General features: G+C 39.1%; 3 protein-coding genes across 3 annotated transcripts; 2 read left to right on the forward strand and 1 right to left on the reverse strand.

Moving 5' to 3' along the window:
• The first annotated feature begins 12,961 nt into the window (after positions 1-12,961).
• LOC139720333 (protein Wnt-7b-like) lies at positions 12,962-81,977 on the forward strand. The gene is made up of 4 exons (XM_071631695.1): positions 12,962-13,026; positions 46,549-46,820; positions 78,776-79,044; positions 81,516-81,977. Exons 1-4 carry the CDS (start codon positions 12,962-12,964, stop codon positions 81,975-81,977), a joined length of 1,068 nt encoding a protein of 355 aa, XP_071487796.1.
• A 35,969-nt stretch (positions 81,978-117,946) lies between these two features.
• Positions 117,947-130,261, reverse strand: LOC139720356 (vesicle transport protein USE1-like). Its single transcript, XM_071631724.1, has 7 exons — positions 130,149-130,261; positions 127,989-128,038; positions 123,798-123,876; positions 122,526-122,687; positions 120,859-120,899; positions 119,357-119,510; positions 117,947-118,138 (listed from the first exon to the last, which is right to left on the reverse strand). Exons 1-7 carry the CDS (start codon positions 130,245-130,247, stop codon positions 117,956-117,958), a joined length of 768 nt encoding a protein of 255 aa, XP_071487825.1. The 5' UTR covers positions 130,248-130,261; the 3' UTR covers positions 117,947-117,955.
• Positions 130,262-133,792: 3,531 nt separating this feature from the next.
• On the forward strand, positions 133,793-142,327 carry LOC139720357 (FAST kinase domain-containing protein 5, mitochondrial-like). The gene is made up of 7 exons (XM_071631725.1): positions 133,793-133,852; positions 135,367-137,157; positions 138,370-138,473; positions 139,968-140,133; positions 140,314-140,683; positions 141,253-141,367; positions 142,226-142,327. Exons 2-7 carry the CDS (start codon positions 135,477-135,479, stop codon positions 142,325-142,327), a joined length of 2,538 nt encoding a protein of 845 aa, XP_071487826.1. The 5' UTR covers positions 133,793-133,852; positions 135,367-135,476.
• Positions 142,328-144,179: the final 1,852 nt, after the last annotated feature.

Consider the following 144,179-nt stretch of genomic DNA (forward strand, 5'->3'; position numbering starts at 1 on the left):
TCAAGCAATATAGTTTACAAAATGTATACTCTGCATTACATATTACCTTTCCGTTAGATGGATCTCAAGTATAACTCAAATGAAATGAAGTGAATTGAATAGAACTGAATTCAATTCAATTCAATTCAATTCAATGTCACTATCAGCACCATTGTTATTGTTACTACCTTTACCGTTATAATAACCAAGTGGCAATACGTGTATTCCTCATGCACGTTATGTGGCCCGTAGTCTTGGATAGGCCAAAGCGACTTACACACACATTACATGTATATGCCTACGCGTACACACATACATGCACATAGCGTGCTCTTTATTTTTTTTTTTTTTGATGAGGAGTGGTTTTTTTTTTTCGTTATTTTTTACCTAAGGATAAGACTTACCATGTTGTCAACGTCATATTTGCAGGTCGCAGGAAACGTTAAAAGGTGAAGGGCAACGTATGCATTCCGAAACCTTGTTGAGGCTGAAAGCTGCAGTAGTCTGCGATTTCGAGTTGTACGATCTGAACCAGTCTCCTTAGCTATATCTTGTTCTACAACAACACTCTATCAGTCAGAGAGTAATAGAAAAAATCACAAACAGAAGCCAGAACTTATGTTCCCTTTTCTTTTCGATCTCGTAGATTGCTGAGGCCAAGGAAGTACTTGTACTCTGGCAAGGAGGTAATTAACATGGTCGCTTTGTCTCGTCAGTGTTAAAGTTATCAGGTGGGCGTTGATGGTAGAAGGCACCGACAACTCGTCTTCTTTCTCTGAATGCTTCGTTCTTTGTAAGGGAAGGATGACACAAAACACCATTTTAGTGGGAGAGACCGTATGAAAAGTTTTTATCAGCTTCAACTGGCAACTGGGAGGAGAAACGAAAGGTTATTTATTGCTCTGGATTTCGGCATGAATTGCAAATTTGTGTCCTTGAATATGAAAGCGTATAGATATACATGCGCGCGTGTATTAGCGTGAGTGTGTGTCTGTGTGCGTGTGTGTCATTGTGCGTGTGTGTGCACTGCTGACGAACCTAGTCAAAGTGAAGATTGTGTTCATTTTGGGCATACCACAGGTTCATCATAATTTGTGTAATTAGCATCAGAATGTGTCTCCTCGTATAGTAAATGTGCTGTCTGTTTGAAACAGAAAGAGAACACACCCGATTTCGTCATTGCAGACTGGATTTTAAAGGCATAATTTACCATTTGTAGATGGAACAAAAACCCAGCATTGGTGCTTCAAAATAGTTCTAAAATGTGAGTTAGGGATAGAAATAACCAACGTAAAAATTCAAACCAGTAAAATCGATGTTAAGTATTGTTAAATACACAAAATGTGAACAATAGTTATAATAAAAACGTTTCCAGACTAAACTGTCTACAGTTCTGGTTTAATGAGAAAAATAGTGATATCTCCTCATATTTTAGGCTTTATTGCAAAAATCTTTATATGGTAGGATGTTTTGTGATACAACCTACACATAGGCCCCCCTATGCATCAACAGTGATATCTTGAACATTTTTTTAAATCACTGCTCCCAAAGGTAAATAAGACCTTTAATGTGCTTGTGTTTTGTAAGATATGCCAGTGTATACAAATGGGGCCCGTTTCATAAAACTTGTCATCAGTGACAAGTTGTCATAGATATAAATCCTTGCATATGATTGGCTGAGAGCAAATTTGTCATAGAAGTGTGGTAGTTGTCACTGATGACAAGTTTTATGAAACGGGCCCATGGTCTGTTCGTGTGTGTGTGTGTGTGTGTGTGTGTGTGTGTGTGTGTGTGTGTGCGCGCGCGCACGCGCGGAGTATGTGTGTCCGTAGATATTGCAACAATCATGTGAAACTAAAAAATGCTTTTAGATGTTACAATGAACATCCACGTCTTTCACATCCGAGGGAGTCACATGATTATGAAGTTACAAACCTCCTTTGTTTTTTTTTTTTCGCAGAATATAGTAGGCCTACAATAATCATTGATATGAACATACTGTTTTTGTGTGTGTATTTGCTTCTTGTACATCATTCAAATGCATGTAGAATCCCATCCATTACTTTATGTTCTGTTGAGGAAAAAAGAAAGAAAAGAAAATTGAGTTTGAATTGAATTGAATTGAAATACGGGAACATCGTCAAACCACTCTTCCTCTCTCTGCATGACCAACTTGTCACGGTCCCAATTTTCATCACCCAAAACCGAAATAGCGCCACCGCGCGTCAGGGTCGTCGCTCACACGTACTTTGTAAAGTTCGGCCCCCGACCCCTGGTAAATTTTTGATGAAAAAGAAAGGTGATTTGAAAATATTTTTTTTATTTATTTTTTATTACTCTTTCAGATTTTCAGTGTTGATTTCGGATTGCTTCCAATGAATCAATTAATCTAGAATGTATGAAAGTCGTCATTCTTGGCATTATAACTACCCCTACTTTTGTTCTTGTAGCATACTTAAAGTTTTTATTGGTATGATAAGAATGATCACTGGTTGTTTGTTTGTTTGTTTGTTTGTTTATGTCCATCTGAGATGATGACTGGATAGTTTTATTGATGCAATCATTAGCATTATCTGTTGAAATTAATAAAACTTATCGTGATTGTTGATCCCATGAAAAATATCAGTCCCACAATGTTTGCCCTCACGTGGTTAAATTCTATAGACTCAAGTGTCACATAATGATATTATGCGTGTATGTTTAATAGTGATAATACCTGCAGTCAGAGAAGTGAGAATTCTTGATTGTTTTCAAACACGAATCACATCTTTGCAATCTATCGTCATCACAAAAAAATAAATGCCAATTTCGATTCTGGAAACTCCTGACAGTATCAAGAGGGTCTTTCAATCTGAAACTAGGTATTCCCTATAGAAGAATAGATTTGATAACTCATGGGTTTAGGGCGTAAATCGTCTGTCAGACGATATGAAATTGTAACCTGTATATCAGAACAATGCGAAATCGACGCATGTAACTTTACTAGTTCATGTTAGGTTTCTTTTTTGTTTGAATGATCACCCATCACTTTATCTTCAACACAGCGGAGGATTGTCAACTAAAAATTCTCTTGATTGAATTGATGTGATCCAATTAAACAGATTATATCTCTCGCAAAGTGGCCGTGGTGTCCCAGGGGAAAGGAGGAAAGGTCAATTAAGTTGGCCAAGGGTTCAATTAAACAGACATGTCAGACAGACGATATCGGACATAAAGAAAAAGCACATCTCCATTTGATTTTATACCCGACAAGTTCTAATTAAAGAGGTCACCAAGACAACGATCTATTAAAATTGTTCACCTTTCGTATTGTCCCTTTTTTTTTGCAGATAGTTAAAATGTGATATCTGAATTTAAAAAAAAAATCTTTCCATCCTCATTTACAGGGGAGGATTGATGGAGTATTGAATGATTAATAATATCATTCTCATTTTTATTTAGACTTGGTTTACAATAGAAGTTCGGCGGCCACGTGTATTATTAGCATCCTGCCGTCCGTTTTCCTGTTGATGTAGAATAATTTCAAAAAATACTAGGAAAAAAGGAGCTTGATCTAGAAATTGGCTGTCTGCATTGTCCTCGAAGTGAAATCGTAGAATATATTCGGACGCTGATTGGATCTTTCCTCGACCCTTCATTGGTTACGCTTTGTTGTCGTCGCGTCATTAACTTTATGACTAAATTTAGTCTCGGAGACGACAGAGCCTCGCAAAGAGTTCAGGTAGCATTCCAATATTGTCGTGCCTGTCTTGTAAATAATGAACAAAAACGGAATTGGAAACGATTTCTTTACGATTGTATAAGAAATTAGATTTTAGTCGTCCTCAGTATTGCTGTTTGTCCCTCAGAATCCTACTTTTTCTTGGTTTTTTTTTCTTACCATACATATAGTGTCATAACACTTTCTCTCTGCCTTACTATTAATATAATGTCATAACCATCCAATGCTAGATTCTTGAAGAAAATTCACCTGCAGTTGGGAAGCGTGTGTAACTTATGTTCTGATATCATTAAGCGTTACAGTTGAGTGCTGTTAGAGAAGAATTTTAAATCATGTTGTTGCACTGTATTGCTTTGTCATACAAACGATAGAATTTCCCAACGTTATATCACAGATTGTATTAAAAAAATACTGATAAGGCAAAAAAAAATCTCACCTCAAATCCAACCCATGAACAAAATGAATAAACAAGCAAAGTCACTAAACACTAAACTCGGGATATCATGAAAATTTCCACAGCTTCATATAATGAACGTACACAACCTTGAGCAGGTTTCGTCCTCTTAAAACTATATTCAGGTTTAAAAGGGTTAACAAATATGCGCATGATACTCCAGTCAATCTTTTAGAACAGCAATCAACCTCTTTCAGGGACAACGTGTTACTGTCAAAAGTGCAAAGAGATCTAACACCAAAATCTCTGCTTCTCCTTCAGTCGTCAATGAGGGCGCCATGATTCCAAATCTTGGGTTAGTCCACAGTTCGATACTGTTCTCAATCGGGGAAAATCCGGCCGTCGTATTATTCTTATATCCTTCTTCTTCTTATCAAGTAACGTCGCAGCGGTTGATCGCGAAGCTCCTTGGGTTGATTGATCGAGAGTAAAATTAGAACGCTATCTGTTCAAGTGAGTAGAACTTTATCTTCGTAAGTTTGTGACGCATCAACTGTCTGGTCGAAGTATAAGGAGAAGGAACGGTATGTTCAATGATGAGGATAAGATGACAAGAACGTGACAGCTAGCGCGAGTTGTCTGTCGTCACTTCGTTAATTGGCCATGTCAAGTACTTGTTTCTTGTCGGGGAAAAAGTGCAGTTGCTGGCGGGTCGCCACTCCCCGCCGCTCGCAGACTTTTGGTATTGAAAAACTACCATGAAACAGCTGAAAACGTCGCATCAAAGGATCACTCATCCAAGAACTATGTCTCCGAGTGATATTATGCCCTTCCTTCATATTTTACAGAATTACGCATTGGTTGCGTTGTGGATACAATAAGAATGATTTGCGCTTTGTAGAGCTTACTGTCGTTTCGTCTTCAGTAAGAAATCAACAACAACAACAACAACTAGTTATAATGAAATTCTGTATCAACCATTGTTTACAATAAGATGGTAGAGCAGAGCTAGTTTTCTTTGGCCACTTTCCCCAATTTCATTGCAGTGCTACGCTTGTTAAAACTTGTTTGCCTGGCGAAAACCGCTCGCTTTAATTAAAGTTATAATAACATCTTAAATTCAAAATCGGGATGACTATCCTACGGATTTATTATGGATGATGTGTGGTCCTGCGTACGATTGCAGGATTCTTTATGCACGCCGCAAATATTTTATTCTAAGTCTCTCTTTCACACAATACAGGTTGTTGTATTGTACAAGGATGTTTGTTTCTTTTTCAAAATGACAATTCGAAAGTCGATTCCAAATCAACGTCTATTTAAATATAATACTTAGTGAGAAGTCAAGGTAGAGCCTTTTTTTTTTCAATCTTGTTGTTTCCGTCAAATTTACAATCCGACATTTTTCTTTGTCGGAATTCCCATTATATAGCAGGAGGAACGAGACTGATGTCTATTTGTAAGTATTTCCCTTTATGCTGTGTAATGCACCAAAACTTCTGATGCAAAGTGAATGATTGCTATACCATAATGTCATATTTTGCACGCACTACTATGACAAGTCGACATTTAAAACCCCCTGACATAATATTCAGACGTTATCAGTAAGAACATCATTCTCATATGATGTAAACGTGGCAACTGTCAGTTACCCACACGCGCATATTAATCACCATTCCATCATAATACTTGATAAAGAATGCTGCTTTTCGTCCCACGGTATGTATCCGTTGATTTCTCGGGGCCATCCCACAAGCTAGACACCCACGAGCCACACGGCCCACGAGCCACACGGCCCACGAGCCATCATTCATTGAAATGGGGTCCATGTGTCATACACTCACGAGTTACAGCCCGCGAGTCATACAGCCCACGGGCTAGACACTATAGGCAAATTAGGCCTATATTATTATAGTGTCTAGTTCGTGAACCGTAACTCTAAGCTCGTGGGTCTATTTTACTTGATGTATAGAGCTCTCGAGCCTTGTTCACAAGTCTGGCTCGTGGGCTGCATGACCTCGTGTCTAGCTCGTAACGCGACCGTTTTCTTTCATGGCCAAGCAGGACTATTCAACGTTTATGTTTTCGCCCATGCCTGCAAAACCAGGCCCTGCGATAAATTAGTTCGTATACGCGGATAGGAGTTCCACTCTCGTCCATAGAAGACTGGCTTAGTTCTGATCGTCCTCTTACTTTCTTGCCATACAATTCCATTATTATCAAATGTGTCAAGATCGCTTTTACCAAAGAGAATTGTCAAAAGTTTCATCAAACCGGGACGTGAGATTAAAAAAAAAAAGTTACGGAATAGTGAAATTTTCTCACGTTTTCACGAAATAGATATATCAGTTGCTCTACAAACACGTTGCAACGATACGTGAGGTGATAGTTTCATCTGCTGATAGATTTACAATATTGACCTTCACAAAGATCCTTCAGCAAGGATTTTGTCATTTGTTATTTCCTTGTTTGTTGCACAGTGTGATGCTATAGTAAGCGCTATATATACGCCTAGAACGCCATAAAAAAAGAAAAATGAATGTGCTTCGTGTCAGTCCATTGGCGTGGCAAAACAGTTTCTCAATCATTGAATGAGGATAATGAAAACATGACTTTATAGCATTCACATGTATACAAGGACCCAACTGAGGCGTTGTGAGACTGATACATCATCTCTTGATTAAAGTTTACATACATTGTGGCAACCAGTATCACTGCTCTACAAAGGCATGCAAACATTTAAATTAAAACTTCCATAATAATTTTTTTTAATGCTATTTATGTCCCATCTCAACAGAACTTTCGCTGTTGCTTACAGCCTTGCTCTACATCAATAGTCGATTTGAACATGGAATGAATTACGCTTGACCAAAAAAAAAAAAAAGGAAAAAAGAAAAAAAAGTAATAACCCAGCTATGCTTGTTCACACTTTTTGAAGTAGAGGCTGTCATGTTCAGGGATTGAGGAGCAGTTTCATTGGAAAACGGGAAATCTTCACTTTAGATTAGTTCCGTAAGTAATTTCCGGTTCATTTCGCCCGTTTTTTATCTCTTAGACAGAAGTGCGAAGGTGATTAGCACTTGACTCTTAAAAACTGGGTCAATGCAAACATGATTGACGGTTACAGGTCCTAATTTGATTATGATAAGTGTCTTTGTTTTTCAGCTCGATTCGTCATCAGTCCGAAAATGTAGGGCCAACGCGCTAATCTGTATCAAAAGTAAGAAACTTTGCGTTGCCAGCTTTACGCCCAAATTTTTGAAATTCTCTCCCACACTTTTCGTTGATCTCTTATTCAATTCTCTTTTATCAGTTTTCAGTTTCCTGATGAAGCAAAAAGAAGTCATGTTTAACCTAAGAACAGATATTGCCTTCCTAAAGTATGATAAGTAATGTTAAGCAACGAAATTCAACAAAAACTCAAAATGTAGATAAATCAGGTAACTCATCGCAACGGTCCAAAGACTGACTGGTAATGATACACTATATTTTCAATCCAAACTTTATTTTCACTTATTTCAACCGAATGTACAAAGAAACTTGTGAAATTTGACAAGCATTTTGTCGAATGATACATCGGTAGCAAAGAACAACATGTTCAAGACAGCATACTAAAAATAGCATTCATGATGATAAAACATTCCGGCTAAACTGACAAAATACTGCGACGAGAAATTCCAAAGTTTAAAGATTGTGCAGTTCCTTGAACATGTTGAACTTATGCCCAAATTCAGTGAGTCAGCACCAATCATCACGAAGCTGTTGTCTTTTAAGATGTTGATTAGTTTTTGGAAGGTGTTCCTCAAGGAGGAGAAATTCATCACCAGTTTTTTTTTTCCAAGTACAAAAGGGCTCTACATCATGATGTCTTTCCTAATCATTCGTTATATGAATCTAGATTTCAAGCAAAAACAAACAACGCAAGCAAACAAACAAACAAAACAAATCAAAACCTAGACTCAAAGGCATGATGTCAAACTCTGATTTATTTGAACTCTAGAATCTGGATCAAGATCACAGCCAAGAATTTTGCCAAAATTAATGTGATGATGACTTTCCTAATAATTCATTATATGAATCTAGATTTCAAGCAAAAACCAACGAAACAAACGAACAAACAGACAGACAAACAAAACACCACAAAACAAATCAAAACTTCTGGACTCAAAGACACGATATCAAACTCTGATTTATTTGAACTCTAGAATCTGGATCAAGATCGCAGCCAAGACTTTTGCCAAATGTGATCTGTTTTGCTTTGTTCTGTTTATAGAAGAGAAGGAAGACAGGTGTTGGATTGGTCTGGAATATGTAGACATCAAGGTAAATTTACGTCATGTCATAGGTGAATAAACATTATTCTTCACATTCGGGGGCGCTGTTTATCACCTGGCGCAGCCTCGAGCGGTAATGTTTTGCTCGATAATGCTTTTTATTTTCATAAGTCAAGTGCAGTGTGAGATGCTGAATAATATATTGGCAGCTCTTGAACTATAGATTTACAGTCCAGCAGATAAAACTGCATTTCATTGTCGATTCCAAGTACGCTGCCAACGGTATTACCTACATGTGAACTTGAAAATAATGATAATAGTGAGGCGAGTTGATTATAGGTCGAGAAGAATGTTCGAGACAGTCAGTTCATCTACTTAAGTGAAATGTCGGTAGATGACAAACCTAATTCGGCTTGGATATCATCGTTCCTGCGTTCATCGGTCAACATCTATCTACTGCCCTGGCTCGGGGGGGGGGGGGGGGGATGAAGAAAAATAAGAATGTCTTCATTTTTAGCCACGTCTCTGGGGGGAATGAAGAAGTATGTGATGAATTCTGAAGACGTGATCGTATGGTAATCGTCATCGTCTCGACCGAATAGATACCACCTATCAAACATGCCTCCGACAAAAGTCTGCATTGTCAGACTCCTGCTAGCTGATGGGAGGGGCTGGGACTGGGGTTTCTTGCTTGACTCTTTACTTATAACCTCGGCATTAATTAAGATTTAGGGTGATGAATGGGCATTTACAATCAAGCTTAATAGTTTTGACATTTAGGAGAAACACTCCAAGTCTGACTCACTGCTCGTCATTTTAAATCAAAACTTTTTAGAGAACATTCTCGACGGTTCAAAACCGTCAACTTGCTTACCGGACAAAAATTATCCCTGTCCTTAAAACGTTTATCTGAGAAGCAAGGTTAAGGATAACAAAAGGCTTCATACATCAGGGTATAAATTCATATCAAAGTTTGCGGACGCTATAACGTTCTTGTGCACAGCTCTAGCGATCTCACCTGTAGATTCGTCACAGGAGGGACACGCAGTACCCCCTTTGCCCCCGCCCCTCCCTGCGTCTCGGACCAGACAATGTTGCGTGCATGGGTAGATTACGTTGATGGTTCAAGCAATCGCCCACTGAAAGACATGAGATTACGCCAGCATTCAGCACAATATGTCATGCCCTAAATATTTCTCCATTGGGTCGCGATTTATCCATCCAAACGGTCGCCCTTTCGCATACCCCTGTATATTTTCTGATTTACGTGAAACTCTGCCCTTAATCCCGTGCGTGCAAACACGTGTAACCTCCTCTTGATCTGCCCTTTTCCCTCTTCTCTACCTCTCATTTTCTTCATTCCTTCTCCTAAACTGTTCTTTCTTTTGTGGAGTGCCAAGCGGTTGCATAGGATAGTGAAGTTGAAGGATGTGTATGTTCACAGCATGAAAACTAATAGAATTATCTCCCACTGAGATATGAATGTTTTGTACAAAGAATTTAAATAGCATTCTATCAATTCAACTGTTTGTGATCTTGTGTTATTTATACACAATATGATGCCAATGAACATGCTAAAGATGTGGATGTGCAAAAGAAATCAGCACAGATTTTAACCCATACATGCATCTAATAACTCGAAGGGCTATGCACTTCCACTACATTTATGAAACAATGATGTTGTTGATCATTACATGAAAAAAAGAATAATGAACCTAAAGATAGAAAAGTGGGTTATGCTAATCACTCCTACTCTTTGTCTCGTCATTTTTTCTCTTTCTTCTTTTCCTCTTCTTCTCCTTGCGTTCTTTCATTTTATTGTTGATATCTTCAACTATCTTTCATTTTCTTTTGATACATCGATAGAGATGACGGCTGTGATTATGTCAAGACGACAACTTAGCAATCTTTTTGATGGCACTTTACCTTTGTCAAAAATGACTTTTAAACATACTAACAATACTACACAGGCTGACAGGGTATATCACACATCTGATTAAAATATTGCATCGCCGAGGGAACATCAATTATGGGATAATATTCCTATGATGAAAATAATTTGGGCAGCTGGAACAACTGGGTGAATTTTTCAAATTAGTGGTTCACGATTGGCCACACTTAAGCTCCCTATATATTATATGAATAATATGAAGGTAAATACAAGAAATGTAATCAATGTAAGGAAGATTGGATATCTTGTCGAAGTGGACACCTTTTAGATAATAATGATATCACATCTATCGCAAAGAATGAAAGAAAGACAAGAAATAATGTATTGTGTTTTTGATACTAGTGATCATTGTAACCAGGAGCCGACCATCCTCAACAAACCAGACTCACAAGGGCGCCCTCTTGCTCTGTCCTTTTTTTTACCTCTTTAATTTCATGGTCATCTGTTCAGATTTCAAAAGATTAAATTCAAAACATTTCAGATATGCTCATGTGACCTGAACGATATGAAGCGGGGGGGGGGGGGGGCTTGTCCCCCCCCCCCCCCCCCCGCACACAAACACACACGTTCACTTTTCTTTTTGGCTCGTTTGAAAAAAATAATGGGGGGGGGGGGACAAAATTAATATCAGAAAAAAAAACACAACACCCATGAATTTCCGAAGGTTTTGTCCTTAGATCCTTCCAGCCTATTTTCTTTTTAACATATCTGATTAATTCTAGGTGTTCTTTTTTAATTTTTTAAAGAACAGGTGTAGACTTATTCTCTTCCAATCCATTCCAATCAATTTGAAATTATCCATGTGCACAGAGCATCAGTCCGCGTCGCTGTGGTCGCCCGAGATGTGCACGAATCGCCCGGACGAGTGAGGGCGTTCGTCTGTGTGCACGAATTCGCTTGTTGCGTCCACCCAAGATGATGATCGGAACACACTGTCTCGTTGCAGTCAGAGAGACAGGGCAAAATATATATCGATCTACCCCTGCGCGCACTTTACAAATTTGAGGTAAATCGAAATTCGATCATTCTCAGCTGTTAGTGTTAGCCCGAGACAGGCAGCCGACCGTGTAGGTCCCACGGTATGATGTCCGTTCGTGCGTGCGTAGGTACTCCATTGGCCAGGATCATTATAAAACGGTGGATCAACCAGTGATACCACTACTCAACCTCAAATCCGAACTTTTTTTTCTCTAAAGTATCTCGGAACATTCCGAGAATTATTCGACAAATACGATTTGGGATATTTATGGTTTGAGCTAAGACGACGAGATTTTTTTTTTTTTCAAAGGATATGGAGCATGAATTGGTGGTCATACGATTTGGGACGTAAGAAAATTGATCAGCGGCTGACGCGATATTCATGACACCAACGGACCAATAGCTGGCTGTGACCGGGGAGAGTTGCGGGAGGAAACTTCGAGGCGCGTGCCTCCACTTCGTATCCTCCGGGCACTATTTGGCCAGACTCCTTGTATATATGTTTGCCAACTCCTCGCAAGAATTTGAGTGGTTATGGTCACATAGCACCTTAGATACCGCCAGCAGCCGTCGTGTTTTCTCTACCACGTCCGTTCCTTGTTCTCGAGCTGTCTTTTTTCGTCACTTTGAAGTGTTGAAACGCTGGATGTTTGCCTAGCCGTGTTTTGCCAATTTTCCCCGCGGCTCTACCCCCACCTCTCGCTTTGTCATCCCGCCAGATACTCTCGGTCAAAGTCACGCCAGAGGGAGGCTGATTCTATTATGAAGACCGTGCCTCGGGCTATTACAATGTCAACTCGAAACACCCCCTTGCGAATTAAACCGATCTACTGTATTTATCACTTCCCCTGATTTCGTTTCCATTGATTGACTGACGTCGCAGTGTTTCATATTTGCCAACACGTTTGCTCTCGCCGTGTGAATTACCCGATTCCAAACACGAACGGTGTTTGAGTCAATTTAGACAGGAGACAGAGCGGTCCCCTTGGTACATGCAGGCATTCGGTCCGTTGATGGAAAACTGCCTATAGAGAGGAATTGGCGACTACATTTTTTTCTCTATTTTTGTAGAGTGTATTGCACTTCACAAAGAGAGTAGAAATTGAGTTTCAGGTAATTATCTTTACCCCGTGAAATAACATTCATCATGCGCCCCTATTTGATCGACGTCCTTTATTACTACACCTCCCACTAACTTTCCCATCTATCATAGAGCTGGAGGCGAAGAGAGATCACAGCTAAAGAAGACAATATCCGAGATATTTCTCGCAGTATTTCCGATGTGGTCAAGACATGGAAGCGGCTAATGCCACGGGGGAAAACAGGCAGTGCTGAGCTAGTGTGTTAATTGTTGACGCGATAATTCAAGATCTTTGCACAGTAATTAGTGGTGAAGGACTTTGCGCTATAGAAAGCATCGGAAGCTGAACTCGACGCGACCGAAAAAACAGATCTTGAACTTGCTTGACACCTGTTCGATCGGCTGCTAACACCAGTGGTGTGTGGTAAATTACCTTGGCATTGCACTCACCTCAACCCTAAGTGGTGCGGATTAGCGTGTGTAATCATTTATGCGAGTGAATAATTACTCATTTTGAAGGATAGCCAGTTCGCTGACTTCTTCCTGGATCTTGGACGAAATAGTTATAACTGACTGCCGGAAAATGGATGTGTATTCAACGGGGTCCCTCTTTATCTGGCTTCTGCAAATATTTGTGCTGGAAACTTGGTGAGTATAGACAAAGAAACCCATGTCAGTCATTGTTGAAGTAACTCTATTCCAGCCTTTTTCCCCATCTAAACCTTATCGCCCCAAAACTACTCCCATATTGTTGATAATCGTTGTTTCACGTCGCCTGGTTGATTAGTGTGATTGATTGAAGCTGATGTAGACAAGTCCTGTTAAAAGTCCCTCTTGATCTCCTATTTCGTCAAAACTAGGCCAGATAACGGTCACAATAATTGTACCCCATCCTCACCAATCTTAGGACGTACGCACAATATGTTACATCACAAAGTGATTCAAATGACTTCCCATCATGCGCTTTGAATTTTGTTTTCACAACTTTAGAAATTAAGTGCACTCAAGATATTAAACTCCATGATCAATTGATAACGTATGACTATCATGCATACATTTCTTTATCCTCGCATTTACCGTATAAAGCGTCTGTAGTCCGACCAAATAGCATCTTCAAATTATGCAGCAAAGTTATATATACCTGGACACTGTTGCCTACAGGTATCATGACGTGTTATGAAGCCCTATATACGAGTCTGAGGTTCTATGAATAGTTTGCCCCATCTAGAAAGGAACTGTCCGTTTGAAAGGTTTTGTAAACACCGTTTTCTTCGCTCTTTTTTCCCCTCCATCTCCCTCTCTGAGAGGAACTGTTCTCTCCATCATACGTAATTAGCTCATAATCACAGACAAGTGATTCTCTTTCTCTCTTTAAAAAAAAATCGTTTACTAGTGCTACTGTTTGTTTTGAAAGTTTCGGTACAATACGATTAGTCATAGAAAATAGTAACTGGTTGTTTAATCATATCACATTCGTTATTGAGAGAGAAAGAGAGAAAAAAATGAGAAAGACGTGTAGCATTATTTTTGTTTGCTTGTTTGATTTATTTTATTCCAACATAATTTCATACATGAATCAAAATTCTTTTCAGTAATATCACAGAAAATATCAATAAACAGATTACAATATATATATCATTCGAAGAAAGAAAATGAACGTGAAAATGAATTCCATTAACAAAATATATGTCGTATTACCAAATTTGCCAATAATTACCTGAGAAATTTTGCAGAACTGTCACTGTAAGCGGGTGCTTGTATACGTGTCAGCCCAGGAAACTTACCTACTTTATAATATACATATTTTATTCAGCAGAATGGGGAAGACCGTAACATGATAATGCACATAGATCATTCATGCATGTATACAAAGCTAGGAGGCTACACTCTTCTGTTATATCGTAATAATGACTATTGTGTCTGTTCACGTATAGCTTTGTGTTTTCTTTTCCATAATGGCAATCATTTTCACCTCCTTCATGCTCAAAATTTCTTTCCACTTCAAAATCATAAATAACATTAACAAGGATCATGATTGCCTTCTCATAATCAGTTAATCATCGTCAGAATAAGTACCGGTATACTATTGCAAGCGGAACACCGGGGCACTCTCAGTACAAATTGAATGCTGAGGCATAGCCTGCGTTGCGGGTATTTACGAATAATATCCCTTGGAAACCTTACAAGATCGACGCGCTGTTAGTTTTCATGGTCATACCACAAGCTCTTTATACTTTAAGCAAACAATTTGCCAAACGAAAAGAGCAAGATGAAAATCACAGCATAATTTACCATTGAAGCCTCTGTCAGATGTATAAGTGAACCAACAAAAAGTGATATATTTTGTCGGTTTTTTTTTAAAGCAAGATGATAAGCAATCACTGCACAGGTGTCAAGTAAGTTTTATAAGTGATGATAGATAATTATGATTAATTGTGATTAGTGATCTTTTCGTATTCACAAAGAGAGGACGCGGACATTTAGGGGACAGATGCCAATCTCGATATGAATCACAAGCGGACATGTCTTTCAAATACGATTCACTCTTTCAAGCCTCTTTCATTGTTTATTCTCATATATCATCGACATATCTCTAGGCCTATCTCTTTCGATTTACGTAAAGCCATGTCAGGCATCTTTATTCTTTTTTTTTTTCATTTTCATTCAAATCTATTTGTCAGGACAGATAAAGATATAGCATTTTGATGACCGGTAGCGATTAACCCGAAGCCAAAATGAATTACTCATATTAAAAGTCAGGATAACGATAGGATGGAATTATCTCTGAAAAGTGAGAAAATGGCCCGAGATATTCACACGTTGTCAGATATCGATGTCCTCAGAAGGCCAGACACACACGGTCGGTAGATTTTCCTTTGACGACAAATGAGTTTAAGAATTAGATGACTCATTTGTGAGTTTTATGCAGGGGAAGGGGGTAAGCTGTATCTGCGCAGTGGTATGTCTCACAAAAGAGGGTATTTCACAGGAAAAATCTCTGTAGTTTCTGTACAGGTTTTTGCTTGTATGTTGTCACTCCCACGTCCTGTGAGATTACTGTAGTAATTAGCTGTTACATTACAAAGCATCTCAACTCTTCAATATAAAGCGATCAACTATTCTTCCACCCAATCTATAGTTTCTATGAACGTTTTATAAATTATATGATAATACTCGATATAGACGTAATCATCCTTCAAGTCAGGTTATATACGTCCAATGATAATACACTTACACATATAACACATATGCACGCGCACGAGCGCACGAACACACACGGATCTGCTGAAAATTCCACAGCTCTCATAAAAAGACATGAATGAAAAATTGTTACGACTGTCACTCGCCCACGCATTTGTTGCGTACAAACCAGCAGCTGTTGTGTAGCCATCGTTTTTTATATCTTCGTTTTATCCTCGTTGCATTGCCTAACGGTTGGACAACATTGAACTTGCCATCATGTTCGATATATAAATATTCCTGCCGCTGAACCGTTCTTGCGCAGCGTAGCAGGAGTTGTATCTTTTTATGATTATTTTGCGTGCAAACTGATATACAAATTCAGAGCGTGAGAGCAGATAAAAGCGCGACGGATCACTGAAAGTGATCACAGCAGATCCAGGAGGGATTTGTGGCTCGCAGCTTAGCGCCGAAAAGTGCGCGCAAGCTGACAAGATTATACGATTCCACATCTGCAAACATTTCACTGTTGTTGGTTTTTTTTGTGCAAATGGAGATGGTGTACAAATGGACTTTCCTTGTATACATGATATACAGATATTTTTTGAATTGTAATTTTGTCATCATCATCATTTTTAACGGTAATCAACTGTATGCCATCTTCATTGTGTGTTTGTTTTGTAAGTCGAAGTTACAGTTTTGTCAAAATGTGAAAACGGCTTGGCTACAACTTTGTGAATTCTGCCTATAGGTACTGAGCAACTATGCAGGAAGCAGTCCCGCGATCACTTTTTGTACACACTTCGTGTAGTCCCACATATCTAAGTTACGCGCGATTGCATGCTTTTATTTGTTGGTTATAGTTTCGGTGTATCAAACTGCAGACTGAGTAAAGCTTAGTTTTGTTTTGTTTTGTTTTTCATTACCACTGACAATCTTTTTACGTTTGTATGTCCCCTGTTGAAAGATAGTTTAATGGAATGTAACCTCATGTTTTGCCTGATTGACAATGTGAATGCAGTAACAAAGATTATCACGCCTGGGGCAGGCACCCTGTCGTTTGTAACATCTTCCCGTCAGGCACATAATAAGTAACCTTAAATTTGCAGTGCCATTGACATTTATCACGGGTCACTATGATTATCAAAGCTGTCTTAAGTATACCTTGCTATGCTTTATTTGTATTGTATCATCTAGCCAAGATCATAACGAACGCAACAATTATGTTGTGAGCTATGATGTCACAAATAATTAAAACGTACGAGTACAGCCGCAAAGTTCGAGAGTTTTCCAACAAAACACATTATTTTTAAGGGCATGTTATCATGTTTAATGTTTCTTCTCTGTGTGTTAATGTTAGAAAGTGGAAAACAACAAAATCCTGATTAAGTTTGTTTTTTTTTGTCCATGTCGTAAAGAAATTGTGCCCGTGATTCTAAATTTAAAAGTTACACTCCACGTTTCCTCCTGAAATGTGGACATGACACATTATTTCATAGAAATGCACTGCCAAGCCTCAAGTTTATTGAAAGAGATAACGTGTTTTAGTGCTACCCAAGTTCGCCCGTCTAAATTCCACCGCGAGATGCTCTAAACAAGAAGCTTTCAACACGTAAATCTTGGCTTACTCCAACGTGTCAGACGCTATAACTCACACGCACCCACACACACATGCACACACTCCTTCCCCTCCTTCTCCCCCAACCAAAGCTGTGCATCGTGTAAAATACGACTACGGACTCACGAAGGGGGAGAAAAACACCCCCGAAATCTTCTCGAATGCTTGTGTGCTACTAACTATACACGTATTTATAAACTTCGGCGCTCATGACATTTTAATTTAGGGGAAAATTGAGAAACATGTATACATTTCAGAGCATCGCAGATTTACGGGACCCGTGCGTGCCTGATTAGGGTGACCAGCCAAACCAGAGTGTCGGTCCACCTAGGCCATCTTCCATACAAATTGATAATACTTATAGGAACGAGACGGCAAGCAAGGTCGAGAATTTGTATATACACGGTCAAATTCAAACACACCACCAATATCGGCATTAATAGTTCGGTACGTTTCGCGTGTATTTGACCGACGAGCTGGGAGCAACTACCATATAGGTGCAATCCATCAGTTATCTAGGATACAAATCGCTCAGGAATTCGTTTAATCCGACTTGGAAGCAGTGGCAAGGCTTTTAGGCAGATAATGACTAGGTAATGATTAATGATAATTATCAAAATAAAAACTTCCCCTCCTTTATTTCTCGTCGCCCAGGATTCTCGTGTCAGCTGTATAGCTGACAAGCTGACAATCAAGCATGCGGGAATATACCTCTGTGTCGAAATGATGAAGCCAATTAACAGCTAGACAAAACATTGATATTATCATTCGTGTCGGATATTGCGCTCGTATGATAATCATGTCAAAGTAAAATGCTGATTCCATTCCCCTTGGGTCACAGATGGATATTTGTAAGATTGTAAGATTTTATTGACTCTATCGACCCCCTCTCGGGGTATGAGAGTACAAACATATTTACAATATATGAATACAAAAATATAAGTGATAATGTACATGTTCATGTGAAAATAACAGATATAAATAAACATGTTTACAAAACAAAGCGTAAAGGACGTTTAACTACTCTACCATTACGTGTACACACATTCACATCTACTTTACTTTCTACAAAACTACTGTCTTTCTTCTTTGGTTTTGAAGAAAACTGAGACATAATCATTCTGACAAATTTAGCTAGTTTTTTCAAATAGATATGCAATGTTGTGTCTAGTGCCCTTGAATGCAAGACCATACGGAACTTTCGATATGTACGTGAAGTGGTAAACGCTGCATGCATATCTTATTGTGATCTAGATATACAGACACAACCATATGTACTGCAATGGATTGATGATGATGTAACTTATAGATTCACGCCCTCTGTTTAATTGAGTCTGGCTTTTGATAATGTAGATAAATCATTATCTAATCCCACATTGAAACAGATGCTACACTGGTCTGTAAATTAGGCCTACTCATCAGCATGTCTTTAGCATTTCCGCAGTTGCCATCCTTTATATTTCTTCAATGAGCAGAAAATTCGATGGAACTCAGAATTATTAAACGTAGTGAAAAATGATCAAATTTAAGATGTTACATTTTAATTCAATGACTTTAGTTCCATCGAACAAAAAGCAATACATAATACAAAGTATACAAGCACAGCAATAAAGAAGTAAGAAGTTATAAAGTATAATACAAAATGTATGTACGAAAGAATGTGTAGTATAGGGCCAAAAATGCATAATTTGTCAAAATGACAAAAAGAAATAAATAAAGCGATAGAAAAGAGTAATCCACTAAAAATGGTAAACGGAGACATCAGGTAGAATGTAATAAATATGTCCAATTAGAGGCTGTGCACTGCACATAGGAGTGAGTAAATTGAGAAGGCAAAAACTTTAATGGTGGCGCCATTTTGTTCTTTTCATGACTAAATTTAGTCATCACAAAATAGCGGACATAGCCCACATATGGTAGCGTCAAATACACCCAAGCAGCCAGTCCGTTTCCCCCAATAATGCATCCACGTGCAGATTGTGAAAAACGTGGAGACATTCTCGGAAGGTGGAAAAAATATTGTTATGATATCCGCGAAGGAAAGGGGGAGGGGGCACGTTTGGGAATTTGGGGGAAGCAAATGATTGTTGGGGGAGGATGGGGAAGGGGGGGATAGTTAGGGAGAGAGTTGGTTGATTATTATTATTCAAGATCATGTGCAACCCGCTCGAGGAAAGGATTCCAGAATTCCCACCGTTCAAAACGAGGAATTGATTTTTTTGGGTCCACGTCCGAGCAATTAGCGAGTTCATCGCTCATCAGAGCTCGGGAGCCGGGGGTTGGCCCAGAAAGGAAGGGGAGGAAGAAGGGGGGGAAATCATTTGAATCAGTGTCTGTCTACTTCAAGCAGTCAATGCTCGCTCGCACGTTTTCTCCGGTATGCATGTGCCGAGTACTGCATATCATACCGTCAGTATCTCTCAGCATTCTCTATACGCCTGGTCGGTATAGTTATAACATTGCGCCGTCCATAACTAGAATCTAGAATCTAGAAACCTAGTAATTGCCTTACAGGAATGAATGATCTGCATTCCCATATCCTTTTTCACATTTTGGCACGGACCCACCGACACGGACGTCATAAAACCATACATACAAACATACATGTATCAATGATAATGATAATGATGATAATGCTAATGATGATGATGATGATGATAATAATAATAATAATAATAATAATAATAATATTATTATTATTATTATTCATAATAATAATAATAATAATAATAATAATAACAATAATAATGATAATAATAGAAATAATAATCATCGTTGTGAATACTAGTATTATCATTATATTGCATCTGTTTGCTCATACGCCATTTAGACTGACTTAATCATTTTATTATATGTGACTATTCTACCAACTATTCACAAAATATGTAGCTCATTTATGAGTCTTGATAATGGTTATGAATTTTGAGAGAAATCAAAAGTTTGTTTTTTTTTCTATTGAGATGTTATTGCTTGTCCAACGATTGCTAATGAAAACTAGTGCAATACAGAAATAAGGCTTTGGAAATATCCAGTAATTTGCAATTCCCAGTAACCATTTGTGATATGGTTATGGATAGATAGAACACGACAGAATGACAGGAATGTCCTTCTTTCTGACAAGACTTTCTGGTACAGATATTAGACTGTTGCAATGTTCAGGGTATTAAATCCATACACATACTCACACTTGCACCATCACACAGATACATACACACACCATAACACACACAGGCCTATACACAGACACCATCGCACACATACAAACACCCACAACACACACACACACACACACACACACACACACACATCTCAATCGTTTCTCACCATAAATTCTCACATCATATTGGGTGTAGAATTTGCTCAGATATATTATGTACTCTTTCTCTTTTCCAACCTAATGTCGTACATTTCTGTCCTCCTGTTCTGTTACTACGTCATTCTGCTGTGAGCATATTCGGCGGGGTTCGGCCCACCATCCCAGCTATGCCAGTGGTAGAGAGACATCCCAGTTGACTCCCAAGTCGCATCCCGACTATTTCATGATATTCCTCCTCTCAAAGAAAGGACATTTTAAGCTCGACTTGAGCCTGGGATCAATCAAATTGGATTAAGTAAATATTCCAGCCATGTTTGATCTTCGGTAGACCCTCGCCATTGCAATAAAAGATGCACGATGTACGTGCGTGCGGTCAGAAGCGCACAACTCACCATAAGATATGTTATATCTTGCTCTTATTAAACTACATTTTTGTGTGTGTATGTTTGTGTATGTGTGTGTGTGGGGGGGGGGGGTGGGATGAGGGCATAAGTTCATGATCGCTGGTGTGTTTTTCAACCAGGGGGGTTTCATTTCAATTTACTACACCAGCCACGGAAAAAGAAAGAAGTGCTACACTCTAGTAACATGCTGTTCGACATTAAATGGCGCACCACTAGAAAAAGAAAATCAAATAAAGTTATATAATTATGATTAGTATGATTCTGATGACAAACATGATGATAATGATGACAATTACCATGATGATTATCATGATGCTACGCCACGAAAGTTGTTGTTGCGTAATGACAATCTGATCATATTAATGTAATTACAATAACACTAATATTCAAAACAGCATTAATATAAATCAGGAAGAGAGGTTCGCGGTAACATCTCTCTTCCTCAATGCTCAAGGAGATTATATCTGATCTCCAGTGACTGCAAAGATCCATTAAGAATAAAAGTATACAATAACAATCTACTAGTGGTAAGAGAGAGAAGAAAGTGAAGAATAAAGTGAAGGAGGGGAAGGCAAATTGTGATGCATGTATCCACAAAAGAGGCCAACGGCAAGGACGAAAAGAAGAAAAGAAAGATGTGATAAAGATAATAACGATGAGGGTAGTCGCTACATTTAACATATTCATTATCGAGCGAGATCACTCATATAGGCTTATGATATGTTCACAACCTTAACCCTTTGCATGCTTTGAGTGTTGATTGGCACAGAAAACCCCATAGCTTTGTACACACTGTCCGGAGTCCCTGGCACAGAAAGGGTTATTCAGCATAATGGAGGTAAGGAAGGAAGATTGGTGCAGAATAGTTGGTATACGTAATTATATACATGATATAGGACATGTGAACACCAGGTTGATGTATACGAAATTATATAGGACATGTGAACACCAGGGCCCTGTTGCATAAAACCCTTACCGCTGCTTTCTAGCGGTAAGTCTTCAAATTAGCGGTGAATTTTATAATCCTTGATGCTGATTGGCTGTGACGCCTAATTTTTGACGGTACGTTAATATTGAAATTCAACGATAAGTCTTATGCAACGGGCCACAGGTTGATGTATACGAAATTATAGAGGACATGTGAATACCAGGTTTAAAATAATGACTCCAGTCTCTTGCTTGTGTGCTGGCCGGCTCCCTGGAAATCAAACTAACCACGTGCTTGAAATATCTTATACTTTTTTTTCTATCTCAATTAAGATGTCATACTTTTGCCAGACAAATTAGCTCTGGGATTCTTGCGTTCTTTGGACAAGTCTAGAGATGGAACTAAATTCCACGGACATTGTGTTGTTTGCATGTCATGCTGCTGTATGCCAAAACTGTATGGCAGAGTTTGTGGCTTGATATAGCAGGTTTTCTGACAGTACCATCAACAATCAGCACACTTAGCCGTATGTCCGGATAAGGATGTAGAGCAAGATGGAATAGGATAAAGAAAACCTTTTTCTTTTTCTTTTTAGGGGGGAAGGAGGGAATAGAGGAGGACCGAGTTTTTGAGAAGTACTGCCAGTCCTGATTCAAACTTGTGTGCTTAACCCAGATTCGAGCTTCTTCTATTTTTTTTTCGTCCCCCCTGATGTGTCTCTTGTCCCAATAAAGTATCTGTTCGGAAATTGTATCATGAAAAGGACACGAGATGGTTGTGTGATAAGTTCGTCACTGCCTCAGTATTAGCAACAGCAGGCTGAACGAACCGGGACAGTCGAGTTGAGCCATCAAAAGATGACTCGTCGGCCATCGATGGAATTAGCGTCCACAGCCGCGAGGCAATATGCAGCTATACAGAGCTCGAGAACTCTATAGTACGAGTGGAAGTGTTCTTAACGAGGAAGATCATAATCTGTTACATGACTTCCCACCAAGTACAGACAAATAAACATTTCCTTCTAGTGTGCATCTATAACACTGTCTGAGACGAAATGGAGCATGTTTTTAAAATCTGGGTTTGGGTTGGATTATCGTAATGTAGCTTTAAAAAATGTATCGTGCTCATGCGCGAATGTTTCTCCGACAATGAATGAAGAACTGAACAGTGGGTGGCCCTGGACTCCTCGGACCCTGGTGTAGTGCTGTCTGGACCCAGTCCAAGTCAAGTCAGTTTAAATCGAATCAAATCAAATCAAGACTAATCAAACATACCTTTAAGAAGAAATATTTTTTTTTAAGAAGATATCAAAAAAAATGTAAAGATTGACACATATAAACAAATGGGCGCACACAGACAGACAGACAGATATACACACACACATACCAATACATACGTCAATATACGTATATAATTACTCTGAGCAACACCACCAAATCGTCATAAAGCATATTCTTTAATATGGCTTGCATTTTGAAGCCTGTTGAAAGTTAATCAACGTGTATAGTCACTGACTGACATCAAAACGCTAAAACCTTAGAAGAACAAACAATTTCTTTTTACATTCTTGGGAAGTATTAGTTATTTACGTTAAAGTCCATATTAGATTCGTCATTTTTGAAAGGTCGCAGTTTACAGGGAGAACTCACATGGAAGAACTGAGAGTAAATTTACTCTATGTTATTTTGACATTCTGTAGTTTACTGGAATGAATTAGTCATCTTATGAAGACTGTTGACCATTCTTTAAAGAACGGATGAGGATAGGAAGACGCCAGAAAACAATAGTCCCACTTCACACTATTATGCCCGAGAGAGAGAGACTTAGCTGACTATATTTTTATTGAAATATGACTACATGACTTTCCAGAACGACTTCACTTCACTTCAGATACGTTTACAACCATGCGTGCTGATGGCGCCAGTGATGTGCATGTGGCGTACTACGCTAAGGTGTGGTCCTAAACAGCAAATTAATGAGTTGACGCGATGAGTCGTCGCTGTCCATGGAATAGGGCCCGTAGAATGTTTCCCTTACTTGGTGCCTGGACTAGTTTCCGGCTTCGCTCGTTTCAGGGAGTCCTATAGACAAGCTGGAATTCCAGACCACGGTAGCATTTCTAGCAAGCTCGGCTGACCTCAAACTGTTAGACTTTTCTGTAGCCCTCTTGTCACAAGAGTGGCCGCTCCATTCAGTTGGTCATTTTCTGTGTGTTTTGCCAATTACCTCGGACATCCTTGTGAGGAGGGTATCAATTGCAAGACGAGAAAATAGAGCTTGACTACGTTAAAAGAAGGTGAAAAGGAAGATTCGATAATACGAGCCTGCGAAAGACTACCGAGAGAATAGAGAAAGCCGAATCAAACCATTTTATTAAGCTGATGCTTGAGTGTAAAACGGCAAGGTCTTGAGTCTATTGTCGTGGCGGCAGTATTCCTTTTAGCTTTATACAAGAAGCATTCTTGCTTGGGAGAGAGTATTGTGGTGTCGTGGCGAAATGGTTTATCTTGCCTGTAATCACCCGGCGTGCAGGATTGGTATATCTAGCCGATTGAGTACGGCCTGAAGATGACTGGAGAGCGATAAACTCCGTTAAAATTCTCCCACTCTGCATGTAGCAGATGCATGTATGATGTGTATACATCTCAGCTACAGTTATCTACAATGCTTCTTTTAATGTCGATTTGTGCGTGTTTTTGTATGTGCTTGCGGGGTACTCCCACAAGTACGTATTGCTAGTTTGTGTATGAGTGTGTGTTCGTGTGTGTGTGGTGTGTGTGTGTGTTTATGTACGTGCGTTTCCCGTTTCGCGGGCTTGTGCGAGAATATGTGTGTGTTTTAAAAAAAAGCGGATTTCGTTTCCTTGGTTTAGAGAGTTACAATGTAAAATTTAATATTAGTTTGCACGATGGTGGTGATACTGCATTTTGTCTTTAAGTAGTGTAAGATTGACGTTATTGTGTACAATGTTTGTGTAAATGCAGTTTGTCTTTGTATGATGTTTTGTTTTGCTTCTGTGAATATTTCTGTTTCTATGATATGAAATGGTACGAAATTCGAATAAAGAATTATCAAAAAAAGTGCGTGTAGGCATGTGTGTGTTTGTAAATGCATGCGCTTGCAGCAGCAGCAGCAGTAACAGCAAAAAAAAAAGAAAAAGAAGAATGTATTGTCAGGATAGAGACATCCTAGGAAACATGACATGTTCAAATAAAAGAATTTAAAAAGTGCAACACCCAGCATGACCAAATTCTGATGATCAACTCAATAATTCCATCACTATGGAGGGTCACTAACCAGTACCATATACCGACATCCGTGTCAGTGGTTTTAAGCGTACTTGGTCTTTTCAAATCGTGCTTAGAGTTTGTAAATAGCATTATCTTAATTCTGTAGTTTAAAAAAAAAACATTCAGGACGGACTTCTCAAACAGTTTCTCTTCTTTTGAAATGCTGCAGAATTGCCAAATTATGGGCTTTGACGGGATTTGAATCTGAAATGGTAAGCACAAATCGGCTATCATGCCAATTAGCAGTCGTTGTGAATCCACTCTTGATTCATCGCCGATTACACTAAACTTTGTTGTTTTAAGGGAAGAACCCTTCAGCTGTGTCCGGGCATGGCACGCTCCGCATCTTTCACTTGCGTAGCACATGCCCGCCATTAAAAAAAGAGTTCGCTCTGTCGGACGGATGAAATACTTTATCATTATGACGTCAGCCCCTGAGCAGCTGACGGAGCCGTCATCTACGAACAGGGACGAAGCGTTCCCCCATTCATGTAAAATCCACTGAGGGACTTACCTAGGTTTTCTGCTTTGGACTGATCCAAGGTTTATTCCCGAGAGACGTGGCATTATAGTATTCCCTCTGGGTTAGCAGGGCCCGATAGCTAAACAAGCAAGAAGATATACAGTACCACCCATTTTGAAATTAACCACAATGATTCCAGACTTAATAGCCTGTCCAAGTGAAATCTTTACGTCTGAAACATACTGTTCACATGTTTGTTTTCTTTTTTATGCTTTGTTTTTTGTTCATTTACATCCTCAACGAAAAGATTACTTTTCGAAAAGGCGGGACAAATTCCGGAGGGAAAAGTAGATGACCCCTCATTATCTCGTTCATTAATCTTCACAAGTAATTTAGCCTTCTGAAACTCTATCCGTGCCGAGGGAATTTCTCATAAAATGGTTTTATTGCGAGTGGATGCCCAGAACAATATTCTAATCGAGACTCTTAGTAGCATTTACCATAACTGACGTAAAATATGTTAACAATGTTAGGCAGGATTATAGATACTTATCCCCATTCCCATTGATCAGTTCTGGATTGTGTGGGTTTTATTAGGGAAAATTATAGGAGAAACGAATAAGGCATTTAAACAAAGAGAGTGAAAAAAATGGAAAGAAATACAGGGCTTTCTGTAAGGAACGAGGTTAAGCGATGGTGAGATAATCAAGCATTTTCCTTCAGTATTTCCAAAGGCAACTTTTTCGTCAAACAGCTAAATTTCTACATTTGAAGCAAGAAAGCAAAGATTCCCTTTAGTGTTACATCGTCAAATTTGATCAGCTTAAAATCAACACCCAACTGAAAATTATTAAAAACAAAAAACAAAACTGAGTTACGGAGGAACGGTTACGGTGTTCTGCCTATTCCTCGCATTAAATGATACAATAAGTAGGCCTACTTCTCAGAATTCTGGCTTTTTAAAAAAAGATAAATGGCGGTCTGTACTGTAAGGCAGCAGCGACAATTGTACATTTATACGTCTCATCGCCGGGAACTTGGATCAAATAATGATTTTCCCCTCGTCCTCGAATGGTTCCATATAAATCTTGCTGCTGTTTATACAGTTCGGTTAGGTTGCTGTAATTCCATCCACCCTTGGGCTGTAGACCTATTATAGCCATGGTTTTACAAAATATGAAAGCATTCTCCGAGAAGGAAAGAGTCTGTTGCATAGATATTAGTTATTTCAAATTCCTACTGTCACATCAAATGACGGAATCCGATACACTTTAGGGCTTTTTACACTTGTAAATTTTTGCTTAGCCCCGGACCAACGGTGGGGCTAAGGGGGGGGGGGGGGCCTTAGCCCCACCGTTGGTACGGGACTATCCTTAGCCCCACCGTTGGTACGGGACTATCCTTAGCCCACTTTCTGTTTACACTCGTTTTTGCCAAAGTGGGCTAGCCCCACCGATAGTACGGTACTATCTGGCCCTGCAAAATAGCAGGGGTTAGCACCGCAATTGCGGTGCCAAGCAAGTGAGTGTAAACAGAACGAAAAAATAATCCTGGGCTAAGCGACGGTGACGAAGTCCGACCCTCACTGACCAATCAGAAACGAGGTAATCAAGTGCTGCCGGTGCGTGCGTGTACGTGTACAGTACACAGCGTAATTATGAATATTCATGTGGTTTGGAAAGTCCGGGACTAAGAAATACGAGTGTAAAAAGGTCAGTTTTCTCCTTAGCCCCGGACAAGAAATAGTACGGGACTAATTGGCGAGTGTAAAAAGCTGAAAAAATTGGTACGGGACTAACGATAGTCCTGGGTCAGAGAAAGTCCGGGGTTAAGAAACACAAGTGTAAAAAGCCCTTTAAAGTATTAAGCCGACATTTTATCACATTTCGCATGTTGATGCCAAATTCTACCTGTACTGTCAAAGCAAACCAAAACCCAACGAGAAATGTGGATTGAGTGAAAGCAGCAACATTAGTAGAATACATCAGTGAAAGTTTAAGGAATATCGGACAATCGATGCAAAAGTTATGAATTTTTAAAGTCTTGGTGTTGGAACCGCTGGATGAGAAGACTACTAGAGGTTATGACGTCATGTGTGGACAACAATATTATAAAGAAAATATAAAGGGAATTCCACAAAAACTCATTTTTCATGAAAATTACACATTCTATCACCTTGATACTGACATATGTTAAGGGTAGCAATATATTCCCCCTGCTTTCTGAAAGCGGTTAGTCAAGTGCTCATTCATTATGTTAGAAAAGTGAATTTTTGTGGAATTCCTTTTATATTATTGTTGTCCACATATTACATCATAACCTCTAGTATAGTCTCCTCATTCAGCGGTTCCAAAACTAAAACTTTAAAAATTCATAACTCTTGCATCGATTGTCCGATTTTCCTCAAACTTTCACTGATGTATTTTACTAATGTTGCTGTTTCACTCAATCCACATTTCTCTTCGGGTTTTGGTTTCCTTTGATAGTCGAGTCTGATGAAGGCTTTGCAAATTAGTAAGAACCAGCATTCTTCCGTCTCGACGAAGATGAACAACTTGCAACGAAGTGATGTTCCTTGGGATCAGGCCCCAGCAGTGTTATGACCTGGCGGTTATTGCCCCCTGTCAAACTCCCCCTTCCCCTTACCCCCGCCCTGCATGAATTTTGGTACGAAACAGGTGCGTGCGGCGTATTGACGTATTAGAGCAGCGCAGCTTTAGGCGCACCACGGCATTTTATATTCCCGTCAGGAATATTTCAATGTATGAAGACTTTTTTTTTTCGTGAGCAATAATATCTTTCCTCTACAATTTTTTTCTTTTTTTTTTTTGATGGATACTGCAAGTGTTGTTACAAATTTTATATGAAATATTCTCTCCACGACAATAGGAACATGCAGTGGTTCGAATGCGACATGAGAAACTGTCGTATTCGGTGACATCTATGATTAAAAAAAAAGAAGAAAACAACAACAACAACAACCCGCTATACATTATTCTGTATGGATGCCAGGAAAATCGATGCGCACCAAATCAACAAGTATACTATACATGTGTTCAGTTTGTGTTGAAATGATGCAAGACATTGGTTTTTATATACTCATATATCATGAAGACTTCTGAGAGTGTGTCCAAGAAAACCTTGTGTAAGGCACGGCTATGATACTCGTGGTATTATGTGGTGATTCTGGTATAAGCAAACTTGGTTTTAGAAAAGCAACAGCAGACGCGCCAGGGATTTTCGATCTTTGCCGAAGAATACAGGAAGCAGATAATGACAGAACTACTTTAAGATTACCCAAATGATCTGAGATATAAGTTTCTCTAAAATTGAAAAGGTACACATTGAACATTATACGTGCATAACTTCATCGTATCGCAGACGTGTGACGATATAGCGCGGTCGTGGCGTTACATATAAAACCGTTATATTATGTGTGATATGCCTTTTTCTCCCTCCAAAAGCGCTTTATGTGTCGGATGCATACACACACACATACATATTCTTTTTTTTTCTTAATGATATTTTTCATTCAAATAAAACACTCATACACACGGGCAGACAAACATGCAGTCACATAAACACACAAAAAATCCAAAACTATATTTACCAAGTGAAATGCACAAACGCTCAAATGTATATAATGAATATTTCAGTTCAATTTAAGTCAACTCTGAAAAGACTAAGAGTATTTAAATCCAGACAGTATTTCTATTACTGTCTCTTTCTCTTTCTCTTTCTTTCGAACAAAAAAAAAAGAAAGAACTATACTTCTATTCATTTTCGTATTCTAAGCATTAATTGTATCTCTTCTCTTGCACTAGCAATGTTACTGATGACTCGTCAAGAAAACCATGAAAACGTTGCTTTTAGATGCTGTTTAGAACTACCTACTGATTTTGAAGCAAATTTAATCTCTCCTGTTTACAGACCACTATAATCACGATTAACTTCATTTCTATAATATCATGGGAGACTCACACAGCAATCCGATTCATCGGAGATAGAATGAAATTAAACAACCAGAATGTGTAGAGGCCCATCATGATTGATATTAGAATGAGAAAATTGAAGTCTGAAGTTTGGCATGTTGTTGTTGTTGTTGTTGTTGTTGTTGTTGTTGTTGTTGTTGTTGTTGTTGTTGTTGTTAAAAACAATTAATTAATGTTACCCAGTATATGCAAATATGATGAGGAGATGGCGTTATCTGGATCTGTGAATTGCGAACATCATCACCTTGTCTGTAATGATTCTAGATTCTCAGTGAAAATATGCGAAACTGAAAAGAAACCCACTTCCTCATTCTAAGCCCGATTTCGATGGAACTTCTACCATTGCAATTTTTTGTAAGTCTGACTTAGCTCTAAAGTCAACTTTATCTCGGTTTGGAATTGCAGTTGGAAGATGAGCTGTTGAAAACTGTGACAATGATGTGTGTGTATGTGTGTTATTATCTGTGTGTTTGCATAAATAGCATATAAGAATCTTCGTGTGTTTATGTGTGTCTGTAGCGTCTCTTTGTTTGCATAGAGGGTTATGGGAACCACCTCCCTAACGTGTGAATATAGTTTTTCTGTTTCCTTTTTTTTTTTAATCTTACACTTGCGCATACCAAGACGGAAAAGATGCTCCCTATGGCTCAGTCGGTCACTTCAGGACACCCGCGCCCATAAATTAAGGCGCGAAAAAAAAAAAGACCTCAAAAAAGAGAAAGTTACGTGAAAAATTCTCACGTAACTGCTCATGTCGGCTGGCCATAACAGACACAGCACAACAAGGCTGTAAAATCACGTAGGCCTGCGCGAATGATAAATTAAACCTTTCCAGTATAGAGTTCACGTAGATGATACTGTTTTAGGAGTTGAAGAGATGTCGAACGATGTGGATCACTGTTGGGGAATTGAGAATTTTTTGTTTGTACGCTGGAAACTCGATATAAAGAGATCTGATACAGCAAAATACCTGATATAAGAAACTAATTTATCTGGTCCCAATGCAGTTTTTCCTTTGTTTTGTATTCTTTATTGACTACCATTGATATAACAAAATATCTGATATAAAGAACAGATTGTCTCGGTCCCAAGGATCTCGTTATACTGAGTTTCCTCTGTAGCTATTTCTTGACGAAGACTTTCAAATGTGAAAATGTCCAGTGGAAATCTATTTTTTCTACATTTAATTATATAGTTATCTTTTTACTTTGTTTGGTATAAACGTTTTGCAGAGTACCATCGTTGTCAGCATTATAGATGGTAGTAACACAGTTACTGTGGGCAATTTATAATTCTCTAATGCTTCTCAGAGGAAGAAAAGGCAAGATTGTAAACTTTTTAATCGGCCTTGCTGCTACATCTCATGTAGTCTCCTAGTCCATCTCCAGATTCTTCGTCAAATCATTACTATCTGATGGTTTAGTATAAGCATCGATATCAACACTCAGACATTGCTGCTACTTGCGCTTATCCACAATGCATCTATATATCTAAATCAAACAATGTCCGGTTGAAATTATGAGGCTGATATAACAAAGTTGCCATAAACGAGGAAATGCTTTGATACATTCATGTAAATAATTCAATAACTTTCTGCACCAGACTTGAAATCTTAGCTAAATAATACAAAAAGCCCAAACACGAATGAAAAAATTTACTGATCAAAGAAAAAATACAGAGCGATGCGACATCAATAATCAAAAAATGGATAATTCAATGAACGACAAAATGAATCAAATATTGGATGTGATAGCCTTATATTGTTTATTCAGTTATTGCCTTGTGATCGATGTATTTGTAAATACCGTAAAAATGTCTTCCATTGAGTTGAGTTTGAGTTTGAGTTTATTTTATTTCACCACGGGTCACTCACTTCAGCCAATGGCTGTTCTTCTGTGAGTCCGTGAAGTAAAAAATCATACAATTACAAAATACAACATTTTATACATAGTATAGGAAACTTTAAAAAAAAATCCATTGTTCTCAAACGTTTATGTACGTTTATGGATCATAACGTCAATTCCCTTGTACCATGGAAGTTCATCATTGGAAAACAAAAACGACTGGTAGAGAACTAAATGCCAGTACGTAGGCCTACATTCGCGCGTTGTTTTCATCTGGCAATATATGTCGGAATGGAAAGCAAAACTCAGCCAAATGAGCTACATGGTAAGCTCTGTGGTGCGATTTAAGAACGAAACACCCTGAAAACATACTGGCCTTGGAAATGAACGGTTCATGCTCGGGGTCTCCCACATCGGAAGAAAGAGTGGGAATGTTGCGATCCCGCTCGGGAGCCGTTCCCGGCCGAGATTTACTGGCTTACCGTCAGTGAACCATGTCCTACCGATTCGATACGAACGTGACCCGCGAAAGACAAAAGCCTACCAATGTCATTAATATATTACATTTCATTTGTTTACACAGCACCACGAGACCTCCGCGACCCAGCATGCTCTCCATAGAGCAGACACATTCTACAGCTTGTATCCGATCATGATGTTTTATGTGGGAAGAAAGCTGTTAGCGTTGGGTCCAGGGTACTTGGATAAACATTACATTACGGAGGCCATTTTTACGGGTGCAGACACGCTATCCGACAGCCTGTATTGCCGAAGTGGCGCTCTCCTCAATTGTTGCACATATTTCAGTCGAGGGCGTGACCTGTATGAGATGAGTTGAAAAAGGAGGAGGAAGAGGAGGAGAAGGAGGTGGAAGAGGAGGAGGAAGGGGACGCTTGGGAGAAGATGATTTTGACAGTAAAAGTAAGATGGGAGGAAACTGAAGGACTAGGAGAAGCAGGAAAATAGAAGGGAAAAAAGAAACAGGAACAGAGGAAACTTAAACAACAACAAAAAAATTGCTTCGTTCGGGTCATGCATTCTTACAACGGTAGATTTGTCTCGATGACATCACGAACTATCGTAGCCTTCATATCCAGCGTTGGGCTTTACCACACTTTAAAAATTCATAATGTTTTAATGGATTGTCTGCATTTCCTTAAACTTCACCGAGGTCTTCTACGAACATTATTACATTCACTGAATCCACTTCTATGTTTGGGAAAATTTCCCTTTAAACCAGGGCGGTGGTCTTCCTCCCACCTCCTGTTTGAACGAAAAATATCTTTGACATGCCCCAATCATGTTGCATTCGAAATCATTCGAAGATATGGAAACTGGTGAACGGCATTCAGTTTTTAAGTGTGACTAAGACTGCACGATAAAAGATTGGTTTGAGGAAGAAAAAAGTTTGTGCGGCTTCAGATCCTCCGTGGATTGGCCAAGCTGTTAACATGGTGTGCGGAGGAGATACGCATCAACACGAGGAGGATCCCCGGAAACCCCGCGGGACGGAGGAGGGGTGGAGGGAGACCCTCGTCTCCCATGTCATGACCTGTCTCTAGGAACTATTAATTACCCCTTACCTTTCCGTCTTTCCGTTCTCTCGCTGTATAATTGAGTAGGGGAGGGAAAGGAGGGGGTAGCGGAGGGGTGTCCAGAGAGAAAAAAAGGGTGTATACTTGTACGACTCTTAACTATTCTAACTGTCAAACAAACAATTATTTAACTGCATAGCAATGATTTGTCTTAGATATGTGAATCCTTTTGAGTGCGAACAAATTTGCTAGGGTGTCCTGATAATCCCTTATGTCAAGATAGAGTGGAATTTCTGTCCTATAAATGCATAGTACACCGTACGATCTGTACTTGATCTTGAAACATGTGTTAACAAATTGCTGATAAAGTGAAGCATTAAAAGGAACACTTATCAAAGGATAGTTGTTCTCATGAACTTCGCCCTTAAATCATTGGACAAGTTTGATTAGAAAATCAACATGACATGCCACTATGAGTAACCTTTCTTCACAGTCTGCACACCTTACGGTTTTGCTTGCTTTTCTGTCCTGAGAACACTGGTGAATGGAACGAGACTCTAGTATCCTAAACTGGATATTCTTGTGTTGGAATTGAGGCAGTTGTGTCTACATCCTTGGGCAGCTTTTGTATGAATTTCGTCTCTCTTGACAATGATGCAACCAGTCAATATGACTTGACAGTAGTAGAGTAGTAGGTTTTAATACAAAGTCATAGGGTCCTTTTTGAGTACGGTGGACAAGCTACCCTCCATGGAGAAGACCAGCATACTCCTACTACTATAGCGTAATACTTCTACTGCTACTACTGCTACTAATGATGATGATGATGAGGATGATGATGATGATGATTATGATGATAATAATAGTAATGTAATAATAATAATAATAATAATAATGACATTAAATGATCATAACAATAATGTTTATATTATCAATAGAGTGCTAATAATATTGATAATGATGATATTTTTATTTCTACAGATAATTCAATCATCACAAACATCCTTATCAGTACTCATGTTATCATCATCATCTACAATCATCATCAATATCATTTGATGAAGGTATGGCGGTCTTCTTTGTTCATTTGACTCGAAGACACATTTGTCTGTCAGTTCTGTCATCATTCCGCCTGTCTGTCTGTCTGTCTGTCTGTCTCTTGGTTGATGTCTACGTGCTGCTTCCTGCCCGGCACATGACTGAATTTGTATGAATCTCTTTGGTTGTACGCCATAACTGTTGGGCAAACAACAGACATGGCGCCGACTGAGCGAGCTCCACCACTGTTTCCGCCGGACTTTGCCGCTATGCTTTGACAGTTGACTAGGGGGTGAGCCAGACGCACCTGCTAATTGACGCCAATTCTCTTTCATCCTCTCGCTAATGGCCGACAACGATGCAGCGGTGACAACGCCGCGCAATAATCAAACGATCGTCAGCTTTGTTTTCGCATCTACTTCAACATGTTCAAAGCGGTTATGACTTCAAATTCTTCTTCTTTTCCTCAGTGTGTGTGTTTGTGTGAGACAGAGAAAGGGGGGATGGAGGGAGGGAGGAAAAAAGAAAGTAGAGAGAGGAGAGGGGGAGGGAGAGTGGGGGAGGGTAACTGGTAGAAAATACAAAAACACGGTCTTATAATCTGCCGAATATTTTAGGGTTATATTGATCACAAGTTATGTGCACGAGTGATATGTTAATCATGTCAAGCAAGCAGCTTAAGCAAACATTTGCATTCGGTCACCGTGATGCTATGACATGGATCACACTCTGTTTTCAAGTCTGTTTTTTTTTTTAATTATTAGAATAAGTGGTCCAAATTCGGATGTTCACGCTAGCTTTTTGAAGCAGGCAATTAAAATTCTCTTTCCATTTCGGAAAATTTATTTCAAGTGGAGGATCGTTAAGGGAAATTTTGGACCAGTTAAAGTTCGGTATGAAAAGAAAGACAAAATTTCACAAGCACAGTAGTGAAAACATGATCAAAATCGGATTTAAAAAAAGCAATCTATGAAATCTTAAGATGTTCACTAATATTTGCAAAACATTTCTTGAGCAGATGATATGAATAAGCAAATAAATTAGGTGATGATGTCATTGCATCACAATTTCCATTCATCGTATACAAAAAGAAAATGCGGAAAATCCAATTTTTCAGCTATAAAAGTGTAAAACATTATGTTAGTCTTAGCTAAATAACTTCAAAATAATGATCAGTAAGATATGTTAGGATGTGAGGCTGACTGGGCATATTGCGTTTGAACAAATGTGAAAATTTCAAGATCTTATGTATGAAATATGTGGCAAGTTGTGAGGCGATAACGTCATCAACTCACTATTTGCATACTCAGCCTGACTGTTCGTGATCTATTGCTGTTTTGTAAAGGTTCATAATTTCATAACTTTGTAAATTTTTATTCTATTTTGATCGAATTTTCGCTCTTGTGCTTGTAACATTTTATTCCTTCTTTTCAGACAAACTTGTAACTGGTTCGGAATTCCCCTTTAAATACCATTCTCCCTTGGTTTTACCATTTAATACAGTCATTCGGGTGATCTATTGATGCACTTGTGTATGCATTGTAGTGCGCAAGTACATACAGTGCCTTGTAGTGCAACGTTATAATTAGTTCATTCTCATCCACTACTTTGCTCACGTCGTTTCGACTGACAATCCTCAAAATCCCATTACTCTCTTTTATCGCGTTCGCTTTGAATGAAACCTCCACCACTCAATCTGTTTAACTTGACTTAGTTCGTTAAGGTCATCACTTGAACATGAAGTGACTTTGCGCGTTCTTGAAAATGGAATGTATCACTTAGGGCATGTGTTCGGCGTCATTGTTGACCAAGTACGACATGGGGTAACAGAATTTATGTCCATAATGCTTCCACTGCCTAAAGGAGCTTGTGAGGTTACATCTTAAAGTAAGGAGCAGAGGTGTACCTAATGTCAATGACCTTGTCAAAAAGGCAAGCTGTTCCAGACCCATGATTTTGTCGTCTGCGAGGAAACTTCTTTAATGTTGTTACAGCGCTCAGAACATAAAAGTTTCCCCAAAATACATTTGATTCCAGACTCTGTGTGGTCGCTTTATCCCTTTGTCATTGACCGGTCCCATGCTCATTAGAGTCCCGACTTTTCGTCGGGACTGGTTTTCCCGCCCTTGTCGGTACCAATGTTTCCAGACTATGCATTATGAACTGAGACTGAATATTTCCTGATTTCTGCATAAAATCCAGTGAAGGACTCAATCCGATTGTGTCACACCGCCCTGTCGTCAGTTTCGCCGTCTTTTCGAAACCAAATCGATTTACCCGTCAGTTCGACATTATTAAAATTATGCATAAATATAAATGCTGAAGGATTCGCGCAATTAATCTTTCTTCAGCCTATGAAATGAGAGACATGATTGCCGCCAAGAACGAACATTGATTAAATGAAATAACAAGGCTGAGGTTAGGCTGTGTTATGTTATTGTCTGTAAACAAGATGGTAAAGCAGAATATACTACAGGAGATGTACGATGTACTCGTGTTCAGGCTTCGATACCCTGAATGACATCATTGTGAGAGTCGTAATAATTATTAACTGTGTCCTTTTAGTCGCGACGTTTTCCAGAAAAGTTGTTACTCTTTGACCAGAAATACCATTTGTACCAGAGGAAGAGTCGTTATTGTGGCGCCTGAGCGGTCCACCGGTTTTTTTACTTCTGCTTGTTGTTGATGGCGGCCAGAAGGATTGCGGCAAACATTAAGATTCTGCAAGTAAAATAGACTCAACGTCTTTCTTTTAATATTACGGGTTTCCGAAAGCAAATTGGTGTTGAAAGTATAGAGGGAGTTCCCGTTCTGGACAATACTTCCTATTTTGAATAGACGTTACTGAATGGATGACGCAGCGGGCCATACATTAAAGGGATGGTATAGTATTGGTTGAGATGAGGATTAGGCTTTTATTTTTTGCGAGATACGAAGAAACCACTTATGCAATAGTACAGCGCTTACCATTCTGAGAGGAATTCAAAGTTTATTGATGAAAGTCGGTTTTGGAATTGCTGAAACATCCAAAAACAAAGTAAAACAAAGCGATCGTAATAAAAGCTGGGTCTCACCTTTTATTACGATAGCTCGGTTTTGGATATCTCAGCCATTTTAAAACCAAATTTCATCAAATAAACATTGAATTCCTTTTGGAATTATGCTCTTTCATATTTCATAAGAATTCTTCATTATTTCACTTAAAAATCTTTGAAAGAGAAGTTAGGTCTCAACCAAAACAACACAATCCCTTTAAAGCTAGAGTTTATTCTTAGAAACTTATTTTACGAGGAAAGAAAAAAAAAGATTGTCAAACTTTCTTTAGCATACCGTGCTTTAACGTGAGCGCATAGAAGGGTGGAGATGGAGAAATTTAATTCAAAGGTCAACAATGTAAACAATATAGTTCATCAAGAGGCATAATTCTCGCTAACGAATGATATTCACAATGATAATGAGTTGCACATAGAAAAATCCGGTTTTTGTGTTTTTGTTTTGTTTTTCATTCTGTGTTGAGTCTGTAGTCAAAGTAAAGCAGTGTCTCATGAAGCGTTAATCAGAGGAAGGTAATAATTTTAAAGGTATAACGAAGAACCGCGTACAAAGATGATATCGAACATTATTTTGGCAGATGTTGATGGGGTTGAACTTGATGGGAAGATAGTGATGTAGTGATGTAGCTCTCAGGATATGCGATGGCATTGTGGCGGTTTTGGGGATGATTGAGGAGCAATCCCCGGAGAGACTCATGGGATGAAACGGGAGGGAAGCTGGAGGGGATATCGACGAATTCCCCAAAGTATTCGTTTGCTTTGCCAGCGAAGAGATGCGTCAGATGTTGGCCGGGGTTGATCAGAGTACGGGCCAAGAACGACCGTTGATTGACGCTGAGGCTGCCTTGATTAAGTCTGCTGGGATAAGCGTTGGTGATGAACCCCTGGCAGGTTCTTTATGTTGTCCCAATTACTCGGATGAGCCATGACAATGAACTTGTATCCGAGTTCCGAGGTATGGCCACGTATACAGGAGGATGAGGCAGGGAATTCAGCCTGGTTCCGAGGTTGCCAAGCTTACGAAGATGAGTGACGGGGACGGGTGTAGTCAGGCTGGTTCCGAGGTTGAGCCAATTGACTCAACTGACTGCAGCGACGATCCCTCAACAGTTCTGAGGTTGTATTGATAATCATTATTATAAAGCACTACTTCCGAGGTCGAGTTTATATAGATAATCGGACGAACTGATGCTCATTAATCAGGAGCTGATTCGTTGAAACCGGGATGACATCAGGGAATGAAGCAAGGCTAGTATCTTACTGGGACCTTGATTTTTATTTCTAAGTATTATTTCTTACAAGAACGAATTCCTCACTGCTACTGTTCATGAATGAACCTTGACTAATATAGCCATTGCCTCAGTAATGATTATAGGATGATCTCGAGTGCTTGAATGAACTTTAGACTGGTGTTACTGTTGCCTTGCTTATTGCACGTACGTAGTAGTTCTGATGTAGACCTGGGGTCTTTGTTATTACGATTTACTAGTACATGAATTGTGCGATGAACCAGAAATAGTTTCGGGATGTAATTGCTTTCATTATTTGTTTAACGTTAGGTAATACGAGGATTGAATTGGCGACTAGGATAAGGTGTTTTTTTTTCGATTAAACAATATGAAACGATATGCCTTAATTTTTCTAAAATTGCTATCATTTTGATGTATATACATTTTGAGAGAAAAAAAATCAGAGAAATTTCGCCAATTTAAAGAGAAACGTTCTGCGTTTTTGTGACACTCAGTGTTCTTATATTGCAGTTAAATCTCTAGAAGTGTCTATGACAATTTTGTGGAAGAGTGCCTGTATCGAGTGCATTTAGTGTGCCAACATTCTTTCGCGTATAGTCATTGTTTGAGTTGTTCGGATACCTGCCTATAGGTTTCCTAAACGAGTGGAAAACGCGAGATAAACGAATGAGCGTTTAATGAGAAAATGTAGATATAGATGTACATAACAAAATAAACAAACATAACAAAGAGTGAATATATAAAAGGAAAGCAGAGATAAATGATGTAGAGCAACAATGACCTCTAGAAGCAACCGCTGAGGTGACCCGATAATGCACCCTCCTTTCACTGTCTGGCGAAACGTAAACATGCCACGAATCATACAAATCAAGAGTCTAACTCATTTGCCGCAGTAATAGGAATATGAATCGTAATCTAGATATCGTGATTTCTGTCCCGAAACGATGGTCAGTACCTTTCCAGGGGGTATATACCTAGCCCACCAGTACAGTGGGGGAGGATCGGGTATAGAAATTCGATGACCATCAGTTTACGCACAGGGGAAGACCCCAGCTCTCAGAGGTCATTGCCCGCTGCTCCCCCAGGGGCTGGGCTGCGATACTTCGCTTCCCTGGCGACTCGAGCTCTGACACACTTCTGTCTGGGAGCGTTTTCACCGACAAGATACTCAGTGGTTTAGAAGTATAGACACGGTTTTCCTTTTCTTGCATTTGAAGTGGGAGAGAGAGAGAGGGAGGGGGGGGGGAGGAAAGAGAGACCTCAGCTGGCACAAAATTTCACCCGTAGTAGTGAACTTCTGTCTTCGACAGGCTCTTATGTCGAACAGTTTGGTTTTTTTTTTAAGAATATTTGAGCGAAGTGTAAAAATATCTAAGACCCCATCATCCATAGCGCACTGCCGCTGTATGTTAATGGCTTATACATGTAAATGTATTTACCATAACACACGCAAAACATATGCAACATATGCATAATATCCCCCTCCCCCCCCCCCAAAAAAAAAAAAACAAAAAAACGTAAGACACACAATATTGATTAATATCATAAACGCCAGTCTGATTTAATCAAGCAATATCACATTTCTATGTTAAACCAATGCTTGATTTGATTGGTAGTCATGCCTTACTGGGCAGTGATCAGTGTTTAAAATTCATTCATGGGAGTCGGAGTCAACTTAGGGCCTTATTTACAAACCCTGTTTATAAAAATGAAACTTTGGAAATAGCTCATTGAAAAACCTTTTTCTTGGCTTCAGATTATGATCCAATAAACTTCAATGTGCCTGTCTCTCCTTCTGTTTTGTAATGATTTACGGACAAACACGAGCGTGTCTGACATTTATCAGCGTGGATTGTGTGTATTTACCTCGATAGAATTGCTTTGAGAACACAGCGATCAAACGGCGCTAAACAAGCAGGCCCGAGTTTGCTCGATGATAAAGGATTAACGGATGCAACCATTACTGATTAACTAGTGTCAGTGGAATGCCATCAAAAATTTATGTCTTGGCGAGAAGTCCATTTTACTCATAGTCACCTTTAGTTACGAGTACAACACGGGTGATGCAACCGAGCCAACGTATTAAATTCAAGTCAATTTAAATTCAATACAATGTAGCCTACTATTACTTTATTTTCATGGAACAAAATTGTATTGCATGATTGCTTATTAATAAATGTACAGAAATTAAGGACATCGTGCGTGTGTGTGTGTGTGTGCGTACAATGTGCGTGTGCGCGCGCGCGTGCGACTTGTGAAATGGATATAAATATTTGAAGTAGGAAATAGCACAAAAATAGCAATCAATCCTGTCAGTTATTTCCATCAGGACAATCTAATTATAAGACGCGTTCATGTTGATTTCATCAAAGTTGCATGATAATCTATGACACCTTCAATATCCGTATTGTCAACATTCTGCTAACTTAGTGTCCTATTGTATATTTCGAAATTGATATTTACTAGTACGTCATGTTGGTTCTCACAGACGGCCACAAAGTCTCGCTGCTATCAGACTATGATAGTAAAAGAGTTGGGCGGAGGTATGTTTAAAGTATTCACTCCTTTTGTGGTATTTCTTTGTGGTATTATAACAGAAATCATTGTTACACGTTTGTTAAAGCAGTGGCTCGCTGACCACATTAATTTTCTCCCTTTACATTCTAAACATGCTAAATCCCCTTCCAATAATTGAATAATAAAGGAGGGCAGCAGTAGCAGGGATGTATAAGTACAGGTCGGCAGTATATATATTTATCTTTCATTCATTTTCTGGAGGAGAAAAGAGTTAGTTATTTGATTGCTCTGGACGGAAGCATCTATTTCCTGTTCATTTTCCGCCAGCTCCCCGGGGAGTCGTAACAGACGATCCTCCGTGTTCATCGAGTCACATTGATCAATAAGCATGAAAGGGGGAAGATGTGAAGAACGATGACTAACCGGTCATTAAGAGAGCTCAGACTTCTTAGTCAGACGATTAGTCGGCATCGTTTGAAGATCATGCCTTCAAAAATGTTTAAATTAGAATGAAAAAGACAGAGAGAGAGGAATCCGTAAAAGACACACACAAGCACACTCGCACATAAAAGAGAAAGCCTAATCAAATCCATCAATAATGCAATGTGACGACTGTGCTGCTATCAGAAAAGAGAGTTAAAAAGGGAAAACTCCCTCCCTCGTCATGCGAGAGAAAAGTAAGGACAAAGAGTGGAGCATTTCATCCCAAACTGTGGTTACGCCTCCAACGATTAACTTCATTGTGGTTGATGGCGAAGAAGCAGGCGCGCAGAGACCTTTACAAGAAAAGAAAAGAAGGGGGGGGGGGGGAGGCTTAAGAAATCAAATTGAGGTCCTAACTTGAAGAAGGCTTCTGGTATGATTTCTCATTATAGAAAAGAGCATGAGAGAGTCAGCGAAAACAGCATTCGTTCCATCCACGAAAACGATGCGAAGAGTACGTTGTAAGTGTCTAAATACATAGCCCCTACATGTAGCAGCTCGGAGTCTAATGTGTCATGCCTTGTAAGTTGCAGGAAAAGGCATCCTGCTACCTTTAACTCTCGGCCACCGGAGTAGATGCAAAATATGATCAGCGATGCAGAGGCCTGCAGGCAAAAAAAAAAAATGCCACCAATTTGCAGCAGCATGCAAAACACGATTCAACTTAATTTTCTCCCCGGACCCTCGTCGATTCTAGGCACGATGTTGGTACATTACAGCGCAATAGTTGGAGGTAATACAATATCTTCTTCCACCCATGGATACTTCTTTCGTGGGAGCCCACATGTATTGAATTGGCCTCCCCCTTCCTCCAACATTCTCGTCCCGTCTGAAGAGGATAGCTACAAAACATTACTCCACCACAGACGTCTGCGAGATGATTAGCTCCTGATGACAAGCACGTCTGTTGCCTGGCAACGCGCGCGTTACACCGGCAAGTGATGTATAGCTCCGACTGTGGAAATATTGCCCGCAGGCGATGGGGTGTTAATCGAGTTTCTCGGAAGCATGCCCAAAGGTTTTTTTACATATTTTTTTGTTGTTGTTGTTGTTTCGTGCTGTTTTGGTATGTATGTGTGTGGATGAGGAGAAGTTCTAACTTTTGGAGTTTATTTGATCTCATCCTCTTCTGCTTTTCGTACCTGCTTAGCTTAAAGGGTGTGTACAGTTCTGGTCGAGGTGAGGATTTAGCTTTTAACATTTTGCGAGATATTCAGAAACCACTCTTTGAGATGTCAAAGAGCATGCAACTCTAAGGGGGTATCAAAAGTTTATTTGATGAAAATTGGTTTTGAAGTGGCTGAGATATTCAAAAACAAGGTGAAACAAAGAGATCCTAATAAAGTTGGGGCATGTAGTCTTTTATTATAATCACTTTTTTGGATATCTCAGCCATTTGAAAACCAATTTTCATCAAATAAACGTTGAATCCTTCTTAAAATGACATGCTCTTTCATATTTCATAAGAGGTTTCTCATTATCTCTCTTAGGAATGTAAAAAACATGAATCCCCACCTCAACCAGTACTGTGCAGCCCCTTTAATGTTTCGAAAGATTTTTTTTTTTCAAACTGGACTAGGTGATAGTAACGTTTCTATGTTTATATAATGTTTTGTAGTAATATGCGATTCTTTAAACAAGCAATTCTGCCATTGACTGCTATGTTTTATCATTCAGGGTCTGATAAACCACGGCGATTACAAATCACAAAAACATATACACAACAATCCAATTAGGAACGCAAATACAGCGACGAAATGACAGGTATTGAGTGGGAATATACATAGTTAAAGCAGTAATCAACTAAATCAAAATTAGTATATTCATCGCACGTAGATACTCTGTAGAAAATATGCAAAATTCATTGCGCTCACTACCTCAGAACATGGACAAAATGCATGAGATTGTCATTATAAGCAAAGCGTCGCAATAATAGGATAGCCGCCTCAAAATGAATGAAATAAGATCAGAAAATCTTAATGTCATAAAGAGCAAGTACAGGGTATACACGTGATTTGAGAGTGACCCCTCTAAATTCTGCAGTGCAGTCGTAATGTCACTACCATTGATTTCCATGAATTTAGAGAAGAATTTGAGTTAAACAACAACGACAACAACCTGATACCACACGGTGACTCACACTAAACTTAGTACAGGTATCCTGTACGTGACCAGTGATGACGTCACAGTGATGACGTCATGATGATGTCACAGTCTTCCATGACATCGAAACAGATGTGAGTAGAGCCAAATCCCATTTCTGCAACCAATTTCAGGAACATCTCTTTCCAATTTAGGTCCGCTTGAACGATTTCGAAGCCACCTTATCAAGTTCAGATGACACGACGACATACCAAAAAAAAAAAAAAAAAAAAAAAACAAATAACCCTATATAGCCTATCTACGCCATTACGTGGACCGGCGCCAAGAGGAGACATTTACCACACAGCGCAGACGATACTTTAAACCAGCCGTTTGTGGAAAAGCGAATTCACTTTGGCGCTTTTGTTGTGTCCATTTTTACGAGCCACCAGCGTCTCGATGACGTCCTTTACATCGCTCCCTAATTACCCGACCGTCTAGCTACTTTCATTTAGTTTCTGGTGGTATGCAAATCTTATGGTGCAAAAACGGAGATATATATCTTGCGATATGTGGTGTGATGGCCATTGTATTCGTGTATGTCTGTAAGCTACCCATCATTTCAAGTAGATCAAGGAGCAATGTGGATAACCTACAAGTTAAAGGGGTGGTATCCTATGATCATTAGCTCAAGTAGATTTCAGGGGGTAACGCAAATGTTCTGCAGGTTATGGGAGGGAGGATATGGCACCTAAATTATCCTTTTGTTGCTGATGCTGTAATTAAGAGTCATGCTAGACTACAGTGTCATTGTTCTGTTACTCTGATGTTTCACAACTCGAATTCATTAGTTCCTGGATGATATGAAAACAAGGAATATTGTAGTCAATGGTCGATACCTCCACCCCTCAACACTCGCAGCCATTTTTTTTTAAATATTATCATTATTATTATTTTTTAGGCGGAAGTAACTTTTTTTCACTTCAACGTGTCGCGTACGCACGTTGAGGTGCTGCCTTGTGCATGTGTTGTGTATGGTAGAATGTTTAGATGACTTTGTGAAAGAGTTGAAAATCTGCTCCGGGGGTGCATACACGCCGCCCTGGCCCGCATCTACGTCACGAAATGACAACAAAGTACTACCCCTCCTCCTTCAGCTTACGGGGGTTCAAGGCGAGCTGTGTAGGGGTCGTTGCAAATTGAAACAAACCACTCTCAAATGTTTGCTTTCGTGCTGTGGGTTGACTTGAGAAGTTAATCGTTTTCTCTTGAAAAATGTCATTTTTCCCCTCTGGCTGCTCTGTTTTGCAACACGGGCTAAGTCAACTTGTGAGTGATATCTCTTAAAGGGTTAAATCAGTTCCAACATGTTGAAAATAGCAATGAAAAAATGTAAACTGGCAGCGTTTTTCGTAGCGGTATTCAAACTGCAATGCTCGAATTTTACAGCATACAATATTGCACATCGTACGTGACCAACCATAATAATTATATTCCTTTTATGACATATTTCCATCTTTTTTTATCACACCATACATTTGCAAGAGTGCATCCAAACGAATTACGTGCAATTATTGTTGCAATTAATGTGAGGAAATATAGTGTGTTTTTACTTATCTATATTTCGTTATTCAGTTGTTTATGTCTTTGTGCACAATTGTAAGTATAGAGGAACAATTAAGCGACATTGATGATATTGTCATCCACTTTTCCGCTAATCACTTACAAGTACACTCCCTTAACAGAACGATCCCACCCCTTTAAGGTTCAAACCGAAGATTTGATGATGATTGTTATTCATGCGACCGGCAAAAACACAAAATTCTCTGACTGATAATACTAATGTGTCAATGAAGTAACAAAATAATGATAATATTCGCTGGTCCCCAATTACTGCTGTACAAGAGAAGTTGCCATGTACACCCGAGAAAGAGATACGCGAGGAGCAGCGAAATCCGTGCACAGCATACCAGAATCTACCACGCATTCATCGTATCTTGTCTGTAGATTGTGTTCAGAGTTTACCTCGCTATTCACATTGATATCCATCATCAGATAAAGTGGTCTAGGCAAATATCCCAGGACGAATCTTCTCGACTGGCAAGTGCCAATAAGGATTAGCTGACTCGGCTTGTGAAGATTTCGAAGAGATAATCAATAGATTCCCCCTTATGATATCTTACGTCTTGCTTGATACTCGCAGTGAATGGGCGTGCGAGTTCATGAAATCAGAATGCAAAACGACAGTGATATGGATTACGCATCAACAGACCTACTAACCTGTCCCTGCCCGCAGAATTGTGACCTGTTATGAAATTGTGTCATTAGGAACACCGTTATTCTCAATGCAATGTCTTTAAGACAACAACTAGACTCTGAAAGGCCCCACTGTATGATTTTCAACTATCATAATACTCGAACTTTAGTAGATTCAAAATGAATGGCGTCACACATTGCTTATCCGTTCTACCCCGATTAGAAATGACATCTTTCATAATATGTGACATATACAACAAGTTTGTGTTTGATTTGCCGAATCCTGAGATCATATATTTTCATTTTCACAGTAAGTAGTTGTGTCTAGGTAAACTCTATTCATCTGCGTCAGACACTATCTATTTGTCTATCTATTCATCTCTCTTTTCTACTGAGCTAGCTAGTTAGCTAACTATAACTGTCTGGGAGTATTATTGTGAACTTGTCCTCCAAATAGGAGGTTGACAACCTTCTTGAACAAGACGTCACGCATTTCTTCAATTATAAAGAACTACCAGGATATAGGTGCAGTGTACACTTGAAAGTAGGCCTACCCTCTATAGAGAGGATTAAAGATGGAAGGAGCAATCACTGTAGATGTAGTCGTCGCTATCATTATGGTAATACGCTTTGCTAATGATAATCGCAGTTGTATTGATGATAATGATGACCACAATTACTACATCAGTAATAAGTATTGTTATTAGTATATCATACCTATATTGTCATTAAAATCATCATTACACATCAGCATAAATTATAATCATAGTATAAAAGTAGGCCTACTTATATTGTCAACAATTATCATGATTATTGTTGTTGACATCAATAATTACCTATTACTGCAGTTCTGCTGTTAAAATTGAGAAAAACTATTGTTTTCTCCAATGTTATCATTACAATAACTATTATTCCCTGCAGCATGCTCTTCCTCGCCCAGGGCACCCCGTCAATCGAGAGGCGGATGGCCCACTCGTGGCAGTCGCCGGAGACGGCCAAATTCTGCAGAAGTCACACGTGGTTCACGAAGCGGCAGCTCAAACTGTGCCATCTCCACCCGGACCTCATCGGCAGCGTGACGCAGGGCGCGATGGCGGGCATCTTCGAGTGCAGGTACCAGTTCCGGAGTCACCGCTGGAATTGTCCAATCAGCAACGTCACTGCGGTCTTCGGGAAGAACAAGCTGAGAACAAGTAAGTTTGTTTATGTGTGTCATGTCCTCGTGTTTGTACGTGAGTGTGTGTGTGTGTGTTTGTGTCTTTTCGTGTGTTGTCAGTGTCTTCATATCTTGTGTTGATGTAAAAGTAACGGCAGACGAACTGTGTCGCGATATAATAACAATTGTCTACCATGATCACATGGTGCTGATGTCAGAGTGATGCAGGACGAACTGTGTCGAGACACAATTGTTTTTGAGTACATACATACATACAAACTCTTTCTCTCTATCTTTATCTCTCTCTGCTATCTAAAGCATACACACACATACACACACTCGCCCTCCTACCCATGTCTCTCTCACACACAAATCATTTGTTTAGAAATGATTATAGATGAACTTTCTGCAAACCTTTACAGCCATATTGTTACGTCTGCAAGTATCCTCCTTGGAAAGGAAAGAAAAAGAAAAAAAGACCTTCCAGAAAAATCATTTGCCGTTCCAAAAGGGTTATTAATAATGACTACAATCGCATCGACTTTGAAACGTAGCTGAATGAAACTTGTACGGTGACTCATTAGCGTTCATCGTTACAGGGGTAATAGATTCCGTGGTTTTCATCACCTGTGTGTCATTGTGTCGCAGTTAATGAAAGGCGTGGCGTGCTACTGATTGACACATTACTGCGTGTGTACTATGTGGTCTGAACTATAGCTCTTGCTCGGTCGACGAAAAAGGAGGAGGGTGAAAAGTGTACGGTCATTCTGTCGTTCATGCATGTCAGGTGACTCGGCGCGTGACGAATCAAAAGCAACACGTGTGCTCCTGATTGACGTGAGGAGACAGTTGGGCTAACGGAGAGGAAATGGTGCAATTCTAGGGCGGTCGTCATTGTACACTGGTAAACTTCACAAGTAATTAAAATGTAACGATAACGGGATATTGAGGTCATCGCGTGGGACTCGATCAGCCGAACGCGAAGGATGTTCAGCTCCTACAGCACAAAAATCTGTGGCAGTGGGGAGTATACACAGCAATGATATTAGGCCGAATTATCACCAGCATTATGGGTCACACGGGTAGGAAATTGAAACTAATAAAAGTAAACCGATGCGATTCCACTTTCCATTAACAGTAGAGGCAAAATGGAAACAATCATATTAAGGAGCCAAAAAAAAAAAAACCCACACAAAAACGAAACAAACTCATCTTTTAGAATAGAAGCGATTTTCTCGTATTGTTTTAACTAGTAGAAAGAACATATGTCTTTGTTTACTTTGATATTATGATGATATTGGCATGGGGTACTGCATATGTTCAAAAGGGGCACATCCAGTTTGTATGTTTAAGACGCTTTTGATGGCGGCCGAGAGCCTCAAGTTTATTCCTCGTCTAGAAGTGGGAATATCACCCAGCGATCCAGGAACCCTGATTTCGCAGTGACGACAATATTTATTCCGCATACCATTTTGAATGATGTCAGTTCAACGTGGATTTCGAAATGGCTTGGTTATGTGTGCTGGTAAGCCTGTCAAAATAGACAGAACCAAAAATACACAATTACACCCAAATGTCCATCCAGCCTCTCCCTCTCTCTACTAATGCTAATCCAGTGCTTATTTGGCTTCGCGGCTATAACTGCGATCGGGGCGAGAGGAGCCAGAAATCGTGCGAGAAAAGCCCACGGCAAACAAACATGATCGCCGATAATGGAGCGATTCTTTCAGCGGCCAGTGCCGGCCGAGTCAGCCATAGTTTGCGTTAGGTGCAAGGTAGGGTCAGAAGTGCGGCTCACTTCAAAATTTGATGCCTTGAAAGAGCGAAGGAAGGAACTAAATTGTTGAAAAAGACTATAACGGGAAATTACAAAAGAGCGCGTAATTTGCGAAGCATGAGAAAAACTTTGTTCTCTCTTTATGAATATGTTATGTATATTATGTATGTTTATTTGAGTCTATGCGTGTGTGTGTGGTTTTTTTTGCGTGCCGCTGTTGTATTTTATATCTATATTCTAATCATTGTTACTAAGCTTTTCAATAGAAAATAATGGCAAAAAATCGATGAACATTAACAAGATCTGTTCCACGAGGGGAAAAAAAATCCGTTCGAAAAAATTGAAGAAAGTATCAAAACGATTATCATGATCATCAATTGACGCATTAGGGATTATCTCTAACATATTTTTTTTCTGACTCCCTCATACTGTCCCGCCGCTGACATGACTGATGGATGATTGTTGATTACTGATGTTGGTGCTGTTTTTAATTTGATTTTTTTAATGTATTTATTTGGTTGTTTGTTTATTTGTTTATTTGTTTGTTTATTTGTTTGTTTGTTTGTGTGTGTGTGTGTGTGTGTGTGTTTTGGGTACTTCGGTAATAATATAATAAAATGACAATAATAAATATCATTTATAAAGCGCTTATTACAACATTTTTAAGCGTTAAGCGTCTCGCAATGGAGAAAAATTAGAAAGGAGAAAGTCAGTCATGAAGTAGATAGTAAGATGAAACACACTACAAAATACATAATACACACTTTGTAAATTATAACTTAAGGAACGAACATAACATTTATATATATATATATATATATATATATATATATATATATACATATATATACATATATAATGAATCAATGCGAATTACATGTCATGAGTGAACAGATGGGTTTTCAGTAACATTTTGAAAGAGTCTACTGTAGGAGATTTGCGGACGTGGATGGGTAGAGAGTGAGGACAGCTCAATATTCTTGATATTTGCTCCTTTTACCAAACGAATAAAAATCCTGCATGCCCCTTGATGTCTCTAAAAACTATTGGCCTTGGACCATCGAGTATATTATATCAGTATATTTGTAAAACACTGTGTTCTCTCTTATTGTGAGCAACATTTCCGGAAAAAAGCCCAATGTAAACAAAGTTATATAAAACAGCGAATGATATAGGCCTACCACCAGCAGCATCAATGATCGGCGTTCACCGTATCAAAATGTGAACGTAACTGTCGAAAAAAAAAAATAGTCAGTGTATGATCAAGTGTCGACTTAAGTACCATCCTGATTTTAGGCAGTTTAATTCAAGGATTGCCATCTTTCAGGTTTTACTTTTACTTTTTGTCTATACAATCTTAAAGTCAAATATTCTAATTTCACTCACTGATTACGAGAACTTGTCGAGTGCATTCTAAAACAACCCGCACCTCAGTCCTTCCTTTTGAGATGTGACCTATATATTATGGAGTATGGAATTTGAAGGTCATATCATCGGAGCTATTTCTCTTTATTACGGTACATTTAGCTTTGGTTTCTTATGTCCCACAATAGCCCACCTCTCTCTGACCCCACCCCCTCCACGGTCGCTGCCATCTCCTCCCCCTTCGACCCTTCACCCCTCTTCACACGTCTCGCCATCTGTTCCGCCCCTAGAGGATGTCTTAACGATGAGGTCGCTACGTAAATCGGACATAACTGGAATACTCGTGCCACTTGCATGCCCAGACGTAGCCTCGCTTCAAGACTACTGGAGAACTGACTCCTTTGCGGCTTCATACCTATCGCATGCCAACGAAACAAAATAAGCATAACACACAAAAAGGAACATAACGAAACAAATCAAACAATGCAAACAGATGACCACAAAAAAAAAAGATTAATTCTCCTGGTCCTGAGTGAGATCTTGCAATGCTCTTCTCTTTCTTTTTTCATTACTTTGCCAAAGAAAATTTTCAGAGTTATTACTGTTTGATATAGAAAACCTCACGGAGATCCATAAAGTTTAATCCCCCTTGAAATGTTCCAAAGTCTGCATGATTGTATGAATATATTTTTGGTTTATGGAATTGATATAATTGTTATAATGATTGTTAGTGTTTAATATTATATTGTTGATAACGGCGCATTAAATCTAATGCATGTCATCTGTATTGTTCTTAAAATTGTGATTTGTAACTTGCGATGTTTACCTGCAATTTATTATCTAAATGGATAATTAACCTGGTTATGTGTGTTAAACATGTTCTTGAATGAAGAAATATTTCAACTGACTCGAAAAAAAAAGCATTTCCAAGCTGCAGAGAGGTCAATGAAAAATTGTCATGAGACAAGGAGAAATGATCATAATGTGTGAACTTTGTGCTTTACAGTTGGGAAACCAGCTCAGAGAATGTGAGCAGTACATAGTGGGCTAGCCGTTACTTGATTGCTTGTCCAGAAAAAAAAAATCAATCGAACGCCTTAATCTCATCTCAAATCGTGTTGAGCAAAAAACGCATGCGTTCAAGTATAGGTCCTTTAGAGATTTTTAAACGACAAATTTTGGGTTTGGGCCGTTACAAATGTCGAGAAGACGAAAGAAAAGGAAGCGTTCAGTTTTCAAAAAAAAAAACCCGGTCTTTAAATTCTTCTTCTATGATTCTTTGACAGAAAGAAACTCCGTTGGTAAAAGTTTAACTTCCATAACGGAATGGACGATGAAGCTCCATTACCGAAATTGTACATTAAAGGCGAATCACCACTCCTTGTGTTCTAGTTAGTTTTGATGAGTGGGGCAAATGGAGAGAAAAGAGTAAAAGTCTCACTGCATGTGATCGGACAAAAGATTGTTGTGAAATGATGAAATCTAACACGTGTGTGCGAATGAGGTACTAAAAGTAATGACGACATTGCGTCAAAACTTTTTTTTCAATAATTTAGAAGTTATGACAAGTATATCACTTACTTCCTCAATGCTAAATCTTCACAAGACTTTAATGTTAAGAATGAAAGTCTTTTCTTCACGAGGTTATGACTAGTCAGGACAAAAAGTGACATTCGGGAATGAAGACTGTGTGTATAAGTGAATGGAAGACTTGTGAATCCAGGATGTCATCACTTTTACTGATTTTCGTACGTGGCTATTTTCAAAAAAAAAACAAACCACCAACAACTTTAGAAGAGATGTAAAATTTCAACATTATGCAGTCATTACAACTTAAAGAAGCTGTAAAGAGTGTCAGATGGAAAGACAGATAGATGGATAAATGAATAGAGAAAGAGTGAGAGAGAAAGAGATATACAGAATGGATGTTGCTTCAGAAAAGCTCGTTCATTTATATCGAATGTGAGCCTTGAAGCAAGACTAGTCTTACCGGCCATCTCCTAGCATCACTTTTACATTAAGACTCATGTGCACGTCTGCAGACCAATACTTTCTTGGAGGTATATAAATGTGACCAAATCCCACGTCAGAGGTCTGTGGAGGATACGAATGGAAGAAAAATTCTAATCGCGTTGTTTACGAATTCCGTCCAAATCAAGGCACCCCATATTTCCTGTATGATATTTTTTATTTCATTCTTTCTTACTACATATCTTTCTCTCTCTCTGTCTATCTATCTCTTTATCTCGCTTTTCCCTCTTGTAGGCCTGCTAGACGTGCAAGAAAAGACGTTTGAATGTTAGATACGAATTTCCCAAGGAAGCACAAAGCTTCCTTATTCCTGGCCTGTCCAAATATCAGCCACCTGAGTTCCGTCGAATTCTGTCCTTTCCGAGTCCCTGAGGAACGAATTTAAGACAATGTCAACTGGAAGTTTGTTTTTCATGATAATTTGTTGGTTTATGCACCTTTAATAACGTCCACTCCTTCATATCATCTGTCTGTTTATAATATATGAGATATATGGACAACAAAAACCATGCAAGATAGAATTCTCTTCCCTCGGGTTCTAATTAAAACCATAATAGGACGTTTTCTTATCGTAGACAGCATTCAGAAGATGAGAATATATAGTTGCTTAAACTCTCCTAATCAAGTTGTTGGCGTCTGTCGAAACTGTAACTGTCATTCCGACTCATTTATGGCGCGATTAAAGTGTACCAACTGGACATGTTTCCAAATTTTTCTGAGGGAGATTTTGATAGTGTCATAACGGATCAAGTGGACTGTTTAAATCATATTTCCTCCCGAAACGAGCCGGTGGCGATGCCAGGCTTTACAGCCCCGCATTTCCCCCGGCCGGTGTGGCGGGGCTGTCACGTCAGTCCTATAATGTTACTCGCAGGATATTTCTTGCTATGTTAATCACTTTCAATGAAAAATAGGACCATATGTGTAATTCTGCTCTCTGTCTCTCTCTTCTCTCCCTTTCTCGCCCAAAGTGCGTTATTTTCACACATTGCAAGCAATATTTTCAAAGAGAGGAAGCCCAAGAGGATAGATTTAATGGCCACGCTACCGGCGGGTACTCCGATCTGAAACTAACCATGCTCGCAAGCGCGATCGTTATCACCCCGCGCGGAGCAGACCGTCAAAGAAGTTTTCATCAGGAGGGCGATCCCGTAGAGGGGTTCGCTGGGTCGAGAACGAGTGGGAGGTGGTATTCATTAACACCTGCCTATTTCGTCTCAGATAAGATGTACAGATCCGAATGAATGGAAGTATTGCACGTAGGTCGGTAATCTAAGGCAGGCATTTCTTATCCTTACAGCGCACCCGTTGTCAAATTGAAGCCACACACCGTAACATCCAATTCATTCGATCCTCAACCCCACCCCACATCACTCCCCTAATAGGAGAAAATAAGTGCTCCATGATTTGGGACACCGTCGAGACTGCCCCGACGAATATCGCAAATATGATCTTCCTTGCCCATTCTCAGGGGACCAAGGTGTGTGTTAATTCATGCCAATCAACAATATCATTGGAATAATTTTCGATAGTAAGTGTAAATCATGACAGTGTAAAACACACGAGAGCGAGCTAACGGCTAACATTGGAAGTAAGCTCATACGATGTTATCCGAGATATTCGCTCTTTTTGAAGTTCCTGTTACTCATCGGATGTCAGACAATATTAGGCTATGTCTTTGCGCGCCACCAACCATATTTTGAAAGGGGTCTTCATTCGCGTATCATGTTGACTTAAATATAAGTGTTAGGTCAAACAAAACAGAAGAATGAAAGTTTGATTGAAGTGGCACAAAATAAGAAAGTTATAAGGTATAAGAGTTTCATGATTTTTTTTTGTTCTTTTGTTCTTTTCTTCTTTTTTTTTACGGAACAGCCGTTTTGATTGTAACGTAGTCATAGTAGTAAGGTTATCTTTAAAACAAAACAAAAAAGGAAAAAAATCGGTCGGTCAGGGGAAGTTTGAAATACATTGTCAGCTTTCTACGGCTGGGTCGGTCTTGTCATATTCAAATGATAGAAGAAGTAGTTCGAAATGATAAACGTAGGCTCATCTGAAACGTCTAGACTTCAAACCTGTTTTATCATTTCATTTCATGGCATTCATTTCCACTTTCACGACAAAATGAAAAGATTGAAGTTTGGAACATAACTACTAATAATCAACACATAATAATATAGATGTAAATAACATACTTAGAAGACTTTAGTAGCAATAAGCAGTGGTCAAGTAAACTTAATGAATATACTGAGCTGAATACACCCCCCCCCCCCGAAAAAAAAATAATAATAATGGAAGGGGAAGAAAAGGAGATTAAAGTGTCTGTGCAATAAGCCAAAGCTTACCCATTCTAATGGGAAACCCCCCTTCTGAATGCTGAAAAGCTTGAATAGAATATGTCCCGTTGATGGAGGGGGGGGGGGGGAAGAGAAAACAGGTAGACTGTAAGAAACAAAAAAATTGAGACTAAGAGAAACATGATTAATGTTCTATGCTAGACGCAAACGGATGTTGAGCGTAGAAATTAAGCTAATAAAATGTCACCAACGTGACGCAGCTTCTTCTTTAGTTTCACACCTCAAGATGTCATTAAATCTCCATGCCTTTGACTCAACGATGACGGTTACCAAGACACCCCCCCCCCCCCCCCTCCTCTGAAAAAAAAAACAGAAAGCCAATTGCTTGCTGGTCAAAATGTTATCTACACAGTCACTCTAGGATTTGCCCCTCCCTCTCGCGTATCCCCTATACCCGAGCTGCCCCTCCCCCCCCCCCCCCCCCTTGGCTCGTTGGCACTATCTGATATGTAACATTTTAGGAATCTTTTATAGAGTGCCGCTGTAGTGTATCATTTCATCGAGCTATTTTTGCCGCTAAATACCGATCTACCAGATGTCTGCATAACTTACATCAGATGTGTGATGTATGACTCAGATCCACAGGTGCATTGCCGCTTCCACACGAGATAATGGGTACACACTGTGTATGTACATTTCGGCGTCTTGTCAAACAAGGCAACAGATTAGTAGCAATTTGGTGTTTGTGGTATACCTACGTTTTTACAGTCGTTGTTTCTGTTCTTTCTATGCGTATGCCTAAGTATCGTTTAAAACGAACTGTGTAATGTTGACATAATTATAAAGAAAACTGCCGATCGTCCTACTATCAGTTTACTTCGGGAACACATTAACGGAGATTGGTCCGGCTAATTTGGCCACCAAATTGGCCCTTAAGCGGAGTCTGTGGTCTGGAATAGACGGGTTTACTCCTGGTTATTAGCAATAAACGGGACCAATTAGGGATTTGGGTAGTTTAAAGAGTTAGCCTATTTCTGCCCCCAAAAGGGCAAGTGAGGATTTTGCGTTGTCTATTTTCCACACTCACAATAAAGTTTATTCTGTTGTGTAATGCTTGCAGAGATCGGGGAGGGGGGGGGGGGGGGGGGTGTCGCTCCCCAATTCAAACGTATCGGCGGAGGAGCGTCGATTCAAGACATGAAATCGCTACGATTTTGAAAGGACCACTAACATCCAAAGAAGTGTGCCTTACGAAGTGTGCACGAAAAGGATTTTTGCCGGCCACTTCCTCGGTTTATTCCGCCGTAAGTCAAGATACGACAACGACCCAGAAGCATTTAGAATCACTGGAATATAACAGGTGGGCAACCATCTTAGCAATTCCTAGGTAACCCACTGAGCTCTATAGAGTTCAGTGAGGTAAAACCGCAACCCGTGAAGAAAAGATGAAACGTTGTACAATGACCTATAGGCCTATGCTGTATAATGTCAACGTGAAAATTGGGTCAAGAACCACAGAGAAGAGATGTATCAAACACACCTATTAGGAAAATTGCGGCGTCAAGTAATGACCACTCACACCATCAACAAAACTCTTTGCGTGGCAAACGATATTTGTCTTTTGTAGCCAGAACAAACAATCCAAATCGCACCACATGAAAAAAAAAAAGATAAAATGTGACTCTATTCTCGCCCCTGTCTGAGAGCTATTCACTGTACTTTCCGATGCGTGATGAATCAATTACTTCTAATAGTTATCTCGATCGATTATCAAATTCTACAGACTGCTTGTTGGTAATGACCAGCTGTGTGAAAATGCGTCATGAATAGGAATATGGATCAATAAGCAAGACGCGCATGAATACTCACCTGGACAGTTATGAAAAGAAAATTCCTGTGCGAATGGTGTTTTTTTTACACGGCAGAAATTAATGAATGCAAGACATCTAATTCAGTAGGTTTGTAATGTTGAGCTATATTGCTTTGAAATCACCTCTCCCACACATACACAAATGCACACATGCGCGTCTATGGTGGAAACCGAGGACCTGTTTTACCCATAAAAATTTTACCACATAACCGAGGACCTGTGTGTCAGTAGGACTCTTGTCAACCGAGGACTCATTCGTATATTACCATCCGACCGAGGACTTATTACAATAATTTTAATCGAGGACCTACAAACATGTACCCCTACATGCAAAAGTATGCAAAAGCAGACCGTTTGGAATGGACGTCCTCGGTTCTCTGTGTGTCCTCGGTTTAAATGTAAAGTTCGTATGTGTGTCCTCGTTTTACACCATGGGTAAGTGCGCACAACACACACGCACACACACAGTCCCCATGGGTCCCCATCTCTCTTCTCTCTTTCTCTTGATCAAGGAATGTCGAAAAGGTTGAACGATGCCGGCGGGAAAAAACAACAAAAACAACAGCTAAACATTGGACAGATACTATAGTAGTTCAAAGGTTTCACTAGCATTATTTCGTTTCCTATACTTGTGCTGGCCAATCATTCTCCGTGGCTGCTACGATAGTCACCAGTAAGTGGGGAGGTAATATTGATTTCAAACTCTACCTATATTCACACCAAACATGATCGGAGTTTACTCTCCTTTCACGCCAGGTGTCAAGATAAGTATTGACACTAATAGTTCGCATACACACTCCAGTGTGTGCACACCGTTTGTTGGACTACTGGATTTAAATGCCGACATATGGTTCTTGAAAAGTCCATCCCTTGATGAGTTACATATAGGATCTTTTTTTATAGCTAATCACAGTCGTTATCAAAGTAATTGTCTTACATTATGACGGTTAAATTGTCACGATTACGCAACGACAGCTTGATATCACTACGAGGGTATGGAGATTCCACGATAATATTACTAATAAAAGGGTACCGAGTATATATTATAACAACAATTTTGCTAGTTGTGCGCCATATGTCTAACGAAATCCTGTGATATAGGTCGTAATGTTAAATTGCATATGTCTTGTTCGCAGATACTGTGCGTTAGCGACTTTGCTAAGTATACATGATATTCAATATTACCTCATTGTCATTCCTTTTGGCGGTTTAATATCGATGTCGATACGAATCATTACCAAGGAATACAGCGGGGCTTTAAGAAACTCTGAGCCGGCTTAGAAGCGACTCGCAGATTGGGACGCGGAATTCGTCTCCTTTCTTGACGGCACAATAGGCGGGGTCTTTTCGGCCTCTTGGAAGCGTGATAAATTAGTCGTTCAAACCGAGCGACAAAGATGGGTTGACCTCAACAATATTGGCTTCCTGTACATTGTCTTATTTGTTCGCGAAGAATGCCTGAACAAGGAGGCCCCTTTCGACTTGATAATGTGCTCTTATTTGCTTAAATGGAGCGGCGCAGTTTGTGGGCGTTCTATAACAGGCGGCAAAATATTATTTCATGGCCAGGCCGAATCGGGCTCGCGCCCAATCACAGGCGCAAGAATACGTATATCAGAGGTTCTAGACAGAATCAAGTTAAAGACAGAATTACCCTGTCTCGCGAGTCACCACTCACAGTCTTTTTTTTCTGCTAAAAATATGTCTTTTGATGTTCAGGAATAGCATGCGCCATTTTCTGCTGCAACTATCAAACAGATGCATGCGGAAAAGAGTATCGAAATGAAGTTCCCTTTCATCATTCCGTTTCTCTTAAATATGTACGGCTTCTTTCAGTCGCCAAGTTAATGAGTATGGATACTACAGATTTGAAAGGAAACGCATGTTTGGCACATTGAATGCCATCATTTCCAGCGAGACCTGCATGTTTATGTTTCTGTCTCCCAGAATGCTTCTCAGATAAGAACTACTACCTTCAATACTGAGTAGAAAAGGATCCACATGAAGGCTACATTTACGTGCACAAAACGACAAACATTCAATAAACGAAGAAACTTACAGAAGAGCACAAAAAAGAATCGAAAATAAAATCCCCACGTCCATGAGTTACCAAGGCCTCGTTGACGTGAAAATTGTGATTGATAACCAAAATTATCAATCAGCTCGCCCTGCAGCGACATAACTATACAATGCCCAAACTCTGATACTGTATTGAATGCAAATGTTCTTGGCTGGTAAGCTTCTGGGCATCCCTTTGGCTATGCCACTGATGCCTCAGCGCGTAACCATGGCGACGTAACTGATATCGCAGACCTCCTCGGGTCTGGATAATGAGAGCCGTGATAGGATGACATGAGCGCCAGTCGCGCACCCGGTGATCCCTCGGCTGCAAATCGGACCAGGTTTCTTCAGCTGTCAAGATGTGAACATTTCCCGTCAATGATGTCTGGGCATGAAACTACTATACAGTAGCTCCATGGTCTAGATCTGCTTTTCATGTTTGTGTTCCTTCTTCTCTAGAATTAAATAATGTACATCTGTTTTCTTTACTCAGCGTATGATGTAAGGCCTTCATGGTGATGAAGCAAAGTGCGCATGTCTATCAAAATAATGTCGCCAGGTGGTTCTGTTCTGAAACGTCAATGTTGTCATGCAAAATACAGATGAATTAGTATAGATTGCAATCAATTCAGTTCATTTTAATTACGCGTTACTTTATTTCTATCGAAAAAAAGGGATACGTAATATAAAGTATTGATAGAGAGAAGTATAAGTCATAAAGTATACATGTAGTAATATTATTATAGGCCTTTCTATAGTCATATGATAAATTAATTACGATTATTTTTATAACAGAAACAATGCATACTTTGTAAGAATGACATTAACAAATAAATATCCATCTAGCTCGGTTGAAAGAAAATACATGCGTGCATGAATATATAATGTATGATGTGTGCGTTGTCTGTCTGTCTGTCTGTCTGTCTGCCTGCCTGTGTATGAGCTCTTACAGAAAAGGTATACATCTCCTTTACATCCGTGCGTCTTCTTAACACATCAACTACCACAAATGCGGTCATACATTTCCATGCGCGTGCTCGTGACCGACAGGATATAAAACCCGACAGACCAAAGACAACAATACCAAGGTTAAGGCTTAAGAGACGTGTGACCAAGAAATTGCTCTTGAGGAGCTCTGAGGCTTTTTAAAGACGCTGAGAGAAACAAAGTGGGTAAGGTTGCATCCCCGCCCTGGGGAACCGCTCTACCCGGAAGACTCAGATGATGGTAAACCAACTAGGATCTTCCTTCAGACGCATAAAACTAATGGTCAATCACGCTATATCCTCTCATATACTTGCACTGGGGGTAATCACACAATCCATTTATTGCAGAAAACCCGCAAGTCATTCTTACAGCATCTTTTTTCATCAGTATTTAGTTGAGGGTTTGATGAGAATATTAACACAGACAGGCAGAGAAAGAGATCTGTACTATCACGCACCCCTCTGGCACGACGCTGAAAATCGAATCGTGTCGACTACCGGGTTCTCTTCCCATTGGTCTGGTCATTCACCTTTTCTGTGAAACAGATGACTAAATCTAGAGGAGTTTCAAGATGAAACATGACAAGGCGGAATTTTGTGACGCGATCGACACTTTTGTGTTTGTAAGGTTTACCACGAGGGGAAATGGGTCACCTTCACTTGGGTTCATCGGTTTCATGTAATTAACGTGGCTGTTTTAAATTGTTTGCATTTGTGCCGGATTTGCTCATTACAACTCAGTTTGCTGGCCGTAGTTGTAATGAAAAAAAAAAGACCATTTATCGCTTTTTTTGTGTGTTTGTCAGTCGACATTTGTACTCATAAAGATGTTTGGAATGATGCATGAATAAAGTAAGCCAGAATATTGTAAAGCGTTGAGTCCCAATGCTTTTCGCACCTCCCTTCAAACCATCGTCACGGGAAATCTTCCCAAATCTTATATGCGATGTCTACCTGATTTCTGCGCGGACTGATACCGGAGTTTATCACATCAAACAATAAACACACACGCGCGCGTGCGCGCACACACACAATCATACGCACACGCACACACACACACACACACACACGCTCACACCACCCACGATTGTTCATTGCAGGAAGCTGTGTAATATGCCAGACACAGCAAAACTGAGTTTTGCGAAAGCTCTTTTCTGATTGCTAAAACTTGATTCCGCGAGAGTGGGGAAAAATTAAACAGGTCAAAGCATAATATCGCGCAGAAATAAGAAATGACAGCTTTGATATAAAGAAGAGCATATCAGTTGCTGTTATTCCATGGCAGTACCATATCTGTGTTTTTGGGGTGTACACACTTCTTGTGACGGGAGCCACTTCGGGGTTAAAAGTCACGAGACCTCATGATGTTTATCTCCTGCAAGTGGAGAATAAACGATTTATTGCAGTCTGCATGGTAAACCTGTTTCTCTTCGTCTCCCGTCAGTCAGATCAATCTTAAAGAGCAAACCCACTCGATAATTGTGTGGGCTTATAAATAATAAGCTGTGTAAAAGTCACACTAATGGAATAGTAGAAGTTTCATTAAAATCTGACATCAGTCCCGGAAGTAACTTGTCAATAGTGGTCTCAAAGAATGAGAGATTTATAATAGATGATCTATATTCGTCCTCAACTCAATACTAGGGTTTTAAGATTACAACATCGCCTCATGCAGTCAACCTCGCCTGAGAAGACGACAACGCATAAGTCTGAAATTGGGCCAAGTCGAAGAAAACTTCTACCTCGAGATGGATATAAACACATGTAAATTCTATTGCGTTAGTCGAAATTAAACGTAAACCGAATGATTTCTCCCCGCTGCCTTTGGATTAGCTCTACTTTGGAGAGGTTGATTGTACACCCTGAGAAAAATATTTTCAACTTTGCACCTTTGCGTGTGACACAATTGCATTATTGCACCTTTACGGGTGCAGTTCTGCACCTTTCAGACCAGAAAGGTGCAAAGTTGCACCTTTAACGGTGCTAACTGCTCTGAAAGGTGCAAAGTTGGACCCGTAAAGGTGCTACAATTATGGTGTCACACGTAAAGGTGGAAAGTAGAACCTATCTTTCTTAGAGTGTACCTTTCATTGTTGTGAACCCTATGAAATTTGTAAGTCCCGCAATTGTCTTATTCCCTTTCCAATATTATGAAACTTCCACTATTAGATTTGCTCAAACTCGCTCTATCTATCAAAGACAAGTTCAACATAGAGGGGACTTTCACCATATGCAGGAATTGTGAGGCTATGATGTCTCCCAAAACGGTGTGAGACGATGTGTAGCGAATTTATAATTCTCACCACATACCGCTGATCGTGACTCAACAAATTTTCAAAAAGAAAGTGGCTGAAAGCACCAGTGAGCAACAGTGGCGAGAACATTCTTTTTTAAATATTTTTAATCATACTTTCACAATCACGAAATGTGCTACTTTATACGCTGATTTTACAGAGTGAGATTTTCAGATGAACGGTTTTTTAATGATAATTCATTCACTGAAACGATCTTTCAAGAACCTTTCCACAACGCCTTTGTAATACTTTGCTTTACTTTATTACGTTATCCAGAAGATGATTGTCATCTTCATGAACTTTTCTTATAATATTCCTTACTGACGCGATAGAAGGTCGATTGCGGATCTATGGATATTGACACTGAACATATTTCCCCTGGTTATCATCCAGCTTTCTATACTCTTCCTCATCATGGTGGGCTCGTTCCGGCCATCAGTGCTATCACGATTATTCAATTTCCTAAAGTGAGGCCATTCTGACCTGATGGGCAATAATAACAACTATTGCCTGATTGCATTGTGACAATATCCAAGCGGGCAGTTGGACACGCGGCTGGCCAACATAAGCGTCAGACCTGAGATGGAGAGAGTTCGTGATGCAAACCATTCTCAAAAAATATATATATATATTGTTAGTCTATATCGCCAATGCCAGGAGTGCTAGACGTCCACACCGCCCCCCCCCCCCCCCGCTCCTTCAACCTGTTGTTTATTGCATACTAGTATTCATCGTTTCCTTTGTTCCTCCTCCTCCTTCCCCTCCTCGTCTTCTTCATTCTTATCATGATCCTCCTTGTTATCCCTTTTCCTTCTTCCTCTTTTCCCTACTTCCTTTTCTTCTTCTTCTTCTTCTTCTTCTTCTTCTTCTTCATCATCATCATCATCATCTTCTTCGTCTTCTCCTCTTCTTCTGTCTTACCCTCCTTCTTCTGTAGCACAAAATCGCAGTCTCTAATTGACTCGATATTACTCTTTATTTATTACACAAATATTTTGAAAAAAAAAAGAACCCAACCACTAAATTCTTCTCAGCTAATAACGTTTTCTGAAAGTTATTAATAGTGTTAAGTGAATTGAGCATGCAATCAACAACATCACAGAGAAGGGGAAAGTGGCGGTTAAGGTAAATGATTGAAACCCTTTACGAAGTTTGTATTTGGCAAAAGTTTCGAGTTTGTATGGCAACTGAATTGCAATGCAGCACTCGATTCAAGTTGACTGTTTCGTGTCACGAATGTAAGCAATACCCAGACAAGCATCATTTAAACATATGGTATTCTCAGACCGTGCCGAAGGTGAGCTTCCTTTAGCGTATATCTGCATGTTTGTCTCGTCACTCAAACCTGGGGTATTTTCTTCGGGATTAGGCGTAAAAAGATACGATGTTTCCCTACCATTGTTTGAAAGTATGAACATCAAAGACGGTCGAACCTCTTCAATAAATATGAAACAGATGGAGGCGCCAATGAGGAATGAAATGAATAAGCCACCTGAGTTTTGTATCAAATGATGCTTCTCGGAGGCTAAGGGTCAAAGGTTAAGGGTGAACGATCCTCGGATATATAGGGTATCTTTTCGTTGTAGCTCCTCGCTCATTTGTGCAATCGTGAAACAACGAGAAAACTGTTGCATACCTGCGCAGAGCCGTTGTGATTGATATCCGATGTTTTCTCAACATCACGAGTCAATGATCTTCATGCTTGAAATAAAGTGTGGCAATATCAAATGTCCAGTCAGCATCACAAGCATGCTTCGATGATTGTAAAGAAAACCATGCAGAACTAGGAGAGCCATATTGCTGGCAATAGTTCCTACCAGTCGTTTATGAAGATAACCTTCTCTTTTTCCTCTTCGAAGGAGGAACATACGAGTCTTATTTGGTGTTTTAAAAAAATCGGGCCGTAGCCGTCACGTTTTAGTCAGAGAAACCAGAAAAAATTGTGATTACTTCTAATTTTGGGGTTTCGTGGCGCAATTTCTGCATCATAGTATGTTTTGTGACACAACTGAACCATACATATCAAATGTGGTAATTCAAACATGTTATGAAATCTCTGCTCCCAAACGCACACTATCGCTTTAAATGTGCCGGTGTCTAGGCCTGTATGGCTCCAATGTTGTTTCTGAGGAAAAGATGATTTCGTCTAAATGTTTGCCAAACCAAGGAGTTATAATTCCTTCGCTAAACTGAACAGTCGACAAGGAATCAGTACCACCAGCAGGTCTATGTTCACAACCGAAGCTATGCAATGATAGGCTGCTTCGAATAACTAAAGTGAAAGTACTTCTTCATACAAAAGAGATTTCTCTAGTTCGTTTCGCAATGTTTTGTTTTGTTTTGTTGTTGCGTTTGTTTTTTTCTTAGGGGCATTTCATGAAGCGTTTTGTCCGACAAACTTTTCGGACAAATTTGCTCTCAGCCAATCAGATGCAAGGATTTCAGTAGCTTACAACAAATTGTCAAATAAAAAATCAAACAAAACGTACTACGTAGGCCTAATTAGTGTTGATATGGGGCGTGTATTCTCCTTCCGCCAACAAGCTAATCAAATCACACGGCCATTCAAACGAGACGGCTACCCGCATGATTCAGCGTTCAGGAGGAAAAATGGGTCACATCAACTCACTTTTCTCCAGGCATACAAGATGTCCTCTGCCTGGTCTCCGGGGAGATAAACTGTGAGGAAGATGAGCCTGGCCCTCTTCTAGCTCCTAGCTTCTATCCCTTCAACTATCAAACAAAATCCAGACAGTATCATTAACCCCACGTAAATCAACAAAAAGTAGTCTCGTCTGCCATCACTGCTGCAGGAGAGAAGAAGAACCCACGCCACCGGGACAGACATTAATCCTCTTAACTCGATAATAGATTTCTCCATTTTGACTCACCAGTATACCTTCCTAAATATGTTATTGTTGTTGTTGTTGGGGTTGTTTGGATTGTTTTTTTCCTGTGTGTTGTGGCAAGAATCTCCAGAGCAAGGCCAGATAGATTTGAATGCATTTTTATCAACAAAGAACATATGCTTTATAGGGTCCTCTTCTTCTTCTGTCAGATGTAGAGCAGTGTTGTTATTTAATTCCCGTGTCATGATTTTTCATATCTATAGTCGGTTATTGGCCTGCTTGAGTGCCCGCGGGAAGAAAAATTGTCAAGTAGTTTGCCCCAATGTCGAGTTGCAATGTCTCGTATGAAAGAACAGGGGGTATTATAGACTCCTCGCGGAATTGTTAATCTTGTTAAATTACAGTCGCATTTAGAGCCGATTGCAGCCCACCCATTTCCCTGTCTCCTCCACAAAGAGACAATGTAGATGAGAAGGAACCAGTGAAGTGAGCATCGGATCTGACGGAGTAAAGAAAAGAAGCATCCTTCAAATAAGCTTTGGAAGCTGCTGTATAATAAAGAAAATGTAGGGTATATAGCTTCAATTTGCAATCACGAAGAAGTCGCAGAGATCGCAAATTAAATGTGCTGGTGACTGGTGTGATTTTGATATAAGAACCGACTTTCTTCCTGATATTAAGAGGATTTTCATTAATTCTCCACTGAGAACACAAATTATTGTTTTAATTAAAACTTTAATGTTTTTTCAAACCCAAAACGTACTTCATAATGTAATGATAACATTCTAATAATAAGTTTGATATAGGTTATAGTGAAGTCATACCTATGGTGGGTTTTTTTTTTCAGAAATACCACGTTTTGATACAAATTGAAAAGTGTCATTTTATGAAGAGCGTATATCCGGTCGAGGACGTACATAAAAGGAGAGTTCCTCTACACAGTCAAAAGTTAGTTTTAAAAAATAGTTAAAGTGTATGAGCATAACAGTGAAAAGCTAATGAAATTTCGCTATTTTTTGCAAAACAGTTCTGAACAGTAACTAAACAATTGATATGAATATGCACACGAATCAAATTTTCACCGTTGTTCTTGAAAGATTGACTACTTTTTATCGGACTGATTAACCTCTAACTAATCCGAAATAAATAGGCCTACATTATGTATTTTCTCGTGGTATGGGTGTGTACTTTCAATATGTATGTACCTACATTACAGTTATCAATGGATGTGTATGTTTAAAGAGAGAAGGGAGAGAATTAAGAAAAGAGAATTACAGCAGATAAGTCTAGCGAAGAAAATTGGAAAAAGAAAATAACTTCTAGTAGTTGTGGTTATGATCCTATGATACTAATAGTATTTGTAATAGCGATGATGATAATGATAATAATGATGATGATGATGATGATAATAATAACAATAATAATAATAATAATGATAATAATAATAATAATAATAACAATAATAATAATAATAATAATAATAGTTATTATTATTATTATTATTATAATAGGAAGAAGATGATGAAAAAATATGAGAATTCAATACAGATGTGACCTAGGATATCATTAGAATTGTGTTAGCACCTTGTATTCCTCAGTCACTGTCACTGCGCTCTTGTATTACTGCTTATTCGAGTTGTGAATTTAAAAAGACATAATAGTAGGTTACAACATCTCGACCAATGATGCGGGAACCTATCACATCCTTGACAGATGGCATCGAACTCACGGTCAAGAATCCAGAGCACCACGTGACTCTCCAGTATGCCACAGTCCTAATATCTCATGTCTTATGCAAAGGAAATACTAGTAGTTCGAAATATATAGAGAGAAGGGGGGGGGGGGTCTCAAATATCTCACGGTGAACCAACATGCCCGGTATGTGGTCGATTCCCTGTTGAACTTGAGCTGATGTCATGCAACCATGATTACACCCCATTCCTTAAGCCCTGAGGCAAAAGAATGTTGGTGTCAAATTGATAGAGACGGGAACATACGCATCATTAACTTCTCTCCCGATGAGAGTAAGACTTGTCCAAACTAATTCCGCATCTCTCACTAACAATTCATCTTACTTTCTTGTGTATCTCATCTTCCACTCTCTTGTCTCTTCATCTATCTGTCTATCTATCAATCTATCTATCTATCCATCCATTCGCTTATCCTTTCAAATGCCTGGTGCATATCTCCTTCCACATCCTCAAAAGTTCTCATACTGCACAGCGTGGTCTTTGAAAGGGAGAAGAAAAAAGTTGAGAACTTGGCAGTGAGTTAAACCACAACTCGAGATTCCTTGATACTTCTTCCTCCCAATGGATTCTTCTCCTCCTCCTCCTCCTTCTCTCTTCCTCCCCTCTCTCCTCCTGTCTCTCTCCTCTTTTTTCCTCTCTCGTTCACACATACACACACACGCACATACACGCACATTTTCATTTGCAGTTCTCTCCGACTAAAAGCCCAAGATATCAGATAATAAGGGGAGTCTGAATGCAAAAGAGAGACCGATACAAGTGAGTAGGCAAGGGAGAGAGAAAATGTCAGAGCCGAGAGTAATAGTTTTCGGAATTTTCGGCGTAAACATTTTGAGGATAAAAAAGCTCGTTGGGGTCTCGACGGAGTTGACAAGTTCCCCCAACGGGGTGTCGGTCGATATGACGCTGATCAGTTGAGGTGTAGGACCAGCAAACAGCCGAACCGTTTAATGGGTCGAGACCGCCCCCATCGCGGGTCGCTTGACTCCTAACACCCCGCGTTAGCGGGAAGATTGTTTCGCGATTGCTGCGATATTAAGAGGGACAAGTGGAAAGACAGAGAGAGAGAGAAACATATGATATAAAGAGAGACAGGCAGACAGACGAAAAGATATACATGGAAAAATAAACCTATCAATGACAATATTTTTGAGAGCTGCTTTGAGAAGTGGAACCCCCACTCTCTCATTTTGCCAGCACGTACTGCTTCCCCCACGGCCATATCGGGACATACTCCAGCTCCAACCGCTCTGCAAACATCCAGATGACACCCTGGCGTAATCGGATTTATAATGCTAAATAATAAAATAAATAATAAATACAAATAAGTTCAGTTGTGTGCATTTTATCCAAGTACCATGTAAACATGTTCCAAGTAACCATAACATTCACTAACATTTGTAGCGGGGCAAAAATTGTATTGATGTTGTCTCCAACGTAAATCTGTGATGAGGTGAGACATGGGCCACGGAACCATAGGGAGGGGGGGGGGATGGGGAATTTTAAAGTATATCTTTAGCACTTATCAAAAAAAAAAAAAAGAAACATGGTGACATGGGTCCCAACAAAATGATTGGCGAGAGCATGCAATCACGTAAATTGTCTTTCATTTTGCCTAACATGCCAAGCGGGCATAAGTTTTTACTAATGACCGGTACTAATGACCGGTACTAGCGACCACTCAGCAATACCATAGGTCAAATACGTGACTTTGTTCGTTCAGTTGGCTTGCAGTACGTAATCTGAAAAAGCCTTTACAAGTTCACCATAGAGGGTGATCTCACGAAGTGTCAAATACGGATGATATACGGACAGAAATTTAATTTGCAGCCGAAACTACCTCTGGTCGAGTTGTTTCTTACAATGTATTACTTGTTGATTTCCAGAGCAACTATCGTCTGCGCTCGGCTTCATTGTCTGTTAATATTGCATTATCAAATGACAAGGATCATTGTTGCAATTTCATAAAACAAATAATGCACATCATTCAGTCGGTCGTCAGTAAAATTATTCACACTCTGTAGCCTTGAAACACTCCAATACACAAGCCTAGTCGATATCGCCTCGTATGACTGTTCTTGTACAGTTACTATCGGATCTGTTCCACAGTTACAATCGGATGGATAATTCTTACGAACGCCCTCTGTAACGTGTGTTTGTATACTATGTAATAATACCATCCTCACAAGCACACAAGAAACTCTGGACTTATTATTGCGTGTGGCGGGAGGGAGAAGGGGGTCTCAGTAAAGACTGGCCTCAGCGAAGCTTATTAGACTAATGACATATTTAAAAATACTACTGTCCCTCTGCTATTACTCTTTTTTTATCAGTTGTTTAGGAAAGGTTGCAGCAATAACGACGTACGCGATTCGACCATGCATTGACCATACGTGCGGCGTTTAACGCACCGCTATCACCCCTTGTATAAAAATCTTTTCCTGTTGCTGCTCTCGATCTGTACATGAATGATTATGATCAATGCGACAGGGTTTGAAGTGTTTGAGTAAAGCGATAAGCAATGCTTGAACTTTTGTCGTATATACATGGGTTCGAGTACCGCACTGTGATACCGGCTCTGACCCCCTATCCAGGCATGTTAATCATGAATCTGCGTTCAACGTGAAACAAGTAAACCACGTCAAGACGTGTGGCAGATTTTTGCTTCCACTGTTACACTTGATGCAGCTACATATCAGGCAAAGATGTACTAGACGAGCCTGATATGGGGGTTATTATGCGAGAGTGTGAGCGGTAATCGAGCACTTGACGCTGAGGATCAAGTCTTGTAGGTTTAGCCCTTATCGGCACATGTGTCCGTCCCGCGCTTGACACGGGAATCATGAACACAATTTAGTCTTGCTGTAAATGATACGTCTTCGACCTATTTACGTGCCAACATAACATGAAACTATGGCATTTGAATAGAACACTACTTGAGTGCACCCAAGAATCTAGTGTAGTCGCTACATCCAACTTAATAGAAAATTTGTGTTTGAGCGCTACGCACGTACTCACCTCCCTGATACGTACCATACAGATATGGCGTCATTTAGACGATATTGCATTTCATTTCTGAATCAGGGCCCTGTAATAGACTTCAGCTCTGAATAACTTGACGCTAATTCCTAATATCATTTCATCGGTTCATAGGGGACGCCTGTATCAGACAAACTTTACTGTAGGTTTGTTTGGGTTTTTTTTTTCTTGTGAAATATACTACCTTTAAACCGGCAGCTAGCGCAATGTAACCTCGGTCGATATTCATTGACTGGTGGGACAATGCATTCATGACAGGTTTCTTTATTTGTTATGCCAATCCTGAGTTGCAGTAAGATGCATTTCAGTAGACCTGTATCTGTAGTTTAAAAGGCGGTGAGCACCTAACATGGGAATGGGAAATTAAAAGTAGAACAATAATTGCATAGTGGAGGTACATAAATAAATATTTAGAAAATCACTCTTTTCCCGTATTAATATGCGTTAGAAAATCGTTTCTTCCGTCTCCACGTGTTTGTAGGCTCTACAGCTGACTCGTTGCCCTTTAATGTCAACCTCTAACTCCCGTGAAAATCTCTCGATTGACACTTCTGTGCTTTGACGTGACCTGTCCACATCAATCCCGACCTGGTCAATGGTAGCACCCCTTTTTTTCTCCTCTCCTTTTCCTCATCGAGAGCGTCTGTCGAGAACAGGAAGCGCCTGTAGCGTGTAGCGAGGAGAGAAGTTCTGTTGTGTTTCTCTCAGCATCCACCGTGGGTCACTGCAAATCGAATCGTCGCCCGCGCGCCCCGCGAAATGAAGTCCACGAAACGCCTTCCAGCAGCCGTCACACAGAGACGAGGATGAGGAATTCGAAGAGAACGATTGGCCATTAGGAGTTCGCAACCTTTGACCCCTGCGTCACACAAGTCACAAATAGTTTACGTCGTCATTCCTCTAGAACTTCATAAATTTTCGAAGTTCATTTTTTTAAAAAGATCCTCTGTGACTTACAATTACTCGGAAAAGGGGGTTTGTGGTTTGTTAGGCATCTTTGTTTTGTTTCTGGCCCCAATAGTCGTTCATCATGGTCCATCAAACAAAATATTATATTTCTCATTTCTTCCGTCAGGGCTATTATAAGAGAAGAGAGGAAGTGTAACGAAACTTGTCAGATTTGTCACGCCATGAAAGATGTTATTTAGATCACATTTATCAAACAAAGTGCAGATGCTTAACTAGGATCACTGGTCCTTCAGATAAAAAGTATCATGTAGTCTGAAAATTGACGGGAAAACCATTGGTTTTATACTCCCGGTAGCACGTACCAGAATCTCTTATAATAAGTTGTAAACACTTGCTTTGGTCAAAATGTTGGTAGAATCGCGGACAATAATATCAGCCATCCCTACTTGTATGTAAGAGCAGGTATTTCCTTTTGACCTACGAAAATAAACAAGGATAGCGTGACGAAAGATGATGAATTCCATTCAGAAAATGAAAAGAAGTTCAGTCTACGCAGCACAGATCGGAAGCAGGGCATTGGCAGACATTGTCATGATGCTGTATCGCCCTCTCTCGGTAGACGGCTGCTAATACGATCATTCGCGGGCGCTCTCGCTGAAGCTGAAGATAGACCACATAATTGGCGTTTCTGTTTCAAAAAGTAACTAATAACTTCCAAAGAAGTTTCCTGTCCAATAATCATAATTGTGTGAGTTAATGGTGATGCGACTGGCATTTAATGCATCACTACGAAGTATAATCCGAACGACTGTTATGAATGATATCACATTGTCAAATCGATATTCTACTTGTCACAAGTGATGGTAATCTAATGTTGATTATAAAAACAGTGAGGATATTTTTATTGCATCAGAGATGATAAATAAAGCAAAGATATTGACAAGAAAGTGCTTCTATTTGTGCTCCTGGAGTGTATGAGATAGATTGTATCAAAAAAGATTAAGTCGTAAAAATAGGAAAATGGGAAACTGTAAAAGAAAAGAAAAGGAAACAAAACAAAAACAAAAACCGAATGCAGTTGCTCGGCCTGAAGCGATACACTTCCAAAGATAGTGAAAACAAGAAATCAAACAAATCAGGATAGATTAAGGAGGAAATAAGTATATTCATTAATACAAAGAATGATATCAAACGAACATTAAAGTGAAAGGCGTTGTAAAACTGAGTCAAATAGAAAAAGTTAAGAAACTGTGCAGTATCATGCGTTTTTTAAAGAAACAATGAAATACTTCACCAATCACATTTGATAATGTTAGAAAAGAGGACAACCATCCTCATCAACTTTTCCATTGTTTTTTTTTTGGTTGTACAAAGAATGAATGTGTAAATATTTCTAGAATGATTTAGCAATTATCTTACTGTGAAATAATTTTCATTCAAAGATTTGTACTACTCTAGAGGACTTTGATGCATTATATAATATTTCTTCTTTTATTTATTCATTTCTTAAAGAAAATTAAGGTTGAATATTAGTGTGTGTGTGTGTGTGTGTGTGTGTGTATGTGTGTGTGTGTGTGTGTTCATAATAGCCTACGTACCACGCAAGATGATATTTTACTGCTTAAAGTAAAAATATTATATACATTGACTAAAAAAATGGAACACAACTTAGCCTAGTAGAATCAAAATCAAACAATAATGTTGATAAGTAAAGGTCGAAATGCTTGTTGGAAGATGTAAAATAGAGAGCTCAACTCTGTAAAAATCTGAAAGAGATCAGACTGTAGACGGCAAGTAATGTACAGCCAAGGAGGTACCTCCTTGGTCCAACTAAAACACACAAAAACAACAGACGATAAGAAAATTTATGAAGAAAAAAAAAAGAATGAGAAGAAAGCTGTGGGAGGGAAACGAATGCTACCCACTCAGATTTCGAAAACTGTCATCGCACAAATATACAGGGTTCGTCGATTCGTGTTTTGAAGCCAGCGCTTGATCCTGAGATTGGGACAGGGGGTTTAGCCGAGACAACCCCCCCCCCCCCCAAAAAAAAAAAAAAAAAAACCTATAAAAAAAAAAACTAAAAAAAAAAACTAAAAAAAAAACTTTAAAAAAATATACGATTTTCGAAATGCGACGCTTGGTTTGGAGCGGGCTGTATTGCCAGGCGCTGCCATCGGGACCTCCTCGGATCGACCGAGCATATTTCGCGCGCGGGATAGCGTGGATTTGGTACAGTGCTGACAGACGGAGTTATAGAATACCATTCCTTTTTTTTTTTCCCTCTCCTCCCCGCCAACCCCCTAGTTCAAGGAGAGACCGGACCAGTCCTACTTTAGCAAGTTATTTAGCCCGTTTGGTGTGCATACAGTGTATGTTTGTTTGATGGAGGAGGGTGGCTTGAGAAGGAAAACAAACGAACAAACTGATGCATGGAAAAGTTTGCCCCCTTTTGCATCCATGAGCTCCATTTGGAAATCACAGATGGGTCGGTTATTATTTTTCCACCCATTAAAAACTTGTCAACTTGTATGTCAATTTTTTTTATCAATTTGGAGGATTTTTTAACGGCTGTGTACATAATTGCTATAATTTCCAGACATAATGCGGTACTTCTTTATTTTCAATTTAATCTGTCAGTGTATAGCCAATGCAGCATCTTCCATAAACGTCTGAAAAAAACAAACGATAACGGACACATCTTGATGGCTTTTGATTCTGAGCAATGTTATACTCCCCTTGAATATTTGATACTATCATATTGTGGGAATGACAGTAGAACGGTAGTAGTTGTAGTAATAGTAATAGTAGTAGTAGTAGTAATAGTAGTAGCAGTAGCAGTAATAGCAGTAGTAGTAGCAGCAGCGGTAGTTGTTGCCTAAGCAGGGGTATTGGAATGGTAGCAGTATAGTTGATGTAATTGTTGTATTTGTCAAGCTTTTCATGGCATTTCTTTTTTTCTTTCTTCATGTGGCTCTGTTGGATTTACACTCTATTACTTTGATTCCTTTACGGTTTCTTGTATTGCCATTCAACCAAGAACAAAAACATCCAGCAGCTCCTAAGTAACAACGAAATCAAAGGCAAGAAAAGGATTGTCGTAATAGGATCCATCAATCGCGGATAAATCCCAGAGCTGTATGAACAAACAGTCGCATGGGCAACTCAATCCGGAACGGAATATGAAGCGGGTCGAGCCGTAATTGCCCGCAGTAGTGTTGAGAAAATATCGCAGCATCCATGGAGGATAGTAGTCAGTTGTAGTAGTAGGAGAAGGAGGATGAGGAAAAGGAATGAAGCAAGGATGTTCAAGGGTGCAAAGTGATGCGGCATGGGCGGGGCGGGTGACGGCGCGGCTTTAGCATCTCAGAAGGGAGACAGAGCGGGTGGGGGAGAGTTTACGGATATCCCGTAGTCTTGCTTTCCAAACTTTGCGTTTTCTATGAAGCAGAAAGTTCGCTCTCACATTCCAGTTATTTTGTGGTGCAAATTTGTTTTTTGGCTCACTTATTGATATCAAACGCTGCAGCTCTGATTCTGAATGCATTTGACTTTCAATCTGCAAAAGAAATAATACGTTTAGTGGAAAACATTGTCTTAAGATATTGTACAAACTCCAAAAGGACTAAACATTATACCCCACGTGAAACCCATAGTTTTTGTCATTAAGAATTACTGTAGATATATACTATTTCGAAAGGTTTAATTCCTTGTATGACATATTGTGAGTGATTTCCGTTCCTTCCGTTCAGTAAATATTACTTACCTCAACATATTGAAGTCATGGATGGTGGTATTGATTTCTTATCCTCAATGTCATTCCATTTGCAGCTAGTAGACGAAATTTGCCTTTCATTCACTTTTCGCATCAAATTTTTGGAGCATTATGTTATCGTCTTGGCAGCAGCGCAATGTGAATCTCAGCAACGTGATCTTGTAAAAGTGGATGGCGATCTATTGAAAAAATGGACTAGAATCACAACAGCAACCTAATCAACAAATTCATATGCAGAGATTGATATTTATCTCAATTGATTTACTGATTCTGTTGTAGAATATTTTGATTCCTCTTTGCTAATCAATAATTGTCATATTTATTTATTTTGTTGTAGAATATTTCGATTTCTCTTTGCTAATCAATAATTGTCAAAATGCACAGTTATGTTAGATCCCTATGTATGATTATGTAATAGTGACAAACGCTGGTGATACCACGTACTGAGTATCATCGTTGATTGGCGCTTCTCTGGAAATGAGATGGTAAGAACGAAAGGTGTATTACATCATCAAAAAGAAAAGGGATATTTGGTTAAGAAATTTTCGATGGCATACTAAAATAATTCCAATACCCCCTCAAGAACTTGTTTAGATTCATGAATTCAGTTGTGGTATCACAGACTACGTTTATACATTTCCTTTGCAGATTTTTTTTGTCGTTTTTCTTGAGATGTATTCCCTGCTGTCGGTCTGTGAGCAAATTTGCCGCCATCCAACCGAACAAACGTTCAAGGGCACTGACATAGGCCGACGATTAGGGAACAAATACTAGTTTGTGTAATTCGACGTTGAACGGTGATGGGCGAGAAAGCCAGCCAGAGGCAAGAATGACAACGTGTCGATTGATGACCGTAGGTGGCGTGCGAGGGTTGGCGTTGGTTGCATGAGACGAGACCTCGTGCTTCGCTCTGGATGTGAAATACAAATCCGATAAAAATAAATGACGAGTTTTTTCTCGTTTATCGCTAAATGAAGATGATGCATCTAATGAACAGCTCAAAAATGTGATGCGTATACTTACTTTGCAACGGTTTATGTTTAAGAATAATGCAGGTGCACAGGTGTTTGGAAAGAGAATTATTCTGTCGAATATACCAAAAAATGGTAACGTAGCTTTCCACTACGTCATCAGGATTTCAAGGTCACCATCCTAAATCAAGGGGATTTGGTTTGGTTTGGTTCATTTCTGCATTCGATCAAGGACAAATTCAACACAAATTTCAAAAATAAAAAGAATAACAAATGCTATTCAATTGCAAGTCCTGAAGCCTCTGGAGCGAGGTTGTCTTTTTTTTTAAATTATTTTTATTGTAGCTGGGTTTTCGTTGTTTGTGGCCTCTTTGGCTCCTAACAAATAGCCGTGACAATGGAAGCGACGGGTTTTGGGGTGGCGTCAGTTTTCCTTCGCATACACCTGTCGACATAGCATTGAGGGGACCTTGGGATGATAAAGTAACGTAGCGCAGGGTAGGCGATTTGGGAAGAGGGAAAGCTCCGAGAGTTTAGAGATAGAAAGATAGTTCGGACCGTAGACAGGTAGATATTGGTAAAGAGTGAGAAAGATACTTTCGTCGTCCTGTTTGGTATTGATCAGACACTCTTCTTCCTGATATCTGGTATCTTCATCCATTTATTAAGGGTCTGCAGATATATACTCCCATACGACAACAGTAATAACCACTTGGAACCCTGATGTATGATCGGTATAGCTGTGATGATACATTCATTGTCAATGCCATTTTGAGAGTGCTGGCTATGAGGAGATGATAAAATGAGCATTCCATTATTATCGAATATTGAGGCTGACAAATAATGACAAATGTGTTCATTCCAGAGAACCTCTCATGAACATAATAAAGAAGTGATGATAACGTTCTTAATGAATGCGGCTCATGGAAAGTGACACTTTCACTTTTACCAAGACTCCGTCACGCATCCTTAGTTTAGACTGTCACCAGTCGGAAAACTAGCGATGAATTTGCTTTGGTAGGTGGAGAGATGAATTCTTTCGTTATCGAATGTTGTGCCCTTTTTTCCCCTCCAATCAACTTCTGGAGACTTTTCTGTCCTCCAACACGTTCTGCGATTGCAGCAAAGGGTGACAAACACGTGACTAATTATCCATAGCTTATTGTCATACTACTAGCAATATGTCAACTCCTGCTGTAACAGGCATCATGTTTTGATAATGAGGTTTATACCCCAGTCAAGAGAAGACAGACGTTGCACGCTATTACAGATCGATCGATCCTTTAATGTGGCTCGCAACTGTAACTTGTTGCGCGCGCGTGTATGATGGATGTCTCCTCGAAGTTCGCTACAGCATCCGTGACCCCGCCCGAAGCTCGTAAATTCACGCTTTATGAGCTAGGCTGTCCGCAGTTGTTTGGCAAACGACCGCACTGACATCCAGTACCCGCGCCCTGGCTGCGCCCCGAGATTCGACACTCCGCAGAGCCCCCTTGCTGATTACATGGACATCCCCTTTTCTTTATCATTTTTCATTCTTCAAAAATGTTTTAGAAAGGGAGGTGAAATCCTCTAACCGATGACCGTGTCGCCAAGGGTCTTTCCCGTTTAAGTCGAAACTATCAGCATCTGTTGCAAAAACAGTCCTTCTTGCGATATTTTGACGGGGTTTTTTGCCAACAAAGAGCAAAATCATAAACGTTGCCTGCCCTTTTAGTCGATGATTTAGTACGATGTGCTCATTAAATGAAAATCTGATTATCCCTCCAGGTATAGCGCAGTAATATGCTCGCTTAGTATCTTCTTGGACATGCTTCAGGTTTTGATGCTTATGAAAGTATGCCCCCATTCAGTTGCACGATCTGATATTGGAAATGAGTGCGTAATACAAGGTCGTTGTCTCGTTTACCCGTGTGTCAGTGTATCTGTGCGTCTGTCCAAGGAGGTACCTCCTTGCAGGCGCGCCGGAAGCAGTTTTGGATTGGGGGGGGGGGGCAAACATTGGAGGGGGCTCAAGATTAGACCATGCATATGTTACACAATATACACATACACACACACACGCAAACACATCTATTATATATATATATATATATATATATATATATATATATATATATGTAAAGTGGCGTACGGTGGGTCGAAACATGGGGGGAACCATAAAGTAATTTTGACGGTCTGTATGCTTGTGCGCGTGTGCGTGAGCAATAATGGGACTACAATACATTACGGAATTTGATACATTCAACAACGCATGCAGTCATTGAGGAACATTGTAAGGTTTCTTTACATGGATTATGGAATGACGGTGTGAAACGATCGACAAATTATATACTGTCAGCAACATAAGGTGAATGGCATTACAATAAAATGCGAGCGAGCGAAGCGAGCGAGCTTGAAAATTTTGATATTCTACAGTTCCAAAACTGGAGTTTTAATTGTATAGCTACATATTTCGCTTTGAAATAAATGGGGGCGCATCGGGCGCAACTGCTGGCAATTATTGGCAGCAGCAACATTAGGAGAATGGCACAACGATTCAATGCGAGCGAGCGAAGCGAGCAAGCTTGAAAATTTTGACGTTCTACAGTCCCCAAACTGGGGTTTGTAGCTTTATCTTTCACTTTGGAAATTAATGGGGCGGCACATCGGGCGCAACTGCTGGCAATTACTGGCAGCAACATTAGGAGAATGGCACAACGATTCAATGCGAGCGAGCAAAGCGAGTGAGCTTGAGAATTTTGACATTTTACAGTCCAAAAACTCCCGTTTGTAGCCATATCTTTCGCTTTGGAAATTAAGGGGGGGGGGGCATCGGATGCAACTGCTGGCAATTACTGGCAGCAACATTAGGAGAGTGGCATAACGATTCAATGCGAGCGAGCGAAGCGAGCGAGCTTGAAAATTTTGACATTTTACAGTCCCCAAACTCCCGTTTGTAGCTATATTTATCTTTCGCTTTGGAAATTAAGGGGTGGGGGCATCGGGCGCAACTACTGGCAATTACTGTCAGCAACATTAGGAGAATGGCATAACGATTCAATGCGAGCGAGCGAAGCGAGCGAGCTTGAAAATTTTGACATTCTAGAGTCCAACAACTGCCGTCGTAGCTATGTTTTTCGCTTTAGAAATTAAGGGGGAGGCGCACCGGGCTCAACTGCTGGATGCGAGCGAGCGAAGCGAGCGAGCTTGAAAATTTTGACATTTTACAGTCCAAAAGCTGCCGTTTGTAGCCATATTTTTTCCCTTTTATTCATATATATATATTTTTTTCTTTGTTTATTCATTTATTTTTATTATCATTATTATTATTTTTTTTTTTTTTTTTGGGGGGGGGGCTTTTTGGGGGGGCAAAAATGCGTTTTGCCCCCCCACTTTTTGGATTGGGGGGGCGGCCGCCCCCCTGCCCCCCCCCCCCCCCCCCACTTCCGGCGCCTATGCCTCCTTGGTCTGTCAGGGTCGGTGTGATAGTTTCTGGGAATAGTACTGGAGTGAAGGTGGGGATTATATGAAATCAACATAATTATTATCTTAATTGTCGTGATGGTATTGGCACCCAAATCTTACCCCCTTGAAAAAATGTTCCACATTCACGTGTATGACAGCCTTACTCAAGAAGCATGAAAACTCGAATTCAGCTCAAGTTGGTGCCAGTGACATATCACATACACCGAGATTCAGATAGGTACACTGCAGTTACGCATTGTGTGTGGGGGGGGGGGGGGAGAGAACTTGTGCAACGTTGGTCTGTCTACCTGTATCATTCACTCCCCCCCCCCCCACCTTTGTTTCCATTTCCATCTCACTCTAGTACACACACAAACACGCATACACATGCACACAAATCCTATGTAATCTAGTATATTGCATCTCAGCCTCAATTTGTATGCCTCGTGGATACGTCATCTACTACCAACCGTGAATAATTATGACTATCGCACGATGACAATAAATTTCAAGGTGATAATTCTAATCTCCTCTCCGTCATGGTTTTTTTTTTTCTTCTTCTTCTTCCAGGAAACGTCGAGATGGCTTTCCTGCAGTCGATGGTGTCCGCCGGCATCATGTACGAGATCACCAAGGCCTGCGGCACGGGGACCATCCTCGAGTGCGGCTGCGACAGGCACTTCGGCGAGGACAACCCCGACGTCGAGTGGAAGTGGGGCGGGTGTTCGGATAACGTGCGCTACGGCACGCACTTCACGAGGATGTTCATCGACGAGTCGAAGAAGAAGAAGACGGCAGCGGACATGATGTCGCTACACAACTACGAAGCCGGTCGAAAGGTCGGTATCGAATAGGGACATGTATGGTGCGCTGGCATGATCAGAAATTTGTCGTCTCTTTCTGTCCATTGTTAGTAAGATGTTAGTAATACAAATGAAGGACACAGGGCAACTTTATAAAAGGTATAGATGTCATCGGGTGACAAATAAAAGTACAACGTGTATAGGAAGAAGGAATTGAAGACACCCGACAGTATTAAAAAAGACGAAGAAGAGAAGAACATGACCTGGTAACCGAAAGAGAAGTAGACATGAAAAGAAACGGAGAATGAGAAGGAAGAGAAGACGTGGAAACAAAGAGATAGACGAAGGAATAATTAAGAATAGAATTAAAATGTTGCCGTTACTTGCATTAAGCACGGTATTTGAAGGCAATGTCAAAGCAATTCCAATGTAGTAGACCGTTTTGTGACGTTACAAGACTCTTCGAACGACGAAGAATAATCTTTAGCTTAAGGCCAAGGTTATCTTCACCAGAATCACATGATAAAGGCAGTTGCTCCAATAAACAATAAAAGCAAGTCGGACAGATAAGATTGTATCTTGATCACGCTGCTAAGATGTCCCCAGGATGCCAAGATATGAAGAGTTGGTAGAAATACAAATGTCCACACTATTTGACGCCCTTATCCGACTTTGCTCAAATCAGTTACCGAAGAAAAACGACTTGTTTTAATATGTAGCCCTTCAGCAAAACGACAAAATGTCAACAGTAGTTTTTCAATCGTAACAAGCCACATTCCTACGAAGGAACCGTCAGCTTGATATACACGAGAATAACGAGATTTTCGCAAGACAAATATCGCGGGAAGTTAAACGACGATATTATGACGCCAATAATGCGTTTCAAACGACTCCAAATCGTTCAACGTGATGGATGGCGGTAGTAAAACTAAAATAAGAAAGCAACTAGTGGGAGGAAAGGTAAAGACGGGGCCGCACGACTTATAGGCCTGAGAACTTTTCACTTTTTTTTTTCTTTTTTTTTTTTTTTTGGGGGGGGGAGGGGGTGGGGAGGGGGAGCGAGATGCCGAAAGCGAAGTTTGCTTTCAAAAGTAGGATGCCGTCCTATATATGGCGTTGAGAGACAGTCTGCAAAATGTATGAATATCACAATTGAATAACTTACCCCATACATTCTTGTCACATCATTTTGTTTTCAAGTCTCAATCGCAAACTATACACAGAACATGAATCACGTTTCCGTTGTCGGTAGCACATTCGCACATGAGGAGAGTTGATATACTGCGCGCTGCACAAGTGAGGTCACTGTGCATTGACAGAAGGGAATCGAACGTGACAACATTGTAATCCCACAGATCGTCAAACTCGGGATTCGATTACACACCTAGGGAAAATTTCTGCCACTAATTATGCCCAAGCTCAGAAGAAGAAAAAAAAAAATGCGCGGGTAACTTCACCTCCCTCCTCGAATAGATTCATTTTTTATTTCTCACAAACAGTTGATGAGCAATTCATCATACCTTTGTTGGAATTCTTTTCCACGGCACCCCTAACTCTCGTAAATTGCGAGTACATCTCAATAAACGATTCGCACTGAGACGCGCAGTGCACTTCCGAATACTAGTATACTTTCAGCATACGAATACCAATACACTTCCTTAACTACCCAACAGTTCTCGTCACTGCTTGCTTTATAGAAATTCCAGAATCAAGGGGAACCCTTAAGTTAAGAAGACGCTCCAAATACCTTTTCAGTTCAACATCGCAGTCATTCCGTCACCCTGGGCGTGCTAAACGCATTGACATCGATTTCTTATGTGCTACAAGTTCGTGACCTTGTTCCCAGCTTGCCCGTCTTCGGGCTCGCATTCTCGCGCGTATAGACGATGGCTCCTCCTCAGATAGGAAGAGATTTACGGAAAGTGCTCTCTGGCGGGAGTTCTCTTTTCCAGTCGCAGATTTTTATGGCTCCCTTCTGGATCATCCGGTCGGCAGCTGGGTTGTTTGCTGCCTAGCAACCGCTCCTCTCTCTCTCTCTCTTGCTTTGGAAGTCGTCTCCAGTAGATCTCAACTTGCGATAAGTGTCGTGCGTTCTATAGAACCATAGTAGTCCAGGAAGAGGGAGCTTGTGTAAAGAAACTTCGTTTTCATGATATTTTGTCGTTTAATTTCCCGCATGTTGTTGCAATTTTATATTGTGTCTGAGTTAGATTAATTACATTTTTGCCTTCACTGTCGAACTACATTAGTTCAGTCCGGTAGGGCATGATGGGAACGATACTGTATGCTGTTGAATGATATTGAAATATTCAATACAAAATTTGACTTTCCTCATTTCAAATTGCCAAAGGTTCTCTTTAAGAAGCATGGAAAAATCTGATATAGTGATATCACTAGCCATCTCATCTTGTGGCTTTATCATTTGCTCTTCTATTGTAACTCGGTCGTTCTTCTGGATTTTAGCGATATGATGTAATTTTCACTTTTCTTCTCTTCTTCTCACACAGGCCATAGAAAGGAACATGTTCATCAAATGCAAATGCCACGGAGTATCGGGATCTTGCACTTCAAAAGTATGTTGGAACTCTATGCCGAAACTCCGAGAGGTTAGCACGAATCTCAAGAAATCCTACCTGCACGCGTTCCATATGATGTACTCAAAGCGGAGCATGAAACTGCGCCCCATTCAGGAGCGAAATACAAACCCGTCCAAGTCGGACATGGTATACCTCACTCTGTCGCCGGACTACTGCGAGCCCAATAAGAGGCACGGCTCGCTTGGCACTCATGGGAGGAGGTGCAACAAGACAAGTATAGGTGTGAATGGGTGTCCGCTCATGTGCTGTGGGCGTGGCTACCAAACTATGCTTCGGCACGTGACGGAGAGTTGTCGATGTAGATTTCAGTGGTGCTGCGAGGTGGAATGTGAAACGTGTGAACGGAAGGAGGAACTTCATGTATGTAACTGAAGAGACAACACCATGCAGGTTCAGCCAATTGGAACAATGGATTAATTGCTGGCTTATGACGTCAGAAACTCGTTGTTTCAACGCTTCATTCCGCCTGATCGTTGGGACGACACAATTCTGAATGCAGACGTGACTTGAACTGACAAACTTATGACGTCACACGAAGTCTTCCTATTCCAACACCTTTTGCTGTTAAACAGCCTCACAGTCTTCCTTTATTGCTGAAAGATGTGGCCTTATTCTAAGTGGTGCCTTTGGGAATTTCTAACATGTTTTTACAGCATAATTTTAGGTAAACAGTCATGGTCTAAGTACATATTTCTCGTAAGGTAGCACAGTCTTTTTTTTTCCTTATGTCTCTTCGTTGCCACGTGCTTCTAGGACGAAGCGAGTGTTCGCTGTCTACTGTAGTCTAAATCTACTGTAATCTAAACCCGACATATTAATGTGAAAGTGCACAGTAACGCATGAGTCTGGCACAATTTACGGTCATGGAGAAGATAACAAATGTATTCAAACGCATATGCACAGAATCCGTGGTTGTAATAGCATTGATTAATCCTTTGATAGGATGAGCAAAATAAGACCCCGTCACGTCACGTCACGTACATGTGAATGGCGTATGAATGTCATTTAATACAAAAACAAAAATCTAGGGAACAGTCAAGCTTGCCTCTCCACCTGCAAGATAAAGTTCTCTTTTTTCAGATCATTTGAACTCTATCAACCGCCTTCTTTGAGAGAGAGAGAAAAAAAAATAAAAAAAATAAAAAGAGAGAACTTGCATTTGAGTGATGTTCGTTCTTCCGAAACACACAAATTCCGTATAACCAGGTGTTTGTTTGTCCGAAAATGTAATAGGATCGGTTAATCATTTGATTTGAAAACATTTGAGGCGTTATTCTGAAGATTCGATAGTCCGAAAATGAAATTAAAGTTCGTTATTCCGATGGTTCGTCACTCCGAAAATGAAAAAGAAAAGAAAAGAAAAGAAAAGGGATCCGCGTTAGCGAACCTTTGGCATTACGAACCTTATTTCGTTTTTCGGATTAACGAACCTTCGGAAGAAAGAACCTTCGGAATAACGAACTATGACCATTACATCACACCAGAATCAATCGAAATACACGCAGAATGTAAGTTAACACAACCGTACGCACAAGTACACACTCGTCAACACATACGCACACAATGTACCCACTCACATCATCATACACACACACATACCCATTTACACACGCACAAATCTCATAAAACTACTTTGTGAATGTGAGGCCGATATTCCGTCCAATTATAGAAATTAAAATTAGAAGTTAATCAGAATCAAATTCATAAAGGTGGTTGATATGACGATAGTAACATTATTTTGTGCTTTAAGGAAAAATGTCTACGAGTTAGAATTCATCTCATAACGATTATACACAACGGAAAAGAATGGTTCATGAGTGGAAATTATCCGTATCCATGCGTTTTCCTTTCATGGAATAACGACATGTGTCAATAATCATGACAACGGCTGAAACAGAATTTTAACCAAAAAAAGTGATTTTGGCTAAAAGAATAGTTAATGGATCAGACAAATCAAATCTTAACCCTGTCAAAAAAAAAGATAGATACTTCAGCGATTTAAAACTTGAATTGTATGCACAGCACACAGAGAGATATGCACATTTATTGCTTCATGCTGAAATAAGTGGCTATAAAATAAAATAAAATATATATATATATTTTTTTTGGGGGGGGGGGGGATGCAATACAATGGAATTTTGTAATTTTGCCGAATATGGGATGACGTGTATCTACCAAAATACGCTCAGCTGCAAGTGTTCATTTTAGCCCAATTTTAAAGCTATAGTATTATTCGTACATTCCATTCATATGACATTATACAATGTACTTTATCTTTTTTGACACGACACGAGATCTACAATGTAGCCAAACATTATCTCCAGTGTAAAAGAATAATATTTCATGCATGCAGTTCCTCACTGTGTACCTGGACGATATAGAACGCCTGTTGTGTCTTTTCAAACGTTGATCAAAAGTGTTGATCATTCGATGCCTACACATCTTTTTACGACAAACTTCATGAAGTTACCACATAAACGCAGAGATCACAAAACAATTTCGGTGTTTTATTCATTGAAAGTATGTCTCTTCATGAAAATTTAAACTGCCCGATAATCACGCCCTGTTGAGTACTGCAGTGTGGCTTCATAGCTATTCATTGCCAAGGAAATTGGTTCTAGCCTCACGTAGCCTAAACACCTGTGAACACAATGGTTGCTAACAATAATTAAACGAAAGACAGTGACATTAATACCACTTCGGTACTCTATTCAACTCTGTATTCACAGCTGCAAATGAACAGGACGATATAGGTAATTGAAAGAATTTGAAAAAAAAAAATAGTATCCAATAGATTATCAGTTTTCGTAATAAATCAAAATTGATTGCTTTTACTCTGCCAGCTTGTAAATTTAATCACATTTCATTCCTTCTTCATCAATTCGTTATATCCTGGTATGAATAAACAGAAGTAACAATGCAGATATTTGACATAAAGTTCTTATTGCTGTCTTAATGTTTACTGAATAAACAGGTTTGGAAAAAAGAAGTAAATTTACTGAATAAACAGGTTGATAAAATGTAAGTAAACTTCCTTTTACTTCCAGTCAGTTGCCGCCGAGATGACTTATTGTTGTTGGTTTGGTTTTTTTTTATAGTTTAGTGTTTTTTTTAAATGGTTGCAATTTACGTGAAATTCAAAATCGAGACAAGTCCTCCGTGATGTATCGATAATTTGAAGTTTAGTGTTGATGAAAAGAATAATAAAATGATAATAATCTCATACCAAACAATTTGATGAGTCTTCTTCTATCGTGGGTAACCTTAAAGTGAAACCTATACCTGTTGTGAATCTTTTGTGTTCCATCTATGACCCATGACGAACTGAAATCACAATAAATAAAGTAGACCAGCATGCACTCAACTTTGCAATTTAGCCACGATTATGCTACTGCCGTAACTATCAAAATTATCAATAAATCCCCTACAAAAAGATGTTATTACAAAATTTGTAAGAAAATGTTTGTCATTGCAACCATCGAACAACATTATGGTCGAAATGATATGATGACAAACTTACATGTATACCTTTTAGAGTAATCAACGTTTGTTTTTTCTTAACTAACACTTTTAATCTAAGAATTTGGCTGATGTTTGTACTGAGGTTCTTAATTTTCAAATCATACCTTAAACTTCCGAGAAATATCGAATGAAGAATAGGGTTCAATTTCCTGTTTAAACCTCTAACTCTGTCTCTTTCACATTTTTTTTTTACATATCTCTGTCTCTCTGATACTACATACACACACTCACACCCACATACACAGAATTGCACACCTTCCTTCCTGTCAAACAAACTCAATTGCTGTTTGCTATTTTTGCGAATAGGCATCATTATTCATGTTATTGGGGAAACTAGAGTTTAAAGATTCCATTTATCATCAGATATGTAGCCAATATCATAAAAAAAGGACCAAAGATCACATGATAAAAAGCTGACAATTCAACTCTGCCATTTTGATATACTTCGTCATATTTCTATTTCCTAATCATACCTTTTTTCTCTGCAATGTTTTTGTGTCGCATTGCGGGTTTGACAAACGTTTTAAGTTCTGTATGAATAATGTGTCAGAGATGTTTCTTTTGTAGTTAACAAGGATATATGATATTTTATGAGCCTATTCTTTGTAGATTGTATCAAAACGAAACTACGCAAAGTATGGTATATACTTTATTATGCCTCGATTATGTGTTCAACAAAATGGTTTGACTCTTTTGGTCGATCTTAAGTGAAATGAAGCGAAATTCTAAAAAAAAACAAAAACACCAGAAACAAAACTTCAAGTGCGTAACACACTAATTGAGGATAAACATGATTCTTTGATCTTTTTTTCTTCCGAAGCTTGTGAATGTCTGGAGCTAAATTCATGTCGATGCTGTTTGTCTTTGTAAGAAATGAAATATTGAAGAACGCACATTAAATATTGATCTTCAATGACATATGTGTCGATGTTCGTTATATTTTGTATGTCAAAGAAATGCCATGTTTGGATATCGACGGAAACATGTCGTAGTCAAAGACGTTTCTTCACACCAAAAGGTCCATTACTGGGTCTATGTGTTCGCATATTTCTTGATAATAACACATTACAGACATTTAAACAAAAAAAAAAAACGACAACAAACTTATAGAGTCGTAGTTTTCTTTTTTTTATGTGATTATTTGCGTATTAATTACCTCCTGGCTGATCACACAATGAAAATTGCTAAAAGTATGAAAAGTCGCTAACAATAGGGAACATTGATTAAGTGCGTGAATGCTCACATGTGTATTGATCTGTGAGTCAAAATACCTGGTGTGTTAACGTTCGTGTTTGTTTGCTTTCTGTACACGTTTGAATTTAACTGAATAGATGAATAGACATGAAGATTGTTTGGATATGAAATAGTCGTCAGAATATGATAATAATTACGATAATATGATAATTACGAAAATTTATATAGCGCGTAGTGTATGTGTGGCCAAAATGTTTCTAAGCACTACAATTGATAAGAAAAACAAATATACCGTATGCCAAAAAAAAAATTACAACGGCACCCTCCCCAATGTTAACTTTGAAAATAGTGAATCAATCCAAATAACAATTTCAGGGTGTGAAACTACAACTTATTACCCACATCTTACAGAAAACCCCATCCGATTTGCGTAGTGGTCAAAGAGAAATGAGACGTTCTGTAGAGTATGTCAGGAATCTCTTCCCTCCAAGTTCTGTCCATTGTGTTCAGATAATATGCAATTCAAAGAGCATCCAAGTACTAAAATAATTTGGAAGAATCAGACCCATGACATGCTTTACAAAGATCCACATTTCTCTGTGACCACTTAACCAAATCAAATGGGGTTTTCTGCAAAATATAGCTAAGATGTTATATTTTAAGACCCTGAAGTAGCATTCAGACAGTTTAATCACATTGGAAGTTTTCAATGCGAAAATCCGGTTGTATTTTTTTTTTTTTTTTGGGGGGGGGGGGGACATACTGTATAATAGAACGAGTACAAATAATCCATAAATTACATAATTATTGATATTGTTCTTCAAATAAGTGGGTCTTGACTTCCTTTTTTAGAATGTCAATGGAGGTGGAGTACTGAATATGAATAGGGATGTCGCTCCAGGGAACGGGGCACAAACGCATAATAATAATAATAATAATAACAGTAATAATAATAATAATTATAATGATAATAATAATAATAATAAAATAGATAAATAAATAAACAAATAAAAGGGCGATCAAGTAACGTGAACTATGCCACCCCCCCCCCCCCACACACACACATAAACATGCAACAGATTGTGAAACACTGTTACAGTGTAGAAATACACCCGTACCAATCGCGTAAGTATATCATACAATGTATGGGATGTAGTGGCAATCGTTTCACACGTAATATGATTCGTTGGATTTCGACGGTATGATTTCATGCATCCGTTTGTAGCGGTATTTGATTTCATGTGTCAGGATCATTCATCGTCTGGGTAGATATCCTATCATAACAACGGCATGCATTCCGTCAAGCGCATCTCCTCCTCCGCGATGTTTCTCGCCAGTTTCCGCCTGTCTCCATGGCAACGGCTTCGATGAGAGATCACGGACAGAGGAAAGCTACCGTAGTCACGCAGCGTTGATGACCATCAACAACAACAATGATTAAATTATTTCCACACATGTATGATGACTGTCATTGCCATTTTGTCCCCAACCCCTGTATCGCTGTTATCATGTTTAGTACTGTATTCAAGAACAAAACAAATCTCTTTTTAAGAGAAAAATTGTGAGCAAAATAAAGGAGTAGGGGCGCACTAGCAAACACATTGATCAGCATGGAAAGTAGACATGTATTTGCGCGTAAGAATATTGCAACACATCTATCTTCTGTTCATGAACCGTGATAATAACCTATGAACGTTTCCACATCTGCGGATGTCATTTTTTTAATCTAATCCCGAGATGCACTATATATTCCTCTCCTTTTATCAGCATTTCTTGTATATTGATTTTAACCACAATGAGTCACGATTATGCTGTTCTCTTGAAGCAAGAACAAGTCCTGGAAATATCAGAGTTTTACGTCCTTACATCTAGTTCGTATAGATATCGCAAGCTGTAACTGTGGCTTTTCATAACTTTCATTATTTTATTCATTTTGATTTTCAACAATGTATCTTTCATACCAAACATATCATGCGAATGAAAAACAAAATACGTATTCTAAATATGTCAAAAATAGTATGCTCGTAATATAATAGGTTGTAAAGCAAAGATGCATCACATAATCACATTGGAACAATACGATGCAAGATTAACAAGTAATGAAATTCTTTGCGATCGGCGCATGCATATGTCATTGCTATAGCGACTACCAAATAAACCGTACTTTCCCCGTCATCACGAGGAGTGATTGTCCCCAACCCCCACATTCAACGTCGATATTGACATGGATAGTTTCATCCAAAAAAAATCGAAGCAGAGGAGGAAATCGAGACTACACGTGTTGTGCCGATGACAGATATCTCAATCAATGTATCCCCTGGTCACGCTATTTCACGAGTTTTCCTCCCGGTCGCAATGAGGGGGATACCAGAGTTTCGTCTGCATGCTTCCCAAACTATTATACAGTGGAAACTCGATATAAAGAGATCTTCTATAATAACAAAATACCTGATATGAAAAACTCATTTCTCCGGTCCCAATGAATGTATTTTCTTTGTATTGTATTGTTTAAAGACTAGGCCTACTGATGTAACAAAATATCTGATATAAGGAACAAATTGTCTTGGTCCCAAGGATCTCGTCATACCGAGTTTCCACTGTACTCACGTTCGCCTGAAAGCATCACGTGATAACAAACTGGTTTGATGAGGTTCACGTTTCGGTCGCTACACTTATATTAGGTGACGTTTTTAATTGCTACTGTCTCACGGATGTTGGGCAAATAAGCACAGCTGGAGAAACCGTTCTGCAATTTAAAACTGTGCAAGCAGAGACGAGTGAACATAGTAGCGTGAGAAACATACTATGCATACTTCATGTGCTAGGTTTGTGTGTGATAAATTTATTATAGTTTTTCTGCATACACATAGCAAGCAGAACACTAAATTAAAATGAATAATATGCTAAAAATAGAGGGGGGAAGACTTTTGATAATCTAACGTGAGATAATGGTCGGAACTGTTTTATACGGTACCAGAGTGAATTGAAAAAAAAAAGAGGAAAAAATTACGTTTTAGCCGGGTTGGTGACCAGAGGTTTTACTTCCGCTTTTTGTGCGTGCATACGCCTCGTCACACACGGATGACGACGCATGACTTTGACCACACGTACAACCGCAGAGACCCTCACGTTGGGGGTTTAACCCTCTCTTACCCCACTTCCTTAATTCTTGATCCTTCCCGTGGGACGCCGGTCCTGACAGCGGTGGTTTCCCCTCCCTCTCCGACTTTGACATGATAATCGAGAGAGAAAGGATTGGTGTCTACTTCGTGATCGCACCGGAGGGGACGGGCCGACGATGGGACGTCTGAACACTGAGTCGGCCCGCAGACAGCTGATAGCCCCTCTGGAGCGAGATTCCCCGAGTCATCAAACTTTGGTAAGACTAAAGAAAACAACAACAATAAGAAACAAATAGAACAACCTGATACTATATGCAGAAAAAAAAATATCTAGTGGTATTGGTTAACGTTTGTCATTACACGGTCACGTATGGCCGTTGGGAAGTTAAAGGACAAGTCCACCTTCATATACATTAGGATTGAGAGAATGAAGCAATATTAGTAGAACACATCAGTGAAAGTTTGAGGAAAATCGGACAATCCGTTCAAAAGTTATGAATATTTTAAGTATCTGCGCAGTCACTGCTGGATGAGAAGACTACTACAGTGTATGATGTCACATGCGTACAACTATACAAGGAAAATAAAAAGAGAATTTCACAAAACTTTACTTTTTGAATAAAGTGCACATTTCTTCGACTTGCTACTGACGTATGTTAAGGGTAATATTATTCCCCCTGCCTTCTGAAAGAGAGAAGTCGAGTGTTCTTTTGTTATGCGAGAAAAATTGAAATATGTTGAATTTTCTTTATTCTTTCTTTATATCGTTGTACTCATGTGACATCACAAGCTTACTTAGTCTTTTCATCCAGCCGTGACTGAGCAGAAACTTCAAAAATTCATAACTTTTGAACGGATTGTCCGATTTTCCTCAAACTCTCACTGATGTGTTTTACTAATATTGCTGCATTCACTCAACCCACATGTCTATGAAGGTGAACTTGTCCTTTAAGTTCTGTCATGCCATTATCCGCCATCATTATCATACTCAGCACAACGGACAACGATAGCGGCCGCAGCAATAACAACTTTATAAAGACAGTATATAAATAGCAGATTAAAACCAACAGCTACGGTACAACTATATTGACGTAAGCAATCATAATCACCCCAATGAATCTACGTTACTTCGCCTTTGAAATCTTAAAGTTGATTTTAATCAACCTGACAACGACTGTCCGATTTTCGAGTTGTTTCTTGATTAGGTTTAGGAAGGTGGTGAGAGCGACCCACCGGACATGTCTTTTCTTGTGTCGTAAACTGCTCCATCATTCTGAATCCATGGTAATTGTCTACACCATTACGGTTAATGTCAAAGGTCATACATTCTGTTAGTCCCACAGGGCGCTGTTCTATATAGATATAGGCCTTGTCAATCATTATAGGCCTTATCAATCATTGATATATAGATTGTCTTCAAAGGAAGCACCTTCAAGTCTTAAAAGAAGAGTGCAAAAAAAATCGTACTTTCATTCTTGTCGAATCATAATATTATCGTCGTTGTCATCATTCGGTTCTGTGGGCAAAGTTTGATCTTAACTGAAATTGAGCCACCACAATGTCAAATTGATGCTATAATCATGATCAGGGTCCTGTTGCATAAAAGATTCAGTGGAATGTAACTAAGAAAATCAAACATAAATCAGCTATCAGCCAATCAGAATGGAGTATTCAGAGACTTATGTTTGATTTTCTGACCTATGTTTGATTTCAACTTTTATGCAGCAGGACCCAGGTTGCTTACGTCACATTATAATGCTTCACAGAAGTATATACATAATGGTATGGAACATTTTTGCAAGTGAATTCAACGGGGGGGGGGGGGGGGGGTCATGGGAAACGGACTTTTTTGTTCGTTGTATGTTTGTAATGTGCGTGCGTGTTATACCTTTCATTATTGCCTTTGTCTGCGTTACGCTTAATATGAAACTTGAGTTTCCATGGATACAACTGAGCTTCCTCTTTACATCTACAAATGAGGATTTCTAAAACCAACAGCTAAAAGAGGGTCTTCCAGGTTTGAGTGCTATCATGCAGGTTCAAGTATATTTGTCTTGACATAATGAACAGTGACATGAAGCCACACCTCATCTTCCTTTTCATGCTTTTGCAGGCCTCGATGGCAGAAAGCTGTATCGCCCCAACTAACTCAAACACCCTTGAGTCCGCTTATACGCAAAATTAAAGTGAAGTTCTTTTCCATTGACCTACATAATCTACAAATCTTCACGGCTGCCCTCTTCTTTTGTAAAGTAAAAGAGAAAGAATCGTAATTAGCCTTCGCGGCAGACTACAGTATATGAATTTTGAAGTTTGAAGTTTTATTAGCAACAACAATTTGAACATGTACATATAAGAATCATAACACAATTGTATCTACATATGTGAAAAAATATACTTATCTGTTACTCCTTTACAATAACATGATTAAATGATGATATTTGAGAGTTAATATGATACATGTAGCATAATTCTACAAAGTTGCTGTTGTTAACAAGGAAACCAAAAGTTAGCACAAGTGCTAGTCGAGATTGGTCACCTTGATCTTCATACTAAAAGCTTAATACAAAAGAAAAATCATTACATGGTTAGTTGAAAATGACTGTGAATATCTATACATCGTTCATTTTCTAACATAGAAAACTAATAATGCTTGATACAGTATAATATCTATTAGAGTAGGAAATCTGCAAGGCATTTACGAAATGTAGATCTTTTGCTTTGTTCACGCATTTCTCGTGGCAATGTGTTCCAAAGTTTTGGTCCTAAGTAAGAAATCGAAAATTGTCCCTGTGTGGTTCTAAAGTTTGGTAATATAACTGTGTATATAGTTGTAACTGAGGCTATCGTCTCTAAACTATCAAACAAATTAATGATTGTATGTATGTCTGTTTGATTATTTGTTTGTTTGATTGCTTGTTTGTTTACGATTTTCTGAATCATATAGGTAAAATTGTAAGTTGTTTGGTTTGCACATAGTAGGCCTAATGTCTGCTACCGCACTTATTTCGTGAAGAAACTTGAACATTTAAAATCGTAGCTTTCTTTTATATATCTTGATAACGCATCTATACTATTCTGTGTGTTCGATTTTATTCCATTCTAATAATGTCAAATTGATCATTAAGAGGCTTTTCACTTTAACGCAAGCACATTTGACGCAGACGTAGACAAACTACTCACTATGTTCTCAACACTGTATCCAAAAAAGGTGACGGGGGTTTACAAACATGATATTTAAAAGAAAAGGGTCCTGTCAGACTCGATTTCACGCCGACATTCCGGTATTGACACCTACCCTGGATGAAGCAGCCGATGTTCGTCAGAGAATACGGCAGGAAATTAGCGAGTTATCATACGGCAACCCGATACAGGAAAGGGTTAGCGCCGCCAGGCTGGGAAAATAATGACGAATATGTGGTGAAACAATGACCAAAATGATAAGGGGAAAAGTAGGGATATATGAAGTCTGATACCGATATTATCGACGCATCCCAGTTAGCAGTTGGCAGTATTTGGCTCATACAATCATATGACAAGCCATTTCATCATTATTCATTTATATTTTTTGATATCAACAATTAGAATTCTCATCACCAATAATTCATTGCTTTCTATCACATTAATCTATTTCTTGATAATCTTGAATTCATGTTTAGAGAAATCATTGTTTATTTATAAAAGGTGATATCACGAATTGGGAAAAAATGTTGAAATGGCTTTTCATATGCCGGCAACTCGACATGATATTCAGCATTTAACGTGTCTGGAGATTCCGTGCGTGGATCCTGTGGGGGGACGTTGGGTGAAGTATCCTTTAAACTTCTCAATTAATGCACTATAACTAATCCATGTATTAAAAAAAAACTATAAGTATTTTTTTATGTTTGTGCTGCTTTGAAAGAAAATGAAATTGTAATCACTTGTTTCAGAGAATAATTGTATACCTGAATATAAGAATGGCCCAAGTCCATGAGAGAAAATTTCGAAAAATTGAAAAACAGCAGTCATACCTGGTATTAGTCTTTCTTCAAGGCTACCATCCAACAGAGACAAAATTATAACTTATATATTTGCGTTTTATGTGTGTACAATGTATGGGTACATGACTAGTGTACATGTTTACGAGTTTGAGAATAATTACAGAGGGAAGAACAACAATGGAGTTTGGTACGTGATTGGTTGCTTGCTTTGTTTATTTGTTCCGGTCTCTAAACCTCAGGTTCGCTTTTCAAACATGATATCCAGGGAGGAGGGATTTTGGTTTACACTCACGTTTAAAAAATAATCATGTATTATATTCCTGTTTATATTGATCCATGCACAAGTAAGCAACCATAAATGAAAAGGGGATCAAACAAGCAGGCGATTCAAGTTGGCACGACTTGATAACACGTACAGTCTCTCTCCCCTCTCTCTCTCTCTCTCTCTCTCTCATTCTGATCGCCCTCTGCGCTAAATCCTACTCCCATTCTGTTCCGCCTCCCCTAAATCTCTCGTGCCATAATAATGTGGTCGACAAATGTCAGCACAACGCACCGCAGCCGAACTGCATTTATGAAATTGGACTTGAACACCCAGTCACTCGAAGAAGATGTTTTCTCGGAAACAGATAGCCTAGTTCTTACTCATCCCAACTATCTCTATTATATTGGGTAAGAAAACACTATGACAGGCCAATTTGTCACTTCCACGAGTACGACAAATTAAGCATTTTCCTTTCTCGTCCTGTATAAGTCCCTTTTCCACGCCAAGCGCAGTTTGCAACCATCAGGGTTCTATTTTTTTCTGTCTTTTGCAACCATCAGGGTTCTATTTTTTTCTGTCTTTCTCCCTCCCTTGCTTTCTTTTTCCTTACGACATGCCTGTTCTGATTTCGTTTGGGTTGTGAGAGATAAACCCGCTTGACGAGATGGAGCAAGTGGACGAGCGGTCCCAGAAAACAAACCAACAACAGCGAATGAACACACACAAAAAACCTATTTGGCCTCTAATCCGCCTTCGATTATACCTCGTATCGACTTCTGTGCGCATTCGTCAAATTCCTCGCCTGACAATTCTCATTTCGCTCAAATTCGTCTAGACGAGCAATTTCGAAACATATTTCTGCGGTATGCTGTTTATTTTAGAATCGTTTGCCAGAAACTAAACAAAAAAAAAAGAAAAGAAAAGAAAAAAAAGCTCAGGAGAGGGTGTAATTGTTGGCCTGGTTTCTTGCTATTCTCTGCAAGTGTGAGTAAAGCACCGAGTTCAAAGGTCAAAACTGAACTGAGGAAGCATGCATATTCCATTTTCTGGCCCTGCTCCCCTGCCCCCTCCTTCCTGCACTGCTACACACCGTGAAAGACAGGAACTTCAAGTGGTGTAGTCAGTAACAAACGTAGCAAGATAGACCAACTCTCGACAGTAACTCTCGTCGCGACGCCATTTTTTTTTCTACCTTTGGGAGTTTTCGTAGAGGGCGCGCTATAAATATGAGTTTCTTAATTCCCTCTTTTCTTCTTACTATATTCCTGCCAGAATTAAACATAATGCACTCTATTCCTTTGTTGTTCGGGAAAACCATGCCATGTCATTCTCCGTAACACGCGCATACTGATAATTTATGAAAATAAAACAATGAAAAACAGGAAACAAAAGAACACTGAAGTCAGGCGGCTTGATTGGAACGACACCTACAGAAAACGCAATAACAGGTAATATAAGTTCTCAATGATCCGTTCGTTTCACTTCTTCGTCTTCCGTGTTGACTTGGGTGCACATTTTCAATGCAATAGATAACTCGTCGTTTTCGTTTATATTGCAAGACAATTTGAACGCTTAGGAACAACTTCGTTGCCATTAAACTTTAATTCCAACTTCTCTTTTACACCGTACTCAATAAGCTACGACATAACAAGTGCCCGAGAAGATTTCCTCGCTTCATTATAGTCTCAGTTATGGTGAACTTTTTTTTTAACCGCGACAGTTCTAAATCGAAACCATTGATGATACTTGATGGAGCTACTAAGCAATATCTTGGGAGGAGGACAGGAAACATGGACACAAATCGACTCATTTTAGCTTTAGATGACCGCTTTTGAGTGGTAAACACCACAATGATCTGTTCAACATGTTCGAAAAGCCACGTAGGCCTACATTATGTGTGCATGGCCATTTGGTATGGATAATTATCCTTGTGCCTAATTACATATTTATAAGCCAATAATATAGGTTTTTCCGGCAAATTTCGCACTTTTGTCAGTCCATTTGATAGAAGGTTCATTCAATTTAGCGAAAATCCTCATCACTGCACATTCTGTCATTAAAAATTGCAAGTTGTTCGTTCAATTTAGCATTTCGATCAATGAAATTGCACATGTGCCTTTCGAATTCGTAAAACGGGCATTCAAATTGGCACGTGCTCTTCAGTCATTCAAATTCGCCAGCACTGGCCTAAAAGGGTATTTCAGTCATTCAATTTTGCGTATGGGCAGTCAAATTCCAAACATGTTCATTCAAATCAAAGTCATGTTATTTCTTTTTTGAAAAGGTGAGACCATTTAAACACGTATTTCTATGTGACTTTTTGTTTCATTCACGCCCTGTTAAGCAGTAAAAGTATCATATTTTTTAACCTTTATAACTCGAGTTTGTTGTTCTGTAACGCCCCTTTTCTCTAATACATGTCATTTTAGGTTTACATGTACCCATACTACAGAGTAACTTCATCTTCTTACAGTCATGACAGCACAAATTAGATACAGACGTATTTCTCAAGAAGACAGAATAAGAATTACATTTGATGATCATAACCTTGACTTCCTACACTGTAAAAACATCGGTGTTAGATTGAACACCATGGGTGTTAAATCTAACACCGATCAAACTTCAATAGAGGACCACACCCACAGGTGTAGAAAATGCACTGTGATGGTGTTGAAAAGTGTTCACCTGACACTTCGTGGTGTTAATTTGACACTGTACCTGGTGTTATTTTGACACTGTACTGGTGTTAATTAAAAAATGACACCACATGGTGTTGATTTGATATTTGTTGGTGTTAATATCAATGGTTTAACACCCGTCCAGCTTCAATAAGAGACCACACCAGCTGGTGTTACTGCGGTGTAAATTTATTTTCACATTTTTTCAAAAATCTAGTATTTTAATGTAAAATTCTTGATCGTCTTGTTTAAATTAAAAATCAACAAGAAGTGCAGTTACTAAGAAACTCTTCAAAAACAGTTTTATATTTGGAAATGACACCCGGAAGTGTTAATTTAATACCATAAATGAGCACCGAAAATATAACACCAGCTCGGTGTTCACTATTTAACACCGGACTTTTTGCAGTGTAGAACTGACCGACACACTCGGAATAAAGCGCTCATAATGGTCAGATATGTACTATCTTCGGACTGGAAGACTCAATATTCCTTCATTCATTCATTCATTTTTTTTTTATTTCCAACAGAAACATAAATATATTACAGAAATTGAAAATATAGATTTCAGCATAATACAAAATAAAGGACAAATGTTGGAAATGGAGAGGAATACTAAAAAGCTGGGCTTGTAGGGTGCATTACCCCCACACGTAATACAAGAAATTATATGATCGATTGACTGATAAACATAAAAAGTGAATGAAACAAAGAAACTAGGACAAAAAGACCTATAACTAACCTAACTAATCCGAAACAAGAACCCTGAACAAATCCCTACATAAGCACATTGAAGAAAAACAAACTGTTGCCAAAATCTCTAAAATGAATACGAAATTATGAAATGTAATAACGCTTGCAAAACAATAACTACGTTGAAAAAAAAAAAATAAAGAAAGAACCAAAGCATAAACATGCGTGCTAAATTGACTGCAAAAGATGTTAAATTGGATGCCCAAAAATGAATTCGAATGAACGAGTGCAGCATGTCCCTGCTCACGTGACTATATCATTCTAAACTGAATGAACGAATAACGAAATGGTGCTTGTTTTACGAATTTCAATTGAAAAAGTGTTAATTAGAATGAAGCTAAAAGTAATTTGAATGCTCCAAAATGAATTTGAATGACGAGATCATAAAATTGAAATACCGAACATGTCATCACCCTACGCTAAATTTTGCTCAATTGAATGCAGCAATTAGGAATTGGACTGACAAAAGTGCGATATTGGCCGGGAAAACCTATACATTTACGGTGCGTGCCTCACTAAAAAAAAAAAAAAAAAAAAACGTAAATGGTAAAATGGTAAGTGGTACATAACCACTTGACTTTGCATTTCAAGAAAGAGTGATTTGAATTCAAGCTGTTATCGACGAGACTCTACTACGTATTTTGAATATAATTATAATTAAGGTATTCAAAAGTTTCATTCATGAGGTTTTCAACTTTCTCCCAGTTGGGTAATTCATTTTTAAATTATGACCTGTTGGTAGTAATGAAAAAAAAAATCGACTCTTTGATCAAGTTATGTTAGGTCAGTTGAGTGACACAGTTCCCTGCAAGGTTGCATATAACCGTATCATATAAGAAGTATTGCACATTTTTGGTTGGGATGACCGATGAACAGTGGCGTATCTAGGGAAAACGGCGCCCGGGGCAAGCGCGAAAATTGCGCCCCTAATTTCTGAAAAAGTGTTCAACCCTAACCCCATCCCGGTAGGGACTTTATTTGTTTGTTTGTTTGTTTTTATTTTCGTCTTCATATAAAAATACGCACATTACAAGTTGCATATACATTGCATGTACGTACAGAAGAAACGGGGGATTGCCTGTTCAGTCATATTTTCAAAATATGTCTGTTCTTCCACATGGTCCCGATATAATACGCTTTAAACAAAACCCACATGATATGCTTTTTCAAGCACTTAAAAGGGTTCTTTTGAGGGTGATTTAAATGTAATGAATTTTGATAAACTGTGGCGAGCGAGCGCAGCAAGCGAGCCGAAAATTTTTGCATTTCAGCTTACAAAACATCGAATTCTTGTCATTTTTTGCTTATCAAATCTTACAATTCTAATCAAGCTATAGTGACGACCTTATAGATAACGATTTATACCAACAAACTGAGGACTTGAAAAAAAATACTCTAAATTAGTACGAGCGAGTGAGCCGAAATTTGTATATTTCCGCGTCATCATTACGTTTTGTTCTTATCTTTTTTATTTGTTTTTTTTTGCGCCCCCCCCCCCCCCGTCTGTTCGAAACCGTTGGCGTCCTCTTTTGATCCAATCGGCGATCGCTTCAGAACGAATGAAATTGCAGCCGCTGCTCCGTGTAACATTTTTCCTACTAAATATATATAAAATGACATGTGTGAACACAATAGACATTGTCATTTTGTCCGCGTCATCGTCACGTTTTGTTCTTATCTTTCTCTTTTTTTTTGGGGGGGGGGATAAATTTTGGCCAGCGAGCGTAGCGAGCGAGCCGAAAATTTTTGTATTTCAGCTTACAAAACATGGAACTCTTGTCATTTTTTGCGTATTGAATCTTACAATTCTAATCAAGATATAGTGACGACCTTATAAATGACAATTTATACCAACAAACTGAGGACTTGAAAAAGTACTCTAAATTAGTACGAGCGAGTGAGCCGAAATTTGTATATTTCCACGTCATCATTACGTTTTGTTATTATCTTGTTTGATTTGTTGGGTTTTTTTGCGCCCCCCCTCCCCCTGTATGTCCGAAACCGTTGGCGCCTTCTTTTGATCCAATTGGCTATCGCTTCAGAACGAAAGAAATTGCAGCCGCTGCTCCGTGAAACATTTTGCCTGCTAAATATAAAATGACTTGTATGAACACAATAGCCATTTTGTCCACGTTATCATCACGTTTTGTTCTTACCTTCTTCTTTTATATAAATTTTGGCGAGCGAGGGCAGCGAGCGAGCCGAAAATTTATGTATTTCAGCTTACAGAACAAGGAATTCTTGTGTGAACACAATAAAAATTGTCATTTTGTCCGTGTCATCATCATGTTTTGTTTTTATCTTGTTTGATTTGGTTTTCTGCCCCCCCCCCCTCACCATACTATCCCCCCCCCCCCCTTCCGGGCGAGGGTTTTTTTTTTCTTCTTCTTCTTCTTCTTCTTCTTCTTCTTTTTCTTTTCTTTTCGTTTTTTTCTTCTTCTTCGTTTTTTTTTTCGTTTTTTGCGCCCCCAAGGAGTGGCGCCCGGGGCACGTGCCCCCCTTGCCCCCCCCCCCCCCTAGATACGCCACTGCCGATGAAAATCATTTGATAGAAACATTCATGTAACATTTTCACTGGTCTCTGAAGGAGATACATGTGCTGGATAACGGTGCTAAAATTTACTGTCAAAGTAAGGATGATGATATCAGTACGTTGGTCGTGCATCTCCCTTGTTTCTGATCCCGCAAGGTGCTCTCTCAAACACAAAAATAAATGCTTCCACGACAGAAGGGCTTTTTACACTTGTAAATTTTTGCTTAGCCCCGGACCAACGGTGGGGCTAAGGGGGGGGGGGGGCTTAGCCCCACCGTTGGTACGGGACTATCCTTAGCCCACTTTCTGTTTACTCGTTTTTGCCAAAGTGGGCTAGCCCCACCGATAGTACGGTACTATCTGGCCCTGCAAAATAGCAGGGGTTAGCACCGCAATTGCGGTGCCAAGCAAATGAGTGTAAACAGAACGAAAAAAATAATCCTGGGCTAAGCGACGGAGACGAAGTCCGACCCTCACTGACCAATCAGAAACGAGGTAATCAAGTGCTGCCGGTGCGTGCGTGTACGTGTACAGTACACAGCGTAATTATGAATATTCATGTGGTTTGGAAAGTCCGGGGCTAAGAAATACGAGTGTAAAAAGGTCAGTTTTCTCCTTATCCCCGGACAAGAGATAGTACGGGACTAATTGGCGAGTGTAAAAAGCTGAAAAAATTGGTACGGGACTAACGATAGTCCTGGGTCAGAGAAAGTCCGGGGTTAAGAAACACAAGTGTAAAAAGCCCTAGAGACATTCCGTACAACCCGTACGCGCACGCTAGCTGAATCCGATCGGATGCGATATGAGACGACTCTTTTACGTCAACATCAATCGCAGGTAATCTCGCCCGTAAATTTGGCGTTTATTGACGGTGACCGATCGGCGTGCGACACCGCAGTTTATACAAGAGTAAAAAGCGGGGAAAGAAGTACTGTCGGGACTTGATTTATTTCGGGGCATCGCCCCTTGACTGCGGCTGAAAACAGGACACGAGGAGATATTATAATGAAAGATCCGAAGGCTCCGTCTGCCCTCATTTATCACTGATTAAAGAGGTGGAATTGTGTTTGCATTCTCATCTTGCTATTATCATCATGACTTCATCAAAAAGTTATCGATCTTTACATTCTCGACGCGAGCATTGCCAAAAGAAATTAAAATAGATAAATTGAAAATAGAATCTAAAAAATCTTTTGGAACAACAGCGAAACTCTCTTCATGAAATAATTAATAATTGATCAATGCTGAAGTAAATCCTTTCTCTGTATGACACATAGATTTTTGTGTTCTGTTAGAGATTTATTAATCAACTTTTGTGAGGGCGTTTGAAAGAATAAAGAGAGTTTATTTACTCAAACTTTTCTGTCGTAACTTACTCCTTTTTATGAATTTATAATTGATTTGAATCTACTAGTCTACTATTTGCTCACAGTAACAGTACTTTTTTTTTTCAAGATGACATTATATTATCAGCTTCGACATGTTTCAAAATCTTTCTACATGTTTTGCTGTTGTTTGACTCCTATTAAATGGTGAACCACTTGTGCGGATGTCACAATTTCATTTCAGTCATTCATAATCATCCAGATCGCAGCTAATGTTCAGAAATACATGAATGATCAGTCAAACTTTTCTGGAAATTTACCACGAGCTTTGAAACTTTGTAAAAATGATTTTCCTCTCCTAATGTTTTCAGACTCTGTCCAATTTCTGGTTTGTAATTTTGCACGATAGAGGGTGTTTCGTCTTTCATTTAATCTCATAATACAGCAGTTAAAGGAAAATTTACCCCAGATATATACAGTACATGTGAATTCAATGAATTCAGACATATTAATAGATCACATCAGTGAAGCTTGCTGAAAATCGAACAATCCCTTCAAAAGTTCTGAATGAGAAGGCTACAACAATTTGTCATGTTACAGTGTTGTAGAACGATATAAAGAAAACATAAAGAGGATTTCACACTTTTCTCATTACGATGAAAGATTACTTTTCCTCTTTCAATGGTAAGGGGTAATGACATTACTTTTAAAACGTCATGTCAGTAACCAGTCGATGAAATATGAATGTTCATGACAAATTTAAAAGGAAAAACTACAGCAAATATTATTTGCAAAGCTAATGCTATCAAAACATTAAATTGTATTCAGATCACGGTTGACAAATTTGATCTTCGTCAACGACAATGGTACAAAAACCGCAGCCTGAATCATGAAAGTGCTATTTTTTTTTTTAAAGCAGATTTACAAAATCCTACCGAATTTTCACCTCAAAGCGATGCACGAAAGTACAGACTGATTGCCTATGACGTATGTAGATTCGATACTACAAGCTTGAGATGAAACTTACTTCAAATCTATCTACTTGAAAAATGAATCTATATACCTACATGCCAAGTCTCCACCCCGCATAGTTCTGTCATTGTAAGTGGGCCACCCTAGGGAAAATGATTAAATTCTGGTGACTCTAGAGTATACAATGAGCGTGAGAGTGTGCAAAACGAACACAAATTTTTTTGGGTTATACGATATGGATTGAAAGGATAGTAAACATCGTAATTTGGGGTTGATGTGGTAATTGATAGATTCGCAAGGAAGTTCTGTGTCTAGCGTTGCGTCGTATAAAGTTATTTATATCCAACGAGTTTCAGAACGTGTTGGAATGGCCGTTGGAACGCAATCATAAATGTCCGGGTTTACGTCCATGAAATACGCCATAAGTAGTAACCATACGCATTTACGAGGTAGAATTTTATGAAATGACAAAACAAAGCGTCGTGGAATGGGGCCACGCGATAATCGAAGTTAATCGGAAATGTTTGCCTACCCAGTAGGGCGGGAAGTAGGTTTTTAGAAGCTTTATTCGACAAGTTAAACCGTCAAACATGATTTACGCTCGTAACGTGCCATGTATGCCCGGCGAGATACGATGAGCCACTTTTAAAGGGGAATTCTAGACCAGTTAAAATTTAGTCTGAAAAGAAAGAGTAAAATGTGACAAGCACAATAGTGAAGATTTGATCAATATCGGAGTAAAAGTATGGGAGTTATGAAATCTTTAACCAAAAAGACCATTGCGAAAATTCAATATTTCTGCTGTAAAAGTATGAACAAATGTGTTATTCCTGGTTGAATCGGTTACTTTAGAATAATGAGAAGTCAGATATAACAGGATTTGAGACTGGGGTATAATTTTGTTTGAAGAGAAATGTGAAATTTCATGACTTATTATGTGCATACAGATACTGTATGGCAGATTATGAAGGGATGACATCATCAATAAAATATTCACTATTTTGCACATTCATTGACTGTCCAAGAATTAACTTCGTGAAAATAAGCAAAACTGCAAAACCTCATAACTTCCTTAATTTTCAGCCGATTTTGCTAAAACTTTCACTGTTGTGCTTGTATTCAAGTAATAATCTTTCTTTGTAAACTAACTTTTATTAATTTGTCCAGGATTTCCTCTGTAACGAAAGTATCTAGAACTGCCGTAAATGATTAAATACACTGACTTGTTAAATGAAAGTTGGATTTTCCTTTAATTCCCAGACAATTCAGTATTCTTTTAAACTTCTAAAGCCACATATCACTGTAGGAACGATGATAACTGAAACAGAAGTCAAATTTAGTATTACAAGTATAATCGTTATGTACGACAGCATTGAGTTGTTACTTTCTGTACCTTGAATTTAATTGTTGTACTTTGTTATTCTGTTGCAGGGCCCACAAGAATAGCAGTGTAGGCCCTATATATAAACGATACGGGGCATTATACCCTGGGTAAAGAATACTGAATAAATAAATAAATAGATAAATAAATACAATGTTTATGACAGGTAGAAGAATTGATATTTACTCTTCATTTTATTAGGAGACATTTAGAATGGATTTGTCGGTGAATGCACATGTTTTTATCCTATGGTATATCATTAACAAGCTATTTACATCGGAATGACCCTTAGTTATTTGAGAGATTCGAATCCAGCGTTCGTGGGAAACACGAGTTTGGTTACTTGGAATAACAGGCAGCGATATCTTCAGCTTCCTGTCCTCTGTGGTCCATGTATTGTGTGCAAAACCGCCCCAAACTCTGCTATATAGTCGGGGGCACGTAGCCTCATAAATTTCATTGAACATGTTGGCACAAGGGTTGAACTTCATCTTCTTTGCAAAAACATTCAAGTTTTGGAAAACCGACAGTTGAAAAGGAGAAAAAAAAGGAGCAAGGCTGACATTTTTTAAAGCACATCTAAAATTTAGGGCCGTCTGTTCTGCAGCTCCACGTCGATGGAACTCTCTAAAGTCTCTACCAGTCCAACTTCGAAATTGTAACAACCTCGATACCTTCAAATCCGAACTAAAGACATTTTTTTACAGCAACATATATGTGATATAATTCTTGTCTCCTTTGAATGCTCCACAGATAAATTGCGCTATTGTAATGTTGTTCATCATCATCACCATCAGCATCATCATCATCATCATTCTTCGTCAATCAAGTAATCACCCAGCTAACATTTGGACGTTTTCTGAACGTTCTTGAAACGTTCCAAGTTCGTTATTTGGACGTTTTGTCAAAACGTTTTCAGAACGTCTTTTTGTGGAAGGTTTTCGACGTATATAAAACGCTTCAAATGGACGTTATAAAAACGTTTTTTAAACGTTTAAAAACCAGTAAAGAAACCTTTCGGATTTTTAAAGGACCTGCAGAAAAACTTTTGGACGTTATAGACGTCAGTAAAACCTTTTAAGAATATTGAAAACGTTCTGTGGACGTTCTGCGGATGTTCAGAAAACCTTTGAAACCGTCTAGAACGTCCAAAAAACGTTTTAAGAACGTCTAAAAAGTCTTATGATCCGTTCCAGAAGGTTAAGAGAACCTTTCATATCCGTCTAAAACGCCCAGACGTTGGGCATTTAAAAAAATATAGTTATGAGATTATACACTCACAATCTGGGATTAATGTACCCTAATGCTAATCCTACATAATCCTATCGTAACCTGTTCCTAATGTCCTACCACCTATACCCATGCTACCTATACCCATGGAAATGGAAATAATATTGAATTGAATTGAATTACATCCTGTTCCCAATTGCTGAATCTGTATCACATTCTTTTATATACCAGCAAAAAGCTGTAATGCATGAAGACATGCATAGTTACTAAAATAGAATCCCACACACACACACCTTAATTGGGCCTTTTAACATTATGAAAATACCTCTTCATAACACAATTTGATATTGTGTATAACTTAACAATAACGTAGGTACAATTTTTAACACAGAAAGTTTGAACCCAGCATAAATCTTTAGATTTCAATGTCTTTTATCTATTTACACTAGTTTTCAAATCTTATATTTTTTCATTTGAATATTCATGAATAGGCATGAATATTCATGATAAATAAACCAATGACGAACACGTAGCAGACCTAATAAAAACGTTTTGTGGACGTTTATAAAGGACGAAGACGTAGCAGATATAATGAAAACGTTTTGTAACGTCCATTGACGTTTTTAAAACGTTTCCCAAAGAACCTGTGCTTTGCGGTTAATGCTAAGTTCCAACTTTGACCTTGTATGTACTAGGTGTTTCAAAAAACATTTTCCACTTTTGATCATTAATAGTTCAAAAATTACTCATCCGATAAAAGTGTCATTGATATGAGTAATAGCTGGATAGTGTACAATTTGGTTGAAGGTAATTTGCACGTGAAAGCATAAATCAGTTTCATTAAATCTAAGATTGATTTTGAAGTAAGGTTTCAGATTTTGGTCACATTTTAACCTTCTGTACAAAAATTGAACTTGGCACAAGAACCAATGATGTGCATGTATGTGAGTGTGTGCTGACAATGGCCCTGAACAATGGACATGCCTGAACCACCTGTTGACTAGGCGTCAGTCTCGCGCTCCCTGGCACATGAATGCTTTATCAATAATAATTCATGTGGATTGCCCTGGGTACTGCTAGTCTGAATTCATGCACGGTAAAGTGCTTGCAAACACCACATTTCATTCCAGCTGGCAATCATTTTCAAATTTTGCTTCACATATCACTAAATTTGGGATATAAATAAGCATGTATGATCTAAAGTTCCTCATTTTAATACAACAGTCTACTAATTAAATAGTCTGACAAATTTTTCGCTTTTTCGATAAAAAGAGATTATTTTTGGTAAAGAGTTCAGCAGCATTTATCATTGGGGCGATTTGTTTCACAGTAGATTTATTTAAGGCTCCATATAGGCCTACACAAGTGTATATACTCTAATTGATTTTCTTTACTTCCTGTCACCACGTTTACGATAGAACAGAAGGTATTCAATGTAATTTTGTTTTTCAGAAGTAGGGAGAGCACTGTCGCGACTCAACGACAGTGTCGACAGGCGTTTGACTTTACACAGATGCTGCCAGAGGCTGAATAAAGACTAGTTGTGATAGTGGAATTTCTCATGAATAGATAATGAAGCAGTCAAACCGTGGCCATTGTTCAGGTCCATTGTCAGGGTGTTAACCACACACTCCCATACACACCCATTGACCCCTGTGCAAAGTGAAATTTTGTACAGAGGGTTGAAAATAGAGCAAAGTCTGGAACCTAACTGTGAAATTAATCATGGATTTCATGAAACTTATTTATGCTTTCATATTCAAACCACCTTCAACCAAATTGTACACTATTCAGCTATCACTCATATCAATGACAGTGTTATCTGATATATAGTTTTTGAATTATTAAGAATTAAAAGTGGGAGCTGTTTTTGAAACACCTAGTATATATGTTTTAAAAACGTCCATTTTATACGAAGACGTACGGAACCTCCAAAAAAACGTTTAGGAAACGTTCTGAAAACGTTATGTGTTTGCTGGGCAATTAGTCGTTTAAAAGATGATCTCCTCGCTCTCAATTTGTTACCTTTCTTCCAGATTTATGTCATCATTTTGACACATTGCTGTGACAAGGCTCCAGAAAGTTGTACAGATGACTATGGTACACCAGATGATGCAGTTCAGTTCCACGTAGGTGGTATGCACGATATGTCTTGCAGAGTCAAGATTAATACAGCGCCCTCTACAGTGTTAGAGAATTTTATTCATCAGTTTCGGTGGCTCGCTGCAGCTATTTTCATCATTGGTCTTGTGATAATTATGATCGGCAATCCAATACTAAAATGCGTTTAATACTCCGCAGTCAGCTTTCGTAGACAAGAGACTGACAGTTGTAGTCAGTGACAGGGACAGAGACTGATAGTCAGTCAGTCTTTGTTCTGGTCAGAGATGAGAGATTACAAAAATATCCTCTTGAATTCTGGGAAGGAGCTTTCTCATCAAATTTTAGTCGACTTCAATAATAATACAATAATCAGACGAACACGATGATAGAATTTCATCAAAATCGCAGTCAGCTCGGACGCTACCTGTCATGCAAAATAAAAACTGGAGATCGTTATCTCTCATTCTGCCGACCGACAAAATGTCTTGAAATCTAAGTCAGTCACTAATGATAAGAATACAAATTTGCCCTGTGCAAAGAGGGTTCCTTAGAAAACAATGATGATGTCCAAATGTGGAGCCACTGTTCTGAAGTCGGGATTGCCCACTTGGTCTCAAGTCAATTCTCAAGAATGCTAGCCATGATATTCTGCGATGACCGTCTTCCCCCTTCTTGCAATTACACTTATTTATGAGGATATGTGAACTTAACACCGATTACGATGCCATAATTTTGCCTTCTTCTATTTCTATGGCGATATTGTGCTTTGCTGACGTCGCTTCAGAGCTATGATGATTTCCTAAGTTTTTAGCTTTTTCGTGAAGATCGTTTGTCACTGCTTATTACAATGATTATGTTTATACTGAGGAAACCTTCTCTTCCTCACCAGATAAATCGCTGGTATACCGTCAAAGCTTAAAAGGTGTTACGTGGATGTTGTGGAAGATGCATCTTCTTCGCGGATTAGCGTCCCACAATATAGCTTCATGATGCTGTAATGCTGTTACCCTTGTCATGGAGAAGAAAATGATGTCGAGTTTAATCGCCTGTTAAAAAAGAAACGATCTTAATGGTTTTCTGAAACGTTCAAGTTAAACTCCTGTAGGCATATACATACGTGATGAGACGAATAGTACATGTATCAAGGATGTGCAAAAGACTGGAGTTACAAAATTCCCTTTGAACTCATATTCGATGCCGCCACTCAAAAATATTTGAATGCGTGCCAAACTGGACTTGCCTCACAGATAGGAAGACAATAGTTTCCTGTTTTATTGCATAGCCTTTAAGATGGCAATTATACTTTTTTACCATCATTGCCTATTTTCATTTTTCGTTTCATCTATTTGTTTCCATATCCAAATAATACAATATAATTGCAAAGTAGCATACACGATTTGTACAAATTACAATAATGTACGGTGCAAAGGATGAGAGGGTACATAATTAATTGCAAAGACTCGGAGATGTGCGAATACAAATTGCGCAATTGCTGAAATAAATCTGACTTATTGATTTACAAAGAAATATAATCGAAGATTCTTTTACCTTCAGACGGTGCAGTGATCCTTAAAGGGGAAAATCCAGTCCAATTATAAGTTAGTCGGATAAAAAAAGAGTAAAATCTTACAAGTCAAACAGTAAAAAATTGACTGAAATCGGATGAAAAATAAGGAAGTTATGACTTTTGAAGTTTTGCTAATTTCTCCATAACAGTTCTTGTACAGTGGATATGAATATGCAAATGAGTGAGCTAAGCATGTCATAACCTCACAGTTTTTCATTGATCGTGTACAAAAAAAAAAAATGACGAAAATTCAATGCTTCTGTCATTGAAGTCTGAAACATAATGCTATTCCTGGTTGAATAACTTCAGAATGGATAGTGATCAGTTAGATATACGAGGATTTGACCCTCGGGCATAATTGCGTTTGAATAATAAACTGGAAATTTCAAAATTTCATATTGTATAAACTATATGGCAAGTTGTGAGGGGATAACATGCTCACTTTGCCATTTGCATTTTCATATTGACCGTTCAAGAACTGTTTCCTGGAAAAAATAGCGAAACTTAAAAATGTCATAACTTCCTTATTTTTCTCCCGATTTCGATCCAAATTTTACCGTTGAACTCGTAATATTTTACTCTTTCTTATCAGTCTAATATTTGGACTCGATTTCCCCTTTAACCTCTAGGATAGCTAACCTCGAGGATAAGGTCTATGGGGCGCCAAGTGTCGCACGGTGGATTTCGTCACGAAATCGACCGTATGCGACACGTGGCGCCCCACAGAACTTATCCTCGAGGTTGAGGATGACTGTCTGAACGTCACTATCATCACTTTTATTTCTTGGAATTACGCGGAAAAGTGATAGAATTGGCTTTCCAGTAGGGTATATGCAGTTTTAAACACTTTCTCTATATACAGCTTTGCATGTTTCTTTGCACATGCGATTAATGGCTTTACATGGACACACAAACACACACACACACACACACACACACACACGATACACGAACTAGATATAAACTTGCATAATTCACCACAAATTATTGCTTATACCTGCATTTTCTTTAAATCCTCCAATACGAGTTTCATAGCGAATGGGGTTACATTCAGTGCTCTGTCATCGAACAAAGATACGCTTTCGTGGCATTTTGTAAACACAGCAGTGTGAGAAAGACTGCATTGCCTCATCTTGGCAGAATGTATAGTGTGGCAGCCAACATCACCTTTCCGTTTTATTCATATATGATTTCCACCAAATTCACACCTTTGTCATTTTCACTCGATGCCATATAAGGTCGGGTGATCTTCATTATTCCGATAGATGGACTATGAGATTAGCCCGATGGTGACACTCGTCTTCACTTTCTTACTCTCTTATATATACAAACTCTCTTAGTGCTGTACGAATGCCTACACGTTAATGTTCACACCCTCAGCAGACGACAGAAATAAAAGGAAGTTGCGATTCACGAGACTGGTCAATGACATTCCGTCTGATTTACAAACATTGCAAAAGCAAGCTTTTAACATGGAGATGGAGATGAAGATGGAGCGCGTTTCGTGAAATAAGCGACAACAATGATGTGAATGTGCCACCACACACATACCAAAGGGTTTATGTGGCGGAACAAACACCCGAGATATACTGCCGCGGTTTGGCACTGGAGACAGACGACAGCGTGCCCACAACCCGATACGGTCCCAGCAGCACCGCCGGGAGACTTCGGGCGGGATTTACGACGCCGAATCGCCTGCTACTCGCGGATGATACTTTACGACCAACGCGGCCCGGAGTACGCAAACAGAAAGTGCTAAATTTTGAATTGCCGTGTCTGCTCTGTGACACATGTTTCATATCAGCAGAAAGTGTTGTGTGATTCAGCCGGCCGGGCATTTTTTTTTCATTTTTTTTTTGAAAGGCGTCCCGATTTCATTAAAATGATAAACGAGGTTAAGAAGTTAATATCGTGGATGTGAGAACACAACACTGCATGCCACGCACACTCGTCTGTTAGCTGTTATTGTGTCTTTGCGTCCAGAAACAAGAAACTATAGTTTACAGCGTGAAGTACTCTCGGGGCGACCATCGGAGAGCTGCCCCAGATTATGGCGTGGTGCAGAAAGGATGCCAAAAATGTGTTACTTTATGAATATCGAGAGAATATCAATTGGGTGTGGACGAGAAAATAACCGGGTTTTGTTTTGATTGTCTCTAGAACTGCAGCATTATCAATTTCTCAGCCAGTCAGCGTTATGTTTTCACGTGAACTTATATGAAAAAAAATATATATATATTGAGACATGGGACGTCGTTGACCCAAAGTAATCCCTAAAACGGAATTGCATTTTCGTTCAAGCCCACAAATAGTCAAACATTTCTTTCTCAGTGTACGTTATATGTTCGTTTCCTTTATTTTCACCGCCACAAATCTTGCCTGTGTTTCCTGTCTTTACCTTCTATAGTATGTCCTCGTGTGAATTTGGGAGGTGGTGGGAAGGTCAAAGGTAGAGAGAGCTAAAAACTGTCTGTGTCGCTCCGTCAAATCTTGGTGTGGCGTCTTCATTCTCAACTGTCTCTGCTTCAAAACGTGCAAGTTCTTTTCCCGTATCATTTCATCTATCCCTTCCCTCCTCCCCCCCCCCTCTCTCTCTCTCTCTGTTTGTCTCCCTCTGTCTCTCTGACTGTTTGTATCTATTCGTCTTTTCTCTTCCTCTCCGTTTTCTTCTCTCTTGATAATTCGCACACTTACACAGTATCCTTGCACACTTATTTTGACAAATACATCATTCATAGGCCTATTCCCATTTCGCTCAGATGACATTTTTTTTGTTCTTGTTTTTTTTCCTTTTTGTTTTGACGAAGTCTTGATATTAGAAGCGCAAGTCATGAACAAAATGTTTCAGTCGCCGTTCATGAACTCCTCCCCACCCCATCCCCTTTTGAAATCATAACCTCCGCTAAGTGCTAGTCCTTTAGCGGGAGCTTGTAATCACAGCCTTTGAAAAGCATTGACCTCAGTTAAGGGGTAATCATGACATTCTATACACGTATGACGAGATTGATTTACTAGTATATGCAAAGAAACATTCATTCGATTTTTTTTAAGTAATCAGCAATATGTATTGCTATACCTGATTTCGACATCCAATGTACTTTCATTGTTTGTATTTCTCCTTTTGTAGGATTTTTTTATTTCATTGAAGGGTCCAATAGTGTACATTAATTCTATTCAATATTTAATGATTTTTGCGTCGAGTTACAGGGATATGACACCTGTCTTCAGCAACCAGGAGGTCATGGGTTCGAGTCCCACCCGAATATTGTTGTGCCAATGATTTTTTTTTCTTTTGAATGATGCCTTTACTCAAACACCGAGTAATCGGTGAATATCTATGTCGATGAAGGAATATTCATCAATAAGTTGCACTGACAACGGTGTGCCTATTGTTGCAGGACCCTGATGGGGAAAAAATCACACACACACACACACACACACACACACAGTGACACACACTAACACACAAATACATAATTATGTACGGCCTATATATTGGGGCTATTATACACGTATTATGATATATTCTAAAAATTTTGATCGCAATACGAGTTTACTCCATTTTTGTTCATTTGAGAGATTTGCGATTAAAGCTTCTAAAAAACAAAGAAAACGACAAAACAATTTGGGATACTTTTTCATTGGAACATCAAGACTTTCCCTTGTGTAACAAGTAAGGTATAATCACTAGAAAGGCCGATTACGGTGCTCCATCTGGTGATTGGCTTCTTTAGGTTGTTTCAAAATGGCGCTCAAAGCGTTTTGCGATCAAATTCTTCATATATCCAAATCCGTATCTAGATCCTCATCCCCAAACACTATCAATCCATCGGCTGTGCGTCCATCGTCACTGCCAAAGTACAGACGGACCACCTCTGTCGTGCATCCTTCGATTCGTGAAAGCCGCACCGGATCGCCAGCTGGTCGGACACGGGCGCCGACCGGGGCCCTGATTGACGGGATTGCGAGTCGGGATCCCTGTCGAAGACCTGTCGGGATCAGCGCAAATCCGTCTAACGAGCGGGCGGCATTACCGCGGGATTTTGACAACGTAATTTCGGTGACCTAATCCGGAAAATAACCCATGTGGGTCAAGATTTTGAAAGTCGGCATTATGCATCTGGGGAGGGGAAGGGCGAGGTTTTGGGAACGCGGGGACCGTCAAGGCCGACAAAGTTCATGCTTCGACACAGTTCATTATGTACTCTGAAAACACTGTACACTCATTGTTCAATACCGATTATGGCAGGAGTTCTGTGTGTCAAAATAATGCTAGTCAGCGATTTGATGAAAATGATCGATCCGTAATGGATCATTATGATGTTCTTCCATGAGCCGAACTTTTTAGATGTTCTCCCGTAGGACATTTTCATCCAAATAGATGGCAGACGATTGCATTCAGAACAGCTCGCACATATTCATTGGTTTTCATTTTAACTATGCAAGGATCACTTTTTATAATAACTTTGATATCTATAATAACATAGTTGATTTGAATGGTAGTGAAAGAGTTATAATGGCATGTTTGAAGGATTATGGCAGAGCACCGGTAAACTGTCAGGCAACAAAAGCTGACATAATTAATGCAGACGGCACTCTACACATGCTCTCCAGATATTTTTGTTCGTACACCAACATTTGTCATTTCTGAGTGTGAGGGCCAAAAGTCGATACTTCTAAAGATGATTAGTAAATTGTACATGTATTGTGGTGGTATGATAAAACAACGAAGCACTGACGTAAACCCAAAGAGATTCTGATTATCCATAAACTTTATACACTGTGTTTACCCATCAGGGTTCCATGATTCTGGAAATAAGTATGAGAGAAAGCTAGGGGATTCACGTTCTCACTCATGCCTCATTTTATCGAACAAAGCAATGATTAAATAAACTTGTCGAGACCATCTGAGAGGTAAATATTCACAATTTACTGGCACTTCGACCAATGTCTATCTTCTGCCTGCAAGAATGCAGACACAGAAAGTACACGAATACAGGACATGGAGGTCAACCAACAGACGAGTATAGATACCTCTAAATATATCACTTTGCAAATCTGTTGAATTTTCTGGCATGGGAGGTGGGGATTGGGGAGGGGGAGTACAGCGAGCAGGTGTTGCAACAGGTGAGGAAGCCAATCGAACAAAATCGTGCGCAGAATCAGAAAAAGTACAAGGCAATGGGTCTTAAAACTGCATCAAATACGTCACTGCACTGCTAAGATTAAACAAGTACAAGAACAACAACAACGATAACAATAAAGCAAGTTTGGAGTACCTAGAAAAATATTTTGGGAGCATGTCAACGTGTTCCAATTTTTTCGCCAATCTCCCGGTAGTCAGCTGCTACCCACTTCCCACGCTGGTATCATTTTTAAAAAAATCCGATCGTGCCGAGGAGTGATGGCGTGCCATAAAGACGTTGATGAAGACGTTCTGACAACGTACTGAATTCTTGTTCGTGCTGTTTTAACCCTTTCTGTGACTGTGAGTTAAATGAGAGCAGATTTCATACACAAACCTACGGGCAAGAAATTGACGTGGCATGCAGAGGATTAAAGGGTATTTTGTTTTCAAATTCAACCGTTCCTTTTTTTTTCTTTTTTTTTTTGGGGGGGGGGGGGGCGATGTGAGTTGACGACTAAGAACTTCGACAGTATAAAATACTTTCAATCCTATGCCGTAATCCATCTCTCAGTTAAGTGTGTTTTCCCTATCATCTCATTACTTATTATTATTATAAAGTAATGAGATAAGAGGGAAAACACACTTAACTACTTCTATTACAGACGTACTCATTATACCCAAGTTGGCTTACTCACTCACTCATTACACTTACTTCTTGTTAATACGCCTATATAGGACACCGTATAGGTGCCTCGGGACGAAAATCTGTTAATGATTATTTAACTACAGATCACAAACAAGGGTCGCATGTAGTCAAACTTTCGCTCAACACAACTCTCCATTTACAGAGTTGAATAAACTGACGAACTTCCCACGGTTGGGGGAAAAAAAATCGAACGATTGTTTCTTGACGGAGTTCGCGCTTTTAAGAAGAGGAGGGGGATCAAGAGGATGTTTGAAGAAGAATACGAAGAATTATGTCTTTGGTTCACTGAATTCTAGGTAAAATCTTGCATAAATCATCTGGCTGCAACAACCACGGAGCCGCAAGTCGTTTTCAGGCGAATCCAACCGTGTAAAGGAAGAAACACGAAGGGAAAGGATGGGAATACAGTCGGGTCCGAGGCGAGTTAAGATGCCAGTTGCTTGCTAAAAATAGTCATGATCGTGATCTCTTCGTACCACTGTAATCGTGTCTTTAGTGGTTTCTTGTCTGTATCGTGTGTGAGCTGTTTGCATAGGGGAGGGATAGAGTGACACTGATATTACATGCACTCCCACAAAATGTAGCCCTCTAAAGGCTTTAAAAAAATCAGAGTGAAATAGATACACTGGTTTTCGTACAAACTGCAGTATATGTACCATAATAAATTTATGTCGAATTTGTCGCTGATCTACCTGAAAATGTCGGGTCTTTTATTCTAACCCTCACTTCAGTGACGTATCATCGTAAGTGTACCGTAATATACAGTGTAGGTAGATGTTGGACAAGAAGATTTAAAGTATCATACAGTATTGATTTTGTTTGCTGACTGCGGTAACCAGATTTTGCGCCTAAAGTCTGTGTCTTGCGCTCTCGTATTTTGAACAGCGCCATCTATGCTTCATAAAATTATTGCTCTATCGATGTGCTTATTATTAGAGGCCGAGAGCTGCACTTCCATTCCCACACGTTGACTTACATTAGGTGTTCTACATGTTGTTCCCAACAAGCAGAAAGTATTGCCTGACATAACAACAACTAAATGGGTTACAAGATGGATTTCAAGTGATGAAGTGCCTAGTACATTAGGTGTTGTCAAGAAGGATAGATTATATTTGTACAATTGTACAACATGTATAATGAAGTACAATTGTAGTACTATATCCCAAGGAAAAATAATCATAAATTTGAATGCATTAGTAAAGCTGGTTTAATTGTTCTTATCATTCTTTCAACACACCTGAGTATGTTGATATGCTCAACCTGCACAATTATTGACTTCTTGTCACATTGTTGCAAATAATTGTGTTTCTCTCTGATGTTTTCAACATGCAGTGTTTTCAACATACATGTACAGTGCATTCTGCTCTGTAATACCGGTACATGTGGCAGATTTGCTAAGTACTGTAATTTAATCTGTTGATAAGATTTCTCACTCTCACACACATTTATGCAACACATCACTATGCACTTAAATGCGTATGTACAACAAATTTCATCAGGGCATCATACACAAGTACAGATGAGAGTTGAAATACTATCCATCATTCATATAAATATCATATTTTATTTACAAATTATATTACATAATCATGCAATACAAGTACATGTACTCAGTGGTAGCCAAACATCATACATTAAAGGTCATGTTTTTTCCCCCGGTTTTTCCCAAACAACCGATGCTGTCTCCACTCCTGGTATAAATCTATAAATCAATGCTTGATAAATCCTTCCATATCAAATAACAAATAATTTCATTCTGTGACTGCATCTCCTATACGGTGTACAAGCGATAGAAAACTTGACAAAAAGTCTTGTAAGAATGTGGACATTTTTGCAAGCTTTCACTAACCATTAATAGTTGCTTACTGTAACTGAGTACATCACATTCATGAAATTACCCCTGAAAATAGTCACAAACAAATCATTACACTTGGGCCAGGAGAGTGGGAAGAGAACCTACCTCCCTGCTTGGACGTCACTGTAGCAACAACAATAGCTACTAAAAAATGGAAGTTATGAGAAAAAAAAAACGGGGACATTCGTGACATCAGGGATGACAGCAATAGCGATGGTGGTCCGAACTCCACCAAAAAAGGATGATTTCTCGCAAACGCTGTGACCGACAAGCATAATGAAGAATGTCAATGGTATGTTCGCCTCATACTTGCTTCTAGGGTTTCTCAAAAGAATCAGAAATGAAGATACTGTTGTTCTGGGCAATCTCATGTCAGTAGAGGCTAACAGGAGGCTAGGCAAGAATAAACTGAGATTTCTAATGCTGGTGTCACCACACAGGACACATGATCAAATTGATGAGGTAATGTATCCAAACAAGTGCATGAAAAAAAAAAAGAAAAGAAAAAAAATGAACTTTTGCAATGTAGTGTTTGGAGCAGTTGATGACAACTTTCCGTCATTCTTAGGCCAAAACACCAACATAACAGCAAAACATATCATTTACAAAAGTTTACAAAGTTGACAAAAATGACAAATAAAATCACTATAATAACATGAGGTCTGGGCCACATGGGTATTAGAAACCAGTGTAGAAAAAAAAAATACACCTATGATTCATCCAGCACAAAAAGTGCAGAACGACAGTAAAAATTAAACTCACATCAATGGAAGGTATGAGCATCATTGAAATGGTGACCATGGAAAGGAGGTAAATATAAAATGAGAATTTGGCCAAATCACAGAGATTTGAATAAAGCTACCAATACATGTAGCGGCTGCTTACAATGACATTGGTACTGCGTCTGCGCCAGTTGGCAACGACGTCTTCCAGCCATCAAATCAGACTAATCAGATCAACTGATAAAGCATCCACGATCGGACGTGAAACCGTTCTTGGATTTAAAACAGTAAGTCCAGATGAATTGATTTAATTTTGTACCTTTATTGAACGTTACCTGGAAGAATCAGAACTTTAATACACCAATTGACTATGACAACCTGGCAAGGCATCCATACCAACCCTGGTCTATAGAACGACAACAAAGTAACTTCTATGCCTGGAAAATGTGCAAAGAGGGATTTGAGCACATCCTAGTTGCGATGGACAGTTCCACTAGACTAGCAAAGACAAATACTATCATCACATACTGACCGGAGTTATTGCATATAAGATTTTCAATAACTTTGTTCACACTTTGATTTCAAGTTCGGAATACTTAGACCATTGTTGCAAAGGCACAGCATGCGACAAAAGATTGCAAAGCATAGTAATATCACGGTTTGCACTGCAAAACTTACTGAAAGTATTGCACTGTATGCTAAAATGAAATAGATATTGCCGTCCAATATGGCATATCATTTAGGTCCCATCAAGTCTTGGGGTATAATGAAGGTGGGTGGGGGTAGCTTTCCAGAGTTTTTATGCCACAAGAGTACAAAGAAGATGTGATTTTACTCCAGTAGCCATGCTACCAATTCTCCGAAAGTATGTAACTTCAAATACACTTTGCCTCGGGAACACCTTTCATTTTCTTGTCCACCATTTTTTGGTGTCACACTCACGTTTTGAAGCACAACCTTATTCACAAGTGCTTCATCCTTCCCTCAGTAACATTTCATAACTCTTGGTAGAAAAGTTCCTTGAAAGATATAATCCCTCCCCCGCCTAGTCAATATATTTGTGGCAGTATTCCAAGAATATGAGACAGCAAAGTTCGCAGCTGCCTCCCCTAGTAAGAATTATAGAAATTGACAGAAGCTATCCTACACATTCGGCAAGAAAAAAAAGGGTGAAGGCATCATTATATTGAACACAGGGGAGGCAAAATGGCAATGGCAAAAAGCTCTTCTTGCTATTGCTCATTTTTGTCTCCATCTGACCAACACAATACAAAACAAAACAGCCACACCCAGTGTGCGGCTGTTTCCTTATCAAGCCTTGGAAGGGAAGAGGCGTATGACGAAGATCATCCAGAGGAAGATGATGGTGACACATATGACGGGTCCCCAGACCCACCAGTTGCAGGATTTGTTGGCGTGGGCCTGTAACCGTTCACTCTCCGTCTTCAGCTTGCCGTAGTTGGACGCCGCCAATTTGTTGGATTCTTCCAATCTCTGTGGGGAAGTAACAAACAAACAAACCAGCCATGTAAGCCATTAGGTGCAATGTTAAGTCATAGACCTGTGTTTAAAGGACAAGTTCACCTTCATAAACATAAGGATTGAGAAAATGCAACAATATTAGTAGAACACATCAGTGAAAGTTTGAGGAAAATTGGACAATCGATGCAAAAGTTATGAATTTTTAAAATTTTTGTGTTGGAACCGCTGGATGAGGAGACTACTACAGCATGTGAGTCATATGCGTACAACAGGATAAAGAAAATGTAAAGAAAATTCAATATATTTTCACTTTTTTCGCATAATAAAAGAGCACTTGACTTGTCTCTTTCTAAAAGCAGGGGTAATAATATTACCCCTAACATATGTCGGTAACGAGTCAAGGGAGTATGTACTTTTTTCAAAAGATGGAATTTTGTGAAATTCTCTTTATATTTTCCTTATATTGTTGTACGCATGTGACATCTAAGTTATTCATACACTGCAGTAGTCTTCTCATCCAGCGGTTACTACACAAAAACTTCAAAAATTCATAACTTTTGAACGGGTTGTCCGATTTTCCTAAAACTTTCAATGACGTGTTCTCCTAATATTGCTACATTCTCTCAATCCTTATGTTTATGAGGGTGAACTTGTCCTTTAAGAAGACACAAATAAAGACCTATTGTTGATAACTGTTTACACTTTCCACAATAACTACTCTGATAACATGCATATTGCACTACCCCCCCACCACAAAAAAAAAAACAAAACACACACACACACACACACACACACACACACAAAATGAAAACAAAACAAAACAAAAACAAAAACAAAAGCAGAATATGCAAACACAGATATTTGTATTACTCTAGGTTGTACTAATAGAGAAGTTGACTAAGTTCATTATATTATTTAAAAAACACCAAAGAAAGACATAAAGAAATGCATGCTAAAAACCACCATTAAGGAAGTATGAAATGTTGGAATGGTTATCACGATCTCTGTTGGTTTTTCCTGGTTGTTACATTATTCATGTCAGCTGTTCAATCATCAAATTCTAGGGAGCAGGAATTTTTAGACTGTACCTCACCAGGCTTACTAGCTGATATGTTAAAGGTTATGCTATACCGTACGTGAATAAAACTGAAGAACGATGCTCTGCAAAAAAAATGGTTGCATGATTTCTAGTCACATCCTTTAACCCAAGTCAGGCCTCTCTGACCGTACCCTGTTGTCCTCCTGAATGATGCTGCTGGCTACCAAGGAGTTGTGTTTGAGGTTCCTCGTCAGGGACAGCATCTCGTCGGCCAACTTCTCCTGGACGTTGTTGTGATGCTGTAGGAAGGCATCCAGGTCATCTGTCACCTCCTCCTCACCTCCCCTGTTGGCGTCACAGAAAGAATTATTGATGTGACATCACTACCTTGTCTAATTTGCATATGCGACCATCAAGCTCAAAACTCATTAAAAGTAGGCGAAAATGAATTTCTACTTTTCTACATAGTCTAAAAGAGTAAGCTCTAGGCTTTAAAGTGATATATAACCTGTTCAAATTGGACCATCCTGACCCATTCAAAAAGTGTTTGAAATAAGAGAGAGTAAGGAGGTGCAGTTTCACAGAAAAGGGAGAAAAGAGGATTTAAAGATTGAGGTCACTCAGGCGTGCTGTGCAGAAGGATCAATGAAAATATATATTTCCCAGTGAAAGCAGGACCTGACTGAAAAAATATGGTCCAGAAAAACTGCTCATACATCAGTTTTGTTTTAAGCCGCCACATTTTGACAGTAAGTAGAGGAAAAGTTTTCTCTCCTGGGTAAGGCAAACTTAAAAATTTGATGTGGTCAACCCAAATTACATACCATGGTTCATTACAGAGAATTCAAATCTGCTACTTTTTGTAGGTTTTAAGTTGGACGGTCACATATACACAAGAAATCTATGTCATTCTGTTAAGATAAACATGAAGGTTATAATTTTCCAAAACTTTCCTATTTTTGCCCAATGGTAATGCATCAAACAATTCCCTCCTTGTCAGTTTTATTTCTTCTGGTCACAAAAGGTCAAATTAATCATGTACTGCTATTTCATTGTCAGTATGGAATACTTTTTCCCAATTTCTCAATACAGCAGTCAAGGTACATTCCTCAGAATGAGCGAGAATCACTTCATTGTTTTGATTTGACTGCTCTCTCTGGTTTTCAGAAACATCATCTCTCATAAACTTCCCTCATCGAGTGGCGTCAGCCTCGCTCTGGCCTTCGCTCATCTGGCCCATACTCTTCAGCAAGATGCCTATTCATACATATTGTGTATGTATCTCAAGGGATATGGAGACTGGGCATTTTCCTCTATATCACTCCTCTCCTATGGAACTCACTTCCATCTTTTCTCCGTGAAATTGACAAACTGGATCACTTCAAAGCCTCACTCAAGACTCACATTTTTCACCAGGCATTCAACTGTTAACTCTCTTGGAGGAGTCTGCACCTTTGAATGTTTCTCCAACAGATATATGGGGCTATACAAATGCTGTGGATCATCATCATCATAAAGTAAAACAAATACAGCCATCATTTCTGCCAGCTCATTAACACTGCTTGAAAATTAAGCTTCATTCTTGAATATTCATCAAGTCTGGTGTACAGATGATTTTCACTGCATTTCACGTAAAGGTGACTAGATATCATTGGGATAAAAGGTACAAGGTAAGAAGTGAAAATTTACAAACCTTCTCTTTCTCACTCCATTTGAATGAGGAATGCTGTCACCCTGTAAGAGTCAATAACCAAATAAAAGCTTAGGTGAAAACTCTTTCCATGCATACAGTATCAGAATATCAATTAAACAAAGTGTCCCAGGAATTAGAGAGAAATAGTGAAATTATGAAATATGCTTACAAAAAAGGAAAATTCTAACGTTTGAAATGACTACTGTTTTTTGATGAAATAATAGCAAAGATGATCACTAAAAATTTTAGAACCCTGGCAAACTGCAATGGGTGACAGTATAAATTCCATAGCATTTGTTGGTAGAAAGGACAAATGACTATGAGATATCAATGTAAGCAAAGACCAAAACAAAGAAACAAACAAACACACACATACACTTTAGTAAGCTTCTCATTGCTTACATTGACTCTTCAAAGAAGAAAGCACAATGGCAAATGCATAGGCGGAGAAATGAGGTGAATATAATCAAAACATTCCAGTCCTGGAAAGACTAAGATTCAAGTTCTGAAACATAGGATACGACTAGATTTCTTTTGGCAGAATCTGACAAGTAATGGGTGGGAATGAACATGACATAACTATCACAGAATTATAAGCTTCTTCTCCAAAAACTAGAGAAAACTAGTTTGATTCTGCAAACAGGACGATAGCTTCAGGAAGAATGCAAATAGGCTCTTCCAATCCATTGCCTTGTTAGTCAAAAGTTAATATCAACTTTTGAGTAATATCCTTGAGTTGAGGTGGACTACAGAATGTCAGTGTCACTATCTACATGGTGCCATCCACTCAAGCAATGGTTTGGAAAACTTGATTGGATATCTTTTTCCTTATCAACGGCATATATACACAATACATTTTGCAGGCATAATTTTCTGCACCTAGGGACTTGCAAGATGCTCTTGCCAGTCCCTAGATTTAAGATCCACAGTGATGGGCACAAATGCATAAGGGCTGCTGATTACTGCTTGTGTATTATGATTTTGTTGGTAATGCTGACATTAGTTGCATTGCCATATCTGAGGCATATCTATGGGGATGTACAGTGAAGTTGATTTCATGAATACCTGTGGACTTGAACATACATAAATTTGCAAGATGTAAAACCACTGTGAAACAATTACATAGTATACACGATACTTAGTATCAAAGGCATAATTTACCATTTGCAGATGAAATAAAAACCCAGCATTAGTGCTTAAAAATAGTTCTTTTAAAAAATATGAGTTAGGGATAGAAACAACCACAGTAAAAATTTGAACCGGTAAAATCGATGTTAAGTATTGTTAAATATACAAAATGTGATAAATAGTTATAATAAAAATGTTTCCAGACTAAACCGTCTACAGTTACGGTTTACTGAGAAAAATACATATATCTCCTTATATTTCAGGCTTTATCGCGAAAATTTTATATGATCATAGGATGTTTTGTGGTACAACAGACCTACACATATATGCATTAAATGTCATATCTTGAATATTTTTTAAATCACTGTTCCCAAAGGTTAACAGGACCTTTAAAGTAAATGATGTGTTTATCACATCTAAATAAATGAAGAGAAGAAAGTGAGAGTAGGAAGAAATATGAAATGCCTACTTTAGTATTTCATAACTTGAAGAGAACACATGAATGAGCAGCAATGAAGTAGCATTCCATATCTACTTACATCGCCAAGCAACTCTTTCCTCATCTCATTGGCGTATCTGGAGGAGAGTTGCTGGTGTAGATCCTTGGACCTCGCCATAGATGGTGAGTTGGGGTGTTGGATGCCTGAGGTCCTGGCTGGGGCCAGTAGCTGGGTCTTCATTGCCTTCTCGCTGGCTGTTGGCTTGGGAAGAGAGAGCACAAAAACACTTTATTTTGAAACCAGTATATGATACTAGTAATAAAGGAAATTTGTTTTTGCAGCTTTCTTCTTTTTTCATCTTTGTTTTGTTCTGTGTATGTGTGTGAGTGTGTGTGTGTGTGTGTGTGTGTGTGTGTGCAGTATGTAGTTTTTGTGTTTTGGGGGTTAAAGAACTTTGTTATTGAACACATGGTGTGAAGATTGCCTTCATTTCTCTGTGAAACCCCAAACTTTTTACATTCACACATAATTAATTGGTATGATCTGTCTTATCTTGGTAATAACGTGCATTAAAGAAAAGCATTAACCTCGCCCTCAGCTGATTAGTTAATATCGCTTTACATTAATGTTTAAATCCTCCTTACAGGGGAAATCCAGTCTAAAAATGAATTAGTCTAATAAAAAGAGTAAAATATCACGAGTTTTCTTCTTTTTAGATTGTTAACCAAACGCTGCATTACACCCACTTTCCATTGTTGCTACCATGTATTAAATAAACTGGTATTCTCTTATGACAGAAAAGGTTGTACATCTGAATGTCTTGAATTGATATTAGATTTTAATGATAACTTACAACTGGCTCTCCCACATCACCGTGGCAGCATCTCAATGACATAGTGCGAACACATGAGTTTTCCTATCCTTTGTAAGGGAAGCATGCACAACCTGAAAAATCATGACTCTGAGGAAGGGCATGCCTTTTGGGTCTTTTGTGATTGTAGCTTTACATTTTCGTACCATGCAAAAAAGTAAGTTCCTAGTAATTTGGGCTTTGATAAAAGAATAAACATTTGAGGCGAGGGATTGTTTTCTTGTCCTACATGTGAAGCTTGCTGTATTTCAGGAATCAAATATTTGATCAAATAACTCCACATTCCCTAAACAGTATTAAAGCAAACAAGAGAAATAAATACATGCATACATACAATATGGCAAGATTTAATAAAACATGAATGGCCTTACTTTTGCTTCATTTCTGTGGCAAATTAAACCATTTTCTATTTGTATTGCGGTTGAGACGCACTCACTAGTATCGAATTGCTTACTCTTATTGCTAATTTCTGACCTGCACAATGCCAAGCCATTTCTTACCAGCTTTTCCATTTGAATAACTTCCTTCAAGTAATCAACCTTCTTGCTGTAGTCTTGCATGATTTCTGCAGCTGATTTCCTTTGTTGAAATATGATATAAACGAACAAAATGAAACTAGAACTATCACTCATTGTGATTAATATACCCCCACCCACAACTGAGGAAATTAGCTCAACCAGGATTTTTTTTAACTTTTTAATGAAAAACAAAAAATTACCAAGGCAATGCACTGTCCAACAGTAAATAAATGTATTGCTCACTGTTAGTCAAATGTCCCACATCCCAAGTCAAGTGCTCAAAAACTGAGTGAGCAAGATAAATAAACTGACGATTTCTATGGTTTTTATTAAAAATTGTATAACCACGGCGCAACGCAATGTTGGATATTAAGAAAAAAATGAAGTTTTGCACAACTATATATGTATCATAGCCATCACATGTGCCAAATTTCAAGCCAAATGCTAACAGGATGAGGGGCTCAGTTGAATTCAAAATATTAGTGTATCATTTTCATTCAAAATATACTGTTACCATGGCAACACATTTTCAACACTGACAAAAGAGTTTTTGCACATCTAGGTAATGTAGAGGTCACATGTGCCAAATATGAAGCCAAAACGCTCTAAACATAGAGAGTTAGGATCTAATCGACATGTTTGTATGATTTTCATTCAAAATGCACTGTTACCATGGCAACACACTGTTCGAAAATGATGAAATACAAAGTTTGCATATCTCTGTACTACAATGGTTGCATGTGCCAAATTTCAAGCCAAATGCTCAAAGACTGAGGGAGTTACCTGAATCCACAATATTTTTATATTGATTTTCATTCAAACTATGCTGTTACCATGGCAACACAATGATCAACAATGACGAAAGGTTAAGTTTGCACATCTACATACCATAGTGGTCAGGTGTGCCAAATTTCGAGCTAAATGCTCAAAGACTGAGGGAGTTGGCGGAATCCACATGCTTTTTGGTGAAAAATTGTTGTTACCATGGCAACGCATTGTTCAACAATAATGACAGATTAAGTTTGAACATCTATATGCTATAGTGGTCACCTGTGCCAAATTTCAAGCCAAATGCTCAAAGACTGAGGGAGTTAACTGAATCCAAACTATTTTTGCATGATTTTCATTCAAAACATACTGTTACCATGGCAACACATTGATCAACAATGACCAAAGACTATGTATGCTCATCTACGTACTATAGTGGTCACATGTGCCAAATTTCAAGCTTAATGCTCAAAGACTGAGGTAGTTACCTGAATTCACAATATTTTTGTATGCATTTTAGTGAATAGCTGCTGTTACCATGGCAACCCATTGTTCACCACTGACGAAAGATTAAGTTTGCACATCTATATGCTATAGTGGTTGCATGTGCCAAATTTCAAGCCAAATGCTCAAATAGTGAGGGATTTAACTGAATCCACGATATTTTTGTATGATTTTCATTCAAAATATGCCGTTACCATGGCAACGCATTGATCACCACTGACGAAAGATTACCTTTGCACATCTACGTACCACAGTGGTAATGTGTACCAAATTTCTAGCTAAACGCTTGAAGACTAAAGAAAGTTAGCTGAATCCACAATATTTTTGTATGTTTTTTTGTTTAAAAAAAGCTGTTACCATGGCAACGCATTGTTCATCACTGACGAAAGATTAAGTTTGCAAATCTATATACTATAGTGGTCATGTGTGCCAAATTTCAAGTCAAATGCTCTAAGACTGAGGGAGTTAACTTCATCCACAATATTTTCGTATGACTTTCATTCAAACTATGCTGTTACCATGGCAACACATTGATAAAAAATGACGAAGTAGTAAGTATCCACATCTACATACAATAGTGGTCACATGTGCCAAATTTGAAGCCAAATGCTTGAAAACTGAAGGAGTTAGGATAATCCACACATTTTTGTATGATTGGTAAAAAAAATTATGTTGCCATGGCAACAGATTCATCACCACACACATCAAATGTGTTTTGCACAAATATACATTACATTGATCGCATATCCCAAATTCAAACTGAATTGCTACAAAACTAAGAGATTAGAGCAATCCACAACATTTTGTCAGATTTATATGAAAATCTTCCGTTGCCATGGCAACGCATTATGAAATAATCACGAAAAAGGTCTCTTGCACATCTGCCTGTGATAGCGGTCACACATGCCAAATTTGAAGTTGATTGCTCCACAAATGAGAAAGTTGTTCGATCCACAAGTTTTTATGAAAATATGCCGTTGCCATGGCAACGCATTATGCGATACTAATAAAAAAGGTGTCTTGCACATCTACCTTTGATAGCAGTCACACATGCCAAATTTGGGGTCAATTGCTCAAAAAATGAGAGAGGAGTTCGATCCACAACATTTTGCTAGATTTTTTAAAAATTTGCCGTTGCCATGGCAACTCATTATGCAATACTAACGAAAAAGGTGTCTTGCACATCTCCCTTTGATAGCAGTCACACAAGCTAAATTTGGGGATAATTGCTCAAAAAATGAGAGAGTAGTTCGATCCACAAGTTTTTTACGAAAATATGCCGTTTCCATGGCAACGCATTATGTGATACTAACGAAAAAGGTGTCTTGCACATCTACCTTTGATAGTGGTCACACATGCCAAATTTGGGGTCAATTGCTCAAAAAATGAGAGAGGAGTTCGACCCACAAGATTTTATGAAAATATGCCGTTGCCATGGCAACGCATTATGCGATACTAATAAAAAAGGTGTCTTGCACATCTACCTTTGATAGCAGTCACACATGCCAAATTTGGGGTCAATTGCTCAAAAAATGAGAGAGGAGTTCGATCCACAACATTTTGCTAGATTTTTTAAAAATTTGCCGTTGCCATGGCAACTCATTATGCAATACTAACGAAAAAGGTGTCTTGCACATCTCCCTTTGATAGCAGTCACACAAGCTAAATTTGGGGATAATTGCTCAAAAAATGAGAGAGTAGTTCGATCCACAAGTTTTTTACGAAAATATGCCGTTTCCATGGCAACGCATTATGTGATACTAACGAAAAAGGTGTCTTGCACATCTACCTTTGATAGTGGTGACACATGCCAAATTTGGGGTCAATTGCTCAAAAAATGAGAGAGGAGTTCGACCCACAAGATTTTGCAACGGACCGACCGCCCGACCGCCCGACCGCCCGCCCGACCGACCGACCGACCGACCGACCGACCGACCGACCGACCGACCGACCGGCCACCCGACCTCAGGATGATTCCTATATACCCCCCCCTACACACTATGTGTGGGTGGGGGTATAATAATCAGTGTGCTACAATCACAAGATTCTGTATTAGTTTCATCAAGCAGTCATACATATAATGTTTGAGGAAATCACATACATGTACACATAGTATCTCTGTGCACTAGTGTGTGCATGAATAATGTTATTCTTTGGAATGATCAATGTATGACCATTAAAAAAAAGCAGACTGCAAAGAAAAAAAAAGCTTTTGCAATAGCTTCCCACTTTAAAATGAATGACTAATCAAAAAAATATCTATGCAATGCATTATGTCTTGATTAAAAAGTTCGAATAGTAAATAACATATACTGTGCATCACTATAAGTATTCTAACATCATTCATACAGGAATTTTTTCACCTTGTTCATTATCTAACATATCATGTATGAGTAAGCAATCTGGATTTTACAAAATTTGTTTTTTTACAAACCTATTTGTTTAACAAATACTTTGCATTTATGTTCAGTTTCATTTTATCATTATTTCTACTGTATAGAACATGTCATTCTTGATATACTGTCAGCAAAATTAGTCAGATGAATCTCCACAGAAATGAAAAACAGACAAACTAATGTACTTCTACCATGAAGGTCAAAATTAAGCAAGGGGGAAAAAAATGTGTACCGGTACATGACATTATTTTCCATCCAGGAAGAATGAAAAGGAAAGCTATTGAACAGCCAGTCTTGTGAATTAAACCATCACATACACTGTACTGCATATGCCGAATATTTTGTGAGGCTTTTATTTTCACGAATTTCATGGGTCGGGTGCTATTCGCAAATTTTAAAAACGTGCATGTCGGGAAGTCACAATTCATGAAAAATGAGACTCGCTAAATACGTTGTATATGGTGTACTTGTACGTATACAGTATTGTAAGGTATTTCAAACTCACGTGTTGGTCTTCTTCAGGTCCACCAACTTGTCCTGAAGAGCACAGACATACTGCAATTGGAGGGGAATTGAAATTGTTGCAAAAAGAGAAATGTGGCACACTAAGGACTTGTCTTTAAACATGACAACTGTGTAGGAGTGGCAAAATTATGATAACTATCCCATTGCCTGTGGGAGCTTCATATGGGCCCTGTGCAAAGTCTGTAAAGTTTACAGAATATTGTGGATAAAGGGTCGATAAACATACTCTCACATAGATTTGAAAGAAGCTTTACAGACAAAAAGGAAGAAAGATTTAGGAGCACAGGGTGACTGAATGTGTCACCATAAATCTACAAATAAAACTACACTACAGGAAAGAACGTTACTCAAGCCAAATGTGATGAATGAAGGCCAAACTCTCAAAAACATCCTCTGGTGGAAAGAAATGAAGACAGTCGACAGGAAGGGAGGAATGTAGTAGATGACGAAAGAAGGTAGGTGACCTACAAGTAGAGCCTCTAGCCCCCCCCCCCCCCCCCCTCCCCCAATCAGGTGGTCATCTGTACTGCATGCATGCAGGTTCCCAATTTTTCAGGAAAGGGGCATATTTTAGGGGCCCAAGTTGGGGAATAAATCGCAAAAAATAGTTGAAATAGGGGGACTTTTTCCCCCAAATATCTTTTATTGGGGTAATTTTCAAATCCTTCCCAAATAATCCTGATAGGTTTAATTTCAAACCCCCGAAAAATTCTGAAAGAGGGGTAGGTTCCTAGTGGGGTTTCTTGGATGTTGGCCTTTGCGCGGTCTCCTGAATGTGTTGAATAAGATATGTGCATGTTTTGTTGACCAAGGCAAAAGATCGGTCTGTATCTGGTCGTCAGGGATATGTTCCGCGGAGACTGCGTCTGGCTTAGGAGAGTGATAATATCAATAAAATAAGACTCCTCTGGACAGACGGATCTTTCTGTCTACATGTTTTGCAGCAAAGCATACCGGGCTGCCCTCTTCACAGGATATTTCACCACATCCACGGCACATATGTCACGCTGCTTTGCTAGCTTCCCTTCTAAATGCCCATGACAGGAGGTCAAAATCCTAACCCCTTCCCATCCTTTACATATTAAGGGGGTATCTCTAAGAATCTGGAACAAGCAGGCCTTATTTTGATTGATGATTACATGTACTGGTAGGCCCTATCCATGTGTAGAACACCTATGGTTGCTAACGTTAGACAGAAAGATCCATCTGTCCAGAGTCTTCTTTTATTTTTTTTTTTTGTTGACATTATCGCTCTCCTCAGGGGATCCGTGAAGCCAGACGCAGTCTCCACGGAACATATCCCTGACGACCAGATACAGACCGATCTTTTGGTCAATATGGTTGCCTGCCTGACAGAGTGCAGGAGTGCAGTGGGTTGGGGGGGGGGGGGGCCTCTTGGCCGGGGGCTCTAACTTGTTAGCTCTCCTTTTTGAGCAGACAAGTTGTCCTAGGTACATGGTACATGTACATCCATATCCAATTATCATTCCAAAATACAGAATCAGCTTCTGAACCTAAAATTTCTTATAAGGGCTTGATTCTAGCGGCGATGTAGCAGCAGTTCTCGAGCAGACTGGAGTACGTTTTATCAATACCTTGCAGAGCAGAGTGGGGGTGGATCCGGGGAATTCACTTCCTCGTGAGCTGAAAGACTCAAGCTCTATAACATCTTTCAGGAGTAATTTAAAATCCTATCTGTTTAGCAGTGCATTTTGAAGACCAGTGTCTTTTGAAGACAGACTTTCATGTTTTTGTTTTTTTTTTTCTGCTTCTTCATCTTCTTCTATTAAGTATTACTGTGATGTACTTGTATTTTCAATCTGTTTGCTGTGATGTACAATTGTAAAGCGCCTTGAGCATTTAATCAAAGTGGAGAACGGCGCTATAGAAATTGCATGTATTATTATTATTATTATTATTATTATTTCGAGAAAAGAGAGATCTGCAGTCTGCAACAACACGGGCTCCTACGCGACACTGCATGGGATACAGTGGGGCAACTGCGGCAGAGATGGTCGATCGCCGCCTGTGTAGGCCCCTTGCAGTGATGTGTAGACCTAGGCACTACCCTTCTAAAAATCAGTTGTGCAAGCAGGCCGTTTGGAAAGAATGAATGAAGATTCCCACAGGGGGATCTTACCTTCTCTAGTCGCCAGTCTCCAGGCCTGTTCTGAGCAGCCATCTCCTCGCATCTTGCAAGGAGACGCTGAAAATTCACTTCTTCTCGTGACGTTGGCATGTTCCAGGAGGACTCTGATGCAGCAAAGGTGCCCTTGCTTCTTGGCGAGTGACGAGTACACGTAGCTTAGCTAGCTTCAGAGGCCGGAAGGAACCACAGAACTCTTACACATAGAAGAATCACTCGCCACCCGTTTTGTCGCCGTCGCTCGACTCATTGTCACGTGACGTCCGCCATTTTGCTTAGCGGAACTTTTTTTGCGTGCAAATCCCAGCAGACGCTATCCACATACAGTGACTGCATGTTGTACCGTGTTTTTCTGACGTTCCGGGACCCTGAGCGAGGCATTAAAATGCCATATTGTGCGGCTGTAAACTGCACAAATCACTTGACAAAAGGATTTGGAAACAGGTAAGTTTGACACCAAGCCATGATGAGAATAAGAAGTAAATTAATTCCCCAAAAACGTTACAATTAGGCGGATCGGTCGTATGTTGGCTTTCTTGTGAGCGCAGTAGCAAAGGTAGTCCCAGACACTGGATTTTGTGTTTGCCGTCGACATATCTGTTTACCACAAACTACTATGCGAAATAAAAAAGATCAAGTAGGCCTAATTTAGGCCCTGGGGCTATATTACACTCTGTACGTTGTGTGTTGGGGCAAACAGCTTTGTACATGAAAAAAGTGTAAATTTATGTAAATTTGAGCTTAGGTGTAAACTTTACACGTAGATTTATTCTTAAAATTGTCTAGCTAGTTAGAGTCACAGTACCAGTGGTGGGCTAGTGTCAGTGTCAGTGACAACACTACAGTCGTTTAGATACTAGATTGTCTAGACTGACTGTGTACTCCAGTATTAAAGTAACCCCGGGACATTGCTTTCACAATATGCAATATTTGTCATACATGTATTTGCGAGACTTGTCTTGCCTACATATTGTTGCCACGTTAACATTTCGTACTATACCATATAGTATGTTTTCACACTCAAAAGGATTTCATTTTGAATTGTGCTTGAAGCGAACAAGTGCAAGTGAAATCTTGGATAATACATTATTGCCTTTGATATTTTTTTTTTTATATTCTTGCCAGTGTCCATTATTCATGGTTTTCTTTTGCTGCCATATTGTATGCTAAGTGATTGTACATGCATTTGCTTTCATGATATACAATACATGTAGTTGTCTTATTTGTGACACTTGTTTTGCCTACATGTACATACTTTGAGATACAGTGTAGTATGTTTTCACACTCTTTAGATTTCACTTTGAATTTCGTTTGAAGCAAACGGGTGCGTGTGAAATCTTGCATTATACAGATGTTCATGTATTGCCTTTAGTTGATATTGTTATGCCAAGAATGCATTTGATATTCTTGCCCGACAGTGTTCATTGTTTATGGATTTTATGTTGTTGCTATATTGCATGATAGTTGATTATACAGGCATTTGCTTTCGTGATATACAACATTTGTTGTATATCTGTGATACTTGTTTTGCTTACATGTTGTTACCAAATTATGTTTTCATACTACATAGTGTATGGGATAGTGTTTGTTAAACTCATTACTAAGGATTTAATTTTGAATCATGCTGAGCTAAGTACAAGTGAAATCTTACATTTACCAATGTATTACCTTTAATACTGTTGCCAGGAATGCCTTTGGTGTTCTTTTCAGTGTTCATAATTCGTAGATTTATATTGCCATAGTGCATGCGGATCAACACAATATGTTGTCATACTATACCATAGTGCGTTTTTACACTCATTAGGATTTTCTTTTTGAATCACGCTTGAAGCTATCAAGGGCAAGTGAAATTGTGCACTATATTGATGTATTGCCTTAGATAATCTTGCCAGACAGTGTTCATTATTCATGAATTTTATGTTGTTGCCCTATTGCATGTCCATTATAGATGTATATGCATTTGATTTTGTGATTACAATAGTTGTCACAAATTTGCGACACTGGTGGTCTTGCCTATCATTTGCATAATATGTTCCTGACGCATGTACTGCCTGTGATTATAGCCGCCGTTTTATATTAGGTATGATAGTGGTACATGCACTTCAAGCAAATGGTATATCACTGTACTGTGGTTGATTCTCAGCAATCAACTTTGACCTTGATAAATGTCAAATAAATTGTAAAAAATCAGGAAAATTAACTCTGTCCAACTTAACTTTCTGTTTTTGTGGGAAGACAATCTTGACAGGAGTTCATGCTTGTAATGTGTGTGTGTGAGTGTGTGAATACATATATATATATATATATTATATATATATATATATATATATATATATATATATTTATTTATATATATATATTATATATATATATATATATACGTAGATAATTATATATATATATATACATATATATATATATATATATATATATATATATATAATATTAATTGAGTACCAGGTAGTCTACATGTTGGTGCAGCAATATCATGATATCGAAAGTAAAACAGAAACCAATTTCATGTTGATAACCAACAATTTATTTACAGCACACAAATATTTGAGCGATTCGCTCTTTCTCAAGTGTTGTTGCAAATCGCTCAAAAATTGGTGTGGTGAAATAAATTGTCGGTGATTAGCATGAACTCGATTTCTGTTTTATTTTTTATCATGTATACAGATATACAGTGTATACATGCCTATAGGCATATTGCTTCCTATACCAATATGTGCAATAGTGGTAACTACATTGTACTACACACTACTAACGATAATGATAACAGCAGGAATATAGATAATTAAGGTGATGTTGTCTTCCAAATTTCTAATATGTTGAACGAGTTTCAGATGGGTAAGATGTATTACATGATCATATCCACAAATCATTGGTTTTTACAACTGGACTGACTGGAAATTTAATTTGACCTGTTTAATGGGAGAAAAATCAAAAGCACGAACACACAACATCTTCTTACAATATCATTGGAGGGGGAAAAATGCAAGACATAGGGTTGAGAGGGGTATCAGAAAAATGGCAGGACACAGACATGGACAGGCGCGCGTCTTAGATTATTTTATACCAAAGCAGATCACGTCTCCGAAGTCAAATAGATCTATCCGAAAGGGGAAAAAAACACCTGTTTCAATACAGACAACTTTCAGGGAAGAGTGTGAAATAAATAACATAAATGAGTACATGAATCTGTGGTCAACGCTGGATTGAGAAGTACCAGTTTGCAGTTTGACAGTTTACAAGTTCAAGTAAATATCAAGGGCTATAGCGGCTGTCATACTGTCCGATCAGTGAGTTGACCGTAGTGTAGCGTACTCGCGAGGAGCTGCGGAGGTAACTTCGGAGGTACCGCTAAGCAACATGGCGGCGTGTGCACTGAGGCGTCACATCCGCGGTGCGCGGTGGCGACACCGAGCTCAGCGGGTTGTGAATGGGTGTGATTCTTCTATGTGTAAGAGTTCTGTGGAAGGAACTCGACTTCTCGGATCTACCTCCCTCTACGTTGGCAGGAGCCCATTCATACCTGTACACACGGTACCGTACATACGCACGTGCGTGCACAGCACACAAGGCACAGCAACTGCATGCAGTCCAAATTTCACCGGTGGTGCTATGGTGAAATGGTGTGTAAAACGTGAAAGGAAATGGGAGCGTAGATCTGTTGACACAGTCAGTTTGGGTCTTCGGTATGTAATAATTATGTTATTATGTAGTAAAAGTATCTTATTTTTGGGCCATTGTAGGTGTACTTCTGGGTATTGCAAGGATGAAGACGTTTATAAGCAGTGATCAGGCAGTTTAAACCTCTGCTGCTGCTGCACTTCTCCCGTACAGTCCCAAACGTATGATTTTACGATGTAAATGTGTTACTGTTTAGACCATATAGACTATCTAGCTCTAGACCCGGCCGGCCTAGAGTTATAGTTAGACAATCTAGTAAATTATTCACTTGGCAAGAGTCTCATTGCAATTGCATTGTTTGTGTTCATTAGCCCATGTTAGCTGGATGATATTGTGTTAATTTTCTGTGCATATCACAGGGTCGGCTAAAACAGTTGCAAGACAATTGGCAAGATTTTGTTGAACCAGGTGCGGGTTGAGTTTTTCTAACGTTAGATTTAAAATTTAGATAAATTTACAGTCTAACGTTAGACGTGCATTCTACAGCTCTAGGTCAAATAAATTTGTTTGAAAGAAGAGAGTCTCTGCTGGAAAGTGAGTGTAGGGACTTGTACTAGAAATAGGGGCCTAGCCTAGTAGTAGTACCGGTAGTACTAATAGTACTAGTACTAGTACGGTTAGGATCGACAGACACAGTATGCACCTCTACTCTAGTGCAGTCTTCAAACAAAATGTAAAACATCTCTCCTGCCCTGCACATACACGACCATAGATCTACTACCACATACTACCTATAGATGTATGTAGTCGAACAACATTGGTGGAGTACAGTTAATTCTGAGTAGAAAAACATACTGACAGAAGCGTAACAGAAACAGTCAGTTTGTATAATGACATGTAGCAGGGTCTATTGAGTATTAACACAAACGGATTAGGTCTATGACCATGATGACTATGAAGTCTAACCATTTTTTTTAATAGAGGTTCCACCAGCACTGAGTAGACTTTTTCTAACTGTTAGTATTAACTCTCTATTTTTCTAACTATTAATTCTGAAGTGAATTGGAAATTAGAGAAAATCCTGGCAATCGTGCACTTACAGGGCTATAGATATTTAATGGAATTTGTACCTCAATCAGTGTATACCAAAGTGGTATCCCATGAATTGAATTTCCTCACACTGAGCAGCTGGTGAGCTTTTGTTGATGTATGGAACACCATTTTACAAGTAAAGTCACTAAAGCCCACCTCACGCTGCAATTTCGACTAGTGATACAATTGTAATTTGCAGCTTGCAGTACGTTTGAGCGATATCACCGTTGCTCTCAATTGCAAGATGTTCAAAAATTGCAGCCTGTTGTTTCGCAAGAAATCACAGTGTGAGGCAGGCGTAAAAGCCAAAATGATGCATCCCAACCACTTCTGCATCTTTGCCACTATCCTGATCTCACATACATTTGTAATTCGATACAGTTAGTGTGAAAATTGCTTGTGATTTTCTACTAAATTCAATTTTTGTTCCTTCTCCATGCCATATGCAGGTAATGATTAAATCAACTTCATGTGTTTCTTTCTGCAGTTGCTGTGGTAAATGCTGTTCTACTCACAACCTGTCAGATGAAATAAATTTGAGTCATTCCACCAGAATCGGGAGGTTCAACCTAACGGTTTTTCATCTCATGAAGACCCATGGCTTCACATCAAATGAGGATTTTCATGACGAAATGTCACGTCAGCAGGTGGAAGTCATTTCTGAATGCAGGTTTTGGGCACCGTCATATCAGAAGAATTGCAGGTTGTGTAAATCAGTGTGCCCCCAAAGAATCAAAGCTTGAAGGCCTTACACCAGGATATACACCACTGAGAAATCACTGGACACGCACTCCGCGCACCATAATCCAGGGGTCTGCAGTCAGAGGTCAAACATCTAGTGCACACTCTTTAGCCGATATTCCAGCCAAGAATGGCTTATTTCATATTGATATACCAGTACAGCCCTCAAATGGACAACCCAGTGGCAGAGAGGCTCAGCATTTACGACAGCCCAAGATTCTGGGGAGCAAGGAGGTGTCGTACAATTACAATAAGATAATGTTGACTGCCAGTGCTTATCTTCTCAGAGAACGAGCAAAGCTGACCGCGGAGCCGAGGACAGAATTGGAGTCATTTCATTCAAAGCACACACCAAGATTATTCTATCTGGAGAGAGAGGAATATCAGCACATGGCATCATGCTTGCCAAGGAATGACACTGAGTTAGTCACAACTTGTGATAGCTTATCTGGAGAGGAATTCTTGGACAGGATTGGGACCGACAAAAACAGTTATTTTCCCGTGCCCTATTTCATCGATGGTATTCAATCCCTGGCGCAGAGATCTGATGAAGCCTTAATCAGTCTGAACAACGATGCCAGATTTCTCAGGCTCTGCACCATCATCCGAGTGGTCTGCCCCAAGATGTCACACGAGGAGCTTGTTTTCGTGCTGATGTTTCTTGCGCGCGTGCAAGTGCGAACGAGGGTGGAAGCTCTGCCGGCGCTCTATGAAGAGTGCTGCAAGAGAACAGAGAGCTTGACTCTCAGGCAACAATTACTGCTTGTGGATGCCTGGAGAATGATAGGACTGCCTGTACCCAGGTTCAGCTCAGAAGTCTTTGCCAGGTGTGAGAGACATATTCCTGCTATGAACACACCGGAGCTGGTGCAGTTGATATACCTAATCGGAGAGAACAGAGGGGCACCCAAGAATGTTGAAAAGAAGTCGGTGCACATGCTTTCTGATCACCTCGGCTCCATGACCCTGACTGAAGTGGGGGCAGTGTGCACGGGACTGTTCAAGTCAAACACCTCACCTTCAACTGAAGATATGATGATGCAGATATCAGACCTGGTGTGCAGCAGCGACATCCAGAATGTCCACAGCTTCTTTGTTGTTGGGATCCTCAAGCACTTCCGGCGCCAGTATTATGGCTACCAGCACTTCTTCCAGTACGTTGCCAATGCGGTGACACCTCTCCTCAGGTGGTACCCTGTTATGTCGTGCATGCAGATCCTGTTGACCTATGCCACCATGCACATCTGCCATGCCCAGCTGTGCAATGAGATCGCCGAGCAGATCATCCAGAAGGCTGACCAGTGGCGCTCCAAGGACACCACCAAGGTCCTCTGGTCCTACGGCACGCTCCAGTTCCTCCCGGAGTCGCCGCAGTTCTTGCCAACTGTGCTTGGTCAGCACCTCAGACAGCACGATGACATGCAGGAGTACCCGATGAATTTGGTGTCCAGTCTGCTCTCCCTAGCCTACCTCCAGCTGTACCCCTTTGAACTGATTGACAGACTCTACAGCAAGGAGTTCATGGACACTGTCATAGGTTTGTATTGAAATAAGTCTTCTGTGCCTTTAGCACCATCAAACAGTCTTTGCCATCAGCTTTTTGCACACTTTTTAAAGGTGCATGGTACCATTCCTCATTTGTAAATTGTAAGCAACATATTTTCATATGCATTTGGCCATTAGGAGATTGCAAAGACAAGCTCAAACTACTTTCCTTTCCAGCATATAGATGAAAATACATGTATCCTTATCAATGATTTGTAGAGTTCTTGTCAGTCATCTCAAGATTAACAGTGTTTTTATCCGGCGCAACACAAGGTTCTTCCCCCAGTCATTCAGGGAGGCAGCTTATAAGTCCCTTGTACAACCTCACCTAGGATGTAGTGTCTGGGACCCACATATGGCCTCGGATATTCAAAAACTGGAAAGGATTCAACGCCAAGCAGCTCGCTTTGTCACAGCTGATTATAGAAGAACGAGCAATGTGACCAGCATGATCGATGAGTTGAAATGGCCCAGCCTATCTTCACGATGTACTGTGAGCAGGCTTACTATGGTGTACAGAATCATGAACGACCTTGTTGCAATTCATTCAGATACATTTTTTACAATTAACTCGTCTAAAACCAGGAAAAATCATGACATGTGTTTCCAAACATACCGCCCTAGGGGCAACATCGACAAATTTGCATTTGCCCAGAGATCCATCCCTGAGTGGAACAAACTTCCGAGCTCTGTAGTTTGTGCAGTCTCACCTGAACAGTTCAAGGAACTCTTAATGACCCACCTTAAAATTACACCTTGTGATAAAGCCCACACCCCTCCTCTCATCGTACACACAAGTTGTATTCATCTTCGTGATAGGCTGCATTTTATAGCCCTTTGAAGATTATAGAAGAAGAACAATTTTGAGTTTTTATCAATTTGTGACATGATTATGTGGTGAACCATTCTTATTTCCTGTGAGAACATCCTCTTTTGGGTACAACTCCATTCTAGTCCATCACTTCAAATCTTTTTGTATTACTGGCTAGCAGAATATCAGCTCAGTACAATATACATGCCACCTGTGTGAAACTTTGATAGAAATTATCCATAGTCATATTTGCCATCATGTTGTAAAAATATCCTACAGTACTGTATACAACCCACTGTGGGTAGATGCACATGGTGGAATCATGTGGATATGTACATATTGACCCCATTACGCATCTTACAGTGGTCATTTGCTGCTTGGTCTTGTCTGTAGACTACATGGACAAATCTGGGGTGGACCTTCGGAGGGACATGCTGCTTCTGGACAGATCACTTGAGATTGAGTGCCCAGAGTATGATGGGAACCGCCTGGATGAGGTACAACGGCAAATACTCGAAAAAACCTTATAAATGTTCTACATCCCTTTTGCAAACATCACAAAATTTTGCTTGGAGAATAGAACCCCCAACATCGTGTATGAAATCTTACAGTTATAAACTTCAGAGTTTTAAAAAAAAAGGAATGAAAGACTAACCCCATGTCTTTCAAGAATAACTGTTGGAATGTTTTCCGGGTCCAAATAAATTCACTGGAAATTTTTGGTATTTCCCTTTCAATCATAAAAGAAGTTTTCAGCTTTATTATTCAGAGGAATGGTCAGAAATACCTACCTCTACAATATACTGTACCAGCTTATGAAAGGAATCTAATTTCAGGGTTGCCAAAGGGACACACAAACTTTATTGAACTTGTGAAGGGTGTAGGGCAACTACCCCCTGGGCAATTACTCCGGACCCTTCCTCTGGCCCTAATCCTAATCCTAATCCTGAACCTAATCCTAACCCTAACCCAAACTCCTAACCCTAAACCTAACCCTAAACCTAATCTTTACTCTAATCTTACCACTAATCAGTGTATTTAGCTGGGGGGTAATTGCCCGGATACGCTTGTGAAGAATATACTTCGGAATTCTATGCCCGATTCTTTCCCCATCTACCTACCCCCACCCTTCCTTTCTGAACCCGACTTAGGCTTAATAGCCCAAGTCGTGTTCTCGGATTTCAAACTAGCTTCTAAATGCAGTATACATGTTGAAGTTTCGTTGCTGTTGTATTTTGTCTTTCCCTAGTTTCACACATTGCGCCTTAACAGGAAGATACAGATTTGTAACAGAGAATATGCAATGTGTGATTTTTTTGCTCCGTTTCAAGTTTGTCAGAATGGGTGCATCTTCAATCTGTATATTGTATGAAAGCATTGATGTCTCATGTCAATGTCTCAAATTAGATCAAGTTTAGTTGAACATTGCAACATTTTAGTCTTATGAGTGGTTGGTTTTTCTGAATTTCTTGCTCCCAAAGCCCACATAAACAGCCACATTCATGAAACAGAGACTTTGGTTTGACTTGTGTTTTAAAGTTAAAATTCTTCTTTTCTCCTTCTACCACTTCTCTTACCCTCTTTTCTTCCTTTTTCTTCCCCCTCTCTCTAGAGTCTACCTCCTCTTCTTTCTAACTTAGTTCTCCAGTCAAGAGAGGAATTATTGATTTCAGTACACAACATAATGGTGTTAATGTTTTTATACAGTAAATTTTGTGATGTTTCTATTCTCACAAATTTTGCAAGTGGAATGATGTTCATGAAATCATCATCTTGTGAATATATTGCCAAATGTAACACGAATACATTGCATGTCATCTCATTCTGTCACTGTTAATCTTGATCACGAATCAAACTACTCGGAATTTTGTCTTACACGTCTTAATTGGTAAGATATACTTGCAAAATAGTTTTACAGTAATTTCATATGGTTCAAGGCATTTTTGTGCTATGTGAATGCAGTTTTCTTTTCTTTTTGTTGCCTGTATTAGTCCCTCTTGCTTAGATCGGACATCTCATCTGAAATCGTTCCCAGTATTGGTCAGCAGCTGACCAACAGGTCAGAGGTGCGCTTCATAGCAGGACTGGTCAGGGCTGCTGTCGGCACAAAGGAGCACTACCGGATTCACTCCATTCTACCTCATTTCAATACCCTAGGTAAGAATATCGGTATGGTAATCAAACAAATGCATATTTCAGTGTTGGACAATATCACAAAAGAATGTGTTTCAAGGGATTTTTTCAAGATCAGTGCAATATTTGATATTCATGCCAAATAAAATACTGGCATTAGAATGATTTAGCTGCTTTCTTTTTCAACCTTTTTCCTACCCCCAGATATTGAAGTCCGTCTTGACGAGAAAAACAGACCCATCTTGTTCAACACGCCATCTCTGCGGTTTGGTGGCAACTCTAGGGAGGATCTTTCCCAGTTTCCGAACACAAGGACCAAAGCCAACGGTCAGAAGGGCAAGAACGCTGTGTCACTTTCATCCAGTCTCATAGCAAATCTCACCCAACAGGGTACAGTGCAATGCACTGCTGCTCCTCGTTCTCTGAACATTGCACAGGGAACAAACCCAAAGGAGCTCGGGACGGGCGGAGCAAAGAATGGACAGCGTGACGGACTGAGGAAGGGCTACCTGACAAATATCGAGAGAATCCTTCAGAAACCAGTGGCTGCACCAACATCGAGTGGAGAAAAATGGTAGGCACTTGGGGACTACCATGGCTCTCAATTCATTCACTCATCATAAAATGTCATAAATTGGTAGAAGGAGGTATACATTTTCAGTCACCGTTGAATGCAACATTCTGCTACTTTAATCATGTTTACTTCTTATTCTTCGAGTAAACAATGAACAATCTAGTGCATAATGTGCTAAATTCATGAAAAGAAGTGGTTCTGAAACACAAGACGTGTTCCCAAGGTACTCACTTTAAATGCGACCGTAATAAAGATATTGCAAGATAAAATGTAGCAATGAAATTTCATATTTAAGATGGAAAAATTGGGGTGATGATATTATCCCAGATAAATAATCAAAACTACGACATAAACTCGGCAATAGGCAATGGGTGTTGAAGAAGATCAAAGCCCTCTAAATGAGTACAGTGTATGTACACATTTATTAATTCAACTATCTGTATATATTATACAGTGTATATGATTTTGACTGTCCCTCATCATTGAGACTACATAAAAGAAGTTTGTCCGTCAAAGATAGAAGGCTTTGATAACAGTTACGATTACTGACCCACAATTCGTCCTCTCAGGCTAGCAATCGTGGTGTGGGCCAGAAATCACAGCCATTACGGGGGCTCCAAGCTACTCGGGCAGCACGCCATGAAGAGACGACAGCTTGAATTGCTTGGTTACCATGTCATTGATGTGAGTGTCATGAAAAATAATGTTATGTGTATGTGTGTAGTCAGTGACTATTCATGGGTACTATTGAAAGTCATTAAACAGTTCAGAAAATGTCCCATAAGAGGAGTTTTATTAGTGTGACTGCTGATTGGGGGGGGGGGGGGGGACAGTATGAATGCTTTATTGCTATTATTTTGCCAGTTGATATGTATCTGCAAGAGTGCTTTGTGGAATATAGCAGTACAGATGTCATCGTCTCAGTGTTGGATAGGTAAACATCCTGCATAACATGAATGAGACTTCTGCAGCAGCCCTGACATATGCACTTGTTATTTGAATTTTCAGCTGTAGTAGAATTTAAAAACATTGTAAATTGTATAAAAAAGACAGAGCCTATTCAAATTCATGAAGTTTTTCCGTCGAGTTGTTTTTATTGCAAATGATTAACAAATTGCCCTACTTACATAAATATATAAGCACTGAAATACTTGGTACTTTATTGTGTAATCAGTTGCAGTAAAGACAGAGCCTGCCTTTGTTTTACATGGCTTGCAGCATTTCTCCATACATTTTTTTTTTTGGGGGGGGGGGTGGTGGGGGTTGGTGGTGGTGAAATAGGTAGTTTTACCATTTAGTAATACACTGTACATCTTTCACAGCTCTCAAGCAAATATTCTTCATCTAATATGACTTTTGAAACATTTATGGGACTAAAGTACTGCAATAAAGCACCAGATGTGATTTTTTTTTGTTTTTGTTTGGGGGGAGGGGTGGGCAGGCAACTTGATAGTTGCTCTACATTCTGTCTTAATTGCAATGAACTGAAGATGTTCTTTGTGTTGAATATGCACACTACTACTGTGTATTTTCTCATTTCAGGTATCATTTCGAGAGTGGTCGACGCTCTTCAAGAGCAGGGATCAGCCGTCCAATGTGAAGTTCATGAGGAACAAGATATTCAACAACTCTTCCAAATTATGACACCGTACTCTCCATTCATGGTAGTGTCTGTGCTGTGTGCAATAGTGTGTCATGCAAAAAGCCAGCTATTGTTTAAGTGTGACTTGAGGTCATAAATGACAAATTTAAGTAGATGAGTATCCTCCTTTGGCTCTTTGTTTATTTGAAGTGAAAAATCCACTCCAATCTTCAAGCTGACTGGAGAAAAGAGTGAAGTAAAAATATAAGAGATAAACATGACTTTCAAAAGTTTCACAATTTTTTGAGAAACAGAGATATTAGTTGAGACCACATACCACAAGGATGGCACAGGCATTAGTCTTTGCTTCACCAGTCTTTACTGTAATGTTTTGTTTGTTTCTTGTTGTTGTTCTTTTAAAGTGAATTCAAGAATGCTAAATTATATACTTCTCATCTGTTATCATCGCCTGCCTTGCAGAAGGGCCCTTGCATGAAATTTTACCTCAAAATCAAATTTTTTGACAGTGACATACTTGTATCAAGTCTGACAAGAGTTTTTAAAGCTCTTTCATATGGTGTGATCACAATTTTTTTAGCCTGCAAGTCTCAGGGCCCTTCTGCCGGGCAGGCGACAACAGTAGATAGAAGTGTAAGGATTTTGCAGTGATGAATATGTGAAGGCAAAAGAGGAGGGTATACTTGCTGAATTATTGGCATAAGAGCGATCATTAGATACATTCTATTTATATCCAAACCAGTCAGGGTGATCACACAGGAACGGTGTCTAATTTGCCTTGTTAACCCCGAGTCCCGAGTACTGAGGCAGGTTTCTATGGAAAATGCATGTTGTAGCAAAACCAGTCCGTCCTCAATGGATCAACACTAATTTTTGCAAAATTATGTTGAACTTCAATACGTTTGTATTAAGAAATCTTATCTGTGTTTTACATTCAGTTTTCATGAAACATCTGCTGATGTATTTTTCTTGACCCTTCTCATAACAGAAATGTTGAACACACAGTGAAGTTGCTCTCAAAAGCATATGCCCGTCATTTGTCATCATGAGACATGCCTGTAGTCAATGTGGGGGCCAACGTGCAAAGAAGAGATATGTGTAGTGAATGATCATTCTTTATGACAGCCAACTATCAGGGTTACAGCCCTCTACCAAGGTACCTATGCTGTACATAGACGTGACATGTATAGAGTTGAATTTCTTCAATAAGTGAAACTCTATTTAATAATGTCCAGATTTTCCCTCTTTGTTCAAAACATGACATATACAATTGTCAGTCGAGGTCATTTAAACGGCAATTTTGAACATTGGTGCTCATATTTCTGTTGGGGTTTAACTTTATACACAAGGTGAGGTACACAAAAGTAGAACTTAAAGATACAAGGCTGTTCCCTTTGTACCGGGAACTTTGTCCTCCACGGATGTGCAGTATCTGCTGTATTGTTCAAAACCACCAAATTTGCAACTTCGATATCTTTTCCATTACAATTTGAATGTGCGGAATTTACCTTTCGGGACTAACAAAATGAAACCCAGCAGCATTGAGTGAAGAGGATCCACTTTTAATACTCGGCTGTGGTGAAACCTTTCAAATGCTCTACATGTAGTTAAAAAATTTGGGATAAGGGAAATACAGAATATCATACAGTGCTTGAAGGATGAGTGGCTCTAGTCAAATTGTACTAATGATAAATGTTCAGATATTTTAGAGTGTAAGCTGACATGCTGCTTTATTGTCATAGAGACCAAAATGATTAATATTAATGATCAGCGAACTGGTCAATTTAAAATGACGTGTACAAGTATATCCATATGGACCGTATGACAAGGAAGAATGTTAGTGTTCCTGGATTGTATGATTTATTGGTTTTCTTCTTCCAATCACATACACGTAGG

This window comes from Diadema antillarum, unplaced genomic scaffold (assembly GCF_040938485.1).
Source record: "Diadema antillarum isolate AM-2024a unplaced genomic scaffold, OU_Dant_1.0 scf00000127, whole genome shotgun sequence".
In the NCBI taxonomy this organism is placed as follows: Eukaryota; Metazoa; Echinodermata; class Echinoidea; order Diadematoida; family Diadematidae; genus Diadema; species Diadema antillarum.

What these genes read in the sequence shown, in the direction of transcription:
- LOC139720333 (XM_071631695.1), top strand. Translation starts at nt 12,962, where the DNA reads ATGGATGTGTATTCAACGGGGTCCCTCTTTATCTGGCTTCTGCAAATA. An exon ending in ATATTTGTGCTGGAAACTTG is followed by an intron (nt 13,027 to 46,548) that starts GTGAGTATAGAC and finishes TATTCCCTGCAG; the next exon opens with CATGCTCTTCCTCGCCCAGG. An exon ending in ACTACGAAGCCGGTCGAAAG is followed by an intron (nt 79,045 to 81,515) that starts GTCGGTATCGAA and finishes CTTCTCACACAG; the next exon opens with GCCATAGAAAGGAACATGTT.
- LOC139720356 (XM_071631724.1), bottom strand. Translation starts at nt 130,247, where the DNA reads ATGCCAACGTCACGAGAAGAAGTGAATTTTCAGCGTCTCCTTGCAAGA. An exon ending in GAGACTGGCGACTAGAGAAG is followed by an intron (nt 128,039 to 130,148) that starts GTAAGATCCCCC and finishes CTCCAATTGCAG; the next exon opens with TATGTCTGTGCTCTTCAGGA. An exon ending in TCATTCAGGAGGACAACAGG is followed by an intron (nt 118,139 to 119,356) that starts GTACGGTCAGAG and finishes ACTTCCCCACAG; the next exon opens with AGATTGGAAGAATCCAACAA.
- LOC139720357 (XM_071631725.1), top strand. Translation starts at nt 135,477, where the DNA reads ATGGCTTCACATCAAATGAGGATTTTCATGACGAAATGTCACGTCAGC. An exon ending in ACATCGAGTGGAGAAAAATG is followed by an intron (nt 140,684 to 141,252) that starts GTAGGCACTTGG and finishes TCGTCCTCTCAG; the next exon opens with GCTAGCAATCGTGGTGTGGG. An exon ending in TTGGTTACCATGTCATTGAT is followed by an intron (nt 141,368 to 142,225) that starts GTGAGTGTCATG and finishes TTCTCATTTCAG; the next exon opens with GTATCATTTCGAGAGTGGTC.